Source organism: Cydia splendana, chromosome 10 (assembly GCF_910591565.1).
Source record: "Cydia splendana chromosome 10, ilCydSple1.2, whole genome shotgun sequence".
Taxonomy (NCBI): domain Eukaryota; kingdom Metazoa; phylum Arthropoda; class Insecta; order Lepidoptera; family Tortricidae; genus Cydia; species Cydia splendana.
In genome coordinates, this window is record NC_085969.1 from 6,784,476 (window position 1) to 6,905,084 (window position 120,609).

General features: G+C 38.4%; 2 protein-coding genes across 2 annotated transcripts; one reads left to right on the forward strand and one right to left on the reverse strand.

The window, feature by feature from the left end:
• Nucleotides 1-236: 236 nt before the first annotated feature.
• LOC134794205 (muscarinic acetylcholine receptor DM1) lies at nt 237-103,935 on the reverse strand. The gene is made up of 5 exons (XM_063765951.1): nt 103,549-103,935; nt 39,286-40,079; nt 10,758-10,866; nt 3,077-3,255; nt 237-2,695 (listed from the first exon to the last, which is right to left on the reverse strand). Exons 2-5 carry the CDS (start codon nt 40,008-40,010, stop codon nt 1,903-1,905), a joined length of 1,806 nt encoding a protein of 601 aa, XP_063622021.1. The 5' UTR covers nt 40,011-40,079; nt 103,549-103,935; the 3' UTR covers nt 237-1,902.
• Nucleotides 103,936-116,074: 12,139 nt separating this feature from the next.
• On the forward strand, nt 116,075-119,146 carry LOC134794147 (large ribosomal subunit protein uL24). Its single transcript, XM_063765854.1, has 4 exons — nt 116,075-116,168; nt 116,401-116,582; nt 117,880-118,020; nt 118,970-119,146. The coding sequence occupies exons 2-4, from the start codon at nt 116,415-116,417 to the stop codon at nt 119,105-119,107; spliced, it is 447 nt and encodes a 148-aa protein (XP_063621924.1). The 5' UTR covers nt 116,075-116,168; nt 116,401-116,414; the 3' UTR covers nt 119,108-119,146.
• Nucleotides 119,147-120,609: the final 1,463 nt, after the last annotated feature.

The window sequence follows — 120,609 nt, forward strand, 5'->3', positions numbered from 1 at the left end:
ACATATTTTTTTGTTGTTCTATTTATTAAAGTGTAAAATCTTGCTAATCAAATAATAGTTTTGCCGCTCGACTGTTGTTAAGCAGAATGACTTAAAGATTACCTTTGTTTGCTGAAATGAATAACAGCAGACTAAAAAAATATTTCCTTTTTAGTGTTCCGTGCAAAACTTTGTTTACGGAACACTTATGGGATCACTTCGGGCTTGTTTTATTTTTGCATAGTAATTTGGAAACGAATCAAAATGGTAAAATGCGTAATTCTTGCTATTTGTACAAAATTATGATAAGTTAAAACCCTATCTTAATTATGATATAATACTCTATTTCTACACATATATATATATTATATAATAATAAATAGGTTAATAAAACCCCATTCACAACAGAGGAACGTTGTACGACACTCATAGATTCGACTTTATATTACATAATTCATATAGGTAAATACTTACACTCGCTTGTATATATCATAGTCATTATATTCACTATGTCTATTAATATAATGCCGATACAAATACAGTATATACTATTTATAGAATTAAATGTCGCTTTTTACAATATTAATCTTTTTAAATATTTAAAGTACATATATTTAGAATTTTAATATCCCGCTTTTTTGTGACGTGTAAGATTTTACATTACATTTTACAATATATTTCAGTAGACTAGTCACAGACTTCGAATCTAAAAAGAGAGACATTAGTTTTAGTAGGTAATCGTCTAAATTGTTCATATCGTTGTATGCTTGTATTTTGATAGACTTTGCAAATATATATGTTTTCGAACTGACAGAGAATTTTGATTCTTATAAATTACGAAGTAACACAGGAACACAGAAATAAATTGAACTCGTACATTGAGAAAGATTCCTTGGAAACTGCAGGTCACTGCGTATCGATTTCTCATATCAGACACATAATGTTGTTATTCAGATATAACCTTAATTTAACCGGTTCCTTTAATTTCCTTTTCCATTGGACTTCTGGTAAGTAGGCGCATCACTTTGGGTTCAGACTATTTACAGTAGATTATTTTTTGTATACTCGTAGTTTTTATTGCATTTATATGTACTAGTCAATTTATTCCAAGGTAACTTTCTTAATATCTACCGCAATGAACAATCAGTACCACAGATTATCAAGTAAATATTGCTTAGAATCATTATAATTAACATTAAGATAAAACACATCAAGTTTGAAAAACAAGGCATAACTCTCTCTGTTCTATAAACTATTCGTTTATGCACTCAATTTAGAACTAAGTCACGACAAATACCATACCAAAGACTTGGTAATAGGCTTCGACACCAAAATTATATATTATTTAAAAAACACAAGTTATGGAACAAATGAAAATGTCACAGGCTTAAAATAGTCAATAAAATGTTTAATGAGATACTTATAAATCACATGGAATTTGGCAATGACAGTCCATCAATTATAAATTATTAAATTATTCTTGCCTAAATTCGTCCATTTAATCCTAAAAGCTCACACCTTGCATGTAGAACACCGTAGAGAAATGACTAGAGATTTTACAAACCACACTAACGTCAATTTCTTTTTTTTTTCCTCTTTAAAATACTCGACCCTTATTTACGAAATCATAATTCCTTATCTTTGGCTATTAGATCTTCTGCTTACAACAGGAGAAGATGCGAAAATTAAATCAGTAATTATCAACTAATTCAAGAAATTATCACAAAAATTTACGAAATCTACAAATCATACAACTATTCTTTGGACGGGACGGTAAACTCACTAATGAAAATGAAACTACTCACAATAAATGGCTTTTAAAACAACTTCTGCCACAAAGATCATTTATTCAGGTACCAAAATTGGGCAATCATTAAATTGGTACCATCCTAATCTTATAGTAAAATAAATTTGAATCCAATCTTAATTGTAAACACCTCTAGTCATCGCTTCCCTATTTCTGTTATGCCATTTGCAAGTCAATATCCTGACGTATGTTCTTCTAAAAGTAGCATTACACAATGCGTAACACACTGGGTTTATCGTAGAGTTGATATAACATAGGGCATAGAAGAACGACCATAATTCATCAGGAATGCAGCCGGTGCACGCGGTAAGAGGCTTTAGTAACACAAGGATATTATAAGGCGTCCAAGTGATAATAAATGATAGAAGAATAGCGGATAGTGTTTTAGCAGCTTTCGTCTCCTGTTTCTTCTCTTGTGTTTTCTTTTTCGACTTTGGTGCTTTTGTTATTCCTTTGCCAGCAAGTTGTTTCGGTATTATTTTGGCGTTAAGAGGAATCCTAACGTCTTGTATATGTGAGGTTCTTCTGGTCAACGCGGGGTGTCCAGCTGGATGTAGATTTAATTCCGAATCTCCTCTCGTTGGTCGGAAGTGTGGTCTGGTGTTGTTTGTAGGAGGTGATTCTTCTGAGATCATTTTTATTGTAGGTCTATTTTGTTCCGAATCTCCTTCTGGTAGCCTGATAAGGATAGTGTATACCGAGTCGGCTGAAACTGATTTTGGCGCAGGTGAGGTAGTAGTGTTGATTCTGGTGTTGGGGGGAAGGGACCGGCTATCGCGGGCCGCAGGGATAGGGGCGGAGGGGGCGTCATATGTGCGGCGGAGGGGTGAAGTGCCACCGTCACCGCCCGAGCCACCAGAGCCCCCGCGGCCGGCGTAAGGGTCCCTGATAACGTTTAGCGATGTGCATCTGTTGAAGAGAAAACGACCAGTCAATTATTGGTACAAACTCAATAATTATAGTGAAATAAAAAGAGATCATATTTATGCTAGGCACAACAAAAGGCCAGACAAGGAACTCAACAATAAAATCTGAAATAAATATAGTCTAAATCGAAATTAGGGTTTAGGAAATGGACTCAAAGTAAAGTTGCGTCATAAATAATAACATCCTTGATTCGATATTTTTTTAACAGATTTTGACACCGATGAACCTCAACCCCAGCTCTAAATTCCATTTAAATATACATACTGTTCTACAGCAAGATCTGGCTGCTCTCCAACCATGTATGTTGCTTCTTATTTTACCCAAACTCCAATTTGTTTTTTATTTGTCTAAAATTCAATATACCTCGACACGGTACTCTGCAGCGGGGTCTCTACGGACACGGGCGTGGCGTAGCCCGGGTCCGAGGGCTCCTCTTCGGGCTCCGTGTCCTCCAGATCCTCCCTGCCGGAGTGCCACCACGCCACGCACCACGCGCGGACCGCAGCGAAGCCCCGCTTCTGCGACCGCGCTAACCGGGCGTTCTGTTGAAAAACATTTTACATTAGTTGGTATTCTACGCCCCAGGCTCCCAAGAGGGTTCCCAATGTGTTCTGGATAAGTGCCAAATTTAAACCATTCGTACACCAATTATGGTTATTATTTTGGGATAGATGGTTATTGAACCAGGACCAAGCTAGGGTGTATAATACCTTTAAGTAATATCGAACCACCATATGTAAATATATTGACGCAAAGCCAGTCCCTATATTTCAAAACATCTGCAGAAAACTCATCAAAGAGATGAGCCGGGCTTCTGGCATCTACCGAATCCTATAAAAGAAAAACGAATCAGATATGAGATAATCCCCTGAAATTGCTCCAGTCCGATACGGGATATACCTTGCCATACCTTGCCAAAAAACAAACTCACAAACTTGCACGCCGATTATTCATTCAAAACATAGTATCCGCACACCGATTTTGCTATAACGTGCCAAATTGTCCCCAAGCGCATTCGATGCTGGCATCATTCCAAATTTACGACCTTCGGTACGGGTTAGTGCCAGTTTATTCTGAGCTTTGGCTGGTGGGATTAGGATTGGATTTAGGTTGGTGATGATTTGAGGAGATGCAGTGTTGCTGGAAGCACATAATGTATGCTTGCCCACGATGCTTGTGAGCCCTTCAGAAGTGTGGAAAATGTCTAATTGGCCGTTCGTGGCTGATCTCTGTTAGGTCCGTTTTTATATGTTCCATAAGTAAATATAAAAAAAAATACATTTTATTCCATTATTGTTATTGACATGATAAATTAGCTTCTTTTGTGTACATATTTTTCCTTGTTTTATTTTCTTACTTACATATATCTGTGCCAAAAGTAACATAATACTCATATAATCGCCTCAGTGTCCACTGTTCAAATGCAGATTTCACAATAGCTAACATTTGAGATGGGTTTGGAAGTTGAAATACCTAATTGGTCAAATTTCATAAATGAAACCAAAGCTGTTCACTGGAAACCAGCTCCATAGACAAAGAACCTAACACCGCTTAGAAACTTGCCTCTAGCAGATAAGCTGAAACCTTTGAAAGCGCCTTAATAGCGCGTAAATTAATAACACTTAGCGCCTAACTAAGTTGAGGCGCTAGCGTTTCAAGCATAGATTACTACACAGACTCCGCAGCATAAAACAACAGCATTGTGCGCGGGACATCGTTTATGCAGGAGTGAATGACTGATCTTGTCATCTAAGCGCTTTCTCTGTTGTATTCTAAAGTAGCTCGGAGTTCGCTTTAACTATCGTATCTCAAGTTTTTACGAAAGCGATTGACCATTTCACCTTCCAGCCCAGAACTACTAGAGACTACTTACCTACTACTAGAGAGAACTACTTAGACCTTATTGGTGAGCACTATAGAAACAACCGACCATAATACCATACTACAATTATTGTCAACAAGTTCAATACTTTATTAAGTATCAAGGAACGTTATTTTTAGTATTTTCTGAGTTTTCTTCCATTTATAAAAAAATGCATCAATTTTGAATCACTTAGATTCAAATAATAGTAACACCTAAACCAAAATATTGAAGTTAGTTTCGAGCCATAAATGGGAGATTTTGGACTATAGTTGTGTTGTTTTACGGTCCTACAGTCGCCATCAGATATACCGGAGCGGCCAAGGTGTTCACGATTTCTGAACACGCACTCTAACGGCCTGACAATATTTGTGAGCGTCTAAGCCGCTCCGATATATCTGATGGCGACTGTACCTACTCGTAGTTTCGAACGTATTGAAAAATGACAGTGACAGTAAACGAAGGGGAATAAAACAAAATAAGCAAAGCAACAACTATGAAAATGCAAAATGAAGGAAGGGTTGTATATTTTACGGCATTACCTACCTACATTAGACGCTATCTTACCGCATATAACCCTCATGTAATAAATTACAACTTGATCCATTCTTTTCTCAGAAAAAAGGTTCTCCAGGAAAAGGGTCACGACATTTCCGTTTTGTCATTCCTAGAAATGGGACCCTTTATCATTAAAAACCACTCGTAATATTTTCGGAAGTAAAAACGTGAAAAAAATTGAAGCAACGCCGTCTTAAATCATGTCAGGTATAGTTGAATTATGGAGAAGATGGAATTGCATTTGTAGTGGTTGTATGCTGATAGTACAAGAAAATAGAAAATTCAAATATAGAATGCCTGTAAACAAACAATACTACTACATATGCAATTCCACGCTCTCGATGATTCAACTATATAAGTAAATACAACATTAACTATGTAGTTAGTCGGCGCACGAGTGAGGGATTCGTGTCAAATGTGAATGGGAAAATTGGTTTCGTCTACTGATGTGCAGTGCAAGTTGAGGAAAGTTTCAAAAAGTAATCGGAAATTTTGGGAAATTTTTTATAGGAAATTAAGTAAACTTTCATTTCGAAAACGGAAAATTTCGATCACCATACAAAAACGTTAGAAACTTTCGTCCTAACATAATATACAAATATTTCTTATAAATATTTGGGGACATAATACCTACTTGATCGTGTATTATAACTTATAATACACGTAAACAACCGTTGTAATTAACTAAGCGCGATGCATCACTTGTAATCCTGCACAAACATTTACCCGCAGCAGCACTATTGTCGTACGAGTGTCGTTCGAGGGTCGTCCGCGTTCGATTGTATGTACCTATACATGGAGTGCTCTGGCAATTAGTACAAATCCATTACCCGAGCTTTGTGTGTTGCAACGAGAACACCTGCAGTAGCATTTGAGGTAATTAAGTACCTAGCAAACTGAAATGTCTGTAGATATTTAGTAGGTATACGACTATATACGCGCTAGACAAAGGATGACGATGATGAGACAAATAATTTTAAAAGGCTTAATGACGTACAAGAGCTGCACAATGTCAAGAGCATACCTACTGTCAGACCATGCCGTACTCTGCTCAGTGTAGGGTTACAGTAAAAGCTATTACTCGTACCTATAGTCTGGCCGCTTTTCTAAGATCAAGTGCGCCTTAGTAAATCTATGGCGAACATGATCTTAGAAATCGGACAGGCTATACATACGTTTGAATGCTGCTTTAGATTTACGTCACATCGTTTTAACCTTTATTCATCAGAAAACCCGACGTCTGATCAAGCGGCCTTTTACGCTTTATATGTACGCTCAAAAGTAATGTTTCAATGCATTACTGTTATTAATAATGTAAGTATACTCGTAGAACCGGCACAGAGAACCAGTATTTTTCACCATGAGTTGATGTTTTGACAACAAACCATAGAAGCAGAGCGTGAATCTCGCGGCCTAAACGCGTAAGCGCCATGAATTTTACGGCGCTTACGACGTTTTGGTCACGTGGTACAGGTTGTGATTGCGACAATTTCACTGTTTGGTATGGTTTCTCCGTAGTAGTAATAACTCAATGTTTCAATACAAAAAGTTCCGTTTTCATTGCTCTTGAGTGTGTAAAATAGCCAATACAACTGACAAAGTGCGATGCATCAAGATTACTTCAGAATCAATTACAAGCGAGTAATTGGCATGGCTGTGTCGCCTGTGTGCACTAGTCGCGTACGAGTGTCGTTCGAGGGTCATTCGTGTTTGATTGTACCTACATCGAGTGCCCTGGCAATTAGTAAATCCATTACCCGGGCTTTGCGTGTTGCAACGACAACGAAAAGTACTGAAGAAACGTTTATAATATTTATCATAACAATCAACCGCACTGTAAATAGACCCACTGCAATGCCACAATCAGATATGTTGTAAACAGCAGAGCGAAAGCATTAAAAGTATGAAGGCCGGATAAATAGAATATATCAGAGCCCCAACTTCGCGTAACTTGAACGTCGGCACTGGAATTGCATTATGAATGGGCCTCTTTTACACGAAACGTCTTAAAACGCAAAGAAACGCTAGTAAGATACGATGTTTCGATACTAAAGCGCGTTGGGACGCCTCGAGTTCTGGCTGTGTGTTCACATTGCTCATCAAGCGTTGAGTCGAGCGACCAAAGTAGTGGAGCGGACCAGTGAAAGCAGGGTTTCCAACTTTCCACTACAGAAGGGTAATGGGCGAGCAATGGCTGAGCGGAAATGATAGATGTAAACTTTTCTACAGTTTATTGTTGCGTGTTAAGCGGAGTTATTCAAGATTTCTTTTCACTTACAGGAAAAACCTTTCTTAAATCTGAGATAAAGTGGATACAACTCTATACCACTCAGGACCAAATACTCTTTTAAGCTCAGTCTTGGAAAAACTAAATTTATGTTCCAAATTCCCAGATCAGAAAATCCAGATCCATAATAACAGGGAGAGCACACCTTTAGACTAGTTTTTTTAATCAACTGCTAAGTGACGTTGCACATTTCATATTGCGTAATTTTTTTGATGCAGTTTAAGTTAGTATTTATGTGCGATTTAATCAATCTTTCTATGCAGCTAGCTTTTAGCCATATCTAAAGGCGGGCTCTGTAACCTTATTATTATCCTTACCACGAGTTTGACACTGATATATTTCCTAGCGACTGCGTAAACTAACTCACAATGCATTGTATTGAATATTGGTGCAAGTGAGATGCACTGCGTTTGAGTTGAGCTTTATCTACCTAATACCTTTAAACGAGCAATTCTTGTTTATATATATTTCTCGGAAACGGCTCTCACGATTTCGATGAAATTTGCTATATGGGGGTTTTCGGGGGCGATAAATCGATCTAGCTAAGTCTTATCTCTGGGAAAATGCGCGGGATTTCTAAGTTATTATATGTTTTCCGAGCAAAGCTCGGTCTCCCAGATATTAGTGTTGAAGGCCGCGTAAAACTCAATGTGAGGGCACTGCATGGTTCGTCTAACTAAACTGTTTCGTAGTCAATAGGAATAACGCCGCTGCATCGGGTCGGGAGTATTCTGGTATTCGCGGCTACGAATGTAATGGAGAATACCGTTTTACGAGATTTTATTCAAAATGCCTTTTAGTTACACGCCTGGGTTACAGTTATTCGAACTGTGAAATGGCCCTGCTTGCCAATGCTTTTACAGTTTTCTTGGTATTTGCCTACACTCCGCCACATAATAAATAATATACTAGGTACAGAATACTCACTCTCTAACAAAACGCGTCTGTTACGATCAGGACAGATATGGCCGCTAGGTGGCGACAGCGCCACGCGCGGCTTATGGCTAGCCATCAAAATTGGTGTGGAATGGATGTACTTTTAGCTACTATTGCAAAGCGACGAAATCACGGAGTGAGCCACGCTTAACTCCGCTGAGAAATTTAAAGGTGTAAGGTGGTGGTTCTGGTGCTCGACGCGATCCCAATACATGTCATCTTGAAACTTAAGTCATTGTCAATAGAGGTGACAGCAAGGTGTCATCTATAAGGCATTAGCATGTCGAGCACTAGTACCACCACCTTACTTATGCGAGGTCCCGCTTTCGTTCAGATCCCAATCAATTTAGTGCTTGAGAGGAGGCATACTTACACCCAACAATCGGACGAATATAGACTACTGATGACGGTTCGGTTTAGACAATTTCCTTGCTGACGTATTGCACTGTAGAACTAACGCGCTTTATCATCAACCGAAGAGAAACTAGGTGTACATCAAAATGTAATCAATGAAAAGACATTTTGATAAGCCGAACTCTGGAAGAACTCTTAAGCTGTTTTCATTCTAATTACTTACAGAGCCCAGGCGATTTGAAACCAAATTTGAAAAGAACCAGTATAATCCGCGCGAAGATTTTTTACGAATCTCGAGGTCACGTAACGCTAGTTCCCCTGAGATCCGAACTCCTCAGACTCGCGAAATGAATAAGCATAGGTACTTTGCCGGAAAGCCTATTTTCCAGGTGAATTATTATTACATTAAACTGAAGGGCCGGGTAATGGCCATAGTTTTGGGTTCAAATTTGATTCCTGAAACGGCCCTTGGATTATGGTATCATAAAATTTAATTACCGGAATTAGAGCACGTTTATGATGATCGCGTTTTATCATCTACCCATTATGAATATTTTTTTTAAGTGATTTAGTCACCGAAAAAAGCGCTAGTGGCCTAGCGGTTATAGCGTGCGACTTTCAATCCGGAGGTCGCGGGTTCAAACCCCGGCTCGTACCAATGAGTTTTTCGGAACTTATGTACGAAATATCATTTGATATTTACCAGTTGCTTTTCGGTGAGGGAAAACATCGTCAGGAAACGTCAGGGTTGGAAGGTCAGATGGCAGTCGCTTTCGTAAAAACTAATGCCTACCTACGTCAATTCTTGGGATTAGTTGTCAAGCGGACCCCAGGCTCCCATGAGCCGTGGCAAAATGTCGGGATAACGCGAGGAAGAAGAGATAATTAAGTCACCGAAGGCGCGTAGTTTATAAAGGTTTAGTACATTTGGATGGCGAATCCAGTAGTGTTGCTGTTGCTATCAATTTATTTGATAAACAGGGGATAATATTGCAATGTTCTACCGCCAGAGTGCAGCACTACCGCCTCTAGTAAACCATAGAGTAACTTATACATACTGTGCCTTAAACTGTTTTTTGACAAGTTTTCACAGACAATAAAATATGACATTGATGCATCAAGGCGGTTTGTTAACAAGGGCCTACCGGAAAACGCGAAATCCGAAATTTAGTTATCTGCCTCTTTATCGCTCAAATATGCATGAGGTTAGATAACGAAATTTCGATTTTCTTGTTTCGCAGTAGACCCCCAGATTGTGATGGATTGTGGTAGTGGCGCCCCCTACGCAGAGTTTCGCGTACCTAATATTCCCTATTGCGTTCCTGTCATTTCCGATTTGTGTCGCGATTTGAACGTTCAATTAACATTGACATTGCCTGCGTCAAAGCTCCTCATCGTGAAGACGACCGAGGGGCTGATGATGATAATACCTGCTGTTCCTTCCACCTGGAGTCGTGCAGCGCGCCCCGCACGTGGTACACGGAGTCCGCGTCCCCGGACTCGGACCGCGCCCGCCCGTCCACCTCCTTCGTCTCGTCGCTGTCAACAAGATGACCTTCAGCCGAGAGGCTAATGATGATAATACCTGCTGCTCCTTCCACCTGGAGTCGTGCAGCGCGCCCCGCACGTGGTACACGGAGTCCGCGTCCCCGGACTCGGACCGCGCCCGCCCGTCCACCTCCTTCGTCTCGTCGCTGTGAACAAGATGACCTTCAGCCGGGGGGCTGATGATGATAATACCTGCTGCTCCTTCCACCTGGAGTCGTGCAGCGCGCCCTGCACGTGGTACACGGAGTCCGCGTCCCCGGACTCGGACCACGCCCGCCCGTCCACCTCCTTCGTCTCGTCGCTGTGAACAAGATGACCTTCAGCCGAGGGGCTGATGATGATAATACCTGCTGCTCCTTTCACCTGGAGTCGTGCAGCGCGCCCCGCACGTGGTACACGGAGTCCGCGTCCCCGGACGGACCGCGCTCGCCCGTCCACCTCCTACGTCTCGTCGCTGTGAACAAGATGACCTTCAGCCGAGGGGCAGATGATGATAATACCTGCTGCTCCTTCCACCTGGAGTCGTGCAGCGCGCCCCGCACGTGGTACACGGAGTCCGCGTCCCCGGACTCGGACCGCGCCCGCCCGTCCACCTCCTTCGTCTCGTCGCTGTGAACAAAATGGACGTTAGACAGTGAAATTCATTTTAACAACAAATAAACTATTTATATTCTAACCCCCGTATTCATAAACGTTTACTAAAGTTGACAAGCCGATAATAATCGTTTGTCCCTTTCCGACGTATTGGTATGATGGAAAGGGACAAACGATTATTATCGGCTTGTCAACTTTAGAAAACGTTTATGAACGTTTATGAAGGGGGTAACAGTTTTGAATGATTCACGGTTAGTTTCACTAGACTTATATCGACCGGGACATGAACCGTGATTACCTTTTGTATTGTTTTCGAGCTCGCGATATTTCGACGCAGTTACACGCATCTTGTTCACCGGTAACTGATGATAGCGGGTAGGTGTCAAAGTTGTGTAAACCGCGCTCGGTCTACCCTCATTCGTGTACGTCGGCTGCGTTCGCTTTCAACGTTACCACCGGACGCATTCACACAATACAAAAGGTAATCACGGTTCATATCCCGGTCGATATAAGTCTATTTCTATTCTATTCTAAATTGGTGTAAAGAAAACTTAATAAAGAAAAGAGGGTTTGTGTAGGTAGTGCCATAGTCTAATAAAACATGGTCTTCTCTTCCGAGAGTGACACAAGCCTACGTCATGGTATAATAATATACTCCGCCTGGTACTCTATTCCGAGATTCGCGTATGACCTAACTGAGGGGCTACCGCGAAAACCGAAATTCGCAAATTGCGGGGATCTTACTCTTTTACTCCAATGAAGGCGTAATTAGAGTGACAGAGAAAAATGCCCGCAATTGACGATTTTCGGTATTGGCGGTAGCCCTACTGACACGGGCCTACGTCATCATGCTGTTTACAGGTTCTCAAACTTTAAAATTTGGGAGAATTTTAACCAACGGTCAAAGTTATTTTAACGGCATTAATTTTAAGTTATTCATGTAGAAACATAGTAAAATAAAACAAATCTAAGGTATTCAATTAAACTGTATTTATCTACAAGACAAACGTTTGAAAAACTAATTCACATTTACACATTAATTACCAAGCTTACGACGTGAAAAGTTTGGAAAACACTGCGACTGCTGACACTGAGCGAGAAGGAAATAACAATTAACACGCGTTCGACAAGGATGACGGTCAGGGCATGAAGTTATCTAGATCCGAATTGTCAAATGTGACAGCGCTATCCTGTGTTGCCAGTAATGTAAACAGAATTACCCGAACGTCTGAAATTTCTTTCGTGAATCGGAAGATATTGCTAACAAATAATTAAAAATGACGTGTTATTGTAAAATTTAAGATAAAATACATATAAATGAAAATTATAAAATTATAAAGAAATATTTTAACTTATTAACCATAGGTATAATGTACCCATGTAACATGTTATGTTGAAATAAAGTGGCAATGTTATTGTGACGTAGGCCCGTGTCACTCTGGGAATAGAAGACCATGTTTTATTAGACCATGGCCTACGTCACAATAACATTGCCACTTTATATAGCGCTGTTGCATATTATTATATAGCGCTGTCGCATGATGACGTAGGCTTGTGTCAGTCACGTGGTCGGAAGAGAGTACCAGGCGGAGTATATTTTATACCATGGGTAGTGCTAGAGTTACAAGCGTCCATAAGCTGCGGTGGATGCTTAACAGAACCTTGAGATAAAGTCAGATTTAACAATTTGTTCAGGTTTTGACTTTTATACGACCTTAACAATTCCTCACGCTGATTGGTCCCCGCGCGCACGCGTCATACCACCCGATTCGAACTTTAAGATACGTCAATTAATAGATCTAGAAAAGATATGGATTAGGTGTCAGTGTCAATAGTGACGTTTTTGTTTGAAGAAACGTCACATTTGACACTGACATATCTAATCCATAATTATCGTTTCTAGATCTATTAACTGACGTATCTTAAAGTTCGAATCGGGCAGGTAGAGTCGTGTCATTATCATTAGGCAATTCGCTCGCACTTATTGGTCTACGTAATATGAACTGCGAGTCTTGGCAAGGTCGTATCATAACAAGATCAAAACTATATCAAATCATTAGATTAGAATCGACCTCCAGCCAGGGACCGTTACCGGTATAACTAAAAATCAAAATATCTCATAGCTTTCACATTATTTCTTTGATATTGTAGAATATTAGTATTTAGGTAAAGATAATTATTGTTCAGATTAGCTAAATTAAGTGCAAAAATATACATAAACAACCAAGATACCGATATTGAATACCGGTTAATTTCTATGAAAAATATACCGGTATTTGCTCCCTGCCTCCAGCAGCATTGAACAATAACCAACAAAGGCATGTTAAGTTTTAAGGGGTATGCAAATTGGTTTGAATTCAATACACGAACTAATCCAATCGTCCTACTAGCCGCTGCGCTGGGACAAAAGCGGTGGAATTCACCAAATAATTGAATACGGAATCAAATTGGACGCTCGCAAAGCTCCAGATTAGACTACACGTTTAAGCTGGTTAGGGCTTCGAAAATAGGCATATAGGTACAAACAGCTGTATTTGTGTGGGTTAGTTGTCAAGCGGCGAAGAAATTGTGGAATAGGTACCTATAAATAAATATTTCATCACACTTGATCGAAAAATACCTTATTTCATCAGGTGTACTGAAGGACTAAGTTCTATATTGTTCCCGCGGGAGATATGGATTGTGAAAAAAAAGCTATATCTCCCTTGGAAGTTATCATTTTGTTTAAATTATGTTAATAATTCATACGAGCCATATATGATGTAGGTTATAAGTAAAATACTTTGTTTAAAGTCAGGGTGTATAAAGGAGTTTTACTTTTAATACCGACGTTTACTATTTAATATTTTTGTTTATGCTTAAAAATATTTGATTTCATTGAGTCTTTAATTGACTCCAGCCTAGGGCTGTCGTGAATATAATAGACTCTCGTACAATATTCCACTTACCCCCCACGTTGCACAATGTATTATTTCATGTGTTCGCTGCCAGAAACTCCCCCTTATGCCTTAACTCTCCCGCGTTTTTCAAGCGTTCGTATTAACAAACAGCTTAGCATTAGTCCAGAAGGTAAGCTTGTTAAATGTTGTACGATTAGTAATGACGTGGCATGGAGGTACGAGTACGCTACCTATTAAGAATGGTTTATCTTGACGTCCGATTAGGAGGATGGCTTATAAAAGGTACGATCATTTATTTGACGATTTATATTATACGAGAGGCGTAGGGCGGGTTGTGGCTTAATTTAACATTCAAAATCAGCATGCAGGCGTATTATGGATGGCTATATCTACGTGATAAAATAACTGTCACTTTTTAACACCGCGTGGTAGAAAGTGACGGACACCGTTTTATCACACGTAGACAAAAACGACTATCATATCCGTACTGCAACACTGTTAAAAATTATGTAATTTTACATGCAAAAAATTACATAATCCATACTTTTTCCGTAAATTTCCCAGATTTTTCGGGAATTTTACAGGATTATGTAATTTTTTTGCATGTAAAATTACATAATTTTTAACAGTGAAGGCTAATATATGGCCGCCTTTTTATCATCTGTCACCAGGCCTGTCGCGTTCTAACAAGTATGAAAGTGCGAAAGTGACGCATGTCATGAAAAGTGATAAAAATGCGACCATGATATCCGTGCTGATGTACATGTACAACACGGGTAATTAAATTAAATTTGTCAGTAAAAATATACGCAGAATTCGTACATTCTGTGCGAGATCAACCCTTTACGCCCACATTTTTCATAACGCGTTTGAAAACATTTATCATGTCGCATTCATTAACAAAATTGGGAGTAGGTATTACTGCAATGTTCTGCCGCCAGAGTGCAGCACTAGTGCACCTAGTAAACCATAGAGTAACTTATACATATTAGGCCTTAAACAGTTTTTGACAAGTTCACTATAACATTGATCCATCAAGGCGGTTTGTTTACAGGTGGCCTACCGCGAAACGCGAAAATCGAAATTTCATTATCTGCCTCTCTATCGATCGTGCTAGCGACGCTATGACCTATGATTGTGCTAGTGACGTCCTCTACGCAGAGTTTTGCGTAGTATTCCCTATTTGTTCCTCCATGAATATTGCGTTTAAAAAAAACCGGGCAGTCGGACTCGCGCACGAAGGGTTCCGTACCATAATGCAAAAAAAAAAAAAAAACAAAAAAAAAAGCAAAAAAAAACGGTCACCCATCCAAGTACTGACCACTCCCGACGTTGCTTAACTTTGGTCAAAAATCACGTTTGTTGTATGGGAGCCCCATTTAAATCTTTATTTTATTCTGTTTTTAGTATTTGTTGTTATAGCGGCAACAGAAATACATCATCTGTGAAAATTTCAACTGTCTAGCTATCACGGTTCGTGAGATACAGCCTGGTGACAGACGGACGGACGGACGGACGGACGGACGGACAGCGAAGTCTTAGTAATAGGGTCCCGTTTTACCCTTTGGGTACGGAACCCTAAAAACAGTTTTCAAATATCACGTTTTGTGTTAACAAATTTTGATGGTAATTTTCCAGCGATTTTTTTTTGTATCAATATCCGTGTATTTTTCATAACGGATAGAATGACGTACCTACCAAGCGGGCCCATGTATAATAAGCCGATCTACACGTAGCACAACTGACAGTAACTTTATTTCTCGCGCGATATTTAGGTATAGTATCCTAAATAATAATACGCCCATCATTTGTAACAATAAAATCCATGGCCCCGACGGAAGACCAGCGTTGGCCCATCAAGGCTAACACCATGCTGAGTCGGGACCATTTCGTGGCTATTTACTTGTTCTGTTATGTAATGATATGTGTTGTAATGTTAAGTGTAAATTTTAATTTTCGTTCTTCTTTTTTTCTCTTTTGTCTGTTACCAATTTTTTATGCCACGAATAAACTATTTCTATTTTTATTCTAAAACGATTTCAATCAGTGCCACTCTACAAATAGATCTAATTCAAGAGTTCATTATTTAACTTTTGTGAACAATGCTCAGTTCTTATCCTAATTGGAGGAGCTCTTTTGATTTCTTGACAACCCCATACATTAAGAGGAAAGCTGAGCGACCGCTGCTCCATACAAACGTAGTAATCATTTTCCACTCTAAATATTTACATTACATGTTAGAAAATATTTTGACAATATGTGATGTACTATTTTAACGTTTGATTTTTAAGATTTTAAATGATTATAAGAATTAGAAACTTCCGAATTTATTTATGGGATTTGACTCATAGGGCTCGGAGCACATAGGGCACTGACCGCCGCCTTGAGTGGTTAAGGTTATATTGTGACGTCCCACGGTCAAAGGTACCTTATGGCGGGTATGGAGTTATGCATACCCCAGTAATCTACAATAAATAAGCTATCGATAACACAAAAGATCAACCTTCTAGGTTGCGTAGTTACAGAGATATGATTTTTTGAAAATAATGTTGTGAAATGAGCAACTTTACGATAGAGAAGTTTTAAGTTTAGCCGCCTAAAAAACTATGTTCCTGAAGTAAGTTACATAGTTGACTACAAATAATAATACCTTATATATCTGAGATTAAAAAAATATTGCGACTTGTTCTGTAATGCAAATAGAAACTTTTGATATCAACTGATTTATGTGTATACTAACCAATCTCTTGAAAATAAAGTTTTATTTCATTTTCACGATTGATTGCAATGAGCTCTCAAGATTTAAATTTTATCAATTAGAAAACGACACTGACAGACAGTTTAAGCAAAAAACAATACCGATTTAGAGGTGAAAATGTATTTTCTGACTTTTTCATATAAAATCACAAAATTGAATATTTTTACTTTTAATGTGACACACAATCAATTTTTCTGAGCACATATGAAAGAAATTCTGTCATTCAAATGAAATAAATCCTAAAACCCCAACTAAATACTATATTTAACCCCTTATGCCACTTTAAACTTACATAACAATAACAGTATTTGCTCCATACATTTACGAAAAGGTACCTTATGGAAATAAATCTAATAATACATCACTACAAAATATCAATCATATTACAGTTTATCTTTTATGAATAGAAAATATTAATTTACATTAAACTGCCCCAAATTTAATTAGTTCTTCGTCATAATAATCTTAAAAAAGACCAATAATTTGTATGTAATGAAAGGTACCTTGTGATTAAGTTACATGATGAGGCATGATGATGATGGAACAGTTAGGATAAACTAATAATATTTTGGTAACGGTATAAATCGTCTATTTCTTATCAATAATATATTTCGGTTGCTATTGAAGATAAGCGGCATTGAGGTTCAATGACCTCAGATATTCCATAAGGTAATGCGTCGGGTATTGGCATTTTTCAGCAAACCAATGACTGATTTACTGCATGCGACCAAACCAAATGAAGATTACTCTAGTTAAGAAAGACTTGACGAGAGTAACTTTGGTATAATAGCAGGCTACTTGGATTTGTAATGTCGGTCGATGTACGGTTATAATATTTGCGAGGCGCCCCAACCAGAACTGAAATTATCAAATTAGTTTTGCAGAATGCTGATACAGTTCTCTACCAAACTTCTTTTCCCGTATTGACTAGTTTTTTTGGGAATTTTCAATCTTTTTTCCATAAGGTACCTTTTCTACTAAACTCTGAGACGACATTACTAGGCTTATAACTAACTTATAACAAAAATAAAAACAGGTAAACAAACGTTACGCATTAAGGTTTCAGATCACACAATAAAAAAAAATTGAGCATTTTTTCACCTCTTTACAAAACATTTCATATCTCCGAAACTAGAAACCCTCATAAGGTACCTTTTCTCGTGGAACGTCACATATATATACCTGAGCGCTTCCGTGCTTTGGATGTCACGTCAAACTTTTGATCCCTATTAATGTTTGTAAAAGTAGAGCATACATACTATATAATTTAAAGTGCCGCCATGCTGAATTAAGCGCTGCATTGTGCCCAAGTACAAGCATGGGCTGAAAACGGTTCGATTACAAAGGCTGCTTAATGCACCAGAAAACGCTCTTTTCTCGCCATTCACACCGATACAATATTCATACTGAATAAACCCATTAACTGCGCACCGTTTAACTGCAGATTTTAAATTTCATTCAGAAGAAAGCTCATTTCACCGTCGTTTTATATAGTTCAGTTTTTCTTGTACCATTTATACTTCTTCATACAACAAGGAGTTAAGAAGGATTTTAAAGTAAGTAAGGTACAGTCGGTAACAATGGTGGTGGATGAAACAATGCTCCAAAAGTATCTACCACCCAGAAATACTTCTCCTAATATAAATATCAGTTCCCGTTCAAATAGAGATTCTTCTTCGTATAGAGATATTTATTTTTGTTTAATTAAGTATCAGTGATTGGTAGATACTTATGACGTGTAGTCTGATACGCTACTTTTGATTCTGACTGTAGGTATAGGTACTAGACTTAAAATAAAATGTAAACAGTTCTGTAAATATGATTAGTTGAGTCTGAAGACTAAAGTCTGCGAAAGTTTCTGCCTTTTATAGATAGTTTCGAAACATAAACACAAAAGCTAAAGTCAAGCACATCGTTCCCAATATGCACGGTAACTCAAGCGAATATTAAGACAAAACACCAGTTCGGGACTTCAAACGCGATGGAGGTCACAAAGGCAGAACATAAATACCAATCCGATGAATCGCTGAACGATCCATCCCCGACTTACCTTGAATCTATTAATCGTAACCACCAAATAAACGCTACATGCTAAAACAAACTCTAGAACTATGACCATACGACTTTAAACTACTTATCACATCAATCTGCGTATGCTCTTTAGAAACGAACCAGTAATAAGTACCCTCGCAGATTCCAAAACATAGGAACGCGAAACGCTAAAACTGAGCGCCGTACGACATGCTATTATGAATCTACACTCGTCAGTCTTGAGTTGACTTTTGGTTGTTGTGAATCTTGGAGATAGAACGTGCTTATTTATAAATGACATAAGTGTGCGCACGTGCTCTTAGATTTTTTACTTTGTTGTTTGTAGAATAGGTTTGGTAATGGATTGCTTGAGTGGTTAATGTTAAAGTATTGAGGAAGACGACGTCATAAATAGTGCACGGTGGAAAAACGTATACATTTCCCGGACGTGGGGGTTCTCCCTTTAGGAGGGTAGCATGTGGGCCCAAACCTTGATAATGTAGAGTAAGCCCTACACGGAATTGAGTGAAAATGTTTTCTATATTAAGTTACGTGGGTTTTCAGCTTTTTAGATAGTTTTCAGCACGCAAGGGGATTTCTGGAATAATCTTATTTAAATAAGAGCACCAAATATGGTAAAAAAATTGATATGTTAGTGATAAAACGAGGTTGGATTCAATTGGAGAGCTATTGATTTGTAAGGGCGTACTAGCGTCCGGCAAATCGGTTATTCACCAACTCGCATTTAAAACTTTATTTGTGTCTAAAATAAAACGAAACTTCTATAAAACGTGACTTTAACGAGATCAACACAGCAAGCTCCAGGTGTGTTAAAAACTCATATCAGAAACAAATCCCTATCTAAATGGGAGCAAGAAATAGAATCCAGTCATAAAACAACGTACCGTCTGACATAAAAGGAGTTTCCTCTTTGCATACAAAGTTGTAACAATCGAGGCGCAACACAATGACGGCTGTCCGTCCTTTTCACGCAGTAGACACGATTATAGTGGCGTCTCGCTCAATGACACGTCCTTCCTGCCGTACAACGGACATAGAGTAACGAAGGACAGATCAGATAGTCTTGTCATAGTTTGTACCTACGTGCTTTGAATGGGCCGCCAATATCAATAGGCATCGCCGGGTATTGTGTGGCTGTGGAAAAATTGCTAACATATTTTGCGAAATTTGCATTGGTATTGAGGACGCATGTGTGAGCGGTCACACGTGCAATCGGTTGCTTGAGGTCGAATTTATAGTAAAAAAAAATAGTGTCGACTATAAAGATTAAAGAAATACTTATGTTTTGGAACGTCTAGACAAAATAAATAAGGAAATATTTAGTATTTGAGTCGTAAAAATGCTAATAATGACTTATGAAATAACATTTTACGTAAGAGCATTTAGTAACTGGAGATGTCATCGCTGTCATTTTCTTTACGAAACAGTCTGCCGATTTTTGCGGGGGAGGGGACGTCAAATGTATTGCTATTTCTACATGATTTGTACGTAACGTACAAATAGCCATGTCAGTCCACACAAAAGTTTGCACAATTGTGCAAGTTTTTCGGCAGAGGGGTAAGCTCTTAAAGGCGACTCCAGTTATTAAATGCTCTAAGCATTTTACAATCGACTGTCTTTCTCGTCTGAATTGGTCAACCTTCGAAGACAAACTCAAGCAATTTTCTTGTAATTTTTTTGTAAGACGGTTTGATAATGGTATTATTTTTTTGGGTCTGAATCTTTGTTGTCGTTATATACCTATGCTAAAATCTGTCACATTTACCTTAGAAAAAAATACAATATGACGCTATATTTTTAGTAACATCAGAGTAATCTCCTGAGCGTTTCGCGAATCCGCCGGATATTGGGAAAGAGATAAGACGATAAGAGATAAGAGTCTCTACTGTTCCAATACATTTACGGTATAAGAATATCAAATAACTCAAATAAATCAAATAAGTATAAGATATTCGACATTCACAATTTAACGTACATAGTAAAGCGCTAACGCTTTCAAAATCTGTGTTTGTACTTTGTACGCTCTGCTTCCATTGCGCATATGGAAACAGAGCTAGAGTCAGGCCAAGAAAACTCTGCAGCGGATTTGATAGCCCACGCAGTGCAACTATTATTTTAAAGATCAAACTTCTATGAAATTATGACGTATAAATAACACTTGCACTGCGTGGGCTATCAAATCTGCTGCAAACTTTGCTTGGTCCGACTCTATACATGTTTTACGTAAACCGGAGTGGATTGCGGAACCGCATCAGTGTGGTATAAAAAAATAATAATATTATAATCAGTAATCACAAAAACCGATTTTGGACATTACGAAGATCAGCTCAGTACGTGTACCACCAGTTTTGACATTGACATAACGCTCACGTCTACGTAATTTACTTTCTGTACATCTCGCTTGCACTAATATGCGAGTACGAGCGAGATGCATAGAAAGTAAGTTACGTAGACGTGAGCGTATATGTCAATGTCAAAACTGATGGTAGACGTACAGTTAGTATCGGTACCATTGACCGGGGTGACTTTCAAATGCAGGGGCGACTTTAAAATTCTAGTTTTTAAGCCATAATATATATTTATGCGAGATTTTTTACAGTAGGTGAATATGAATATATAGTAATCTAACTAGTTACAAAAACATTTTCAGTAAATAATGAATAATGGTAATTCTATGGCCGTTTTAAATCTATCAAAGTAACCCCAAATTTTCCAAAGTCACCCCCGGTCTACGACCACGGCATTGCCACGAGTGTCAAACTGACACATGCACCTATTCGCTCACGCCTGCGTAATTACTCTCTATACATCTCGCTCGCACTAATATTAGTCGCATATGCCAGTACGAGCGAGATGCATGGAAAGATTAGAAAGTAGCGAATATGGGAGTGTCAAACTGGTGGTCGCCGTACAGATGAGAATTTATACCTAAATAGTTTACGACCGATGTTTCGAATTCGGTAGGTTGGCATAAAAATCATGTTTCGGCCTAAGGTTCAGTTTCGGCCGAAACTAGGGCAAAACCGAACCTTTGGTTTCGCAAGGACCATTTTTTAATTGTCCACCACATTCATTTGTCACTGTCACTGCCAACTGGAAGGATGTAGTTATTCACTACAAAGAGAATTAGACCTTAGCGACCATTGCGCTAAATTAAAACGGTTTTGTGTTAGACAGACACTATGTCACTATTTGTTTTCGAAATTAACCTTTCTTCTTTGGTATGACGAAGTACTTGTTTATTCATTATTAAATTGTACAACGGGACTTAATCTCGTATTTAAGTTAGGTCCCGTTGTACAATTTAATAATGTGTAGAAATCGTGAAAGATATAATAAGTTATATTTATTTAGTTATCAAGCCAAAAGGCTTAAAGATTTTTATTGTGTTTTAATGTAAAAAAAGTTTAATACTGAATTTTTTTCTTGGGATTAGGTCGCTGAGTGGATCTCAGGCTCCCCAAAGGAGCCACGGTAAAATTCCGGCACAATGCTACGATTATGATGAAATAATGTAGGCATGGTAAAACTTATCAAGAAAAGGTTGTCTATGTTTCTCCACGAAGTTAAAAAACCCTAAAAAGGTAAACACGTGGCACGAGGTGAAAATATTTATCCGGGGTCGATGGCGTTCCAATATGCAAATCTAATAACAGGTCGCGTCAGCCGGCGAATGAAACGGGGTTTATGGCGGGATACACCGCGTTTATTGTGGCAACCCTATTTTAAAGTGCCGAATCATATTATGCCACCAAAAAAACGGGTTGCACTCCGGGAGTGCCGACAGAAGTGAAAACTCAATGACTAGTCCAAAATGTCTGCAGCACTATCTATGTATAATTGACCCTAGTGGGATCAGTTATGGAGTTGACCCAAAAAAATTTTATTAAGCTATGAGCTTCATCACATTATGATCTTTGAGTAATTCTAAGCATTTCAAGCCTGGGAGGCAATAAGGGGAGGGGGGGTACAAAGATGGCCGCCAGCCGTCATCATTCAAAAAAATCTGTTCTGTTCCTGGTGGCTACTAGGGCAAGTTTGGTATTATTTTCGTATAAACCGAAGACGTAGAATTCATTGCTGATATTTGTTTTTTTCAGTTTCATAGTAATTTTGCAAGAAAAACGTAAAAAGATGAAAATTTAGGATGGCGATTTTTACTTTGAGAGCTAATAACTTTTGTATAATGGCCAAAAATATCATACAAAAAATACTTATAATAAAGCGCAATTTATGCAGATTCTAAACATATATACGTTTAGTAATATCCTATTGCAAAAATATGGTGAAAAAAATATTAAATGACCGCAGCGCGGGTAGTTGGACTCTCGTTTATCTTGCGGACTGGCGTTTATCTTACAAAATGATCGAGTACGAGTATCTACGTAGGTATGCTTACTTTGCTAGATTTTATGATTACGAATAAAATACTTTCATCCAGACATAATTCATCATACAGACATAATTTTGTGCACTTTAATTTTAATGCAGTTGCAACGATTTGGCCCCACGGCCTAGTGTTATTTGACCGGGGTTTTCTGTAAGGTGGAGGTACGTAGGTACTTCCCCAGTTGGGCTCTGCTCGGATAGATCTGGAATGACATCAGCAGTGCTGTGCCCTACCACACAAAGCGAGATGACATTTACAGTGCCCATACCTCTCTTCTGAACGTAGCTTAAGGATATACCCGGGTCCAAAATTGGGTCCGAGAAATAACTATATACATATTATAACTGAAATTATTCTAATAAAATAGCGCTCTTCTTTTTGCTGATAATATTAAAACACTATTTCTGAGAGAAATTTTACTACTAAAGCCGACCACTGACTAACAGGCCGCCGGACGATATCGGCCTGTCAGTTAGAACAAAAATTTGACAGTTCCGAACAACTGACCGGCCGATATCGTCCGGCGGTCTGTTAGTCAGTGGTCGGCTTCAGGAAGAGGTAAAATATTATAATATAGTCAACGAGTGCAGAAAATATTTATTTACGAAGAGGGACAGACAGCTAGAAAATATCCCTCCAACGGAAGCCGCTCTTCGCCAGCACACACTTCGGGCAATATACCAAGGAGTCCATGTCTGGGGACAGGCCTTAGTGCCTCTCCAAAAGCTTCCGAGTCCTTCTTCTTGGGGCTGGAGAATGGAAGACAGTGAACTCCTGTTTGGTCAGATTTATCCGATGTTGCAAGTGTGTGCCTGGAACTCACTCGTTGCCGGTGCAAGGCAGGTTGCAACTGCATAAAAAGAAAATTAAAGTGCACAGAATTATGTCTGTGTACTGGAAACTGCGGACATTAAATATACAGAAAGCATTTTATTCGTCATCATAAAATCTAGCAAAGTAAGCATACCTACGTAGATACTCGTACTCGACCATTTTGTAAGATAAACGCCGCCTAGCGAGAGTCCAACTACCCGCGCTGCGGTCATTTAATAATTTTCCAGCATCTTTTTGCAGCAGGATATTACTAAACGTGTATATGTTTAGAATCTGCATAAATTGCGCTTTATTATAGTATTTTTTGTATGATAGTTTTGGCCACTATACAAAAATTATTAGTACTCAAAGCAAAAATCTCCATCCTAAATTTTCATCTTTTTACGTTTTTCTTGCAAAATTACTATGAAACTGAAAAAAACAAATATCAGCAATGAATTCTACGTCTTCAGTTTATACGAAAATGATACCAAACTTGCCCTAGTAGCCACCAGGACCAGAACAGATTTTTTTGAATGATGACGGGTGGCGGCCATCTTTGTACCCCGCCCTCCCCGACTAGACGCACGCTTCTTATTGCCTCCCAGGCTAGAAATGCTTAGAATTACTCAAAGATCATATGTGATGAAGCTCATAGCTTAATAAAAAAATTTGGGTCTTAAATGGCAGCGATTCATAACTGATACCACTACCCATCCTCCTTTCTATTGAAAAACTTTAGTTCCGAAATTGCTGGTCAGTGAGCTTAAATTTGTAGCGTTAATTGTTTAAAATTCGAATAGAAATTGTAAAGTTACCTTGCAGACCTCGCATCTAAATATTTGGTCATGATATTTTGAGTTTTATTCACCAGTACTAGAGTTCACTTTTATTAGCGATTTCATCAAGATGTAGCTTTATTGAATTATATTTGAGTGATATAAAGTTAGAATGTAACTGTGAGATCCTCGTATTTCAGCCCGTACAAGATTAGAACATTGAGCTTTATTGCTGAATATAAAAGTCCAGTTTTAAATAATTGACCTGATTATGATACGTTATGACTAAAGTTCTTTGGTGAATAACATTGTCCGTGACACATGACGTCAGCGTTACGTTACGCGTTACGCTAAACCGAGTTTATCATTTTTTGCCCACCGCAAAAAGTGCTCAGCGCCGCTAAAGAAGTTTTCACTTCAAAAAACTACAACATTTTGTAGAAAATGTTTTTAGGTAATTGTATCATTTATATTCGTAGAGAACACATTAACCCTTGTAATCATAAAACTTAACAAACCTTTGTTAAATTTTGTCCCTTTCTCACAAACACAAATGTCAAAATGACGGATAAAAAAATAACAAACGATTCCGAGAATCAAGAACTTGTTAGACTTAGCAGGCGTTTACGAATAAGTCATCCGGTAAGTTACACGTGAAGTATGGCGCGGTCATAACTAAGTTGATGGAAACCAAAGACATATGTAACTTCGTATAAGATGAATAAAGTCTAAGGAAAAAACGTGCCTCGGAAATCAAGAAAAAGTAATTCTCGGATAGATGGCGCACACACCTTTGGCCTATGCTCGGCTAGATGGCGTGACGACACCGTTTCATATTTAACAATTTTAACACATAGATATCAGTGAATGAACATGGGTCTAAATGATATAAAAATAATAAAATCATTTATCCATATATATACATTTTTTTGATAATTTTATACGTTTTCATTTTGAGTTTTCATCGTGTGTCGATATATGGCAGTAAATTTACTGTGACTACTAAATTTACTATGACAGGACCCCTCTATACTATCTATTCTCTTTGATGGAAACGTAGCGTGGTCCAGCTCTACCTAAAAAAAATTAAGAAAATAACTTTTAAACCATGATAAGTAAACTAGTAACCACTTTGAAATCAGTAGAGACCGTAAATATTGCCACGAGGTGAGAATGCACGGGGTCGATATCGTTCGAATATGCAAACCTAATAAGAGGCAACGTCTGCATGACGGCGACTGTAACCGGGTTTATGGCGGGAAATATCGCGCTTATAATATCGTGACACTGACAACCCTAGTTTAATGTCAAAAAAGAATTTCTTCTACTTTTTCCTAATCAGAACACGATACCTAATATGCCCTTAAACGGATCCCCACTATTTTTACCTTAAGAGAGGGTAGAGGAGGGACAATTTTCCGATTCTCTGAAATTACCCCATTAAATATACACACACACACACATACACACAGTTCACGATACGGTGCAAAGTTTTTAAAATCGTAGCCCTTTTTTAGATCATAATACGATATCTTGAGATTCTTGAGGCTATAGGCTCAAATAAATGAAATTGAACTTTATCGTTATCGTACATCGGTTGATAATGCTTTACGAACTAGCGTAATTTGTGGCTAGCTTGCGCTGACGAGTACATTTCAGCCAACTGTCAGACTATCACGAAATTCCGACAAGTTATTGGTGAATATCAAATTCAGTTCCGCCCGTGAGTTCCGCACATAACTTCCAGATTCTAGCATGACATTGACTGCTTGTAAGGTAATAATAGACCCTGTTATTGACTGACCCGGCATGACTTTTGTGATAACTAGAATTGCAAATAAGAACTGTAATCTAAAGTTCTAGAAGTTAGTTCCTAAATAGATGTGTATGGTTAAAAATACATTTTTTCTAAGTAGAAAGTCGTAGTAGTAGAAAGTAGAAGTAGGAACTGGGTCTGGGGAAAATACTCATGCATACAACTTAACTTTAAAATCGCTGTTGTTTTAGTACCTTCCCAATGTTCCTTTTACGGCTCATGTTATTGTTTTTGTCATAAATCTACTTAAAAATTCAAGCCGTGGCAAGTTAGTTTTATGTTTGACCTTTATGTTTGACTTTTATGTTTTCAAACGAGGGTATAAAGGTGACAGTCCTTTTCCAACGACAGGCAGCACTACCATTCATTTTACTATGGAAATTGACAATAACACCGACGCGTTCGTACTAGTAGTGCAGCTGCGGTCATAAATGGAATGTTACCCTAATATTAAATTAATGCCACGATTAAAGTTAATCCAAGAGTTTGACGGGTCCAGTTCAAAGTTTTCGCGATTTACTTTGAATTCAATCTGGAAAAGAGCTAACTTGGCGATTTGTTAAGATAAGATAAGATATACTCGTATTTATTAGAACAATAAAGTAACATAGTATACAAATTAATATTTTAATGAAACATATAAAATATTTATAGCTGGTTATATATTTTGTCATATGGGCCGATTTTTATTTATTTTATTTTTGATTCCCGTTTTTCATTCAATTTCGATAAAACTAGGTCGGTTTAAAGAGATCTTCATTCCGGGCGGAATAAATACGAAATAAAACTTTTCGCGAAAAACTCTTTGTAATTTTTCCGTCGAGTTACGAAAAAACCATAAATTTTCTTAACTGAGAGGAAGATTTTTTAGGTAATATTAATACTGCTAATTTATTAGGAGACTTGCAAAATGCAATTTTCATTTCCGACACTTTCATTAGTGCACTTTCGCTCCGGTACCCTGGGCAGAGGTGATAACGTTTTTTGTCATTTCGAAAAGCCAAGTAATTAGCTAATGGTTTTGTAAGTAGGTTCGTAGGTAGCTATTATCTTTAAAACAAATAGCTTTGAGAGAAATTTTTGAAAGTCTTCTAACCATAGTGATATTATTTTTATTAGATTTTTATATCTAGTTGAAAAGTATTATTATCTACTAAATACGCATAAATGAAAATTAGTCACTTGAATCATAGGTGCACATTATAATTATATTGCGTCTTTCCTTAATGTACCTAGAGACATCACAAGGTAAAGAGAATCAAACGCTACCTATTCTTTACGCCGAATATTTTCAGTATTTGAGACTCAAATAAGAAAAACGTAATAATATATATACGAACCCAAATAGTCTTTTCCCGTAATGTGTTTTGTTTGACCACTTTGACCCACTACTCTGGAGTGTTTATTTTTATATTTTAATTTTGGTAATAATTGAAACAACTTAACGTAAACCAGAAAAACTTAAGGAAATCATTAATTGGGAATATTTATAAGGAAAAACAATATTCTATACCAAAAAACTTTGCTGAAAACATACTTTGGAGCCTGCAGCGGATTCTATCAATCAATGTCTGGTGGCTTGCGAAATTAAAATGCCGTTACTGGAATAGCCGTTTCAGGGAATTTATACTTTATGCATGCACTATAAAGTCTATATTTGAGCGGCCGTAGAAAGTAGGCCACTTTACAACTAATGTGATACGAATTTGCGCTCCTAAAATAATGTTCAGAACAGTATATTAAACTATTTACAGTCATTCGTATACCTAAACACTGTCAAACTGTGTCACTAGCAATCTGTTGTTCTACTCAAAGTGCTCAAAGTGCGAGAAAAACGGCCACAAGCTGCTCCTAGTCTGGGACCGGTCTGAAAACCAGCGTCGGGCATCTCGGCCCGGCACACGCTGAGACTGGAATGGAAACCTTGTGCCCAAAATATTCTAAGTTGTTAGATCTGTACTTAGTTTATAAATTAATAATTATTTTTATTTTTTCTATTATGTAATTTTGTTTTATTTTCTTATGTACTTGTATTGAATATGTAGCAATAAACAATTCTTATTATTAACTGATTACTAAATAAAATATGTAAGTAACTAAGATAGTCACCAGCCTATCCGGGGTATACAATTATAAATCCCACTGCTGGCCATAAATACTTAAACCCTTTCAAGAGAGGTTTTAGGCTACAGTCAAGTAGAGCTAGTGTGGAAAAACTAGCTTAATACGGATTTGAACCTTCACACACACTTTTTAATATATTTGTATGATGTTTTCCTTCGCCGAGGGCTGTTACCGATGAAATTATGTTTTGTACTTAGGTAATTAAGGGATAGGTCGGCATAAATTCATCACGAGCCGGGCTTCAAACCACCAGCCGATTTGAGAGCCTTACCAAGCGGCTACCGGTGCTTAGCAGAATTCACTGCTTCACGTGACATTAAACATCATTTTTATCTAAGTACTTGCTTTATGTAACAGAGAACAAAAGTATCAAGGAAATAGAAACTAGAATGTAGGATGCATATCGCGCCGGACGCGGCCGTATAGGTAGATAATAACTCATTGTGAGTATGGGAAAGGGCCGTGCGACGTTTGCGGCAAGCTACTTACAATTATTAATACATTTATTATGGCCCTAATACAATTATTCCATGCTCCTAATGTTGACAACATACATACATCTAGCCCAAAGTCGTAGACAGGGTCAACCCTAACTCCTCTGACTCGATTACGAGCCACTGGGGCTCGCATCAATCACGGTAATGCACTTTAGGTACCGTATAGTGTACATCCACTCTGTAAGGAAGCGGACTGGACGCAAGCGGCGCGCGGCGCGGCGAGCGACAGATCAAGGCTTTTCATACATTGTCCGCGTGTCTCGAGTAGGGTCTACCGCGAACCATGTTCTATTACGTGTTGCCTTCCTGTCACACTTACGTACTAATTCACAAGTGTGACGAGAGGCAACACGTAGAACGTGGTTCGCGGTAGGCTCTCAGATGTAGGAATGGTCTTGATTTGCCGCTCGCCGCTTGCAGCCAGTCCGCGGCCTTACTGACAATTTATACACCTTATTGCCAAGATATAAGGTTCACCAATGGTCAGTTAAGAGTATTGCTGTTACACGAGTAGGTAATGCAGATCAGTTACCATACAGTATACACAGAGCGTTATATACTCGTATAATAGACTGCATTAGGTGCACAGCTGGCTGCATAGATTTATTAGGGTACCGATCGGATCCAAACTACATCAGTATTACTGCTGCAGTAATGCGGTGCAGCATTGTTCCCAACTGCATTGCTGCCGCAAATGTCCACCTTCACCAAGGAAGAGTTTTGGCCGAAGAGTGTCAAGTTCCGGCGGTTCCGCGGCCGGCTCCCTGACACTGCGGGGTTGCGAAATGCATCGCAGCCATAATTGTGTGTTTTTAGTTTTAAGATATATTTTATAATAATATGTATGCTAATAGTTTTAAGGTATCTATGGGCCAATAGTTGCCTGAAAATAAATATTTTCATTTCATTTCAAATGTCAAAAAACCGAGCAGCCTAAATTGCTTCAGAAAACGTCAAACAAATTTATTTAACACACACACATTTATGTTATTTAACACATGTGTATTTTATTTAACACATTTATGTTAAATTTGAAGATTTGCTTGTATCCCGAAAGCTAAGCGCAGACAAACCTCCGTAGGAAGAAATGGACGTGGTGAAACTAGACCGCGGCGTCCGACATGTCATTTTCTATGACGCCTGATCAGTGATCACGTGGTGCTTTCCATACAAAACGAAGCGCCGGAAGCTCCGACCCGGCCCCGGCCCGGTATAGCGTGAGTCATCCAGTGAGGGTTCCTTGTTCAACAGAATTCTACAAATAGTATAAGCCTCTTCCAGTAGTTTTTATATTCCTTGTTTAATTTTAGATATATTTAGGGTTCTTAGTTTTATTCATAGATGTATTTAGTTCTTAAGTTATTTATTTGTCATTTTATTGTCCTATGACACAATGCATACGAAAATTCTACAGATAACGTTTGAGTCGGTTTGGTCGATAACTCTCGCTCGGTTTCCAGCGATTCAGCCACTTGAATATGTAGATCTTCGAGAGATAAAGCTCTCGTGTCTGCGACGCTTTCCAAATAAACCGATTCAAAAGATGCAGACTTTACGTAGAATTCAAGAGACAGAATTTTATTTTATTTACTGGCAGATATGGGTTTGTATCAGAGACTAGTAAATTTAGAAGATTGACACTCCCATACAAATTCGCTTGCATCATCATTGTTGTACGTGGTCTACTCGTATAACTGTTAATAACTGACAAAAGGGTAATTTATATTGCCTTAATATTCTATCCCCCTTATTCATTAAACTTTACGGCCCTGATTTAGTTACATTATGTTTTATCCCTCTCTTACAAATATATAAGTCAAAATGACAGATAAGGACAAACGATTATTAGCTAATTGAGGTCTGTAGCGCGTTTATGAATAAGGGGAAGGGGGTATAAATTGTTCAGCATCTCGTGCCTTCCAACGCTAAGGATTTCACTTTTTAAATTGCTCGCTTCGCTCGTTTCTATCTTGCTGTGGTTATGATAAAACCGCTGTGTACTGTGTACCGTCAGCATCCCCAGTAGAGGATAAACCAACGCTCCAAATGATCAGCCATAGTCTAATAATTATACTAATCGTAGAATAATTAGAACAATTATTGTTTTACATATAGGTACAGTTATACACGGTGGCTAAAAAAAACTACATTCCCGTTGCCAGGGAGGTTTTGGGATTATACTGAGCAACTTTTACTATGGAAAACCAAACCCGAAATCGCGAAAAAAAAATTTATCTGTTTCATACATTTTGGCTAGTCCATTTTCTATGGGAGGGTAACATTTTTTTTCGCGATTTAGGGGTTGGTATCATAGTAAAAGTTGCTCAGTACAACCCCAAAATCTCCCTGGCAACGGGAACGTAGTTATTTTTTAGCCACACTTTATATTTTTTTGTAAAGTTAGGTATTAGAGAATGGTAGATATTTTTGACGCGTAGTCTGATCCGCTACTTTTACTGCTGACGGTACTACTGTACCACAAAGGGGTACTGTAGGTATAGGAATCATGGGGTTAAGTTAACCCTTCCCATCAATCTCAATCAGAATCTATTATCGAGGAGAGTCAAGGAAGGTTTTACTGGATGTTTACTTATGTACCTTATGTATAGTTTAGGTACCATGCCGGTCGGATTCAGAGCTGCATTACTGCTGCAGTAATGCAGCCGACTGCATTGCCACAGAATAAGTAATAGTACTACCGTACAGAAAGGAAAGTTCCTACAAAACCGAAATTTGACAGCGATTCAGGGAAAAATCATGCTGCCCCTTTCTTATGTATGGCGCTATCCCTTTCGGCTATTTACGGTTGTCAAAATTTAGGGTATTATCTTATCTGTGGTCGTACACGCAAAGGGAAGTCAAGTTGTGCCAACCCTAAAAATTGCTCGAAGCAATGCTGAGCCGAACGGAGCCGAAAATACCCGAACGCTCTATAAATTCTCTAGCATTGCTGCAGGAAACGTCGAAAATTGCCAGTTTATCGAGAAAGTACCTATATCAAATTTAACATTTGCGGCAGTAATGCAATCGGCAGCATTTTTGGCAGCAATACAGTCGGCAGAAATGTCACACTGCAGTACTGCAGCAGTAATGCTCGTATACTCTGAATCCGAACAGTACCTTTACTAATATAAAAAAAACCGGGCAAGTGCGAGTCAGACTCGCACACGAAGGGTTCCGTACCATAATGCAAAAAACGGCAAAAAAGAAACGGTCACCCATCCAAGTACTGACTCCGCCCGACGTTGCTTAACTTCGGTCAAAAATCACGTTTGTTGTATGGGAGCCCCACTTAAATCTTTATTTTATTCTGTTTTTAGTATTTGTTGTTATAGCGGCAACAGAAATACATCATCTGTGAAAATTTCAACGTCTAGCTATCACGGTTCGTGAGATACAGCCTGGTGACAGACGGACGGACGGACAGCGGAGTCTTAGTAATAGGGTCCCGTTTTACCCTTTGGGTACGGAACCCTAAAAAAAACACCACCTTTCTTATTTGAAAACATGAATTAATATTTTGCAGCCTTTTGTCACGATGCACGCACTCGCAGACTTTGAAAGAATGCTTGTCTGTATATTTATCCAGTATGCTCCAGAGGCAGGGGAAGCTCTTTGTGAACACTGCCTATGCATTTCCAACGACGCACAAGAGTAATGCTTTGACCTGTACGCCGTAAATAATGACCTCTGGATATTTAATGGGACGGGTTCGCTGTCTATGTTATTTATCTTTCCCACTTAGGCTTAAGTGTTAGTTGTGGTATGTACCTAAGTACTGTAATTATAAGCATACCTGTGCTAGCTCGGGGCACGAACTCTAAAGTGATGGTAAGTATTAGAGTTTTTTACCTTAAGAGGCTCGGTATTAGATATGATATTGAACCTGTTTACAGTAATACAGGATTTCCAATAAGCAAATGCATTATACGTTACGTCAATAAACATTAATAATAAACATCAATTAGTATTCGTGCCCCGAGTGCCCGAGTTGCATATTGTTCAAGAATGTTTTTTTTTTCCGCTCTTTGCTGCGCAACCGAGTTTTGAACCCACGACTTTTGACCACCTCACGTATCGAATGGTTAAAGATTACATATTTAATATATAATTATCAGGTACGATATATGCAATTTTACTTTTTTTGAAAAAGTTACCTGGCCTGTGGTAATTTGCTGTAATCCAAAAGTACTTACATAAATTGAATAATGCGTTGCAAATATGAGTACAAACTTACAGTAGTACAATACATATTTACTATGAAAGCACCTTTTCCGAACCGATAAATGATATTAGATCCGATAGAGTAGGTACTCGAACATATTATAAGTACGTACAGTCAACATCAAATAGGTTGTAACATAACAGTAACAGCCAAAGTGGCCAAATATATCGGAACACACAACAACAACAAACAAACAAACAAACAAACACAACAACAAACACACAACAACAAAGTTTGGTAACAAAGCTGTGTTTGGCCACTTTGGTAGTCACTATATTGTGATGCTGAGTGTACATAATTTCGATACAGACCCAGATTTAATGAAAATGTTTGAAATTCCATAACGTTCAAAAATATATTTTTAATCGGTTATAACCTGTTATAAGACCGTTACGTAGGCGTACAGAAATTCATTCATCAAAAACCTTTTGCAAAAATTACGATTCTGATCTATTCCCTTTTACTTGAACCTAAGGTTGGTAGCAACTATGCAAAGTCAAAGGTCAGTCTTATACTGGGTTTTACAGGAGACATTTGGAGTAGTATACTTTGATCGGGAGAATGGTAAGCAATTGTTGAGATGTACCTACTCCTTACAAGAGGGCAGATTAGATGCGTACTATAGGGATAAAAATAGAACGATTTAAGCCTCACTTCTTATAAAGGGCACTTTTGCGTACTATAGGGAAAAGAATATAATGATTTGAGTTAAATACATTTTAATGTAAGTCGCAGGTAAGTTAATATACATTAAGAGACAATTTCACACAAATCAACATAGTCCTACAGTAAACTTTGTCTTGTGGCTTGCTGCTATTATAATACACTCTACAGAGTTATCAATCATACATCACACAAATAAATGCCCTTAGGGGGCTGTCCATAAATTACGTCATCGATTTTTGACGATTTATGACCCCCTAAAATCATCCAAAAATCATGATTCGAATGACCTCGTTTCCTCCTACGTCATGGTACCATCATCCGATGTCAAGACCCCCCCCCCCCCCCTAATTTGAAATGACGTAATTTATGAATAGCCCCTACGTACATTTGAACCAAGAAGGGACCACCAGCTTAGGCTACCTTTCTATATACTGAGGCGGAGTGAAAGGCGACGTGTTAGCGGTTAGCTTTAGTTGTCCAGCGGAGCGGAGAAGAGATGTGGATTAGAACACAACCAATGCTATTGGCTGATTCCGCACGTCTCCAGGCCCGGATTGAGAGACCTAAGGCCCCTAGGCACTTGGTATGGCACTGAGAATTTAGGAGGGCCCCCTTCCCATCTCAAAACCATTGCTAGGTTGCCTGGGCCCCTAATAGGCCCGTGCCTTATGGGCCTAGCTAGGGGGAAATCTGGTCCTGCATGTCTCCTCTCATCTCCACTCGTCTCCGCCTCAGTAGAGAGCCTGCCTTAGCGTATTCGGAGTCTACCTAAATGAACTAAGCTAACAACGCTCTTAAACCTAATTAAGCGCACATCCTCCAAGATAAAACACATCCAACCTTCATCATCGCTGCTATCACGAGCACTAAAGATAGCCTGATCTCAATTTGTCACCTCCATGCATAATAAATGTGTGTATCACGTCGCCCGTAAATCTGAGGGGGAGTAATGTCTTACTGTGAGGGCATTTCCCCCTATCACCCCTTTTAGGAGGGGCCGGAATGAAAATTTTAAAAGCCTGACTGTAGCTGTTTTTATTGGTTCGTTGTAAAGGGTGAAGCAAGATAATTTGGGTTTCAGTTGCGTTCATCTTTATTAGGGTGCGTTGTCTGTCTTATTTAGTAGATAACACCATCGTTTTGGTCCGTAATTCTTTTATCAGGCGCATTTAGAAAATGGTCTGGGCTTGTCTGTTTAGCAATAGCTTTTAACTTGCATTATAAGCAGAAATCTCTTTCCATTACAACCGTCGAAGAATGGCCTCATGGATACAAAAAGAAAGTTACTTACCTATTTCTACTCCATGAAATCAGTTTTGAAATAGCCAGTCAAGTGTAAAACTATGGGTGCATACAACTAATTCAAAAATATGTCCCATAGTTTTTAATTCGCTGATATAAGAGCTAGGTATGGGACATATTTTTGAGTATGATGAGTGCACCCATATTTTTAACTCTTAACTGAAAATAGCAACTTTAAATATAAAATGATGAAAATAACAACTTTAAAGATAAAATGATTAATCTTTTGTGGTTCGTCTTAATTATCGAAGCACCACATATCGTTGTTCCTGTTATGGGATAACAGACAGGCCAATTCGAAAGTGCACCTTTATAGAGTGATATTGGAATCATATCAGTTAGCTGTCTTTCGCGCGGGCGCTCGCACTAATTCTTGCACGGACATTTCAAAACACGGCTACTTAACTGATAAAAATAAAATAACAAAAAATAAAAAAGCCCTTAATTCACTGTAAAACGTTTACATAAAAATTTGGAAATAAAACTTAAACTTACAATTTGTGTTTTAATAATGAATCCCTAGTGGGTATAGGCCTCCTCCAGTGCTGCCCATTTGTCCCTGTCCTGTGCTATTGACATCCAGTCTGTGCCGGCTGTTCTTTTTATGTCTTCCTCCCAACGCATTTGTGGTCTGCCCTGGCCTCGTTTGCCAAGTGGGCCTCTCCATTTTGTGACTTTCAAAGTCCATCTCTTGTCTGTTAGCCTTGCTGTCTTTAACTGATATGATTCCAATATCATTCTAATATCGGTTTGATCTCAGGTGCACGTGCGAATTGACCTGAATATTGCGATTAAAAATTACTTCCCACAACGCCACATTATCTAAAAGAATCCCAACATTTATTAACAGAACCCAAGCGAAAAAAAACGAACGCCTCCCGTAAACGGCGAGACCCGAGAGGTGAAGTTCTTGTATTATTTTCATAAAATTCCCGAAGGATAATATTTAATGTCGGGATGAGTTTTCTGGCTGTCGAGTCAGCAAATACGGGGTACGCCCTGCGGTTACCTTTTCCTCAAGTTAAGGATAAATGTATTCAATTTCGGATAATTTGCTATTTGCGAAGCAATATGTTCCGCGGTTGTTTATATTGTATATCATTACATTAGGCGCAATCTATATGCAATAGTCACGTAGAGTACATTAGGGTATTCCTTTTAAATGTACCTTACAAACACCGAGAAATACTAATTCTGCCCTCCTACGCTAAAAGCACGTATTTTCAATGAAAATTTAATGCAAATACCGCTTTTTAGCTTAGGAGGGCAGAATTGATTGATTGATTGATGACAGAGCTAAGGAGCACATTATGAATAGAATGGAATTCATTCATAATGTGGCCATGCACTTTTGCAGCGAAGTGTACTTGACATAGGTAAAGATATACTGTAGTGGTGGAATAATAATAGAGGAGAGGGCGTGATTTTTTTAAGTCCATTGCTGTTGTCACCTATTTGCAGCATCGCTAAGTTTGAAGATGACATGTACAGTAATCTGCAGAGTTATGTGACCCCCCTCTGTATAGAAATTTGTTTGCAGGGGGGTCACTTAACTATGCAGCTTACTGTACTAACTGGGACGGTGAGGAGCACTTGGACGTCTACCTTTTAGTATTGGTACCTACTTAGTGAGAAAAAAAATGCCTTGGTACTATTCTACGATGTACCTACTACATAATGTAACTTTAAAGAAAACGTTTGTTCCACATCCCTTTCTCAGCTTTATAAGACCTACAAAAGGGCTTATCCGACTTTGAACTGAGTTTTAATCTCGGCGCCGAGAATTTTCTTTTGACGGTAAAATCATTTTAGTTTTCTTACATTCTATGCAATATTAGACGTAGCGAAAATGTATTAGTCAAGTTATAAAAATAAAACTTTTGCTATTATGTCAGAATACAGAAACAAAGCTATTTTGAAGACCCAGTTCTGTAAAATATTTACGTCGGCATAATTTCAAAATGGCGGCGCGTCGGAGCACTCTCCGAGCTTCAGTGCCCCTGTCTGCACCGCTTGAAAAAGTGCATAATGTCAACACATTTGTCTTGTGCACGTCTGAGCAGGAGAAAGTACGAGCCATTCCTTTTACCGGTCTCAGGGAAGTGAAGATTTGGTCTGTAGAGGAAACTGCTTGTGCCATATATAATTGCATTTAAAAAGTTAAAATTGTGAATTAAAACATCAATTAAATCAGCTGACAGGAGACAGTTTTCTATAGAACTAATATGCTTTAAAAAAATAGGTTGATTGATACATTTTGTGGGGTGTTTTAAGACATTTTAGACAAACTAAAGTTTTGAGACAAATCGTTTTAAATAGGTAACAAAAGTTGTCAAATACCTACTACTTATATACTTACATAGATAATTAGGTATAACCGTTATAATTGTTATAAATTAATTTGCGTCTTTTTTGTTGTCCTTCGCCAGTAAAATATTCTATAGTTTTACGTGAAAAATCTGGCTGGTATAACAGCTAGCTTTTATTTTCGTTCTTCTAGTGACTAGATTCCCACTATACCTACTTACCTGATTAAGTATAGCCTCCTGAGTCCCTGAGGCCTTTATAAAGGATTTAATCCAAATCGTATTTTGAATTAAAATGGGATACAAGAAGGTTCCAATTTCAAAACTGCAATAATGACAAGGGGGACTCAGGAGGATAGAGGTATGTATTTTAAATGTAGCTACGCGTCTCTCAACGTTCAAGGCATTGAAGCATCGAGGCTTGCCTCTAAAGCTTTTATTTACGTCCAAGTTCCTACAGATCCACTATCAATCTCCATCCATCTGGACGATGGATGTTTAATCTATCGCAGAGATAAATCTACATGGACCAACCTGTCTTCAAGACAAACTGCCTCGGAAACCTTCAATCCCGTCGTGTGGTCGTGCCGTCTTTTTCACTATAACCTATTACTTCAATGAATGAGAGAGACAGCAAAATAAATTTCGATCCCGAATAGACCCTTGAAAGCCTTTTGTTGTATCGAGTAGCGAGAACCCTTGATCAGTTACTTAAATAAATTCGAAAACTTGGAAACTACCGTTGTCTTTTATGGGATCTCCTTTATCCTGAGTAATGTAAATGGAAAAGTTGATTCGTTTTCTATTTTCACTATAAATAAAGTAGCTTCTGAAGTTTGTTTTCTATGACGGAGTGAGTAATATTACATACCTACAGGGTGGAACATTTTTAGAGACTGAGCTGAAAGGATAGGGTTAGCTGAGTGATCTACAATCGAGTTATTATAATCGTAAAGCTGGATTTAAATGTAAAACAAAATCATTAAAATTAAATATTTTTATATCACTGACAACCCTGCAAAGCTATTTACATTTTGTTATTGCAACAAAGTTATTGACAAATGTCATGTCATTCAATACGATCTACTTGCTAGGGTTGAAACATACAGATTTTCGCACTAATGTTTAACGAACTGTATCTCAAAAACGGTTAGAAATATTAACGTGATTAATAAAGTAGGTAGCCTGAACAATTCCCAGTTTGCGTAAAAGTCCTTCGTTCTGTTCCACCCGATATATGTATTATTCTTATACTGTCTTTTATTATTTACTCGAGCAAATAGGTATCTTTATTTTACCCATTATTGACTTTGGAGTGATATAAGTAGTATATATAGCACGTGTTACTGAATAGCACTTAAAGAAAAGCTTCTTCGTTTAGGTACTTGTGTTTGCGAGCTTCGTTTAATCTAAACGAGTTGATCCGGCTCCTTAATGATTGTACTTATGCGTTTTATTTGGCGTAATGTGGTCACGTATTCTCATTATGTGTGTCATTTGCTTGCCGCCTTAGTGGGGGATGTATAGGATGATAAAATCGTTATTGTATGATCCAAAAAAGATGCAAAATCATATGCGAACCGTACAAACGATTGCGTACCGTAATGGTAGTGGAGTTGACTTAATTATCTTTTGTGCTTCGGTTTTTGCATAACGTCATTACGACATCTGCTCGATTCTTGAAAACCGTAATAATACCCTGAAAACTATAACACAAGGTTTGCTTTTTGCCGGGTCAAATAGCGGAATTAACTAAGCGCTACGACAATAAAAAATGCTGACTAGAAATTATAATTTATAACTTACCTAGAGTTAGACCTCTTAGACGAGTCGTGTTTCTTCCCACCCTGTAGATTCGGCAGATCCTTTTGCCGTTTCTTCGTCTCGCGCCATATCCGATAGTACAATATGCACATCACAGTCACTGGCACGTAGAAGGCGGCTATAGCCGTCCCGAACGTGATAAACTGGTTCGTCTCTATAAACTGAATGTAACACTCGTTTGGGGGCACCTTGCGTTCACCGTCTATATACGGCCACGCGTAAATCCAGGGAGGCCACAACACTAAACTAAAACCCCACGCACTGCCTATCATGACCGTAGCTCTCCGTGTAGTCCTCTTAGCTCTATAAGTTAGCGGTCGCGTCACACTAAAATATCTGTCGAAGCTTATGATGAGCAAGTTTAACACTGACGCGTTCGATGCTAGATAATCTAAAGCCAGCCACGTGTCGCATATATGCGGCCCGAGCGGCCAGTATCCGTAGATAGTGAACATCGCGAACAAAGGCATGGAGATCAGACCGACAGCGAAGTCGGCAACGGCAAGCGAGAACAAGAAATAGTTGCTAATCGTTTGTAATTGCTTGTCGATTTTGAAGCTGATCATAACCATGGAGTTGCCGGCGACGGTCAGGACAGAGAGGATGCTGGCGATGATGGCGATGATGATCTTCTGGACAAGAGAGTACGGGCTGGCGGGGACGTTGGCCAGGTCGGTGAGGTTGGCAGTGGTGTTGTCGATTAGCATGCTGTCAACTCAACGCGCCCGGGGGCCGCGCTGCGCCCCGACCAGAGCGCCGGCCGTGTGCGGGCACGCCTGCAACAAAACACATACAATTAATACCTACCATAATAATTTGCTTAACATTTTCCAAAAAAATTACAGGTGTTTTATCCCCTATGACGCCAAGAACTGTTACAATCATTATGAGTTTTTGTGCCCGTAGTGACCAAAACGCATTTATTATGGCGTTCGCAGTCAAAGTAATATTTTTTTCTTTCAAGCAGCTTAATATCTTATATTTTGGGCTCTGCGTAGTATTTTTGAATATTTACATAAAATGTTTGAAGGTGAAATGGTGGATCAGAAGATTAATTGCAGTATTGACTTACAGCTTCGACTGTTGTTTCACAAATACTCCTAAATGATCACTATTTAATATATAAACTACCTACTTTTGAAGCACTAGGGTAAAAAAAATATATCTTAACTGTATTACAGCTATGATACTACTAGTCTTGCTTCAGAAATTGCTGCTACGCTACAGAGTTTATTCAATAATGAGGATGTAATTATGTACTTAGTTGTTATGATATTGAAGCTAAATGGACCTCACACGAGTAGAGTAGGTGTCGGAAATTGTGGGATTGTACCTACGGCAATGGCGAATTATGAGTAGGTATTATTTTACAGACAGGTGGCACAATAGTGTACCTACCGCAGTATGCTCTTGAGTTCCAAAAGCAATTGTAATATTCATCATCATCATCATCATCATCATCATATCAGCCAGAGGACGTCCACTGCTGGACATAGGCCTCCCCCAAAGAATGCCACAATGACCGGTCTGGTGCCACCCGCATCCAGCATATTGTAATATTGGTTGGGTTTAATTTAAGACCGTTTTTCACCGTATTATTATTACTTAAATGTTACATTTCTAAAAATGGACATAACTAATAACTTTTGGCGTTGAAACTCTAGGTCCATAGAGTCCCAGCGCGCACAAGTTTTTCGCAGAAATCGCGAAGCGGCTGGTTCACGTAACTGGTGACCGAAGAGCTGGCGGCTACCTCGTAGTCCTCGCACAACGTATCAGCATTGCATTACAATGAAATGAGGAAATGCCGCCAGCATCCTTGCAATCTTACAATGCCACAAGGACCTATTTTAGTCATATTTTAACCACATCGTGCGTTGGCGTCGCTTGTATTTCGGCACCACCAATAACATAACATATCCAAAAGGTTGGTACTTACCTACCTAATAATTTTATAGTCGGTTCATAGAGTGATCGTAATCGTTTTTATAACCTTAAAGTCTAATTTCACATTTCACAACTACATAAAAAGAAATGGGTACCTATGTGAGTACTAATTTCACTTCGTAGAAATGACCGTAAACTTTCGTACATCCATGCAGTCAAAATATCTTCGTTCAAGTAAACCCATTTTTAGAAATTCCTCCTGAATATTCAATTTCTGAGGGCTTATAACTAAAACTTGGGCACAAAATTGAAGCCGAAACTTTGTTTTAGACAATTTAGACTAAAGACACTTTAAATCTTTATATCGCGTAACATAAAGGTCCTGGTACACTTGCGTGAATACTCCCCTATTCGCTCAGTGCATGTGGCGCCAACCTAGTGGGTATAGGAAGAAAAACTAAAAATCAACCCCTTTCAAACAAAAACATCGAATTCAGTCCGATAGTGTCCGAGTAATCGGTAATATTGTACTCGTATAACAAAAAAACAACGGGTTGCACTCCGGGAGTGCCGGCAGAAGTGAAAACTCAATGACATTGTAACAGTTTTTCGATCAGGTCACGTGTCCGTCTTACGAAGCGTCTTAAGTCTTACGTCAAAATATTAATAACAGCGCCATCTAGTGCAAAATGTCTGCAGCACTATGTATAATTGAGGTTAACGCCATCTAGCGTTATTTCGTCGCATTACTTGAAAGTCTTGAAACCCCTAAGCACATCACTGTTAGTACTCGAGTCATATTAGTACCAGTTAGAGGGAAACTCACTAGATGGCATTCAAATCAATAAAGAAAAACTCAATGACATTGTAAGTTTTTCGATCAGGTCACGTGTCCGTCTTACGGTTTTGTGACACCTGTTACGAGTTTAACATTTTTTCCCCATCACAAAAAGTGCACAGCGCCGCTAAAGAAGTTTTCACTTAAATTGTTTATACGACAACGGTTTCACTCGAATTTTTAGTCGCTATTGGCGACATGTTTCGGGCCCGTCGGGGGTCCTTCCTCAGGCTCGAGTGCTCGCGGCGGCTGCAACTCGTAGTCCTCAAAAAATATTCCGACGAATTGAGAACCTCCTAATTTTTGCGTCAGTATGAGACGACCTTTAGCAGAAAGGGTTTAAACAGTTTTTAAAGTTTTTAAACGAATTTCGCTCGCTTCTTTAGGAGTCGGTGCCTAGTTAAGGGTGACTTCAAAATGGCCGCTAAATATATTGACTTATTATTCAAAGGCTGAAGAATAAAACAATGAAAATCATGAAAGAATTTGTTTCTAAGTAGGCAGAATTAAAATGCTAAAATTCGCGCAAACGTACGTACATTTTTGCTGATACTGTAAATAGCTCCCACTGCTAGGTAAAGGCCCCCCTCTTATTTTTCTACTTCTGTCTGTTTTTTAAATATAAAGTATGCAATACAACGCTATAAATTTTCTAAGCGGGACACAAATGCGCGTTCCATACTATTTCTATGAGCATGTACTTCATAGTTCAAAAAAATATTGTCTTATTTAGTGACATAACATATTACCGGATGTAATTATTGCAATGTATTCTTGTAGTTGCAATTCTTGGGATCAGTTGCCAAGCGGGCCCCAGGCTCCCTTGAGCCGTGACAAAATGCCGGGACAAGGCGAGGAAAATGATGAACATATTACCGGATGTAATGTCAAAACTTATTTGCGAACAGCATAACTGCAATTAACTCTGTGGTAGAGCGACGCCTCGCCTTTTCCTATTTCTACATGCAAATAATTTTAACTACTTCTCTCGGCTTAACTATTCCCATGTTAAAGCTAAGGTTACGGTAGCATAGCGGAGCGTACAGCGAGCGGACTGCCCGTGGGCAGCATATGCAAGTTATGCCCGAACAAATATCGCAATTTTACATTTGGTTGTTAGAGAAATAAAGCTAGAAAAATATGTGTTCATAGAATAAAACAAAATAACACAGATTTAAAATGGACAAAACACGAAGCCAACGCTTATTTTAAATTTTATTAGATTGTAATCAATAGTTTTCTATATTCTCGCACAAGTAGACGTTTGTACAGTAACATAGAGTATAGTTACTACACCTGTTAAAATCATTACGATATTTTTTTGGTACCTAGAAAAAAATATGGTTGTCTGTAAAGTCGGTTTACGGACGATAATTTTGCGTGATAACGTCATAAGAAAACGTGGCCGTAACTTTACCATGGAGATCTGTCCACAACGTTACCATGGAGATTTGTCCACAACGTGACACTTTTTCGTGCATGCTACCGGTGTTCATCGATTTATAAGACGTTATCACGTCAAAAAAATTCAAAACGGTGGAGTCATTGGGATTCGCGAGATCTAAGTACAACCCACAAAGCCACTAGTGCTTAGCTACTTTACAACGTTGCACGCTTCGCTTATCACGACACCCGCGTTCCTAAGCCTTCATAGACTCAACATGTTTGTTTGTACGCTCGTATTTACAATGCAAGTCAAATTGACAGACGCACGAACCGCAAGCCTCATTTGCATAAGTTAGGTTGCTAACTGGGATTCACAGTTCAGTCTTGTTGTATTCTGCGGCTCAGATTGTTACATAATGTTCATACAAAAATGTATTACAAATATGAATAATAGGCTTCAACCTCAGGTCAACCGTCCAACGGAGGGTCAGATAGGGTTCAACCGAGCTGTCATACAGAGTAGGTAATACAATACAATCATGAGTAATAAAAGCTACTATGTTGGGATATTTCCGTACTTTCTTCTTGGTCGCATCCATCATGACTGATGATCGTGGTTGGTGGGTTTTGTTCGGGCACGAACACACTCTCGCCATCGATTCCGGTCCATCGCTTTCCTCACCACGTCATAGAATTTCTGAGATGGTTCCTCGCCTTTGAGTTGGTCAGTCCATCGTGCTGGTGAACGGCCCCGTGACCTTTTGCCATCAGTATTACCAACAACGATTAACCTTTCCAAACTTTCGTCTTCTCTTCTCATTATATGGCCAAAGTAACTTAGGAAGCGTTGTTCACAGATTGTGGACAATCGCACTTTCACGTCGAGTTCCAACAGTATGGAGTGATTCGTGCGCTTAGCTGTCCATGGTATTCTCAGCATACGCCTCCAACACCACATCTCAAAGGCATCGATCCGTTGTTTCTCTCTGCTTTTGATTGTCCACGTTTCGGCTCCATACATAAATATTGGAAATACAAGGGCTCGTACAAGTCTTATTTTAGTGTTTCTGGATATTCCCCGATTACGCCATATTTTCTGAAGCCGCGTCATGGCATCTTTAGCCATTCCTATGCGTCTTTTGATCTCCGGAACACAGCTGCCATCATTACATATCTTTGACCCCAGATATACGAACTCATCAACAGTGTCTATACCCTGGATTGTAGGAGCTGCAGACAGGCGGCCGGCGCGATCCACAATCATCAGCTTGGTTTTGCTTCGGTTGATTGCAAGACCTAACTTTCCGCTCTCGACCTCCAGTCTGTTGACAAGTTCTTGCATGTCAGATATTGAAGATGCCAAAAGTACAGTGTCATCAGCATATCTCAGGTTATTAATTCTCTTCCCACCAACAATCTTCCCACGGACAATATACTCGCCATAAATGTTAAACAACATTGGTGATAGTATGCATCCCTGTCGGACTCCTTTTTTGGTCTGGAACATTTTGGAACATTCTGATCCAATTCTAATGTAGCTTCTGTTGTCAGTATACAAGTTACGAATTAGTCCTATGAGATGCTCCGGTGCTCCCATCTCTGTCAGTACAGACCATAGTTCCCCCCACTGAACGCAGTCAAATGCCTTTGTGTAGTCAATGAAACAGAGAACAACTGGATTGTTGAACTCTCGACTTTTTTCAATAATCTGTCTTATGTTAAGCATTTGCTCGCGAGTGCCCTTCCCCTTCACGAATCCCGCTTGCTCTTCAGGAACCTGTTTATTAAGAAAGTGTTTCAGGCGCTGGTTAATTATGTGAAGGAGAATTTTGCTTGCATGTGGGATCAGTGCAATGGTCCGGTAGTTGCCACACTCCTTTGTAGATCCTTTCTTATGAAGCGGGATGAAAACCGACTCCCTCCACTCCTCTGGCCATCTACCTGACATCCATACGAGGTTACAGAGTTTGGTCATTATGGCTAAGCCCGCGTTACCCAGATTTTTCAGAAGTTCGCTTGGAACTCCATCCTTTCCAGGCGATTTCCCAGTCTTTAAACTCTTGAGGGCTTGCTCAACTTCCGAAGGGAGTATGTCAGGTTCATCCGCGGTCCACAAACTCGTCGAAACTGAGGCGTCAGTACAGTCGTAAAGTGACGCACAGTACTTCTTCCAGCGGTCCAGTACCTGATCCAGTTCCGTAAGAAGTTGACCATTTTTATCGTTGACTCCATATTGCTGTACCGGTCTGGATCTGGTCAGTACTTTTAGCTTCTGATACAGGTCTTTAGTTTCGTTTCTTGACGAGTGCTGTTCAAGGTCCACACAGATGTTATTGATGTAAGCGTTGTAGTCTTGCCTGCATTTCCGTTGGACTTTACAGCTTAGTTGAGCATACCGTTGGAACTGTTCTGGGCTAGATAGTCCTCCCTGCTTCAATTCCCGGCGTTCTTTTATGACTTTGGCTGTTTCATCTGAGATATGGCTTTTCAGAGTTGGTTCTGTCTGGGCAAACTTCCTCGCTGTTTGAACAATTGTGTCTCTCAGTGTGTTCCACAAGGCATTACTCTCCGGGATGTCGTCTGCTGGTATCCTCGCCATCTGGTACTGCATTTCATTCGCGTATGCCACTGTATCCACTTTTTGTAGCTTTGGAGCCGATTTTGACTTCATGATCCTTTTTAGTCGTAACCGAATCGTTGCAACTAGTAATTGATGGTCGCTGCCACAATCTGCACCTGGATACGTGACTACGTTCATTATAGACGATCTCCACCTTGAGCGCATTAAAATATAGTCAATCTGGTTCTTAAATCTGCCTCCAGGAGAAACCCAAGTATACTGTCGTCTTATATGATGCTTGAAACAGGTGTTCATCGCTGTAAAGTCTTCTTCCGTACAGAATTGAATGAGCCGATCCCATACTTTCCGATCTGTCGACGAAGATCTGATCCATGTTCACCTTTGCCTATCTTGGCGTTGAAGTCGCCGATCACCATAGTTATCTCGCGGTTCGGGATTTCGTCGATGGTTCGTGATAAGGAGTTATAGAAGTTGAAAACCTGGATCACGTTCAGTTTGCACGGTGTGGTATTGATCCTGATGCTAATTATCCGATCATTGACTGGCTTGTATCCTGTGACATGTTTATCAAGTTGAGGTGGCACTACGAAAGCTACACCCCTACTGCTGTCATTTTCCGGACCCGAGAAGTAAATTGTATTCCCGGAATCGGATAAGTAGTGGCCGGAGTTACGCCAATGTGTTTCGCTTAATCCTAGCATGTTGATGTTCACTCGTTTCATTTCATCCTCTATGATCTTGAGCTTGCTTGGGTTGGTAACAAGTCCTTGAACATTCCAAGTGCCAATGCGATGAGGGTGTCGGATGGATTCGGTTGTGTTGACGGCACCAGTAGCAGAGTTTCCATGCGCAGCCTGGCGAGCCACATGCACATGGCCGGTAGCACATTTCACACCACCTTGCCCGGTAAGATGGCGCCGGGCGTCAGCCGGATCGCACGACAGAGTCCTTACTTCATGCCGACTTTCCATCTCAACTTTCAAGGGAATATAGTGCAGTGGTTTCCCGTTGCCTTCTGCACCAGACATTTTAGGAAGTATTTAGCCTCCAAGGCTCGCTGAAGCCTCCTCTACCCGTAGGTAGGTGATGAATGGTTATTCCGCCATTAGCTCGGTCGTCAGAGCCCCGTTGGTTATCTAGCAGGAGGTACCACGGTTTCCACCGCCGTCATTACACGCGAGCAGGAGGGGTTGACATTTGGGGTGGATAGATGTTCCTTCTCCCCCTTACCTCCCCGTTTATTTCCGTACAAACTAAGCCAATTTGAAAGTTATCGAGTGTAATTTTGATATAAACAAAAGTTATGTTGGTAGTATAAAAAGTATAAGCCGTGTTTTTTTTTGCGTGCAATAGAACTAACCCTACATACAAGCTACATACATATATTTTTCGCCGTAAGACCCAATAATGTAGATTTCACCAAAATCGCAAGAGCTAATTACGAAATCTAATGACGAAAATAAGTCAATTGAATAGTAAGACCTATTTGATTCTCAAGTGTGTTCAAGCAATAAACAAATTAGGTATTTCCGATGTTTTCCAACTTTCCCATAAACAAATCGTGCGGTAAACAAGTTAACACGACATTAGTAAACAAGAAAACAAGGATTTGTTATGTTACTAATATATGGGTAATTTCTTTGAGATCAAATAACAAATAACGGATCAGAAACCGGCACACTTAGGTAATTCTCATTCTATTCTAGAGAATCTAGAGCTAAGAGCAGGCTATTTTCATTTACAAAATTAATGCAAATAATTTGAACCAAATGGAGTCTCAATATTAAAAATAACTGTTCCAAATTTTAGCTATCTACGTCAAACGGTCTCTGAGAAAAACACATTTAACTGATTTGCAAGACCGAAGTGATCCCATAAGTGTACCGCGAACAAAGGTTTGTGCGGTACACTAAAAATTAGGAACCTGTGTCTCAGGCAACAATCATAAGGGAGTAAATCCATTTGCTATTTTTATGCAAGAAAAGGTTCCCATCAGTACTCATCTATTTTGTATTTCGAATAAAAATAAAGGTTAAGTAATCCCAAAGCACGAAACGATCCTAATGGCATATTATCCTTTTGTAACAAGAGTATCGAAACAGAAAACATAAGATAAGGTATTAGAGCTCCAAAAATAAATAGGGATAGGAAAACATTAGCATAATGGCGACATTAGTATTGTATGTACGGTATAATGGACGATGAGATTGGTTACGGATTATTACTCATCGTAATAGGTTGCAATAGTAGTTGGCTTTTGTCAGAATTTGTATGTGTGTGTAACCGAAATATCGAGTCTGTGCGAAAAGAGAAGAGTCTTGAAATTGAATAATTTTACGGTTTAGACTCACTTGTTTTTTGTCACTCGCGCGACATGTTTCGGCGAGCCTAGGTCTCCTTTCTTTCTTTCTTTTAGTTTCACCTGTCCCGTTGTCTGTAATCAAATCTTACAAGTTAAATTTGATCCACTTCCCGGTTTCCGATTGAGCTGAAATTTTGCACACATGTATAAATCGGATGACCATGCAATATTATGGTACCATCGAGCTGATCTGATGATGGAAACAGGAGGTGACCATAGGAACTCCGTGATGAAACAACGCAACCTAATTGTGTTAGGGGTTTTAAGAATTGTCTCGATGAGTATTCGTTGTCTGTCGTAAGAAAAGTACAGTCAGCGATAAAAGCTTGTACCAAAAATTTAATTTTTGCCAAAAACTTATTTTTCTAGGTTTCTTTCTCCGAAACATGTCGCGCGAGTGACTCAAAACAAGTGAGTCTAAACCGTAAAATTATTCAATGTCAGTATGTGTCACAACAGTTTAGAGTCGTGAAATGTATGGGATCCAATACATTCTACGACTCTTCTCTTTCATCACAGACTCTCGAAATGTTTATTGTACTCGTATCCATAACTACTAAGTTTGTTGAGAATTCTTATTCGTTCGAAAGGAAACCATCATAAAGACATTGGATTTATTGAAGTAAATGTACTGATTTTAACTCGTTGATCGCTAAAAGGGACCTCATACTTATATAAGTATGCGCTCGGAATATCCCAACGCTAGTATAACTATAACCCGACACAGATTTAAAAAAATACGGGTTTGAACTAGTTTTGATGCGATCAAATCCAAATTAAGTCTATTAAATGTTTATCATTTAATAGTTATTTGTTTTACAAGGGGGCAAAGTTGTTGTTTAACCGCTCGTGCTAATATTGATACCCGAGCAAGCGAAAGATTCCAAAATTGAACCACGAGCGTAGCGAGTGGTTCGAAAATGGTATCTTGAGCGTTGCGAGGGTTTCAAAGCACGAGGGTTAAACAAAATTTGCCCCCGAGTGAAACACAAAATTTTTCACCACACCAACCCAAAGCAAATATTAAACGTAAAATATCAAACCAAATCAAATCCAAATGAATGTTATTAAATATTTATCATCCAAAATCATCATTTAAAAGTCAATTCTACCAGCAAACATAAGAAAACAACTCAAAATTTGCATTTGTTTACTTTGCCTCACATGTGGATAAAATGCAACTTTGCTATTAGTTTTTGAAGTGCAAAGTAAGCCTTTCCGAGCTGGTGTGGTGAAAAAGTAAATTCTACCAGATAACATGAGTAAACGACTAAAAATGTGCATCAACTTGGCCACTCTTGTGGATAAAATGCTAATTTCTTATCAGTTTTTGAAGAATAAAGAGGGCCGTTACGAGCTAGTGTGATGAAAATATGTTTATGCCAATTATAAAGGAAATGAATTACCTAAGTAACTTATTTTTGAAATAATGTATCTCGTAGGTTATAAGAAAAAATATTTATCAATCGAATTACTTCGCGAGACTAGTTTTCCAATAGCTTTTTTTCAATACTTTTGTCCCACTCTGAACCGATCTCATTAGGCGAACCGATTCAAAGATTGGATTATTCAGAGTGCATAGTTAATAGTGAATGCGTCAAGTTCTAGCCTTGGAACGTATTAATGAAAATATTCACAATAAAGTTACGGATACCGTATTTTAATTTCGTGTTCTGACCTAACTTTTTTAGGGTACCTACTGTACTGTAGTAGGGTAGGGTAATATAATAATTCTTGAGGTAGTTTTTAAGTAAGTTATTTAACCTTTCAGGCCTGTGCACACCGGCTCGCGTGTGCGTGAAGTGCACGTACGCGTGCCCTAAAATCGCACACGTCACACAAGCGGTGTGCCGTCTCTCATAAGGATCTGTATACTAAAACGCCGCACGCGCACATGGACGTCACGCACACGCAGCCGGTATGCACAGGCCTTTCATGTATGTGTGGTGGTCAAAAAACGTAGGTTTAAACCTCGATTGTGCAGAATACAACCGAAAAAACCGTTCACAAAATGCATAACGATGACTAAAAACACGGTCAGGATCCTTATCATACCTCCTACACATACAAGATTTTTAAATAGGATTTTATCTCAACGGGTGATACGCGGAAATGACTACCTTCACTACACCTTATAAAACAAAGTCCCCCGCCGCGTCTGTCTGTTTGTGTGTATGTATATGTTCGCGATAAACTCAAAAACTTCTGAACGGATTTTCATGCGGTTTTCACCTATCAATAGAATGATTCTTGAGGAAGGTTTAGGTGTATAATTTGTTAAGGTTTTGTGTAACCCGTGCGAAGCCGTGTCGAGTCGCTAGTTTTAAATAACAAATGAAGTATCTAAATAAGAAAGTTCTTACCCGCGCAGTAGAGACAGGTAAAACATTTCAGAAACTGACATATTTGCTCCAATACCGGTATTAAGGAACAAAAATACCCGACACGGACCGAACGACCCAATTCCGTCAAAGTCTTAACAAATTTAATTTTACTGGCTCGAGAGATATTTTGTGCATCATTCTCTCGGGGTAATGTTTTAACCAAGTTTTATGAATCTCCAGGCTGTAAAACTGCCATAAAAGCTGTATTCATATTTATGGCAGCTTTTGAAATTGTACTATATCGTAGACAATGTCTTTGAATAGAAAAAATATTGACCCTAAACCCTTTAAGTTACCTAGGTATCCCTTGCCAACGCGCGCAAAGCCGTAGAACCGCCAGTGCGAATCAAATTAGGTTTAATTTATAGACATAAATTAAGTAGGTACTAGGTAACCAACACGATAATAATATACCTATTCTGTATGTCCTCGCATAATTAATATTTTAAAGTGATGCATAGATATTAAGTAATATTGGTAGCTTATTGTTGAAACCTCAATGTACGCCCTTATTGTCATAAGGGTCCCCTACATCTGAGTTCAAATTAGGCTGACGTGGCGTTTTTGCACCGTTTCCCTCGGTGTGATGGATGCTTAATTTCGGTGTACCCTGTCGCGTTTTCAGATAAAATATAGGTACCAAATTGCCGGATATTTTTGATTGAATCTTAATAGCAGTAGCGCCCTTTTGACTACCTACCAGTAAAAAGTAGATAGATACAATTTTCATGAAATGCCACATTATTTTACCAGATGTAAGAACTTTCCATAAGGCGCATCACTTTTTACTTTTGTGGAGAAACAGTGTGCAACACGGTAACATTAGGTTACCTTAGTTACTTACTGTTTCAGAGTGTTGCTCCACAAAAGTTAACTTCGATGTGGATGCACCTTTATACAAGTAAAATTTGTGCTTACCCAGTAAAAAAAGTCTACATTATGTTACATAGGTAGTTTATTGTTTAGCACGATATCGAAAAATTAAAAACCGTAGACGCAGTGGTTGTACTGCTACGACATCTCGTAGCCTGCCTGTCTACGTAACAGGTAGTCCCGGGTTCCAACCCTGGCAAGGACATTTATTTGTGTGTGTTATCACAAATATTTGTTCCAAAACTATTAGAAGTATTAGAACAAATTAAATTATTTTCAGAAAATATTTTATTTTTTTTTTATTTCAAGTAGAAACACTACCGACTACTTATATAAATTATAAACTAAAATAAAATGTCATATACTAAGAAAAAGTAACCAAGGCCTCCAGTGCCCCAGGCTGGCAGGCTGGTTTCAGCCTGGGGCACTGGAGGCCTTGGTCACTATTTCTTGGTTTACCCTTGAATTGCCGACAGACATTTCATCGAATGTTATTTCGAAGACAACGTTTCAAGTATTTTCATTTCATCGACAAGTTATTGCGTCGAAGAATCGATACTAGTAAATTTAAATCGGGGACTTTTAATTGGTACTTGAGTTATTTTGCATATAGTTTATATCGTGGTATTTCTTTACGGGTTTTCTTATTTCATTTTGGATTGTATTTAATAAAATTTATCACGCGTAAAATTATTTCAATTTGTAATATTTCGTTATCGAAACTAAAAGCAGTCACGTCAGTCGGCTCACTCAGCGCGATTATAGGTACCTATGTGGGTAGTTTAAGATACAAAATTGTTTTTCTGGACATACATAATTTTGAGAAAGCGACAATTTTAAGTTTGCGCTCTAAATTTGAAGATATAATTTTACAAGGCTGCCATTTTCATTTTGGATTAATTACAAATAGGTTGGTAACAATAATTTAAGCCGTTCATTTATGTGTAGGGTCGCAGTTCTAACCTAACCTAAACCTACTTTGAAAGCCGTTCATTTATGTGTAGGGTCGCAGTTCTAACCTAACCTAAACCTACTTTGAAAGCCGATCGTTTCTGTGTGGGGTCGCAGTTCTAACCTAACCTAAACCTTGAAAGCCATTTGTTTCTGTGTGGGGTCGCAGTTCTAACCTAACCTAAACCTACTTTGATAGCCGTTCGTTTCTGTGTGGGGTCGCAGTTCTAACCTAACCTAAACCTACTTTGAAAGCCGTTTGTTTCTGTGTGGGTTGCAGTTCTAACCTAACCTATACCTACCTTAAAAGCCGTTCGTTTCTGTGTGAGGTCGCAGTTCTAACCTAACCTAAACCGACTTTGATAGACGTTCGTTTCTGTGTGGGGTCGCAGTTCTAACCTAACCTAAATCTAAAATTCTTACAATAGAAAAATGTATAAATGTGTAGTACGACATATAAAAAATTATTAAAGTAATACGTCGAACAAATGAATTGCAATGTTTAGTAGTTGTGCCAATTAAAATAATTTGAAACGAATTAGCGATCAAGTAATATTCGTAGAATAGTATTTCTACGTAGTAAGAAAAATTGAAATAAATAGTATATGAAACAAAATAACGCCAAACAATATTACTAGTACTAACGTTTCGATGAATCGTTGTCGATGAAATAATATTCGATGAAGAGTTTGTCGGCAAAACAAGGGTACACCCTATTTCTTAGTATATGACATTTTATTTTAGTTTATTTGTTCCAAAGTTATGGATGTTTTCTATGTGTTTAAGTTTTATCTTTATCCATCTATTATATACACGGTAGCTAAAAAAATAAGTGCATTCCCGTTGCCAGGGCGGTTTTGGGATTATACTGAGCAACTTTTACTATGGGGGCCAACTCGAAATCGCGACACAAGCCGTTTGAGCTTACCGTGGTATAGGCTTGGTCGTTTTGTATAAGATGCCCTATTATATTTATTTTCACCACACCAGCTCGGAAAGGCTTACTTTGCACTTCAAAAACTGATAGCAAAGTTGCATTTTATTCACATGTGAGGCAAAGTAATCAAATGCAAATTTTGAGTTGTTTTCTTATGTTTGCTGGTAGAATTGACTTTTAAATGATGATTTTGGATGATAAATATTTAAAAACATTCATTTGGATTTGATTTTGTTTGATATTTTACATTAAATATTTGCTTCGGGTTGGTGTGGTGAAAAATGTTGTGTTTCACTCGGAGGCAAATTTTGTTTAACCCTCGTGCTCTGAAACCCTCGCAACGCTCAAGATTCCATTTTCGATCTTTGGGATCTTTCGCTTGCTCGGGTATCAATATTAGCACGAGCGGTTAAACAACAACTTTGCCCCCTTGTAAAACAAATAACTATTACCTATCACTCAGAACCAGTCTCTTACGATTCCAACCTGCGGGCTCAGCACGGTTCCATTTTTATCGACTATCACTATGCGCGTCCCTTTCGCACTTACATACTTGTTAGAACGTGACAGGCATGGTGACAAGGGATAAAAACGCGACCGTGCTAAGCCGCCTGCACCTACACGCCACGATCCGTTGCGTCGGCTTGCGGGCATTTCGGCGTCATTCTCGTCGCGTATCAGTCTGATATGTGAATCGCATAATTATCACTTATTTAAAGAGGCGAAGGGAATGAATGAATACACACGTAAGGGACATCCACACCACGGTTAACTTTTGCAGAGCAACACTGCAACACGGTAACATTAGGTTAATGTACCTAGTTGTGTTGCAATGTACATAGATGTACATTCAACTGTAAAAATAAGGGTGTAGACAACTTAACTCAAAAATATGTCCCATATTTTATATTAAAGGAAAAAATGGAAAAATTACGCTTCCGGCAGGACTTGAACCCGCAACCTCCGCAATTTTATGTTATGTAGTTCTTAATTCACTGACATAAGGGAGTTATGGGACATATTTTTGAGATGATTTGTACACCCATATTTTTACAGTTGACTGTACCTATAGACAAATTTAATTTGTGCTTACCGAGTCTAAAAACAAGCTGACGCATTATATTAGAATATAGTTTTTGAGATTGAAATTTAAAGGTTTTTTGGATCGCAACTGGGACAGCGCTAATATACCCTCGTTTTGCCCAATGTTCTCAATAAAGAACACTTTATATTATGTGGTTCCTGCGTTAAAATCTCAAAATTGGAACAAAAGTGTTCTTAATTGAGAACATCGGGCTGAACCCTAAGGATCCTTTAAATGCTTGAGCAGGACGAGGTTATAGAAGAGAATAAACTGAGAAGTACTTAGTAGTAAATTTTAAAAAGATTGTCACGTTTTCGTTACATGACAAAGAATTTCAAGGTCATAATACATTTGTTCGCTCGAGATCTTACTTCTCTATCGCAATAGGAATACACGCTCCGGAATCTGATATTACCAGCATGCCGACCTCGGCTACCTACTCATAATTAAAGCCGGAACTGGCCTTCGGAATTATAGCAGGTAGGTTTCGGTTAGAATTCGTTAGCGATTTGTGGTGCAAAATGCTTAGCGTCACTAAACATTGATAAATAAATCAATGCGGTTTACAACACAATACAATACAAATACTCTTTATAAAACAATACAAAAGAAAACAGAAATAGGTACAAGCAAAGGCAAACAACAGGCGGTCCTATCGCTACAAAGCGATCTCTTCCAGACAACCTTAATTAATTATGTGCGGTTTAATTGATTATGTGGTCTTATCAACGGTGTTAAAATCAATTATATCTGTTGGCGTGAAAAAGTAATTCGAATTACTTATGGAAAAAATGGTTCAATTTTATTTTAAAATGTGTTTGTAATATTGTTTTACTTGGCAGCAAAGTTATGTGGCGTTTTATGCTTTAAAACTCCCGCAACGCTCTGGCATTACTGAATGAATGTTGGCATCCTTTGCCTGCTTTGATTTTCATATAAGCACTCCTACCAAAATAACAACTTAAAAGCCTCATCATATAACAGTAAACATAGTAAATATTTCCCAGTCTCTGCAAATACATGCATACTATTATAACCACAATTACCATTATCAACAACGAGATCGTCAATTATTACACTGTCAACAACATCACAACGCCGCGTTTTTGAGCTTGAAAAGAAATATAGAATTAGAATTAGAATAGAATAATTTTTATTTATAATAAAATACACATGCACAAAGGTAAGCCCCAAACTAGGCTGAGCCTGTATCTTGGGGCTTACAAAAGAGTAGGTAACAGTAACTAAACCTAGTTAAAATGATGTGTAAGAGAGGGTGATAAGGCTTATGCTTTTAGGGTGTGAATGTGTGTGTGTGTGTGTGTGTGTGTGTGTGTGTGTGTGTGTGTGTGTGTGTGTGTGTATGTGTGTGTGTGTGGGTGTGTGTGAGTTAAAGGTGTAGGAGAGCGAGTAAGTCAGGACTAGAAGATGACAGACCTAAACATAAGAACATATTATATTTTCCATATCATTGTAGGATAGAATGAATGAATGAATGAATATTTTTATTTATTACGTGTAACACATGGGCACAATTTTTATTAGTAATGCTTACAAACTAAGGGGTTAGTAGGTACAGGGTTATTTTTTAAAACAAAACAACACTGATGGGCGAATGCAATCCCTCACAGTGTAACAAGTAGGGACAGTCAACCCTATCCGCTATCATGCGAAGGAGGCTGTTGGGACTGCCACGCACACGGCGCACCAGGGATGCTGCGCGTGCACGCATGGTAGTATAGAAACAATCCACGCGCGCCGCCGCGAACATCCCTGATGCGCTACAGAAACGAGGCAGTCCCATCAACACCCGGAACGCATTATTGTACTGGACCCTAAGGGCCCCATATGCCCGTTGCGTATACTCCGCCCACAGATTGCAGGTGTAGAGGGAAGTGCAAAACGCCTTAAACAAAGTGACCTTCACCTCTTTAGAGCACCTTGCAAATCTGCGGGCGATCATATTCGCCCTGACCGACAGGGCCCTTCGTTCCCTTTCCATGTCCAGGTCGTCTTTGAGGTCGGTCGCGATCACATGGCCTAAGTACTTAAAATGGTCCACTCTATCTATAGGGGTACCATTGAGGCAAATGGCAGGAACTTCCATTGTCTTCTTGCGACCGCACTCAAACACCATGAACTGGCTCTTGGTTGCGTTATATTTAAGTCCATGATCTGAGACATACGTTTCGCAGATTTTTAACAACTTGCGCAGCCCACACACCGACGCGCTCAGCAGCACCATGTCGTCACAAACCATTTTTTGAGTAAGTATATTAGTGACTACTTTATTGTTCTTTGTGTAGATATATTTAATTCCCAAGGTTCTGTCCTTACTTAGCTTTGATTTACCCGGTTGTAAATAACCTAGACATAATGGATTTGATCAGTAACGGAATCCGTATTCCTCAAGACGCCGCCAAACCACGCCTAACTACACAGCCTTTGTAGTGGCATTTATTTTTGGCTTATTATTAACCGGGCAACTAAAATATTAAACAGGATCTTTCACTGGGCATATAATAATATAATTTGGCTGTGCATCAATATTTTAGCACCAATAAATTTATATTAGCCTCAAATTTAAGCATCATATTATTAAAAAACTGGCAGCAAAATCAAGCCACCCAAAAAAATTACATACCTACCTATAAAATACCTAGTATTTTAAATTGACAAATTTCCTAATCCACAAAACACCACAAATTTATTTACCAATAATACCCTACTATACTTGCTATACTTATAGTCGAAATTCCTAATCATGAAACACCTAATGGCCATTATACCATTAGGTCTTTAAATTTTTAATTACTAATTTCAATAGTTACCACTGTGTTCTGCCAGAGTCAAAAGATAGGTGCGACGACGAGCGAAGCGAGGAGGGGCGTGTTAAGTTGACCGTGTAGTGACCAAACAAAATATTTTAAAAGAACTTCATCTTTAAATTAATAGATAGCCGTTTTCTTTTTAAAATGTGCTTCATAAATAGTCGCCAATATAATAATTCAGTTGCCAAATAAATATTTGGTACCTGCCTAAAAATAAACAAAAGCTGTAACGGCATTAAAATACAACTCATATTGATATATTTTAAGGCTCCGTTTTTGTTGCCAAACTATTAATTTTAGTACCCATTTCTATTATTTTAAACTACCGAAATTCGTTTAATTAGTTGACCGGTTAAATACGTGCCTTTATTTTTTATTTCTCATACTCCGAAAGTGGCTGTTTAGTTTTGAACTGTGTGGAAAGTGCTAGGTTTCTGCTCTAGGGCGTTTCTCTTTCCAAGTACGTTTTTTTCTCACTTTTTTAAGATAAGCAATTCAAATTGGGTTTTAAATGGATTTGTTATACAATTTCCATTTAAATAGGGTTTATGGAATAGGGAGTTGTCTCCCCATTCCATAGATAAGGATACTATTACCTAAATTGTTTTTTTTTTTTTTTTTTTTTTTTTTTTTTTTTTTTTTTTTTTTTTTTTTTTTTTTTTTTAGGACATTTATACACAAATTGACTAAGTCCCACGGTAAGCTCAAGAAGGCTTGTGTTGTGGGTACTCAGACAACGATATATATAATATATAAATACTTAAATACATAGAAAACAACCATGACTCAGGAACAAATATCTGTATCATCATACAAATAAATGCCCTTACCAGGATTCGAACCCGGGACCATCGGCTTCATAGGCAGGGTCACTACCCACTAGGCCAGACCGGTCGTCAAATAATTGAAAGTATCCCCAAGAAATACTATAAAATTGAATACCTACCTACATTTTCATGTATGTACCAGTACAAGTTAATAAAGAATTGTCCGCGCCAAGGCTATTCATAGGGTGTGTTCGACCGCCATGGGAGTTGTCCCCAAACCGGGTCAAGTGTATGGGGCGGCCTTGATCTGATTTGCATGAGACGTGTTACGTAAACTACATACTGATTTTTATTTGTATACAGTATACAAATAAAGTATACAGTATACTTAATGATTAATCAGAAATATAAGAGGATCGCCTTCACAAGTTAAATTGTTAATTTTAAACCTCTTTTATTAAACTATATTTATGTCTATAACATCCTTGTTATATTTTATAACTACATATTCCGACTGCTCCCTGGTCAATTCCTACGTTCCTCGATACGCTGCTGTATCTACATATTTATTAAAACGTTACACGAATATTTTTCGTACATATTTTCGTGTTCCAGCTAACAGCATGTTTTTATTATGCAGGAACTGTGCCCTTTACCCTCCTAAACATATTCACTGCCAGGGACCCCCTAGGTAGGGTCTCTGTCCGTAGGCGCTTTTCGCTACAAATGGGTTTTCCCGTGTTACCGGCTACGAACGTAGCGCGTAGTGTATGCGTTTAGTAACCTTTATTTATCCCTAGCGCTATTTAAGGCCTATCCAGATTAGACAATTTTTCGCCAATCTGATTCAATTGCCCGATCGAATCAGGAGGTGCAGACGCAAATACCAATTTGGCTCGCCGAATTCAGCCGCCGATAATGACCGATATTACCGATAAATTGAGGTGCGGACGCAAGAATACCAATTTGTGAGGCCAGTATTTTCGTTCTGCGGCATTTTTTCAATTTAGAGGGCTCTAATATCACCATAAATCTAAAATTGGAGATTGACGCCAATTTCATTTCTGATCAAATCGGTTGATTTCCCGTTTGGATACCACTTTAAACCACTACACAAATTTCATTAACACATTTCATTAACGCTCGGCGGGCGCTTCGTTTGTTTCGTAGTCGCTTTCCTCTACAAAGCAGGAAAACGCTAGAATCGGCTACGCGTGTAGCGCTACGCAAACGTTGGCAGTGAATGTGTTAAAATTGGTCATTTTTCATTAAAGAAAGAGTCGTAAGTAGATACCAACAGAGTTACTTTTGGTTTTATAATTTGAGTATGGACAAAAGTCAATAGCTAAAAACGAGGGCTTTTACAGGGCCTTATCAAAAGATGTGGCATAGACCACAAGATTGTCCCACAATGAAATATAAAAATAAAACCCCTCAGCGATCAGCAGAGCGTGGCTGGCGCGCCCCGGCGATCAAAGCAATGCCGATTGGGCGTTTTTACGCCCGAAATAAATGAGCGAAAACCATTTAAAAAACGCTTTGCAAAATGAGAAGAATTTCAAAATGCTGGAGTCTTTTCAAATACAATGTTGCGTGTGTGGGCTGAAAGCTGAATGTAAAAATGTTGATGTATTTGTGTTACGTTTGCGTATTTGAATGACAGATAATTGAAAGTGAGAACAAAGAATGTATATCCCTTCAGATAAGTTACTAATGAATTGCTACTTGTTTTGTTATTGAGAGATAATATTTATTCTATCACTTTATTAATACACGAATATTATTGCAATTCAGCGCGGCAATGCCACCAACCTTCTGGGCACCCTACCATCCGGCGAGCTAGCTCCCATTTTTTATTTGTAAATATGTGTATATAGTTGTTAGAGTTTAGTTTTAGTTTTAATTTTAATGTATAGTTTACTTATTTTGTTAATACTTTTTTTGTTAATACTTTTTAATAATATAAATAAAATACACGAGAGTAAATGCTATATCGGTACACCAAATTGTCGCTACACATCGTTGTAGCACGTTCGTAGCCACGCAGTGATAGGGTTAATTTTAAGAGAAACGCATTTACTGCCAGCAACTCACCGGGCAGGCGCTCAGTCCGTAGTCGCTACATACGGGTTTTCTACTCGTAGCGTGTAGCACTTGCTGGCACTGAATATGTTAACTTCGAGCAGTAGGTATTCAGATTTAAGAATCCGTTATTGCTTGTATATATGATACGATGCAATCGTTCGCGCTCATCGCACGCGAAATTCACTGCGAACCGTATCCAGGTCGTATCATAACAACATCAAAAATTCACCTATTCAAACCTTACTCATTTCAACTTTCACGAATTTTACGTAGATATACCTATAATAACGGTATAATTTTCACTTTTTCAAGTGCCGAATTTCTCCCATATTTACACACCGTTCTCGAGTTAAAACAGCGATTACAGGGGTGCTACAAACAAGTGATCCATCACTTTAGACGACTGTCAGCCCGTGGCCGGTGAGGTCATCCATCCATCATCCATATCCATGAATAGAAAGTTGAGATATTTGCATCGGGCCACTTCATTTTTTGTCGGTTTGCACGCCAAAAAGAGCGTTTGACACCCTTTAATTTGTCTGTTTACTTATGAAATAGAATCATATACCGAGCTTTAGTTTACGAATTCGTTAATATTAATTTAATTATTTAGTGATGGTACTTTACATTCCAATTTTTATATGTATAATACGTATATGCGAATAAGACGCGCACTCATGGTTTTTATTTGTTTTTTTTTTAATATTCATGAAACCAAAATGTTAGAAAAATTAGTAGTTATGGAAATAGTTTGAGGCCCGGCAATGGACATACGATAGTTTTTCGGCCTGATTCGAACTTTAAGATACGTCAATTAATAGATCTAGAAATGATATGGATTAGATATGTCAGTGTCAAATGTGATGTTTCTTCAAACAATAACGTCACTTTTGACACTGACACATCTAATCCATATCTTTTCTAGATTTATTAATTGACGTATCTTAAAGTTCGAATCAGGCTGTTTGTCAATCATCATTGTCATTCCACGTAGACGAAGTCGCGAACAGAAGCTAGTTAATAATGATGATGATACTTTATCTCAAACTTTCTAGCTTCCTACGTCTCTATAAATCTACGAGTAGGTTAAAGGGATTCATAATAGATATCGTATTTTATTCCCTTGAGCTCGCTTACTGTACATTAAACTATGGTAGGTAAGGAGAAAATCCTATAAACAGTTCTAAAAGTTTATTTACTCTTCTTTATCGTCTTCATTTAGCATTTTTGCCACAAAAAGCACTACAAATCCAGCACTAACGGAAATGCAAAACGAACTCTTTCAGAATGCACTGGGAACGGAACGTTGCCGGGTCCAATTTGTCCGGTTACTATGCAAATACTGGAAACCACATTCGCACGATAACCTTTTTATTTACGAGCGGTTTACACGCTCAGAGCGTGTATTTGGTTGCGCGAGTGCGGGCAAAACAAGTTCTTAATTGAACCGTTATAACAGGTCCTTTAATTATTATTAGATCTATCCGTTTACAGGACTCTTTCTGCTCAGAGGGACAGAGAAAGGAACTAGGAATATGTTCTTCCCCGTTCCACTTAAATGCAATATAGCCGAAAGTGTCCGGCAAAAGGAAAGACCTGTGTATATTAATCCTTTGAGATATGTGACAATGCATTATTTGACCGGACGGACGGAGGAACGAATATATGCATTATCGGACCAAACACATAAACTGCAGTCTGGACACAAAAAGAACACAAAAAGAACACAAAAAGACCAGTAGAGCACGCGCTACTGGTGGCTGGTAGCGGGGCGGAAAATCTACCGTAAAATATTGGGACCCACACGGAGAGAGGATGGAACCTGGAGACTCCGTAGAAATTGAAAATCTGGTGTCCGAGCCGAACATCTTTAGAGAAACGAAAGCCGCCAGACTCCGATGAGCCCACTTAGCCCGTATGGGTGACGATCGGGAAGTCTGGATGGCGTACTATGGCGTATCAAATGGCCGCTAGAAAAACGAAGTGCAAAAAGACCATAGCGAGCTCGGCGCCGCCGATTGGACAGAAACGGCTTTGGACAGAGAAGCATGGCAGTCTTTGGTGTCGGAGGCCAAGATCCACTTTGGGTCCTCGCCCTAAGCAGTAAGTAAATAATTACCTAAGTAGGTAAGTATGCGCTATCGGAGAGCGAATTTATACTGGTTTTAACTGACTATTGGGTGGTCGTAATAACGACATTTTTTAAGCTGCTTGTACCACATCGCTCCAGACGTGATTGCAGTTAAAATTGCAACAAAAATGGTAACAAAATCTCGCATTCATTAAGGATGTTGCGCAACCACACAACTTCATACTCGTAATAACATAAAACAGGGTTCCGTTTCTCGACCGTTATAGACTAAGTAATACGAGTATTCAAGTGCCGTTCGGATAAAGACTGCACCACCATAACTGCTGCAGTATTGCAGCGCAATATTACTGCTAACTGTATTGCTGCCGCAAATGTCAAAGATCCGGGCAGCTACATCGAATTTTAGAAACGGTTCTCATACTCTTTTTTTACTTTTTGCCTGTACCGTTTGACTTTTGACTTTTAAGTACCTACCTACCTATAGTCTCTGTATCTTTAGGTATTTAAATAAAAGTAAACAAACAATTGGTACATTTCGGGTAGTTATAACATTTATTGGCTAACCTACCAATCACAAAACCGCCTGGATCTGTAACTGAACGACTTGACTTTAACCTACATTATTTGATCGTGTAATGTCTTCATCTACCCTCAACTAGCTTAATGAGCCATTTGAGGGTAGATTTTGTTTACTTTTATTTAAATACCTAAAGATACAGAGTATAGTATTTTCTTTTCTTTTGGTTCAGACTATATGCCTGTTTTATTCACGGTCATAAACAAAATGAACCTTCAGAAGATTCCTCCACGTCATGTCATTAACATTGGCAGTGAGGCCAACACATGTCGGTCAAGTTCGATGGTCGAGAGAAGGGTCCTTGGCCTGGTTATATCATTCTTTGTTGTAGGGTACTCTCCTAGGCTCCATGGAAATAGTGTAGGCTTGACAGTTAACATTAACATGGGCCGATTTTCAGGGTTCTGTACCGAAAGGGTAAAAACAAAACCCTATTACTAAGACTGCACTGTCGTTCTGTCCTCAGACAGACGTCTGTCCGCCTGTCTGTCACCAGGCTGTATCTCATGAACCGTCATAACTAGAAATATTCACAGATAATGCATTTCTGTTGCCGCTATTAGGTTTGTAAGACTTAAACTAAACTTTTTAAATTCACGCTAAACTATTAAATATATTAAAAACGGGTCACTCACGTATTTTAAATCGAAAAACGCTCGACATGTTTCACTCCGTACCGAGGAGTGTCATCACCATCAGTGCCATCAGGGGGGAGGAGGGCATCACGCTAAACTAATCACTACTGACGCTGGTCGTGATCATGAGCGATCGATGACAATACAAGTGAAAGGTCGAGCCATCATAATTTACTTACAACCACATCCTGAGCCCTTGAAATCACGTCCAACTGAGCCCCAGTTAGACTGAAGCTGGAACAGTGCAGGGTTAATTGCAGTCGCCTAATGAACGCACGGCCCTGGGGTTGAGACGTGATTTCCCGTCACGGATATATAAGTAGACTACACTACGCACTTATCTCGCGTGAGGTTAAGCTTATCAGAGATCAGACGAGGTAAATGAGAGTACATTGCATACATTTGTAATCTCGGAAAAAAAAATAAGCGATATAAATTGATTAGGTAAGCATGAGAATTTTATGCCACCATATACTGTCAACCACTAAAATGTTAACAATAGGTCCCCAAGTCAAAAATAAAAATAATAATTCATTACCCAGTAAAGGCTCACAGATGGTTTTTGCCTCCCTAAAATGAAAACGAATAATTATGCATAAATATAGGTACTTCCCACTACTGGGCACACTCATGCGCGAGAGGGATTGGGCTATAGTCCCCACACTGGCCCAATGCAGGTTGAGGACTCACATAGGTACACCTAGGGCAAGGTAGTGGTAAATATCAAATGATATTCCGTAGGTACCTAAGCCCCGAAAAACTCATTGGTACCAAGATTTGAACCCGACCTCCGGAGCCGGATTGAAAGTCCCCTCCATACTCAGTAGAAATACTGTTATCCACTAAAAGTTTGGTACATCTACACCGAGTGTATATCTGTGGTCTGTGATAACGTCCACATGCGTTAGAAATACGGTTAGACTAGTCTGTTACCGACTACAGCCTGATTGGTTCGCCGCTACAACCTAGATATTGCGAGTATCCAGTTTTAATCAGTATCAGTTTCATTTAACACATTGTGCACACAATGTGTGTATGGAAATAAAGACACATAATTATCCGTTTACGACATCTAGCGATAGTCATCATCATCATCTTCCTAGCGTTGTCCCGGCATATTGCCACAGCTTACCTGGAGGGCCTGAGGACCGGTCGGCAATTTACATTTTTTTAAGAAAACCAAGTGGATTGAAGACCGCCGGGTTCCAACCCAGCGGGTAAAAGCCTTATTAGGAATAGCCCGATTTCCTCACTATGTTCTCAAAGCGATACATTTTCTAAGATAATCCTAATATTCTCAAACACGCACACTCACAACTCATACTAATTAAGGGTACCCTTAATTAGAGGAAATTGTACAGATAACAAATACGGACCGTTTATTCATACACGCCGCACATTAACGCCGCCGCGCCGACGGAATTAACACTCGCGAACTGGGTTAGGGAAATTAAGATTCGGTGAAACTAATTGTGTCTACTACGTTTAGCTTAATCAATGGGGTCTCGCTCGACTACTCTCGACAGCAATGTATTATACCCCCGTGCCTTGTGCCTTGAAACCCTCGCAACAATCAAATACCTATCCACTTTTCGAACCCTTCTAATTTTAGGATCCTTCGCTTGCTCGGGTATGCCCCTTTGTAGGTAAGACAAATAACTATTAAAGTAGCCAGTAGCTTCTTTCTATGTGTCTGTTGTGTTGATTTAGGTACGTTTCTTACTTGCAAGAGGGGTTTTACCTATACAATTCTATGGTAAGTATAGTTAGCAAAGTCCATTAGGACACAGAATAAATAATAGTACTAGGTACAGAAGACTCGCTCTCTAACAAAACGCGTCTGTTACGATCAGCATAAATATGGCCGCTAGGTGGCGACAGCGCCACGCGCGGCTTATGGCTTTCCCCAAAATTGGTGTGGAACGGATGTACTTTTAGCTACCTGTAGCAAAGCGACGAAATCGCGGAGTGAGCCACGCCTGATTAGGATAACATACGTGACAACATTAGCATTAATCCAATCCACTAATCTACAAATGTTTCGTACACCGTAATCATCTGAGGGCCAACCGCGAAACACGTTCCACGTGTTACCTCTCTGTCGCACTTGTAAATTCTTACGTAAGTGTGACAGGGAGGCAACACGTCGAACGTGGTTCGCGGTCGGCCCTCTGGTTAAGGGTCTCCCCAGATATATCGACGCGCATTCGGCAAAAGCCGATAGGAAAAAGCTTTATGTCCGCGCAATAAGAGCGAAGAAGTCGTCGTTTTGCTCGGCTCGCATCGGCCGGCGCCTGCCGACGCGTCGACGGCTTTTTCGCTCTTATTGCGCGGACATAAAGCTTTTTCCTATCGGCTTTTGCCGAATGCGCGTCGATATATCTGGGGAGACCCTAACTCGCCGTAACGCGCCACGCATGGATTATGTAAACCATACTCATGTAACGATGCTGAATTATGGTATTCGACCCTCTCAGCAAATATCTACTCTATTACCTTCTCTTAATACTATAATCGCATAATCTGACAGATGGATTTACCCGAGTTTGAAGTTAAGCGACTCAAATGTACCTACTACTAAAAAAAATAGAACTAATATTATAAGCAGAAAGAGTTGAAAATAAACTTCCAGTTAATCCGGTTATAATAATAGCTGAAAATTGTTGAGCATTAAGTTTTCGTTCGCTGCGACATCTATTGTCGACTAGCAGTACCGAAAACTAGCCCTAAATGTATAAATTGTTGTTTATTATTTTTGTATGTAGGTAGTTTCGAAACGTTGGAATGTATTTTAAATATATTTAATGCGATATAATTCGGTGAAATAGTTTTATTTGATGAGTAACTATCGCGGTAATTTCAGAAAATATTATTGTTACCATTTAAAGCAGCGGTCGGCAACCTTTTTTTGCGTAGTTTTAGTAGCGTAGTTAACGATGAGTAAGTTGACGCGGGCCGCACTTTGTTAATATTTATGACTTTATCAAACATTGTCGTTTCTCAATATCACATAGCCAGAGAGGCTCGCAGGCCGCAAGTGACAGTTTCACGAGCCGCATGCGGCCCGTGGGCCGCAGGTTGCCGACCGCCGATTTAAAGCATAATTTTGCATAATACACAAACGTACCGTTATTATTATAACGCCGCTTTAAGTAATCAACTGATTAACTTAGCATATCGCAAACCGCACGAAATTAATGTAAACTGCACAGTGGTTCGTCCATGTTAATTAGTCGTAAAATTGATTATGTTGTCGAACAACAGCGGTGTAAGGGGCTATTCATAAATTACGTCATTTCAAATTAGGGGGGGGGGGTCTGGACATCGGATGACGGTAGCATGAAGTAGGAGGAAATGGGGTTATTTGAAGCATGATTTTAGGATGATTATAGGGGGGGGGGGGTCAAAAATTGTCAAATATCGATGACGTAATTTATGGACAGCCCCTAAGTACTGGAATAACATGGCGTTTTCCAATATTTGATCTTATAAAGGAATCGTTATTATATTTTAGTAAGGCAATAAACGATGACCGACGACATGTATTTTCTTGCATGTAGGTAGGTACTGTATTTTTTAATCGAATTCCTAAAAGATAATTCGTCAATTTCAATTTGTTTTACCTTTATTTTTTCTCCAGAGTTCTCCAAATTAAAAAAACGCACCGACATTGTCTTTGTGCTCTGGCATTAGAACAAGACTAATCGAAATTTGGCCTTAACTTATTTTTATTTCAAACTGCAATGTCTATCGTTTAAAATATATTGCATTAAAAGAAATATATAACAGTAGTAAGGGTTACTCCACGGATGAAAACAACGTAGTTATATCCCAGTCGGCTTTTTTATTGAAATACTATCTATCTATGTACAGTTACTAACAATTAGGGTAGCTACTGTAACATCAGCAGGCGTTTCGACAGAGACATCGCTCTGTGATCACAATAACTAATTCGTAAGATTAATGTTGGAAGGTGTTCAATAGCTTGAATGCAGCCAACCAAGCAGTAATCCGCTCCTAACATTTGACATCGATAGTAATTTGCACCTCGGAGATCACTATTCTACGTCGACATATCGTTAGCGTTTGGGTAGGTACTACAACAGTGTTTTTTAAATCGGCACTTTTAACACACATACATTTCGCTGAATCAAACGTTATTTTCCCGCCATTTTCAAAGGCCGTAAACAACTCAATTACAACGCGCCACAATTTTGCATACGAATAACTTCTACAATATCTCATCAAACCGAATCACGCATTTAAAATACGACTCTAATCTGTACGCTTAAAGTTCAAAATGCTATAAAATTCAGCAACATTTAACGAGCTTGCAGCTCGCCATGTCATTTTGTATGTCTGCCGTCGTGTCAACACGTTTTGCATTTTCGCAGAATGTGATTTTGTGGCCGTGTATTGTCGAATAAGGTAAAAAACGAGTCAGGCGTGTGGAAACATGTACTTAGGTAAGTAAGTACAGCGAATATTGTACAGGGAGCGGCGAAATTCTTTTCACATTCTATTCTGAAAAGGCGTTTTTATTCCCTGCTAAGAAGGATCAAAGTGGCACTTTTCTTCTCTGCTAGGAAGGATCAAAGTGGCAGAAAAGGGCTAGTTAGTGCTTTAGGACACTATTTTTACCTCTTTTTGCATAAGTACTATTTTTGTAGCTTAAATCATATTTTGAAACATAATAAATTACTCATAGGTGATGTGAAAAGCAGTAAGTATGTGTCACATGGTAGCTAAATTATTTCCACCTTGGTCGTTAAAGGGGCCCACTGAATCAACAGTCCGCCGGACGGTATCGGCCTGTCAGTTGTTCGGAACTGTCAAAATTTTCTTCTAACTGACAGGCCGATACCGTCCGGCGGACTGTTAATCAGTGGGCCCCTTAACGCTTGAATCCCTCACTAAGCTTAGGATTCTATTTTAGAATTCCTTCACTACTTTCAGGATTATATTATAGAATGTTCTTCTATCATCGCTTCGTTCAGAAATAAATTGCACGCCCTCGCCGTAAATATGTCATTTTGCTCCCATGTGGCATAATCTACTACTTTTTTACTTGGATTAAGTAAACATTAAAGTTTTACCGGTGTAATATGCTAATACAAGTGCTGCATTTTAGTTGTTTCATGTCAAGCATGCAAGCATGCGCTTTTGCCACATGTGACATAAAATTCAAGTAAATATTGACGAAACTCGAACGTGGTTACACACGTGCCATCTTTTTGCAACAATACAAGGCCCATCAATGGTCAGTTAAGCGCCACTTGCACCATCCCACTAACCCGAGGTTAAGCGGTTAATCCATTAACCCAGTGTCAAATTGTACTGGTAACCATAGTAACTCCAGGTTTAACCGGTTAACTCCGGGTTAGTAAGATGGTGCAAGTGGCGCTAAAGTGTGTTACCTACTGTAAGTTATTAGTTGCCCAAAAAAATTGTGTAGCAGGCAATTTAAATATCCCCGATTGCAAGTTGGATCATAAATTTACAGATGAAATTGTTCACTTGTAAATTCTGGACCGTTCCCCGATTAACATTCGAAGTTCGGAATATACCGATACTCTAACTACTCGCAACTTCGAGATAAATTAGCTTTGAGTAATTATAAATTATTTGATGCTAGTGTGCGGATATCTACATCTTGGTTGGGCCCCCAGTTAAGAGAAAATGGGTCACCTTACCAGTACGTCCTATTTTATACTACGTAAAATATAGTAAATTGTATCATTTTTACGTTGGGCAGCAGAAAACGACCTACATAAAAAATTAACTTCGCCTGAAAGTTCGAACATTGTGAAATGGGAAAAAAAAATTATAACGGAAGTGTAAAATTTATCAAATCCAGCACAGTGTATATTTTTACTGCGTTAGCAATTTTATTGTGAAAGCAGCCGGTCCAGAATTATATTAGTAGATGCACCAAACCGTCTGTCACAGTTAAAGCGTTCGCTAAATTTTATTGTATGGGAAGTCAGATCTCCGCCGCGTAACGTTGATCAGTCTGTTAAACCGTGGTTGGTGCAACTGGCCCTAAGAGACACACGATCCCGTCGCCAAAAAGCCGCTTACATACAATCGAAGTTAAGCTCTCATTTTAAAACGACATGCTTATATTTGGTATGGAAGCTACGTTAGTGTGACTCTTGAATCAACTACTTGAGTTTGACAGTAATTTTTAGGAGGTAGGTCCAATTGTCCCCAGTCTACCCTACCTACACACTTTTTATGTGTTTATTGGTTTTACTGCCGTCTTCTGTTAACTCAATCCTTACTAACGGCTCGGCCACGACATCATGCGACTAGCGACGGCGGCAGCGACAACCATAGGTGGGAACGAAAGGTTCGATCGCTGTGCCTCGCTCCAACCTATTATTATCGCTGCCGCCGTCGCAAGTCACTCAATGTCGTGGCTGAGCCGTTAGTACTATATATTCGATTGTAACTCTGTCTGTCTGTTACCTCTTAGCTTTCACTCGAAATTAGGTATTGAGATAGTCTGAGTTCCGGAGAATGCCATAGGATGGTTTTTATCCATCATGATCATTCCACGCAGACAAAGTAGCGGGCAGAAGTTATTGGTAAATATGTTCGAACAAAATAAATAAAAGCGAGCAATATTAGGTAGAAATAATATAAATATAAAAACGGCTGTTAAAATATATTCGGTATCGGAGCAACAGTGATCCGCCGATCGTAAAGCATCTCGTAAATTGAAAGGTGAGTTTACGAGGGAATCTCCGAATTGATTGGAATGGCCGCCATCTTGTTTCACGGGGAAAGTGGACGACACCGCGCGCGACCGCTTCTCCATACAAACGTATTAGTCCCTATTTTCGTCTCTGGATATAGGATATAACCTTTATATATATATGGGAAATATTATTAAACAATTTGATATATATCTAGGTACTAGTAGTTCGCTCCGAACTGAGAACTCGCGTTTCGCCAAAAAGTTTGATTTCATTGGTTTGATTTTGTCTTATTTTTTATGTATGTATATGTATTATTAGAGTTATTTTAAGCCTTTAAAAATTAGCATGGAATAAATTTTTCGCTCCTACGTTTTATAATCATCAAAAAAACTAAAAAATATCAAACGAAGGGCCATAGATGGTTAGGTATTAACACATTCACTGCCAAGAACACGTATGTGTCTTCATTTTGTACTGGAAACGGGGCGCCCGGCACCGAAAGTGTTAATATACATTAAATTGAGTAAAAATATTTTCCATGATATCCAGAGAGCAATCTGCCGGCCTATTATGGATGGCTTTACCCACGTGACAAAATATCCGTCACTTTTTAACAGAGCGCGATGGAAAGTGACGGACACCGTTTTATCACGCTGTCACGTAGACAAGAACGACCATCATATCCGTACTGGAGACTAAGTACGTTTGTACTGGGAAGCAGTTCACTATCCTCTTAAGGTAACAGTCCATTTCCAACGACTACCATTCATTTTAGTATGTAAATTGACAATAACACCGACGCATTCGTACTAGTATAGTAGTGTAGCTGCGGTCAAAAATAGAATGTTACCCTTAAGGTAGGTACCAATCGTAAATAAGGTTCATCTCTATTGTTTTATGGGGAATAAATTTTTTACTGTGAATATTGTGCCTCAAAGTAAATAAATCTCGCCTCTTCTAAATAGCTCAGTATTTATTTATCTATATTAAGTATCTCATCGACTAACCTACTACTTTGATATAAGGGGGCCAATACGAACGTACATTTGACGTCAAAACGATATCTAAATGATGTGAACATGGGCTACGGTGATGAGCGAGTTACTATACTACTTGAATGGTTATGTCACAGGATGACTCACGCTAGACCGGACTGGGCCCGGGCCGAGGCGTCCAAGATGTAATTTTCAGTGATCACGTGGTGCTTTCCAGAGAAAACAAAGCGCCGGAAGTTCCGGCCCGGCGCGGGCCCGGTCTAGCGATTCTTCAAACAAAAACGTCACTTTTGACATTGACACAACTAATCCATATCGTTTCTAGATCTATTAATTGACGTATCTTAAAGTTCGAATCGTTCATTTCGGTACCATGTCATAATGTGCATGTTTATCTTCGTGTTAACAAAATACCTACCTATGAGCATTTATACAATTGTGACCTTGTGCGTGGGCGGCTACAAACGCCCAGTTTTTAATTAAATTCCCTCCGCGACGGTGACTTAGCTGTTTCAGGTTATGAAGGGTGGAGAATTTTAATTAGGAGAGGCTCAATGACTTTATATATATCAACGGAACCCAATCGATTATATGACAGTGTCATGTCCAATTTCGAAGTTAGAATTCTGGAGTATATATAAGGATTTATTTATTGCCTTTCGATATTACGATTAAAATATAATAATATACATTAGCTATAAACATAACCCATAAATAAAGGATGACTCACGTTAGACCGGGCCGTGTCCGGGCCGGAACTTCCGGAGCTTCGTTTTCTATGGAATGCATTACGTGATCACCTGTCATCTGTCATAGAAAAGTAAGCGCCGGAAGCTCCGGCCCGGACACGGCCCGGTCGGCCCGGTCTAACGTGAGTCATCCTTTTTGTGTTCACTGCTACGCAACAATATCACTATTGGCTGAGTGTGTCTTTTGTGGGTTTTTTATTTGTTTTTTTTTTTAATATGTACCTATTCTATTCGCATTGATAAGATTTTTTTAATTGCTGACTGAGTGAGACAAAATGACTCAGTGAGCAAAATCGCATTTTGCTCACTGTTTTTAAGAAGCAAAGTACCCTTGTTCGAGCTGCTGAGGTGAAAAATTTTGTGTACTACACGAGATCAAAGTTATTTACATCTCGTGCGCTTTTGAATCCCTTACTACGCTCAAGATTCTAAATTAGAATTATTATAGAATCTTTCGCTTGCACGGGACTCAAAATAAGCACTCGAAGAAATATCAAACTTTGATCTCTTGTTGTACAAATAATTATTGTGGAAGTAAATAAAAAATCATATAACACGAACTAGAGTAACATTAACTCGCAAACTTTTCAACCGATAAACTCAAAGTAAATACTACGCAAATTCAATTAATTTTGCGCAGCCCTATGCTGAATACTCCATTCAATTTTAAAAAAGCATACGTGCGTTATATATGTTATAATGTATCAACACATGTCCTTTTAAAATTTAGCGCGTATGTCCATTACAATAGTGGGGGTTAGAACTTTATCCTAACCACAACGCATTGCTGTTGAAATTGGTTAAATGTCGACGACCTCAGCTTGTAGTTAGGTAGGTATACATAAATTAGATAGTGTTTGATTATCTCTAGTAGAGATGTTGTATTTGAAGATGGGGTTTGTTGTGTGGAGAAATTATTTAGCAACAAGTTGGTTTGTCTAAGCTGTATCTGTGACAGATAACGGAATTCCTAATAGCAGTAGTTTAAGCATTCCTATCTTCTATTCTTCCTATTCCTATATTTAGTGTAAGGTCGCCATTTTATACTCTTCACGGTTGGTGGTTATATATGTTACTGATTATAATAACCCATGGCCCATGTGTGTCGAAAACCAATTATTGTTGATTGCAATCGGTTTGTAAAGATAACATAAATATCTACGGTTGGAAGATTTTTTTTTCTAAATAATATTAATTTATCGTGAAGTTGCATGGAGCGGAATATATAAACGTAGATTATATTAATGTATATACCTATTACTTACCCCCACTAAAAATTACCTGTGTTATTTTTTATTCAGGCATCTGCCTCCTCCGACTCGTAGGCGCTAATTATCAATCCCCAGTAATAAAATAGTAATTTATTTATCGTAGGGCTCTAGAAAAACTCTCCTCGAATACAAATCTTAATCATTCCATCACATCGTTTGAAAGAATTTTAATCTGAAAACAACATTAAATACTACGTCTCCAGTGGGCGGACATAAAGAAAATTACTCTTATTTCGATTGTGGCTGTACACGTCGATTCCTTGGTCCAGGGATTTACGAGGCAGTCACGTCAATGAAATACCACAACTTTAATGCACACGGTTCGAGCGATTATGGACTTTAAGCCAATATCGTTAAATCCTTAACGTGGGTATTTACTTGAGTGGTTTGTGCCGCCATTTGTAATTTATTATCTGACTCGAAATGGCTGACTCCCTGTGACGTCAGAATTTACCGTGTTGGTTTTATTGGTTGAAAAGTGGTTGTTTATGATGTATCGCGGGCAGGTATTTTGTTAAGTAGATATATTTTAAAAGCTGATTGTAGCGATTATTTATTGTAAATTTTTATAGCCAGATCTTACAAATTAAGGCACATGCACCTCTCAATAAATTAGTCCATCCAATATGAATCAGATGATGTTAAAAGATTCTAACCTCAAAATGCACACCTTAGATCTTAGATAGTTTTTATGTTTTCCTTGCTTTTCACGATTGTTAGCGTAGAGGGTAAAAATGACAATGTGTTTAAAACTTGCAGCCCCAAGATTTCTCCCCTTCGCTCTGTAAGGACAACTCTGTCTGGTAAGTTTTTTTTTCTAACAAAAACGGAGCGGGTGCGCAAATATCAAATATGACGAGAAGTGGAAATCTGAACTGAGTGAAATAAGTCTAACCATCCGAGTCAAGCTCGTTTGAGTAAAGTGTCATTCTATGGAACCTACTATGTAAACAAACCGCCATATTGAAATTGTCTCTGAATGATGAATTTACTAGTGACTTTTGTTTACATAGTTAGCAAGTTCCATAGAATGACATTTTAGATAGGCGAGAATAAGATAAAATGTAAGAGTGAAACGGACAGAAAGATTGACAAGCTAATTTTACTTCAATACTTACGCTTGGTTTTTTTGTAGGTACCTACTACCTACTACAATCGGGTGTAAGTAGTAAAGGAAAATATACAATAATAACCTTTCGGCTCCTTTCACTTCTATTTTTTATTGTTTTAAACAAATTAGACAATTTTATTATAGAAACAATATTAATTAAATTGTAATAGACCAAATAAAAATCTTATAATTAATCTGATATCGGCTCTAAGCATACCTTCTTCAATAAATGTACTTATTTCATTGTACCTATTTATACAAGTATACGTTTAATGATTCATTACTTTATTAGGGATACTTGATTAACAGGGATAATAAAAACTTAGTTGATTGATAGCAATCTGTGGGGAACAAAACAGATATACGGAACGGAAGCCGCAGAAGAACCTCCGACGGTTTATAGAGTAACGATGGGGCACACTGAGAGATGGATATTATTAATTTATGTAGGTACCGTAAAACCGTCCAACTTACAAAAGTTCTCAACTATGGTCCAAAATTAACTCGAATAGGGCAATTCGCCAGTAACTGGCCACTGTTAGTAATTGGCCACCCTAAACTAAAAATAAATTCCATTCACCTATAAACAGAATTAATTTTAGTAGACAGTGGCCAGTTACTGGCGAATTATCCTACCTTCGTTGAGGTGTAAATATTATTTGAATGTCAATGTGAACAAAGAAAAAAAACTCAGGCGAAACCAAAAAGATTGGTAGGTATTGATACTTGATTATATACTTGATTATGTGTTGAACTTGTAACGGATAGGTAACTTGTGGACAATTTGTATTACTGGACTAAAGCTGGGTGGTTTTATTTACGAGACCTACCGTTGCGTGGTAGGTGGGTACAATGATAATTGATCATCAAGCTTTTTTGAAAATCAGGTATTGTAAGCTATTATAACATTAATTAATTTAGGGAAAAAACCTCAATATATTGAGAAGAATACGAATATTTTATTTACTTACTTCGAAAACATTTCCGACGACTTTTATACCCTTTGTCCAAAAACGTCATTGATGGTCATTTCAATGGAATATAGTACTCGTAGTTACCTGAAACAAAACAAGTTTCATTGTTAATTAATTAAGTTAATAACTTATGGCGTTATACCTCTACAAACGCGCTACAAAAAGCCTCAATTGAGGCTTGTAAAGTTTTATGAACAACGTCCAAGTGTCCAAATCCGCCCAGTGTGTTTCCGGCTTAGGCTTTCACTGATGTTCCGAAGTATAAAGTAAAGAGGTCAACTTGTGTTTACCTTAATCCGGTAGCAGGAAAACTGGACCGGGAAAGCTTTCCGGTAAAACTATATCGTTAATCAATAGAGTTCCGGGTCACTACATTCGGACCAGACATCACTATCACTATCTCTCGCGTCGAATGATGGTGCCTGACAGTTCATTTTTATTTGTAGTAGACAAAATGTTTGTAGACATTTTTTGGGAAGGTTAGAGTTAGACCAAGAAAAGTCTGCAGCGATTTTTTTTGGCATACCTAGTACTATAATTTATTATGTGCCATTGTATACAAACGCTAGTTTTCCGGGACGTTATTGACCCATATATGTAGATGCGCTCTTTGCCAAATGAGGCATGTCAAAGAAGTAGCCATTAATGTTTATATACACACAGGCACATATTATAAACTCAAATAAAAATAATCCTCCCCTTGATAATCGAGTACCTAAAGTAAGCCGTTGTGCTTTATCCGGAAAAATTGGTATTCTTGTTGCAGCCAATTAATTGACTCCTACCTGTACATGACCACACTATTTCATTTCATATTTATAGCCGTCTTTTCCCATTTCTCACAACTATAACGAGACCCAGGACCGTGTACTACTGACCGAACCTAAACCTTATTACAACGTGATAAGGTTTATAAACGGGCACTAGGGTTCCTTTGTTTGTACTAGTGTACTAGTTTTATTTCCACCGTGACCTATCCATGACGCAGGCTCGATTAGTCGCCTGATTGCCTTTGCCTGCAATTTATTTTTAAACGATATATTTTTATTTGTGCAACCAGTTGCACGTGAGGGTGCAATCGCTAAACTGTAAAGGATTATCGTAAATAATTCATAATTTTCTCAAGCTCGTTAGAAATTCAGTTTTTATACGCACACACCTTTGTTATTTTCTTCATTTTCTATTCAAAATACACTTTTTTTTAATTTTTGTTTAAGGAACAATAAAAATTTAATAATTTGGTTTTAGCGTCGTAGACAGTATTTTATAACCTTAAAAAGAAATTAAAAATTACAATTCTTATACAGTGCTCTTAAGTAATACCTAACTAGACCATTTTTGCTGTACATCTACAATATCTACATCATTAAAAGAGTAAAATTTCATATTAACCGCAAGTCATACTCGTAAGTGTGAGCCAGTTTCATAATAATTAATAACTGTCACCAATGAATTAATACTTACCCGTACATTAGGGTAACCCTTAAAACATTTCGAATAAGGACGAAAGCGCGTTCCGTTTCACGTAAACTAGCGGTGTCCGTTTCGCACCCTGTTGAGGCACTTCATTAATAATTAAAAGGATTCATTAAGCAAACGGCGTGCGCTGTACTTAGCGGGTTCGGCTTGACGGAGCTCTGCGAAATTGTTACGTAAAATGGAACGTTACCGTAAAATGGGGTGAGTAGGCGCAAAACTGACATTCAAACCTCGATAACATTTTATTTTTACATATGCAAACTGAATGGTGTATGTAATAAGTGTTCCGGACGTTTGTATTTTAGTTTGGGTAGTTCCATTTCATAACTTTGACGATAAACAGAAAATCCCACCTCACCCCGTAGTCCCTCGTAATTGGGGTGAGATGGGTTTTCATACAAAGGTGATTATGTAAGATTGTTGGATCGTTTTTTTTTATTATGAGTATTACTATAGCTCCATTTTAAATTGAAATACATTATTTTTGTAGCAGTAGCCTTAAAATCCCATCTCACCCCCTTTCATCCCTTCTCTCCCCATTCATAACCCAACTCTCCCCGCGAACCCTACTCACCCCATTATACAGTATGTCAGAAATAATTTAGAAGGCTGTTATTACATTCTTAAGCGGGTTGTTGAATGCAAAACTGACAGGTTCTTATTTCGTTAACGGGAGAGTTTACGGGCAACTTTACTTTGCTAACGGTATTTTAACGAGAATTATCTAAGTATAACGGTTACTTGGAAAAATATGTTAGTCATTCACAAAGAAAACTGTGGTAGATAAGTTTATTTAATATAAAGTCAAAAACCCAAATGTTTTACGAAAACATTCTGCCGTAATCGAACTTCAAGATAAGAGACGACACGTACTAGATCCATTCTAGATGCGTTATAGTTTAGATATCAACTAGTTCTCCTTTGCAGCGCAATTCGTGCAACCAATGTCACTTTTACGTTAGATAGAGTAAGATATCTATTAGATGTGAATTGGATCTCTAAGTCATAACCTGTGGAAATCGTTCAACAGTATCTCCAGAATCGCGCAAATATCAAATTTGACAGGTTAGATCTTAAACATATCGTTATCGTATCTTGGTGATGTCTAAAAGATGTCTAATAGATGTCTATTTCAAAATCCGAATCGGGCCCCTAGTGTGTTCTTCAAAAGTTACAAAAAAACTCACTTAGATTTCGCTTTCCCTCAATCCATATCAAAAATCTTAGTTGTTCTGGTCAACTAAGTCACTGTCACTATCGGTAAAACAATACTCTCTGTTAGTGATAGAGCTTAGCGAAAAGAAACTGCATTTTTGGCAGAAAGCAAGCCGCTTTGCCCACTGATACTAGGGACCAATCTGAATGATTTCATCCGAGGAAACACAAATTTCATTCACTAGAATTCAAGATGGCGGACCTTTTACAAAATGGCGGCTGCAATATAAAAAAAAATTATAGACACAAAACGGCTGCACCGATTTTAATGATTGATATATCGATCAATTCGTATTGACACTTGTAATCGGATAAAAAATATGGCATTTAAGAAATTAAAGATGGCGGCCGAATATTAAGATAATTGTGTTTTTTTTCTTTAATGTTTTTCCTTCTAATGAAAATAACAACTAAATATTCTATAATATGATCACATATTCTTTCATTTAAATGAAACCTGATAATATTATCTGCAAAATAAAAAAATTATCTTAACAATCCGTTGAGTAGTTTTTTTTTTTTTTTTTTTTTTTTTTTTTTTTTTTTTTTTTTTTTTTTTTTTTTTTTTTTAGAATAGAAATACATTTATTTATGACAAACAAACACAGATGACAAAAACATGTTGACAAATATACAATGTATAACATTTAGTGAAAAATGCCATAAAAGGGTCACAACTCAGCATGTTGCTGGCAAAGCCAGCGCTGTTCTTCCGTTGTAACCCAGGCTTACGCCGTTCGACGACGAGGCGGTTATGCTATAATTTACTAAACTAATTAAAAACTAGAACTATACCTAAAACATAAAATTGAAACTAAAACTATTTAATATACAACTTCAACATTGCGGCAATTGCCGTATCTGGAACAGGCCTGACAGCCAAATGACAGCTGGCCGCCACGCCATGGCCACGTCACACGGCACGACACCAGCACGGCCATATTTGTGCTATGACATAGCTATCCACGTGTACATTTTGTGCAGAAGACTTAAAAACTTCTAGTCGTAAAAGCTTTAAACAAACCAAAACTATATCACTAAATTAATTATTTGGAAAAGACGTACAAATTAAAATAAAGTGACAAAAAATAGTGCAGAAATGGTTGGCTCATGGGACATAACTACAGGTATGTGAAAAAAAAAGGCTTCTTAGATAAAACTAGTATCACATCTTAAACTTTCCTGTCTTTGCTGATGTTCATATATCTCTTTTTTTAGCGTAACTTTGAAACTATGCACACTTTTCAGGTTCCTCAAAGGCGGAGACAGATTGTTCCAGCATTTTGTTGCCAAATATCTAAAACTTCCACGGAATGCAGCCGAACAGTGACGGTGCGTTAACAACTGCAACCCACATTGTCGAGCTACACGAGTCTTACGGAAGGAAAGTTTCTCAAAGAGATACGCAGGAGACCGCTGGTGCACTACCTCAAAAAGAAGACTTGCCAGATGAAGCTTACGTCGGTGTAGCATTTTAAGCATGTTGCATTTGTTTAAAAATGGGGTTACATGTGCCCTTAACGGAATATTGAAGCAAAAACGGGCACAAGCGTTCTGAACTCGTTGCACCAGTCGCTTTGTTTTAGTGAGTAGTCGTGGACCATATACTATATCCATATAATTTAATTTTGACAGAACAAGTGAGTCAACTAATTGGATGCGTAGAGTTTCACACAAGAAAGGTCTTATCTTGTACAAAACTTTTAACTTATAGAAACAGCTCCTAACTAAATTTGAAATATGTTTCTCATACCTGAGCTCCGAATCCATTAATAGGCCTAAGTTTCGTGCTTCACTGACACGCTCGATGGCATTTCCCATTAATTTTACATCCATTGTAGGATTAAGCCTAGCCAGCTGATGTTTACTGCCAAATGCTAGGTACTTTGTTTTGGCAGGGTTCAATAATAAGCCATTACTGGTAGCCCAGTCCGCTATTCTACAAAGATCCTCATTTAGTTTGCCTATTGCATTGTCAATGTCCAACTGCTTGAATGAGATATACACCTGCACATCGTCTGCATATATGTGGTATTTACAATGTTTTATATGCCTTATTATGTCGGCAGAGTACAAAATAAACAAGATCGGGCCGAGGATCGAGCCTTGAGGCACTCCTCGTGCTAGTTTCATGCTCTCTGAGATGAGCGATGAGCCATCACTCAAGCTTAATTTTACATGCTGGCTACGATTTGCAAGGTAACTATCAAACCATTTAAGTGCACCAGAATCAAACCCGTAGTAGCTCAATTTTGATAACAATAATACCGTATCTATACAATCGAATGCCCGGGAAAAGTCTAGCAGCACTAATATAGTACACATTCCTTGATCCTGAGCACACAGTATATGAGAACTATATATTTATATTTTTGAACTATACGCATTTCAAAAAGCGCGTAACTGCCGTCCGAAACGGCCCGCTCGAGCGGCTCGCGTAAAAACTGAGAATTTTGATGATTTAAAGGTAAAAAAAGAACTGAAAACATATTTACTTTATTTATTGAGCTATAAATAAATAAATTAATTGTATTTCTGCTTATTATTTGTGACCATCACGGGAAAAGTTATGGCGGCTGGCGCTTACGTCGCTTAGCACCGCAATAGTATTGGAGCGGCGTTAATAATAGCGTAAGCGCCATCCGCCCTAAGGTACCTATACCCGTGGGTTCAAATTTATTCCTCTTTATCATCTTCGTCCGATGTGCATGAACTGAAAGAAAAGAAAATTCATATGAAATCAGAACAAAATATACCTAATATAATTAAATTAAATATATAGAGATGAACTACGCCAAACTAACTTCCATTACTATTTCAATGTGTGTAGTATTAAAATAGTAATGGAGGGCGCGACAGTTTGGCCTGGTTTATCTATAAGTACCTTTCGTTTTTGCAGTTGCCTTTGCAAGTGCTGCATTGCACTGTACAGGGTAGACCCACTCTCCGACACGTGCAGCGCATTGTTTCGCAGCCTTTTTTACAGCCGCAATGGTCCAGGTATGACTATTCACGCCATCTCCCTGGCATCAGACCATTGCGGTTCCCAACTGCCATTAGATGACTTCCAACCCCAAGAGGATGGCAATGGCACAGAGGCATCATCAAGAATAAGGGCATATCACCCCATAACTGGCCTGCTTGATATGTGTGACGGAGCGCGTGTTTATGTAATGCTGCCGATGTTGGTGGGATGCTGGTTACCAATTTCTTTTTAGTAGCAAATAGCTCCTTGCGTACCAAGTTGCCCGACGAATGTGCTATTTGTGGGTCATATATATAGGTAGCAGGTGAACTTTTCCGGCATAGCCATGATTTCTTCAGGAAGGCTTTGTAATGGCTGCGATATTTGTTTCAAAGCTGGTGTAACTTCAGGGTGTGACAACCACGTTTAGAAGCAAGACTTATTTCCTTTTGTATGGAAGTAAGAAGTAGTGTCACACCCTGTAGAGGCGTGAAAGTCACGAAGAGCGGTTGATCTGTCAGGAGCCAAAGTATTTGCTATTTTATGAACATCGCCATAACGGCGTTATTTGCAGTCCCAGTTAATAGCCATAACTCTTGCAGGTCACTCTCAATTTAAGTTTGATGATATGATATCAATAACACCAAAACATCTGTATCGGAAGATCTAATCAAAATACGCCTAATTCCCTGTTCTGCCTGATCTTATGAATAGGAACACATGCGGAAGAAGCTGATGGCCGCATCGTACTTCACGCAAAAGATCAGGCAGAACAGGGAATTGGCGTATTTTGATTAGGTCTTCCGATACAGATGTTTTGGTGTTATTGATATCATATCATCAATCTTCAATTGATAGTGGCCTGCAAGAGTTATGGCTACTAACTGGGACTGCAAATAAACGCCGTTATATCGATGTTCATAAATAGCAAATACTTTGGGTCCTGACAGATCAACCGCTCTTCGTGGCTTCAAAACGTGGTTGTTATGTTACACCCTGAAGTTACACCAACTTTGAAAGAAATATCGCAGCCATTACAAAGCCTTCCTGAAGAAATCATGGCTGTGCTGGAAAAGTTCACCTGCTACTTATATGACCCACAAATATCACATCCGTCGGACAACTTGGTACGCAAGGAACTATTTGCTACTAAAAATAAATTGGTAACCAGCATCCCACCAACATCGGCAGCATTACATAAACACGCGCTCCGTCTCACATATCAAGCAGGCCACTTATGGGGTGGTATGCCCTTATTCTTGATGATGCCTCTGTGCCATTGCCATCCTCTTGGGGTTGGAAGTCATCTAATGGCAGTTGGGAATCGCAATGGTCTGATGCTAGGGCGATGTGGCGTGAATTATCATACCTGGACCATTGCGGCTGTAAAAAAGGCTGCGAAACAATGCGCTGCACGTGTCGGAGGGTGGGTCTACCCTGTACGGTGCAATGCAGCACTTGCAAAAACAAAAGGTACTTATAGATAAACCACGCCAAACTGTCCCGCCCTCCATTACTATTTCAACACTGCACACATTGAAATAGTAATGGAGGGGCGGGACAGTTTGGCGTAGTTCATCTCTATATATTTAATTTAATTATATTAGGTATATTTTGATCTGATTTCATATGAATTTTCTTTTCTTTCAGTTCAACCACATCGGGCAAAGATGATAGAGAGGAATAAATTTGAACCCACTGGTATAGGTACCTTAGGGCGGATGGCGCTTACGCTATTATTAACGCCGCTCCAATACTATTGCGGTGCTAAGCGACGTAAGCGCCAGCCGCTATACCTTTTCCCGTGATGGTCACAAATAATAAGCAGAAATACAATTTATTTATTTATTTATAGCTCAATAAATAAAGTAAATATGTTTTCAGTTCTTTTTTTACCTTTAAATAATCAAAGTTCTCAGTTTTGACGCGAGCCGCGCGAGCGGGTCGTTTCGAACGGCAGTTACGCGCTTTTTGAAATGCGTATAGTTCAAAAACTACTCAACGGCTTGTTAAGATTATTTTTTTATTTTGCAGATAATATTATCAGGTTTCATTTAAATGAAAGAATATGTGATCATATTATAGAATATTTAGTTGTTATTTTCATTAGAATGAAAAAAATTTAAGAAAAAAAACACAATTTTCTTAATATTCGGCCGCCATCTTTAATTTCTTAAATGGCATATTTTTTATTCGATTACAAGTGTCAATACGAATTGATCGATATATCAATCACTAAAATCGGTGCAGCCGTATTGTGTCTATAATTTTTTTAAATATTGCGGCCGCCATTTTGAAAAAGGTCCGCCATCTTGAATTCTAGTGAATGAAATTTGTGTTTCCTCGGATGAAATCATTCAGATTAGTCCCTAGTATCACTGGGCAAAGCGGCTTGCTTTCTGCCAAAAATGCAGCTTTCGATGTAAATATCGCCGTAAGCCCTACTACTATGTAAAGTATGTCTCTCTACCACTCTACCTTGTTTATCATAATATTCATAAATACAGTATGGTCTCCACCATGAACCATGAACCTCCGTTCATGTATGCTCTAACGCCTTTCGGTTTTCTTTCCGTGCATGGATGGAAAGGGATGTTGCGGATGCAGATTCTTTGACATCCGCGGATGTGGATATTTAAAGGCTCACATCCGCGGATGCGGATGCGGATGCGGATGCGGATGCGGATGCGGATGCGGATGCGGATGCGGATGCGGATGCGGATGCGGATGCGGATGTCAAGATTAGGTACTTAAAAAACGTCAAATATTACATTTTTAGTATTTTTTTATTTAAAAAAACGAAACGTTTAGTATTTGAGTAAGAATATAGGTGCTTTATAATAAACATTAACTTGGCCGACTTTTCTGGATCTAGACGATTTCGTGATAGGTAATGACGAAATTACCTAGCACTTACGCCACCGCTAAAACGTTCCTGTACCGACTTGTTCGACATCCGCATCCGCATAAGCTCCACATCGATTTTATGCGGATGCGGATGTTGGATATAATGCGGAAGTTCCGCGGATGCGGATGCGGATGTTCGCAACATCCCTGGATGGAACACACAGGAAGCCGCGCGGATGTCACAAACTCTGAAAGAACTCGCATAATGCGCAAAATAAAACACGACTCTATTGTAAAGAAAATAAGACCTAGATCATTTTGAACATGTTCGCCCACTGTACAAGGCCGTGTTATGAGACGGTGTCAGTCATTTTAACCCGTCAAAGGTGCCTGGAATTAGCAATTGGGGCGCACGTCTCGAAGGGCCGGGAACTGGGTCAGTGAGTTACGTGAGCGTGTGGGGGGTTAACTAATAGTATTATGTGACAGACAGAAGTATTCATGCTGTTAACAGATGTATGTTAATGAACAGTCTGGAGCAAGAAGGCTCGAATTGTGGGAAATAGGGCAGGGGTATGTAATGTTAGTACAGTTATAATTTCATTTCAACTATTGAAATGTGGCAGAGTAAACTGTAAATACCTACCTATATTATTTAAATTCTCTTGACTGCAGATAGTTCTCTCTGGAATTGATTGTTTAACAAGTTAGTTTTTATCAAGGCACTTTGCGAAAACTAGTTTTGACTGGAAAATCGTAGTTAAAACTAGTCTTCACTGAGGCGATTCAGAAAACTAGTTATAGGAAATGAAAACGTGTTTACACTAAAAATTGTTTTTTACGATAACATACTTAGGTAAGGTGTATTCGGGTATTACCGAATGTCGGATAATTCCGAAATTCAGATGAAAATCACCCTTAATTCCATCATAATAAAAGTCTCTTTTGGAATTATCCGACAGTTTTCGACATTCGGAAATACCCGAGTAAACCTTATATGTATAATTAGATGAATCGAAAAAAAAATGCGAACATAATATGTTACTCTTATCAACAAAAAATATACTGTGATTTACTGTAGGTATCTGATTGTTTCCTATAAAGAAATGTCAATGACATACGTTACCGGTGTCATGATTTGAAAGAAAATCGTTATGAAGTGGACAAGGAAGGTATCTGATTGAATAAACTGAATTGCTCTAAAATACCTACTCTTCCCGTATGAAAATACAATATTTTGATTACGACATAAGGAGTTGAATACTCGGAGGAATTACTAAATCCTACTTTTTTATAAAAATCACTTATTTTTTGCAATCGTTTTCAGCGCGCTAATGAACATTGTCAAAATTACATTGTAAGTTTTTGGTCGTAGAAAACGGTCGTAGTATGGTCGTAGTAAATTGTACCTAAAAATACATAAAATTTCAAACAATTACCGTTTTATTTTACTGTGTCACCTCTAAGTAGGTAATTCGAGAAACATTCAGTATTGCCCATGTATTTTTTTTTATTAGCGTGACTAATGAATAAAATCGAATGATCGGAATCGGAATCGAATAAGTAGGTAATATATAGATGGTCAAGCAAATCTTGTCAGTAAAAAAAGGCGCGAAATTCAAATTTTCTATGAGACGATATCCCTTCGCGCCTACATTTTTCAAATTTGCCGCCTTTTTCTACTGACAAGATCTGCTTGACCAAGTATAGTATTTCCTCAGAGGTTAAATATGATTTAAACCACATTTATACCCAAAGACGAGAGACACCGTCTGTACGACATAATGAAACCTCGTTTGATGCTGACCTAGTTCCCTTGCCCGATGGACAATGTAAATTATATTAGACTTAATGTTAAACCAATACAATTTTCTTCGCCGTTACTCTCTTGATATGCTGATCGTGGCTGTTTTTCTTCGTTACTCGGGCACCGGGGGTGACCGCAAGCATTGATATTCAAAGGTCTTTTATGTCCATCGCTATTGCTTTTACGATATAGGGTTATAGGGACGACTGAGTCAGAGATAGAGGATGTTGTTTTTGACATTCACTGCCAGGAATCTGCTAGGCGGATTCTCTTTTCATATGTGGTTTTCGCTACATACGGGTTAAACCGTGTTATCGGCTACACTCGTAGCGCGTAGCTCGCGCTGACAGTTTTAAGGCTCGAAAATAACAAAAATGCTACTTACTAGATCCGCGTAGAAATAAAACTTTCAACCCTATTTTCACTTTTTGATCTTAAAAAATCCTCTATCGAGTGCCTTATATTTTATAGTGGAGATATTTCAACTGTGTAGTTTGTGCATTATACATGACAGTATCTAAGAATCGGAACTGTTTTTATATTTAGAAAATAAACACACATGTGTTTGGTTTGAGCGAGAGATAACCGGCTCGATTCGGAAAATGAATTAGATTTCTACTAGACTTCAACAAGTTACGATACGGATAATTTAAAGATATTTGTAAGATAGATATGTCAAATTTGACGTTTCCGCGATTCTGGAGGTCCTCCTGAACGATTTCGACAAGTTATGACATAGATATCCAAGTCACATCTACTCGATATCTAATGTAGATCTAGTTGATCTCTAAATCGTCTCAAGATCTTGTGATTATCTCGAAATCCGAATAGGCCTGTATGCCCAGTATTTTACAGTATACATTCCCGTTGCCAGAGAGGTTTCGGGACTGTAAAAAATTACAAAAAAAAATTACGCTCCCATAGAAAATGGACCAGCCAAAATGTATGAAACAGCCAAAATTTTTTTTCGCGATTTCGAGGTTGGTCCCATAGTAAAAGTTGATCAGTATACTCCCGAAACCTCCCTGGCAACGGGAATGCACACATTTTTTGGCCACCCTGTATAGCGACATCAAGCTCGCGCCTGGATCCGCATTAAATAATCATGAATAACGCCTATCGCGCGCTCTTCAATTACTTATAAAAGTTATAAAAGACACCTGTGTTCACTCAGGTGGACTGAACAGCTCAAAAGTGAATGGAAAATGTCGGAAAGAAAGTGCGTTCATTCTGACAGACTGAATCCTCAAGATGCCGTCGGAAATCCACTTAGGGTTGCCGATACCTCAATATCCGCCACTTGAGTTTAAACGATCCCCTGTTTGCAGTTGGAAGAAAATCGTGTTTACTTTGCTTAAGTGTATTTTACTTACGCCGACGATAAGAGCTTTCTCGATCGTTTAAATAAAAAAGTTAACGGTTTCCACTAAAAATTGAGTTTCGTTTAATACAAGATGTCAACGAGCTTGATGGAAAATAATCTTTAATAGCAGAAAAAAACGAACTTCATAGAACGGTTTGAAATGCCTTTAAAATTATTTACAACCAAGTTGCGTCTCATAATAGTTACAATAAGCCTAAAAACGTAAAACGCTTGTCGTTGAGGAGTTCGATCCTGGTCTGCTAATATGAGTTGCGTTCTCGCGCGTGACTCCATATATCTAGCGCGACTTCAAGTATGAAATCGCGCGCGAGAATGCAACTCATGCTAGCCGGTCTGATCTCCATCAGCAGTTTTACTGGTTCAATGCAAAAGTCATTAAAATCTTTTTCATATTACAACGAGAGAGACGCAAGCAGGCAGATAAAGAAAATCGATTTTCGATGTTCATGGTAGTCCGGCGATTAGTCATTAAGTAAGTACTCGCATTTGTGAGATACCGAAACCTGATTGGATAATGTAAAATTGGTTATACGTTCATTTAATGATCTTGATATCTAAATCTTCAATATTAAACTATATACCATGTCCATGTTAGATAGCAAACTGTAGCATACGTTACTCAGACTAAATTCATATACGCTGTCAAAAATTCAGCCGACCGAACCTTGTGGCCCGAAAATAGCTTCATAAGAGCGAATATTCCAATATTCGGAGGCAAAAACGATTAAATTTTTAATTAAACCGCTTGGCACAACCCTGGTGATTGCTCTTGGCTAGTGGATTTTTGCCCAGCTATATTGGAAGGAAAATGACATGAGTTGCTTTGAATATTCTTATTAAACTTTGGTCAATCTTTTTTGTAAAACAATACTTTTAGGCCCACAATTTGTATTATATGTTTTAATTTTCTATCACCAAAGATCGCTGTTTACCAGTGGCGGATAATTTATATAATCTTCGGGTTTTCCAACGGATATACATATATTTAATATGTTATATATACATAGATTCTTTGTAATACATGAATTACATGATAGTCTAAACATATATACCTACCTTCATAATAGCGACGGAACTAAGGACGACCGCCCTCGACATGGCAAAAACATTCGGGAGGCCAGGCAATTGACAAATAACTAATATGATACGTGAGTGACCCGTTTTTAATATGTTAAATATATTAAAAACGGGTCACTCACGTATTTTAAGTTGAAAAACGCTCGACATGTTTCGTTCTTAATATATTAACTATTTAATATGTCTGTGTCTCACGGAAGTTTTGTTATTAAAACTAATATGTTCCTTAATCAGAACCACAAAAAAAATCATATACCTACCTAGTACAGCTACATATAATATATATAGGTAATACGCTACGATACTATAACGAGGCATTCAAGAGAAGAATCACATTGTTGGACTGAATCTTTTTGGACTTCTATTAAAAATAAAGTTATTTATTTTTATTCGTTTCAAGAAGTTACGCATATAACAATAATAACGCAAACTAAGACTATTATATGCAAAACTCGAAGCGAAGCCTTTCTGAATAGAATTCCCGGGCGTTAGGAGGACCTATTGTTCCTCGAACATTTCGCAGATGCCAGCCGTGTCCTCGCCAGTGAATGGGTTAAATTATGCAGTATATGCTCCTACCACTCAGCTACGAATATATACTCTATTTATACATTAGGCTACCTTTCCACTGAGGCAGAGATGAGTGGGGATGAGACGTGTGGGAATCAACCAATAGCATCGGTTCTTGACTATAGTGTGTATCTTTAGGTATTTAAATAAAAGTAAACAAACAATTTGTACATTATCGGGTAGTTATAACATTTATTGGTTAACTAACCAAATGCAAAACCGCCTGGATCAGTCACTGAACTTGACTTTAACCTATAATGACCTATATACATTATTTGATCATGTAATGTTTTCATCTACCCTCAACTGGCTTAAGGAGCATTTTAAAAGTAGATATTGTTTACTTTTATTTACCCTAGTCTGCCCTAGTCGGTAGTGACTCTGCCTACGAAGCAGATGGTCCTGGGTTCGAAACCCGGCAAGGGCCATTTTCCATAACGCTGAGGCGCAAAAGACGCTATTGTGAACTGCTGGTAATGCGGGATCTGGTGGGCGGTAATCTGTGGCGAGCACCCACGCACCACGCACCCCCTAATAGCGCCCGCAAATTCTCGGAAACGTTTATCCAGAATGCTTTTTATTCCTCGAAATACTTTTTTTCTCAGAATCCTTTTTATCTTTTTTTTCAGTACGATGATTGAATTCTGTGGGATTGCGGAGTGATTAGGTAGGTACAGTCAACAACAGGGCTATGAATACAGGCAAAGTGTCAAAAATATGTATACAGTACTTTATTGCCTGTACATTAAGGTCGTGTATACATATTTTTGGCACTTTGCCTGTATTCATAGCTCTGTTGTTGACTGTACATAGAAAGAGGAATACAATTTTATGTACTTTCTATCAAATTCAGTCAAGCCATTTCCGAGAATATCCGTGGCATAAATAGCACTAGATATTTTGGTGTCAAAAACAATTGGCGCAGACTTTTTTTGGTAGCGACCGCCGTCTATATCATATAGTCTGTCAAGCCGTTTCCGTCAATAGAAAAAACCGGGCAAGTGCGAGTCGGACTCGCGCCCGAAGGGTTCCGTACCATAATGCAAAAAAAAAAAAACAAAAAAACAGCAAAAAAAAAAACGGTCACCCATCCAAATACTGACCACTCCCGACGTTGCTTAACTTTGGTCAAAAATCACGTTTGTTGTATGGGAGCCCCATTTAAATCTTTATTTTATTCTGTTTTTAGTATTTGTTGTTATAGCGGCAACAGAAATACATCATCTGTGAAAATTTCAACTGTCTAGCTATCACGGTTCGTGAGATACAGCCTGGTGACAGACGGACGGACGGACGGACGGACGGACGGACGGACAGCGAAGTCTTAGTAATAGGGTCCCGTTTTACCCTTTGGGTACGGAACCCTAAAAAGCGTCAAATTCAAATAAGCGTTTTTCTACTGTCAAAGTTGTTTGACCGTCTATAAATGGACTATTTTAGTCAGATTTTTCATATTGACTAAAAGTAAAATATTAAGTAACTAATATGTTTAACGGGCACTGCACTGGTTTAATACCTCTCACGTGAGGAAGGTCCCTATTAATTCCTTCAAATCTCTTTTGATTGGGCTTAATTTAAAAATAATTAATGAAATATGCTTCAACGTATTTTTATTAATTAAATGTTACATGTCTAAATACACTAAACATTAATGTGTTAATCTGCCAAAAATGTCTACAAACATTTTACTTGACGGCTACCTACTCTATATTTACATGAGGGATGAACTATGACAGGGACCATCATTTGACGCGAGAGGTACCTATAGGCCACCACAACATTTTGAGTTTCGATTAGTCACAGGGACCATCAGAGGTATAAGCGAGAGGTTTAATAGGCCACCACAATATTTTGAGTTTCGATTACCCGATCCCCTCACGGCTCAAGCGGTTATTAATAATCATCTCTGTATTTTATCGTCGAAACCGTTTGCGTTGAGTTTGACGGGCGTTTATGTATGGGCACTGACGCAAATAATAAATCCATCAGTTCTGACAAGCGTTCACAATGACGGACCTTTCATCCCACAGATCACTAGGTACTAGATGGAGCACAAGATTTGAGCTTGAGCATGACGCGCAGAGCACGCACGGCCATTTCTACTACTTTTAGAGCGGTTTCGCACTATGTCCGATCCGAATCCGATCCGAACCCGTGAAAATATGGTCCGTAGTAGCCATAGAACTATTTCTATGGTAAGTTACGCACCGCACACGTTGAATGACGGAAAGAAATCGGATGACGGAGATCGGATCTAGTGCGTAACTTACCATAGAAATAGTTCTACGGCTACTACGGACCATATTTTCACGGGTTCGGATTCGGATCGGACGTAGTGCGAAACCGCTCTTAGGCGAGTAATTAACCATTTAAATAGGTTAACTGTTAGTGCCACCATACACTAGCGAGACGCTTTGAGCATCGGCGTCTAGTCAGCGCTATGGAAAAGACGCTAGACGCGTGGGGTGGCCATCTCACACTAGCGGCTCCCGAGTGTCAGCGTCTAACTCTATGGCTGCTGCTCGACACAACGTTGGCGCAACTGCGCAGAGACGCCATGTTCCATAGCGCTAACTAAACGCCGACACTGAAAACACGCTAGTGTTTGGTGGCCCTAAGCCCTTAAGACGAAACAGGAGCTGAGTTTTAAATATTTTAGGTAAATATACCCGTCTCGCTAACGGAAGCGGCACCTAAAAGTAGTGCGATAAGGACAAGGCGAAAAATCCTGCGTAAAAATCTCAAAAATTGAGGTTTCGTACTCCTCTGTTAACCTCCAAAACTTAACCAATCGTAACCAAATTTGGAAATCTAAATGATTATGAAATTATCTGTGTCGGACCGTTTTGCTTTTTTGGCTAATTGATATCAGTTTTGAATGCCACGCCTCTCATTGCGGCATAGTCAATTAGGCCAATTTGGCCATTTTTGAAGGGCTCTAGCGCCTTAAAAAACAAAAATATCAAAAAAAGCAAAATGGTCCGACACAGATATTGACAATATTAATCTGTGTTGAAAAAGTCATTGCTCTAGCTTCAAAAACCACGGAGGAAAACGAGGAGTACGTTTGTATGGAGAAATGACCACTCCCGTTGGCTCTTAAAGGGATAAGTTCGCTTTTTTATTGCCTATCCTGTGTTTTGTATAATAAAGATTTTATAGATACATACATAAGTACATAAATAGATAGGTTAACTGTTCATCTTCTTAACATTTCAAATTCACACAGTCAAAATAAGTTATTTCACCCCTAAAACTGTCGTTTATTACACAAAGACAAAGCGAAGCAAAGCGGAAAGTTAAGTATTGCGTCTGCATGAACCACCAAAGTAATTAATTGGCCATACGTAGCATTCTATCTTACAATCGGCTCTTCTAAAACATTTTAAATTCACAAAGTCAACATAAAAGTTTTGTACCCCTGAAACTGTCATTAAATACAGTTTTTTTTGTGTTGGTAAGCACAGGCCGGCAAGTTATTGCATCTACAGACAGGGGTTGCCAACTTCTACATAAACTTGCAAATAATACCCCAATACTTTAAATGAAGATAATGTAAGTACTTATGCATTTTAGCTAGCAAAGAAACCAACATTAAGGTTTTTCACCCCTGAACCTGTCGTTAAATACAGTCTTTGAGGCGCATTCTGATGTAACAGGTTATGAATTCATCTGGATTTGTTTAAGCCGTAAAATGTGCCTTCTTTGCTGCAAAATTTGCTCCAAAATTCGAAATTCGTGGTAGACCATCATACTATCATGTTCATGTTGTATCACTTTTTTTGTTTCCATATATAAAAAACTGTTGTTGCACAATTAGCTATACCTAGTGGCAAAGAGAATTCAGTCTAGTGCGGAGCAAAGCAGGCATATTTTACAGAATATATCAGTGCTAAAATAAAATTGACGTTTTTGGTTGAAGAACTGTGACTTTTGATACTGACAGATCATAACAAATCTAGATCAAATTAATAACCTGTTACTAGAATCAGAATACGCGTCTTTGCGTTGGTGAGCAGCAAATTATCGCAACTGCAGGGGTGGCCAACTGCTGCATAAACTTGCAAATTATTGTCACAGCCCCGACGTTTATGTCGCTTTTGTACGGAATATGTTAAGTGTTGGAACTGTGCGTTTGGCTCATTACTCACGAAAAGTTCGATGCAGACATTGTTTAATTACGAGTATGTACTCTATTTGGAAGGAGTTAGCGTCGGAATACTCGGAATATGATTGGGTAACTTTGTTTTGTATCTTGATGGGGTTTAATAGTTTCAAGTATACTTAAACTGTTGAACAGTGTTAGTTCGTACATGCATCATATTATTTTGATTCTAATACCAAAATAATAATATCTGGGAGACATATTCGGAAAACATAAAACTCAAAAAATGCGCGTTTTCCCAGAGATATCTCTATATCGATTTTTCGCCCCCGAAGACCCCCTATATACCAAAAAAAAATGTATATTAAGGTTAATATTAACGTAATTAACGCTAATTAATCATTAGGGTTGAAATTGTTTATACCAATTCCGTTAACACCACTTATTCGCTGCACCGAATAGCTAGAAAATTTACGATGTCTGGTGATAAATATTAATAAAATTTCATTATTTTACAAATGCTTAAATGTAATTGGCGCATGCAAAATGCACAACAGTCCCTCATAGACAACATATCATCAACAAAGATATGTTAATATAAGTGCGTCAAGCAAATCTTGTCAGGAGCAATGTAAAGCAAACTAAAGTAGGGCAACACTCAAAGAGTAGTATTGCGCTAAGAAAAGCAGCAATGTACAATGTACATCGAACTAAAACTTTTTTTCCGCTGAGCGCGCCCGTCAATTCAAATTGTCACTCGCGGATTCTCTATTGAAAATGTTTGAAATTGTTATTAATAGGTATGGACGGACAATTTAAAAGCGGTGTGTGATGTTGATAAAAATGATTAACTAATTTGAAGATCTCAAAATAAAAATAGAATTGGACTATGCCGTTAAACAAGAATGTATGAATAAAATCATTGCTTCAGCAGGTAGATGTCCTACTGGATTTTAATATTTTATTCGATTTCTCAGTTGGTACTGTAGGCATTGTAGGCATCTTAGCTTTGATTAAGCACAATCTTATTTAATATATTGGTATTTAATGGTGACACAGCAGAAATATCTCTTGAAATAGAATCGATTCAGAATGTAAACAAAGATGATAGCTGTCATTCGCGATCCACATTCCACAGATAAAACACAGATGACACGCGATTTTTCGAACACAGTGTTGCTAACCCGTGATTTTTCAAATTTGCCGCCGTTTGCTACTGACAAGATTTGTTTGACCCAGTATAGTGTATCGTTAACACAACAAAGCAGATTTTATCGCAATATGCTCATTAACCGGCGTTGCATGCGCAAAGGCTAAGGCGTCTGTCACACTTAGAGCCCGTTGCACTATTGTATGGCAATAAATATAGGTGAGCGCTGGTAGCCTAGCGGTAAGAGCGTGCGGTTTTCAATCCGTAGGTGACGGGTTCAAATCACGGCGGGTACCTATTGATACTAGCCGTGAGTAACTTTTCGGAAATTGAGTACGATATACCGTTTGATATTAACCTGCCGCTTTTCGGTAAACAAAAACGTCGTGAGGAAACCCATAAAGCCTAGATTCTCCTCTGGGGTAGAAGGTCAAATGGCAGTCGCTTTCGTAAAACTAGTGCCTACGCCAATTCTTGGCCAACCCAGGCTCCCATTGAGCTGTGGCAAAAAGCCGAGACAACGCAGAATTTCTTTCGTCCCTCTGTGTCTCGAACCGAAAAACCAAAAAAAATTGTGAACAAGGCTTGCGGTTCGCGGTTTTGAGCTTGATTCGCGGACAACGTGCGTAGATGACCGCGGTTATCACACTGATGTGTGAGCGAGATAGCGCTTATTCACATATAGAATCTGTGCGGAAAGAGAAGAGTCGTGGAATGTATTGGGCCCCACGTGGAATGTAGCGGGATACTCTTCTCTTATATCCCGCTATATCTCCGCGATATCCCGCTAGCTCACTAAAGCAGCGAGCTAATCCACATCCAATGTGAAGATCGCTTAAAATACATCAAAGATGTGTATGCAAGAACCGTAACGGACCACTAACGTATTCATTGATCCGTGTACAGTAAATTTTTGGTATTCGCAGTTTAATGGCGAACATTTGGCACTCATGTCAGTGAAGGCATGCAGCGAAATTGTTCAAGAACATTGATTTATTCGAACTGAGCAATATGCACAGATTCAAAGTTTTTGTTGTACGTGGGAATTAGGTTACTATTACAGATGCACCGGATATTCGGTTACTATCCGGTATCCGGCCTATCCGGCCATTAATTATTATCCGGCCGGATACAGGATAGTGACCTACTATCCGGCCGGATACCGGATAGTAACATTGCTTGATTTTGGAGTAAACAAATTGGATTTAAGAAACAGACACGGTCATAGTCGTACTTGTTTATTATTTTTAAACAATTTAAACATTCCACTGACTTCGAACTCATTTCGAACCTAGAAATGTGTCCGCGCGAACGTTCACTAGGAAACAGGTCAAACCTGCAAAATGCGCACCTGAAAAACCGAAATGTAGGATAGTTCCGCTGGCCGAATATTCGGCGGCCGGATACCGGTATTTCGGCCGATGGTCGAGCCGAATATCCGGTATCCGGTATCCGGCCAAACAACTATCCGTTGCATCTCTAGTTATTATTTAAAAACACATTTACCCAAAAGGGTTGACAATCCTTACCCTAGTTGGCAGTCAATCTATCTGAGAAGCTAATAGTTAGTTGGTAAATACGAACAAGGATTTATCACCATTATATTTACATGTAAGTAACACTTTAGTTTAAGGAGTTTAGTTGCAAGTGTTGCAACACGTGTACATCTGGGAGTTCACTAAGCAGTTTAGTTCCGAAGAAACGTTAAGAGAGCAAAACCCTTTCACCGCAACAAAGAATAGTTCAATACCCTCAGCAGACGGGTTAACTCCCTTTCTGACTATTTACAATAATGGAGGTTTTATGTTTATTTATATTAGATTTTGTTGAGAATTTACATGACATTATATTATCTTAGTCCCTATTTTATACCCAGACACTTGCTTTATTACTTATCTTGATATTGAAGTACCTAATAAGCGTGTTTCAATCTATACATGCTCAGTAGAAAGAATTTAATTTTTTACTCAATATACATCGAATCCAAGGCCAGTCAAATTAAATTGAAAAAAAAGCGTTTTGAGAAATTCATTCCCAGCTAGCTGGAAATCATGTCAAATCAGTTTGGTCCTAAATGCATATAATCGGAGTTTGCTTCATCCCAGGAGGTGTGGATAAATTTTGAGAGCCTTGGGAGATACATTTTACCTTGGATTGACAAAACCACTCGATGTAGAAGGAACCCGCCATTGTTGTGAATCTGACTCTGGTGAAAAAAAAATTCAGATTTTAATAGGATTCTACCAAAAAAAAGAAATACAAAGTGGCGGCCATTTTTTACCATTTTTGAGTACGAATTCACATTAAGTTACTTTTCAGATCCTCAGATGTAAATTTTTATCATCGTTAGAGCAAATTTTCCGTCGGACGTGATTTTGAACTACAAGCAAAAAACTGAAATGACATTTCCTACAAAACCGAAGTTTGACAGCGATTCAGGGAAGAATCATGCTGTCCCTTTCGGCTATTTAAGGTTGTCAAAATTCAAATCATCATTATCTTATCTGTGGTCGTGCACGCAAAGGGACGACAAGTTGTGCCAACCCTAATAATTGCTCGGAGCAATGCTGAGCCGAACGGAGCCGAGAATGCCCGAAAGGAGGAGAGTCGCCCAACTACTCCTACCATACATGCCTGTACCTAATGCCTTAATTTGTGGAAGCTATTATGTTTGGCTTCAAATATAGCTTCCACAAATTAAGTGGGAATTAAGTACCGTTTGATGACCGCGGGTAATGAAGGAGCGTAACGAGTACCGCTTTGACAAGTCAATTTATATGTAAATTCGGATCGGTAAAAAAGGAGTCTTTACTTTTTTACGGATCGCTTGCTACTTACCTCAGACATTACTTCAAACACTTAAGTTTGACAGATCAATTTGAGTTCAAAAACAAGTACTGATCAAATTCATAATGAATGAACTTCATATCATAATGCAGAAGGCCTACCGCGAACTACGTTCGACGTGTTGCCTCTCTGTCGCACTTGTAAATTCGTACATAAGTGTGACAGGGACGCAACACGTCGAACGTTGGTTCGCGGTAGGCCCGCTGTATCTATGCTGTCAGTGTTCTAAGCACATCATTGTAGGTATGTAACTTTGTCGCTGTTTATTCAATCAACGCAATATATATCTCTACACTGGTGCACCTTATTTCGTTGTAATAAAAACGATTTATGTATACTTATTTTCGACGTTTACCGGACAGTATTCCCGGTGGGCCATTAACTCTGCGGACAGCGCATAAGTGCGTGTCGAACCTCATTAGTTCCGCGGTTTTATCCCCGTGGATAAAAAGCTTTATCGAAGTGATGTGTTACAATGCACGCTTCATATATACTTTACCGCATTACCTAGTGATGATGTCAATTTTGGTAACAATTGTGTTATTACTTCAATCTTCTTCCTCGCGTTATCCCGGCATTTTGCCAAAGCTCATGGGAGCCTGGGGTCCGCTTGACAACTAATCCCAAGAATTGACGTAGGCACTCGTTTTTATGAAAGCGACAGCCATCTGACCTTCCAACCCAGAGGGGAAACTAGGCCTTACTGGGGATTAGTCCAGTTTCCTCACGATGTTTTCCTTCACCGAAAAGCAACTAGTAAATATCAAATGATATAGGTACTTACCTTCAATAGGTACGTAATAATTAATCGTAGTAGCAGTTACGGGGCCCTAAGGGTAGGTATTCAAACTTTGCAACCCTTTTTACCGCATAGGGCGTCCATAACACGTACAAGCGCACGAATAACCGTGTTCATGTCTTCAACGCCATGACGGCTCTGCCGTTCTAAACATAAGTGTAATAACTAATTTTGAAATATGTTTCAATAGGGATGTTGACTGTATGTGTCGTCGTGGATGTCATTCGACACCCTCTTTTTAGGAGGGTGTGAGGGGCCTCTTCCACCGTTGGGCTGCGGAGGCTGCATCTGGTCGCGCCCCACCTTGTGGGGCGGTCGATCGCTCGTCGTTTTGAGGACGGGTGACTGTATGCCTGTGGCGACGCGAGTGGTAGTTCGCACGACTTGATCAAAATGTAGACTTCACGGCTCGGCCACGATATTGAGCGACTTGCGACGGCGGCAGCGTAACCATAGGTTGGACGGACTTTCGTTCCCACCTATGGTTGTCGCTGCCGCCGTCGCAAGTCGCTCAATGTCGTGGCCAAGCCTTGAATGAATTTGTGTTGGACGACACCGGCGGCGACGGCGGTCAGCCCCCCCCCCCCCCCCCCCCTTATTCGTCGCATCGCATCAATTACGATTCGATATCAGTATTTGCTTTACAAATTTGTGTGTCAATGCATAAATATAACTAATTATTTCATGCATAATGCAGGTAGGGTCAAACAGATCACTGTGTTATGTCTTTCCTGTAGACATACACAAGTGATCTGTTTGACCAAGGTATGCATTAACACGTAGACAGTAGACCACTTGTTTTGCGAGTGATCTGTATCTAATCACTGCAAATAGGACATGGGACCGATTCGAATTGTATTAATAACACCTTGCTACACGGTGAATGTATGGCAGAAATCGATAGAAACTTCATAGATATAAAAACGTCATAGAAGTATGAGTAAGTATTCGATACGATAGGTACCTACTAATCTTTCAGTATCAAAAGTGACGTTTTTGGTTGTAGAAATGTCAGTTCTGACAGATCAGTAGGATGGTATCGGAATCAGATCGCACAACTAAAACTCGAACTTCCGGTTCGAGCGCCATCTTGATAGTCACGCGTCGTGATTAATTCCTTTGTTTTTTGCTCATTAATATTGTTTAAAGTGTAATATCGATAGCTTATTATACAGTAAACTAATGTGGTAGTATGCAGTGAATGGAGAATTAATATTGAAATGCGTTTAACTACCATTTTGGAGTTAACGGCTGGTAGTCCACGAGCTACTTGTAAAGTCCAGCTATCGATAGAGCTATTAAATATATTAAAAACTGGTCACTCACGTATTTTAAGTCGAAAATTTTTCGACTCAACGACCCGTTTTTAATATATTTAATATGTCTGTGTCTCACGGAAGTTTTATTATTAAAATATCGATAGAGCTATTTACAAGAGCTAATAAAATCACCGTACACTGTCTTGTACTAACCGTATAATTTATTTATATTTGATATAACATTTTAATTGATATCAGGGCTGGGACGTGAGATACAACCACGAGCGTTCATTTAATTAATAGGATCATCATTATTAATTAAAATTTATCAAGTCAGTACGATTTCCCACCCAGTGGATAACTCGTGGAACTTTACTGTGCCGAGTACACTTCAATCCAATTAAAAAGGATGACTCCTGAAAAAGTCGGCATGAGGAAGTATATAAGAGCAATTTAATGAATGTACACGTGGAGTTTGCTTATTAAGATCTTCTTTAATTTTTTCATATGTAGTCGTGCGTACCTGTACCATGGCTGATATAGAAATTGGTAAAAGAGTAAACAAAATAATTTACAAAAACAGAGAACCAATTAAATAAAACTATACAATCATACTTAGGAATTAAAAGCAACTTTTAGTTGCTTATCTAGATCAAATAAACGATTAGGGCGACACAAATTCAATAAAATATGGCAAATAAAAAGCTACGACGAGGAACCGAATCTTATGTAAAAAAGTGAGCGTACCATATATTTGGATCAGGGATCACATTATTTTCAACAACCGCATCCGCATAAAATCGATGCGAGCTCATGCGGATGCGGATGTCGACCAAGTCGGTAACAGGAACGTCTTAGCGGCGCCGTAAGTGCTATAAGTTATATAACGAAATCGTCTAGATCCCGAAAAGTCGGTCTAGTTACTGTTTAAAACGCACCTATTCTTGCTCAAATACGAAACGATTCGTTTTTTTAATAAAAATTACTAAAAATTTAATATTTGACGTTTTTTAAGTACGTACCAAATCTTGACATCCGCATCCGCATCCGCGGATGTGAGGCTTTAAATATCCGCATCCGCATCCGCGGATGTCAAAAAATCTGCATCCGCAACATCCCTGATTTGGATATCACTGTTGCAATAATAACTAGGTACCCATATAAAGTGAGATATTATAAAAATCACCCACATAGCCAGTAGGCTATTACAGTAGTATAATTATGTCGATCGACTGATAAGAGCGGTTACAACTAATTACGGAATATTACTCGCCAGGACAAAATCAAAGAGGTACCTATCTATCTTTTAAAATAAAGGACTTATCCTTACTTGACACCTCCTTGACACCATTGAGCACCATGAATTTGTAATGCTAATGATCCCACATATAAATACGCGGTAATATCATTCAGAGTGAATGACGTCCCGTATCTCTTCATTCACTTGTCCGCCCACTCAACGTTTTTCAAACGATGAAGATAAACACGCATAATAAAAGCAGATAAACACAACACTCAGCGATCGGCCTTCCAATTTTCTACTTCGCATCACCCTTTGTTGATCCACGAATACTAGGCGTTATTAAATTCTGCTTAACCCCGCACATATCTCATTAAAACTTTGACATCTCGGAGCAGAATACCTACGCCAAATTGAAATTGGACTCGTTCGGTCGTGTCATTCGTTCATTCATGGCTTTATTTGAATCACGAGCTGTTTTGGATGAATGTCGAACGGTTCATTCATTAGTTCATTACGGAGGGCCTATAGGTACTCAAAGGCGGTAATGACGCATTGAGCTTATAGGAAAACGGTTTACATTCACGTTATATCCAAAAGAAACCAATGCGAATGATTGCCCACACCGCTACATGTATATTGTCTGCGAATAAGGTAGTGAATGATTGAATGTGATTTATGTGCACAATATTTACATGCATGCACCTACCAACACAATGATGCGTATAGCGCAACACACCACCAGTATTGGTTTCGAATTTTATTGATAACTTATCGCTGAATGGACCGATTCACTATTCGCAGATCTGCAAACTCGACTCCACACTCGCATTCGCGGCTTCGCGCCGCGATGCGCGCACGAGTGTGGAGGGGACTTAATACATTCTGTGAAGAATGCGAGGCCGTGCCACAGAATAAGTAATGGTAAGGACTAAGGACACTTCCTACAAAACCGAAGTTTGACAGCGATTAAGGGTCGAATCATGATATCCCTTTCTAACTTATGGCACTATCCCTTTCGGCTATTTAGGGTTGTCAAAATTCAAGTCATTAAGGTATGTTCGGGTAATACCGGATGCGGGGAAAAGACCGTAGGAAATTAATTTCTGCCAAAATAGGCTTTTCTTAATTTTGGGAACAATGATAAATTTCTCCGAATTTTCTCCATTTCTTAGTAGCAATCTCAAAATTAAATAAATATTGGCAGACATTTCAAGCGAAGTCATGATTGTGCCTTACTTTCCCAGAAAGCTATCTAGTAAGCCTAGCAGTAATTCCAATCTGAACCGTGGGACGCGTACGAAGCAAGATTGCTTGCCAAAAGCTGTATCCAGAGATCGGTAAATAATAGCGAGTAGCAACGCCCCACAGGTCACCTCAACTACTAGACGGAGCATAAAGATAATCGAGGTCACCACACATAAGGGATCCCGTAAAAATTGAGTATGGTAGCGCGACGGCTTTTTTTAGTTGAGCCCACAATCACGACCAGTACTCGTGTAAATAAAAAATATGTACAATAAAATAAATAAGCTTTACGGATATGCTGTATAATACAATTTAGTTGTGCTGCTTGAATCGTAACATTCACATGTAAAATTGCACCTTATTGTGGTGACCTCGACTCTTTGGAAACGCTACATAATGCGGTATCTGTGTGTGTAGTCTGTGGCCCAAGTCTTTTATTAACGGCCTTGTAAGCTGTTATACCTCGCGAAACCAAAAACTGAATCGACCATTTACATAATTCCAAATTTACGTATTATTTCCAAAAATAAGTATATATTATTATCGTGATCACAAAATTTCACCCGAATCGATTAAAGAAATGCAAGTTGCAGAAACATTATATTACGAAAGAATTTTTGCCCAAGCTGAACGGAGAGTACTAAGTACCGCTAGTAATGCTATTCAAAATCTAGTTCAATAATAGTTATTTACGATACAAGTGCTAAAAATAAGAAAATTCGCAACGAGTGGCGATTTTAAATCGACACGAGTTGCGAATTACCTATTCGCACGTGTATCGTACAACGTTTTACAGTACATATGGCCTTTTAAATTTTCAACGTAGTTGCGTAATGTAGGGATAAAAACCGGGAATTACATTTAGCTGATAATTTAATATAATAATGTTAATGTGACAGTGATATGTACGCAAATATTAAAATACGAATGTTTAAGTTTGTAATTGAATTGGTATCATTGGTAAAAACCGAAACTAATTATTTCTGTGCTTTATAAATACCAGCAATCGACCGACCAACCGAGAACCAACCGAGGATTAAGAATTAATTAAATTCTGCATTGCAATTACTTCATGAATCAAATTAATTATTTAACACCTGAATACTCATTTTGTCCACGTGTATTGTGTACCTACTTATGTGATTTTTCTTATACTTTCAACGGGGTAAAATAGTGAATAACGTTTTTACAAATATACTTATATTTATTGAAAGAAAAACAAGAATAACCACCAAGTCACCCAGCAAGGTACCTACTCAGTTAATTTTAATCTTAACTACACCATTATTTGCTCATTTTATAAATTAGGATAGGTACATTAGGTACTACATATTCACAATTCGTGGTATTTCAAGTCAGTAGGTATATGTATGTAAATATAGTACATAATACATTCGTAGTTACGAGGTAGTTACATACGAAGCCGACCTTGCAAAACCAATTAGTGTCGTAGGTAAATCATTTCTAACTGTCAGAGGAAAATTACGATACAATTAGTTATGTGTATACTGGCACAGTCACAGTACAAATAAGGTAATATACAGTCATAACAACTTATAAGACTAAAAACCTAATTATTTTGAAATAATTGAAAAGGAAACATAGGATTTCTCATAATATCCTTATCTGATAACTGCTTTGATATACCTTCTATACTATTTCGTCTGAATAATTTTATTCTTTTCTGCAAAACTAATTATCACTGTTGTCGAATGAATAAATCACAAACCCCAATAATACAGGAAAGGCGTAGCTCCTTTGGATTAAAATAACAATTTCATTAATGAAACGAACCATTTTTCATCTCCAAATCTCCACTAACCGAATCCGACTAACGTCAGTTATCAAGATAAATGCGATACCTCCGAGAATTAATCGTTCCCCGACAGAACGAAACCGTCCACCCTAATTAGGAGGGTCCTTCAAGCCTTCTACCCTTAAAGGCACAATAAATACGGACACCAGCGCTTAAATGAGACTAAAACGCGGTTTTATGCCCGTTCCCTCACCCTTGACGTGAAAAATCTGTCAAGTAGATGAAACCACATCGGCATTAAACACTTAAAAGCTCCGTAGGCCCGTTTCATATCACTTACAGACCCTGTAAAGCCACATTAAAGGCGCACCTTTACAGTAAGATAACCGTAACCCTTCAAAAGGTTGTATGGTGTGGACTTACCTATTTCGCCGCACATGGTCGCAAGTGGCCGGGCCCCACAGCGGCCGCGGCCACAGACATCCTGGAATCACGCGATGCTCATTTCACTGACACTGTTGTTCACCCCACGTTCTCACTGCTAGGCGGTCTTCCATTCACTGAGTGAAAGCCCGGGCGGCGGTCCATAGCGCATGCTCGGACGTGCGTCGCCATTCTGTAAACAAAGCGCATTAAAAACCTTCACTTATACTAGACTTAGGGCTTTTTGGATTGGGTTAGGGAGGCTGCGGTCTCACTGGCTCCCTCTGGTTAGAGCACGCATGGTAGAGGTCACAAGGTCGCGATAACCTGAACGGTAAACATGATGGTAGCTGATAACTTGGACAGCTGAAAAGTATTCTGTAACTATTGTACAGTACCTATATCAATCTGTTAGTCGGGCGAGCTGGTTGGTAAAAGTATAGTTTCAACGGTTGTCACTTTATAGGTGTAGGTATATTTGATGCCGCCAACGGGCAATCTAATCTTTTAAGTGAGCGTGCGCCGATTCAGAAATTGAATGGATTCAATAGCGGCCTAACTGTTTCAATTGTTAGACCGTTTAAGTAGGATTTATGACTGAAATATGAAATATTGTGTGGAGTTATAAAATATTAATATAGTATATCGGTTCCAGTCAGTATTTGTAGGTATTTCTTTACAGTACTGCATACTGTACGATAGGAAAATTGCTAAATTTAAATGATATATGTATTAGGTCCTTACCTATGAAATTGGCGTTTTTGTTCATAGATATAAGTCTGATCCTAGTTTTTTTTTTTTACAAAAGTACATACACAATTACAATAAAACTACAGTGCACTCAATAAACAACGATTTTACATACAATTAATTGTTATTTTTTATTGTTAAGTGTTCAGAATTAAGCCTTGAAAATAGGTCTTTTCATGTGCTGTCGGTTCGAGTATTAAAATTACTTATATTTTTCTAATGGTACCAATTTTCAAGAAATGGAGATATTGAAAACATACCTTAAAGGTGTCAAAAATTACTGGAAAAATTTTGTTTGGTTTGAATTAGCCATCAAAAAAATATCCGCAAAATTAATTGTATGGAAATTCGTGTTTCGTTGAAATTCTCCGAACAAAACGCCAATTTCATAGGTAATGACCTAATATCATATAGTAGCAAAGTCAGCAACATCCACTTCAACTAAATTTATTAATTTATTCTTATAAGTTATACATTAAGATTGTTATTATTTCTTCAGTTTAAGTGGATGTTGCTGACTTCGCTTCTATATGACACATATATAAGTGATAAAGTTTCAGATTTTTTAATATTGTCTTCTGAAGAATTGAAGTGTAAAAAACCAGAGTTCTACAATGTACATTGCCGGATTCGAACTTTAGATTAGATACGTCAATTAGTAGATGCAGAAACGATATGGATTGGATGTGTCAGTGTCAAAAGTGACGTTTTTGTTTGAAGAAACGTCACATTCACGTAGGTCACACAAACGTCACGTAGGTGCCGTGCAGTACCGTCTTTAACATAAGGGCACACAGGGCCCGTGCCCAGGGACCCCATCGCCAGGGGGCCCCGAAGGACAGACAGTAACAGTATATATGATTACCCTATAATAAATAGAAGATCATAGTAGAAAAAAAAGTTCGTTTCATTCGCTTTCTTTACTTTCCAAAAGGGCTTTCCAGCATAGTTTAAGACGGCCCTGGGTAGGTACATTCCGCTCCTTTTCAGCGCAAGATACACAATGTGCGTTTTAAGAGCCAACGGGAGTGGTCATTTCTCCATACAAACGTACTCCTCGTTTTCCTCCGTGGTTTTTGAAGCTAGAGCAATGATTTTTTCAACACAGATTAATATTGTCAATATCTGTGTCGGACCGTTTTGCTTTTTTTTATATTTTTGTTTTTTAAGGCGCTAGAGCCCTTCAAAAATGGCCAAAATGGCCTAATTGACTATGCCGCAATGAGAGGCGTGGCATTCAAAACTGATATCAATTAGCCAAAAAAGCAAAACGATCCGACACAGATAATTTTATAATCATTTAGATTTCCAAATTTGGTTACGATTGGTTAAGTTTTGGAGGAGGAAACAGAGGAGTACGAAACTTCGATTTTTGAGATTTTTACGCAGGATTTTTCGCCTTGTCCTTATCGCACTACTTTTAGGTGCCGCTTCCGTTAGCGAGACGGGTATATTTACCTAAAATATTTAAAACTCAGCTCCTGTTTCGTCTTAAGTCTCCCGAGGATTATCTTTGCTACGGGCTACGACGACGCCGCACGTAGGCGTAGCACATACTAGTGAAAAAAATATCGAAGTTCTACACGAGGCCAAAAATTACGAAAACTAGGTACTATTCCACGACAATATTATGGACACACAATAAATAGTACCTACTTTTAACAGTGACACTACAGATAGAGTATAGATTATCGGATCAGTGAAATAGGACTAATTGTAACAACTAGACCCTACTTCATAGTGTTGTGTTCCTGCCGGTGAGTAATAATACAGTAATTTTATACATTTCGCGTTTGCGTTAAATCCGGTAGTTCTGATTTTTTGCAGACGTGTTTGTGATGTTGGCCCAATGAATAATACAAGTTTGTGACTTCGAGCGCCGAACGCAACTTCGTCAAATATCGAAAAATCCGCGAAAATTTCGGTTTTCTTTTAGATTTGGGCGATTATAACCCTAAAGGACTAGTTTTTGATAGTGCCTTCTAAGGACATTTTTAAAGTGGACTAGCTACAATACGAGACTAGAATTGTCTCTGTACATTTAGTAGTTTCCGAAATAAAACCTTTCAAAATGTATAATTTTTTGAAAATGTATTCGTAGGGTGTGAGTACGCACTTTTGTCTCAGGCGATGCAACTTGGCACGATTGTTCATAAGGTCAAACAAACCTGATTAGGCCAGGTAGCTTGAGATCGTACCGTGCCTAACCCCCAAAAAAGGGAGGCGCAAGGGTCGGATCACCAGGTCCAATCTATGCTATATTTCTTCCTGCTCTTAGCAACTAGCGCAAGTAATATATCATTTTCATATAATTTAGGGATTCCTTATTCTATATAGTATCACTTCAAAGCAGGCATTCATACATTTTTTTGGAAAAATATGTAGCGGATTGAGTGACGATTTCCATAGAAATGTAATTATGGCCAAAGTCAAAGGTTAAAAATGTAAAAAAACACTTAACTTGGCGTTTTAAAAGTATGAATATAATGTGCTCGTGCTTAAATTATATGAAAATGATATATAACTTGCCCTAGTTGCTAAGAGCAGGAAGAAATATAGCATAGATTGCACCTGGGGAGCCGACCATTTACCCCCCTTTTTTGGGAGGTAGGCACGGTACGATCTCGTGTCTACCGGCTCAAATCAGCTTTGTTTCACCTTAGAAACAATTGTGCCAAGCGAAATCGCCTGAGACAAAAGTGTATACTCACTGCACTTACTTAGCCTACGAATACAAGTTCGAAAAAAATTATATACTTTGATAGGCTTTATCTCGGAAACTATTAAATGTACAGAGATATATATCTAGTCTCGTACTGTAGCCAATCTAGTCCACTTTAAAAACGCTCTGAGAAGGCACTATCAAAAACTAGTCCTTTAGGGTTATAATCGCCCAAATCTAAAAGAAAACCGAAATTTTCGCGGGTTTTTCGATATTTGACAAAGTTGCGTTCGGCGCTCGAAGTCACAAACTTGTATTATTCATTGGGCCAACATCATAAATAAGTCTGCAAAAAATCAGAACTACCGGATTTGACGCAAAAGAGCCAGGTTACAAAATTCGACAAAGTTACTGGATTATAAGGTTGCCAGAGCTCAACGAGGTTGAGGGGTGTCAGGGACGGCAACGCCCATGTAACACTTCTTGAGCTACAAGCATCCATAGGCTACGGTGACCGCTTACCATCAGGCGGGGCGTATGCTTGTTTACCACCGACGTAGTATAAGAAAAAAACCTTTACTGACGACCGGTCCTGCCCAGCCTAAGAAGCCGATATGGTCCTGGGCACACCTAGATCTATAGTAGAGTTTGATATTGTCGCGAGCGTAAAGCACGCTCCCGACTGAGTTACACCGCACACGTGAGCCGATTTCCAAATTTTTCGTTCAAATAGTTTTCATCATAAAAGATCCGACTTTACAAAACAGTTTCAAATGCATTATTATTATAGTCTTCTGCAGTTCAATTTAACAAATCAAATAGTGTTTATGAGTATGTAAATTCACTATAAATTATCATTTTATATGTGCATTTAAATATTTTTAAAATAAAGATAAAAACACTATACCTACACGAAAAAACATGATACCTAAGTAATTACACAGACAAAAAAATAATTGATTTTACATTAGGTGATACAATAGTTCAACGTAAAATTCTATGGAGCATTTGCTACGCTGTGACAATAGGCTCGGGACTCTTTCGCATTTACTCGGTTGGCTGCACAGCGCTATTTTTGAGACTGCACCTGACTCTCAGTTTATACCAGCGGTCGGCAACCAGCGGCCCGCGGGCAGCATGCGGCCCGCCAACCTCTCGCTTGCGGCCCGCGAGGCTCCCTGGCTATTTTGTATGTAATACTGACGAACGACAATGTCTGCTAAAGTCACAAATATTACCAAAGTGCGGCCCGCATCATCTTCGTTAACTACTACGTGGCCCTTGGCTGCTAAAAGGTTGCCGACCGCTGGTTTATACAATGCAATACCTAAAAAGCTGGGTGGTTGCAATGTTTGCGTTTGCTTACAATTTTAATTCAAACTAGTAGTTCACCCCGAACTGAGAACTCGGGGTGCGCCAAAAACTCTATAGACAACTAGGTAGGGTCAGACCAAGAAAAGTCCGCAGCGATTTTGATAGCCCACGCGGTGCAAGTGTTATTTATACGTCATAATTCATAATTTCATAGAAGTTTGACGTTTAAAATAACACTTGTACTGAGTGGGCTATTAAAATCGCTGCAGACTTTTCTTGGTCTAACTCTATTTAACTTTCGACGCGATTGAATAAAAAAGTGGAAATTCAAGATGGCTAATGGGTTTACTAATATGTGGCCGAAAATTGTATGGCAAATTATCACTTCCCAAACTATTTTTCCCATAGTACCATTTGGCAAAACTACCAGATGGCAAACCAATGTTTCGCATATATAACATGTCGCAAATGATTATTTACAATATTATTCTATGGCAAAATATTTAGTTGGTCATGTTTCAAAATGTCTTTTATTGTTATGTCGAATGTATTGATAGGCATAAATTATTTTTCGCCTAATTATTGTGAATAACCTACCTATCTCTGGGAACAGTTTCGTTTATTAGGGTCATAAAAAAATAACCCTAACCTACCTATCTCTGGGAGCAGTTTCGTTTTACGGGTCATAAAAAAAATAACCATAACCTACCTTTCTCTGCGAGCAGTTTCGTTTTACGGGTCATAAGAAAAATAACCATAACCTACCTATCTCTGGGAGCAGTTTTGTTTTTAGGGTCATAAAAAAATTACCATAACCTACCTATCTCTGGGAGCAGTTTTGTTTAACGGGTCATAAAAAAAATGCTAAATATAATTGTGATCAAATAAAAAGTATGCGAAGTTTCAATTTGGGCAAACGTTATTTAACAATAAATAGTTAGGTATAATAAAACATTTGCTTAGTGACTATTTTTCTAAATAAATCGTGGTAAAATGAACATCAGCTAAATAAAATTGTGATCAAATAAAAATTATGCTAAATAATAATATGCTAAGCATTGGTTTGCCAATTAAAAGTACTGCAATAAGTTGGTTGGGAAGTGAAATTAGGCGAAAAATATTTCGGCGAGATGGCAGTACACCTGGCTAATGTTTTATAGGGTTCGGTACCCGATGGGTACAAACGGGGCCCTATTAGGTACTAAGACTCCGCTGTCCGTCCGTCTGTCTGTCTAAATGTCGCGGGCGAAGCCGCGAACGCGAGTGTGGCGTCGATTTCGCGGATTGTTCACGCCTTCGCGCCTTGTTCTCCGTTTTTTGTCGGTATTTCGGCCCGCGTCAAAGGAGTCGCGAAGCGCGAACTTGCAAGACTCCACATTACACACTATTTTGGCTCTTCTGTGGCAAGATAAATATTAATTATATTATGATTATATTATATTAAGCAGCTATATTTTACGGATTCACAAGAAAACAAAATGGAAAAACAGCTAAATCACGTATGATGCCATAGATAACTAACAGTTAAACTCGATCAGCTGATGCTTTTCCGCCATCTTGCCGCAAACCAAACTGCGAAATCGCCGTGAATTGTACGAGTGAGGAGTCATACGTCAACTTCGCGATATGTTCGCTTCGCGACGTCGCGCCGCGATTCACGCACATAGTCTGGAGGGGGCTTATCACCAGGCTGTAACTCATGAATAGTTATAGTTAGACAGTTAATATTTTCACAGATGATGTATTTCTGTTGCCGCTATAACAACAAATACTAAAAACAGAATAAAATAAATATTTAAGTGGGGCTCCCATACAACAAACGTGTTTTATTTCCTTATTTTGCCTAATTGGTACGGAACCCTTCGTGCTCGAGTCCGACTCGCACTTGGCCGCTTTTTTATAATTTTGACTACTTACGGATGTATGTTAAGCCCTCGAGATCGTCATACATAAATTTTCATTAGTTATATTCTGTATCTTTAGGTATTTAAATAAAAGTAAACAAAATCTACCCTCAAATGGCTCCTTAAGCCAGTTGAGGGTATAAGCACAGTACACTAAGAACAGTAGTGAATCTAAGGCCGCTCGGCAAGTTATTTGCCTACTCTTGCGTTGGCGCTTAGGGTTGTCACTTTTATTTTTAGTTAAATATTATTTGCATATTATGAGTAGCACTACGTTTCTATTTATTATAATATAATGAAATGTTCTATCAATTCATAAATGAAGTATAAATAAAACGCTTTTTAAATATTAACATTAGGAAATGGCAGTTATTAAAAAAATTATAAATTCGATACAGAAAAAAATCCTCCGGTTTCTGCATGTTCGGAACGCTTTATTGTTAGCGGTTAAAGTAAAGTAAATTCTCATCCTTACGTATAAATTTAGTAAAAAGGTTTTAGGGAAGCATGGGCAAGTAGGTATTATGAAGAATGACAAGTCCGGGTTTGAGGAGTAGTTATTGAGACACTATATTTTTTTTCTACTGTACGACTGTAATTTTTGAATTAAGATTTCTTATACCAAACTGCAAATGGGTATTTTTAATGTACGGGCTCCCAACTCAACTATAATATTCATTTCGATACAGTTTAGTCAACTATAATGAAAATGACCAATTACAGCTCGCCGCGGTCAAGAGGGCGAAACAAAACCATAGCTCAAATTAATTATTAATTTTAGGTTGTATAGTAGAAACAATTGGGTAATAAATCAGAAACGCGCATGTGACACCCTTAATATAGCAACATCCATAGACTACGAAAACCACTTAGTGTTGCTTGTTAGTCTCCATAGGCTACGGTGGCCAAAATCGGGAAAACAACTGTCTAAAAATTGAATTTAGCGCGGAGCAAGTACCAGGTAGGGTTGCCAGATGGTCGGGATTTGGCGGGATTCTCCCGATTTTTAGCAGGTGTTCCCGATTCCCGACAAAGTGTAAACTGTCCCGAAAAACAGCTTCACGTTATAAAACAATAATTTCAAGTTCCGAACTGTCGTCGAGCGAGCGAGCTGACGTAGTGCCAATAATGTAAAATATCGTTGTTTTTAATACAATTACTTTAATTTGAATGTATTTTTTTTAGAGATGCCCCGAATAGTGAATTTGGCCGAATACCGAATATTCGGCCCCTCTCTCGGCCGAATACAGAATATTCGGCGACCGAATATTCGGCATGACATGCGAACATTTTGAGTCACAATTATTATGCAAACTGTTCGCCATCAAATAAAGCACTACGTTTGCTAAGATATATTTTTATGTTGAACAGAATTAATGAATGTATATTAGAGTCAATCAAATCAGACCCATGATAAAAATAAAATATTTTGTAATCGATAAATGCTCAAAAACGTGCCTTCGTATTTAACTACTTTCCAAGAATACATTTTAAATATTAAATATACCTAGTTAACGGTAATTTTTTAGTAGGTAGTTGCAACAGATATTCGGTATTCGGCCGAATAGTAGGCAACATTCGGCCGAATACCGAATATTGGGCAAAGTGTCCGAATAGGCCGAATACCGAATAGTTGCCGAATCATGGCATCGTGGCAATCGTGGCATCTCTAATTTTTTTTCCCGACTTAAGTCCCGAAATCCCGAAAAATTGATATTGTTTCCCGATAATAGCGCCTTTCGATCTGGCAACCCTAGTACCAGGGCCTCATGAGTTACGAGAAGGTGTCATTGACCAACCAACGCGGCGGCCGGGGCGCGTACCAGTATTATGAAGGTATCGCGGCTGCTCCCGTATCTTAGCTGTATACAGTGTATACTTTTGGTTTGGTTTGTTTGTATGATTCTACTAGTTTAAAGTATTATTTTTGTTGATTCGTAGAAAAAGTATTGTATACAATAGTGATATAATCAAGCTTTTCAATCTAGTACCTTACTTATACTATTGCCTCTGTTCATAGTCATGATCAAAAAAATTAAGGCGTACCGTCAGAGCAGACAAATGCGAGCGGGCGGGTAGCGTACTCGAATGCGCGCGATCACAGTCGCGGTACGGCCCACACTGCCGCCACCGTATTCCCCCGTATATTATGCTAATGTGTGCGTGGCAGCGCGTGCGTACACGGCGCCCGGCGCGCACGCACACATTCAAGCCGGCAGCGGCACATTTCTATGAAGATTCACTACTGTTCTTATACTGTGGTATAAGTAAGGTCCCAACGCTGTCTGTTCTCTTTGACGGCGCAGCAACTAGTATCATTTCTCTCTCCTTGCTCTCTGAAGCTTCAATATCTTCGTTAAACATAAATATAATTGAAATGCTAATGGATAATGAATATATTATAATATAATAAATTAATTCAATTATTGCGGAACACCTATTTTAGTAGGTATTTATGTATTTTAATTAAATATCTGAACTTTCCCTTGGTTCCCTGCTGGGGCGTGACTATAAAATTGTGATCTGATAACCACAATAAAGAATAAAAGCGTTTTTGTTCATTTTAGGTATCGTTAAACCTTTGAAGTAAAATTAAAATTGCAAGAAATGTCGATAGTTTATCGATATGACTTTATCGACATGGCTACAGCAAGGTGTTTCCAAATTGTTAATCGTACACTAAACAAAAGTGGTCCCACTGACAGCTCCCTTGGAAGGTATCTCTGTATATTATTATATCTATGAATAATGTACATAATGTAGACTAAAGTCAGGTCGTTCAGTGACAGATCCAGGCGCTTTTGTATTTGGTTGGTTAACCAAAAAATGTTATAACTACCCGAAAATATACAAATTGTTTTGTTTACTTTTATTTAAGTAGGTACCTAAAGATACAGTATAGGTATGATTAGGGCAAAAATTAAGAAACTCAAGCTCGTGTCCGTTTTTAACAATTTTGATTTCGGTTTCCTATTAAGTAGCCTTTCGAATCCTCAGCTATCAATTTTCATCTTGATTAGAGCAAAAATTAAGAAATAAAAGAAGTCAAAATTGTAAAAAATGGCAGGCATCTTGAATTTATTTATTTTTAGTATGGTCATGTTAAAAATTGATATCTGAGAATTCGAAAGGCTCCTTAATAGGAATCCGAAGTCAGTAGGTATTGTTAACAAGGCCAACTTGAATTTATTATGTTATTCCCGAATGTAATGATGTATGAGAATCTGAAAGGCTCTTATTATTAAAAAAAACCGGGCAAGTGCGAGTCGGACTCGCGCACGAAGGGTTCCGTACCATAATGCAAAAAAAAAACGGAAAAAAATGCAAAAAGAAAACGGTCACCCATCCAAGTACTGACCACGCCCGACGTTGCTTAACTTTGGTCAAAAATCACGTTTGCTGTATGGGAGCCCCACTTAAATCTTTATTTTATTCTGTTTTTAGTATTTGTTGTTATAGCGGCAACAGAAATACATCATCTGTGAAAATTTCAACTGTCTAGCTATCACGGTTCGTGAGATACAGCCTGGTGACAGACGGACGGACGGACGGACGGACGGACGGACAGCGAAGTCTTAGTAATAGGGTCCCGTTTTACCCTTTGGGTATGGAACCCTAAAAACGAAATGTTGAAATCTTATGAAAATTCAAAGCGAACCAAGCATATTGACATTAGGGCTCATTTCCTTAAAGATCTTGTGGAAAAGAACATCATCAACATAGAGTATGTACACACAAATGAAAATTTAGCTGATTTAATGACAAAAAGTTTATGTAAAGAAAAATTTAATTATTTTGTCAACCAATTCTTATGCTAATATAGTCCAGTCAATGGATACTTAGTCCAGTTGATGGATATTTTCTTTGATAACTAGATTAAATAATATCTTATGTTAATGTTATCTTAATTAATGGTAATGTTATCTGACCATCATTTAAGTGTCAATTAACATTGTCATAATATTTTAAAATGCTTTAGTAAGCAGTATACTAAATAATTAATTTTATTTTAATTATTTTTAAAGTGAAAATGTCTCATTAATTTTAAGCTGTTTTAGCAAAAGCTTACTAAAACGGAAATTTATTTTATTAATATAAACCTAAATTATAATTTTAATTTAAGTGGTTTTCAGTATGAAGTGTACTATGTAGCAAATTTAATTTTAATTCAAAGTTAAATTTGAGGAGGAGTGTTGAGATTGTCTTTGGTTAGTCTATGAACAAACAAATGAGCTGAGCATTGACACACGTCTCTCGCCCCGCTTTCTGAAAAATATGTAAAACATTAAACATGTAATTCTTGAGTTTTAATATAAAATAAAATAATCTATGTGCGGAGTCATACGTTCTTTAAATTAAAAAGCCCATAAACCTCAACAAGCAACACCGGCTTCCGACACATCGGAAGGGAGGGGCCCAAGCGATATCTCACCGTACAAATCTTTCTGCCATTTTTCGCGGGGGGAAAGGTGCACACAGTCGCACTTCTCACACACTTCCATACAAAATCCAATCTGTAATGACGACACAAATACATAGAAAATGACACACGTCAAAGACAAATCTTGCAAACCTCGATCTCTTTTTGTGTACGGACGAGTGACAAGTGTCACAACACGCACACTAACACATTTTTGTTGAAGTATGTTATTGTATTCTGAGAGATGAGAAGTCGGATTTGTCGCTCGACCGATCCGCAATTTGTACTGAGCGAGCAAAATCGATAAATCCAACAATTACATGAGACTAAAATATAATAATTGTGTTTGAATGTAATTAAACGTATGATATGTAAAAAAAAATTACATGTGAAATGTAACACTTTCTTTTTGTAAATTTGATGTCCCCGACCTCTTTTTATAACAAAAAACCGAGCAAACAGGCATTTTTGTGCAGCAGTGTTCACGCGCGCGTCTGGACTCGGTCTAGTGAAAAATCCAAGTGCAACTAGTTTTATTACACGCGCTAGATTAGATTGACGCGCTAATCTTGTACCTCGGCAGAGGGGAAATACTGCGAATGCCGCCTCCCTTCCGTGTTGCTCGAAGGTTGAAATTATACTTACAATGTGTCTGGGTTAGCCTTGTTCTTAGCTATTCCAAATTTCAAATCGATAGTTCTCCCGGATGTTCTCGTGATATTTAGGGATGTGAGAGACAGACGGACGGAGTCGAACCATAAGGTTTCCTTTTGGTGTAATTACAATTAACAAATTAAACTAAATTTGCTTGATACCTGGCTCATTATCCCAAGAAAAATCTTAATAGCGCGATTCAGGATTTATACTACACGAAACAGCGCCATCTAACGTGTGATTAGTAAATTAGACTATTTTGTTTTTCATCCCTTTGGATCTGGACAGGCTAAAGCACTATGCCGTACTGCTATGTTATAAACAAACTATTATACTGAAACACACCCAACTTATCAGTAGAAAAAAGCCATAATTAAAATTTTGCGTTTTTCTGGCCTATTTCTACTGACAAGGTCGCTGTGCCAGAGAATAAAACTATAATTTTCACATTTGTTAGCGACTGGCATCGATTACAAAGGCGAAATTTCATTATCTTCCTCTCTATCGCTCTTGCATATTTTAGAACGAGACAACGAAACGAATCATAATCTAAATTTGAGGCCTTTTATTTAAATTAAAATAACATCCAGTACGTCCAGTACTAGATAGCGCGAGTAAACAAGATAAACGTTAGCTTCGTACTATGGAACGCAAATATATCTAGTATTGCCATTTTTATAGAACACGGCTTATTCCTTTTTATACGACAAAAATTTTTAACAAAATATTGTTTGGAAGTAATACATTTATTATTAAATAGGACTTTTTATGTATTTCTAACAAAATAAAAGGTGTATTTATTGTAACAATAAACTCGTAGTATATAAAATGACATTTAGTCATTTTAGCTCTTCGAATAATGGCAACACCTAATAACAAATTCTTTTTATTTCGGTTCTTTGCCGTGTTGTTTAGGGTACGTTGTTAAATCCATAAAAATCTTACATATTCCTACGAAAATCGTTGTGAAATTACTGCTGGATAATACTTTAATATATTTTAGTTGCTCTACAATGCGTATTTTCGCCATTACGTTTGTTCGCAATAGAAATATTAGTCGCGGCAGTTTGACGTTTCGCACGCAGAGTGGAACATTAACCTAAACATTAAGCCAAAGTAAAGGTTAAACGTGATATTTCGGTTTTCAGCGAAGAGGACCAAGATGAAGTACAACAAGCTCGTGACTTCCTCGAGGAGGAAGAACAGGAAGAGGCATTTCAGTGCACCTTCTCACATCAGACGAGTTCTCATGTCCTCACCCCTATCCAAGGAATTGAGGCAAAAGTTCAACGTGAAATCGATGCCCATCCGCAAAGACGATGAAGTACAGGTAATATAAATAAATTCCTTATTTTAATTTTCTATAAGCATTTGTTTTATAAAAAAACAAATAGTTGTTATAGGTTATGTTTGAAAAATTCGATACCTGGTAATTAAGAGGATATCTGAATAATCATTGAAACTAACAACAGTTTTATCTTTAAGTTAAATAAATCGTGCTTAACACACCTCTTTTATCACCAATTAACCTCAAAAAATTTATGTTGTATGAAGCATTATAGCTCTTGTGGAACTGCAAAACCTATCAAAGCAGCAATATTATGTAGGTAATGTAGGGTTCACTCCATAAACCCAAATGTGTGCGCATCAAATGCGAATAAACACAATTTCTAGTTGTTTCTGTGTTTTTAAGAACTTCAGTGACATACATATTGGCTTCAAAAAGAGGTCTTTTTTTTTCTTATATATTACAATACATTTAATCAATTTGTTATTGACAACGTCAAAGACATAACTCACCTTTATTTAGTTAAAAAATCTTAAGGCAAAATAAAATGATGATCACAAACCATTCACAGACTGCAATCACTGCTTCCTCGGGAAAGTGGAGCCAAAGGTTTTCTTCGGTGACACTGGAACTTGGTCGCCAGGTTGCACCATGGTTCAAAATATGGCTCTGATTGTTTTGCCTTATGTTTCATATTTATGCTAGGTTTCTTGAAAATTAGTTTTGAACTAACTTGCTAAGGGTGGTATTCCACATGTCCAATGTACAAATATACATTGGATCAACATATTGGACAGATGGAAATGGAATACCATCCTAACAGGCAAGTCAATATGATTCTAAATTGCTTGTGTAGAAAGGTTAAAATTTGGACCCTTCTGTTTCAAACTCTAAATCAGTATACAGCATGGCTAAAAAATAACTGCTGCCAGGGAGGTTTTGGGATTATACTGATCAACTTTTACTATGGGAACTTTTACTAACCCCGAAATCGCAAAAAAAATTTGGCTATTTCATACATTTTGGCTCTTCCATTTTCTATGGGAGGGTGTTTTTTTTTTGCGATTTCGGGGTTGGTCCCATAGTAAAAGTTGCTCAGTATAATCCCAAAACCTCCCTGGCAACGGGAATGCAGTTATTTTTTAGCCACCATGTAGGTATATGTGCATTGTATATTATTATTAATGAGGTTCGGGTTCGGGCACTTTAGGCCCTTTGGTGGATAAATTAAACAATCTTTTTCATTTATATACAAAGCCATAGCATATGTAAATTCCAAATCTGAACTCGCCTAAGAGTCAAGAACCTGTTATAATGATATTTAATTACATCTTTTCAGGTTGTACGCGGTCACTACAAAGGCCAGCAGGTTGGCAAAGTAGTCCAGGTGTACCGTAAGAAGTTCGTTGTCTACATCGAGAGGATCCAGCGTGAGAAGGCCAATGGCGCCAGCGCATATGTTGGCATCCACCCCTCAAAGGTAATTACAAAATTTTGTTTGGTATTTTATTATAGAGAGAATAATTCTTGAAATTAGCAGCTGAGTTTGAGAAAAAGCTGGGTAATGGACAAAAGCTAAAGGAATATGAGACATTGAAACAGCTGCCACTAGGATTAGTGTGCAACATTCCATAAGATTATGTGTGCTTGTGACAATCAGTGCCACTTCTCAACCACCAACTTTGCACAACAATAGCATTTTTAATGGCAATCTGGGCTAAACAACTTTCTATGAGTGTTTGGGTGTTCTTGACTTTACAATTTATTAATAATTTCTTCCATTATGGTGTGAGCTGACACAAATATTCGATTTTCTATAGAGAAAACTTCTAGTTCTGTTAACTACATTGCTATGTCACTAGTAACAATTCCTAACTACAGTTCCGGGACTAACACAGTTACATACAATTATAATTTGGTAACTATTACTTATGATTGATTTAAATGATTTATAATTGTTACATATTTGCTTTGCCGTGACGTTTCTCAAAAGACATGTCAAGATCGCTAACCTTCTTTCTAAGGGCTGATTTAAACGGCGCGTGAACTCGCATGCGGTTTTTGTTACATTGCGGACTGTTGGTTACGTCCAATTCAACCGACAGATCAAAACCCGCAATGTAATGAAACTCGAGTTCTCGCCTCATCTAAATGAGCCCTAATGCTAAAAAAACGAAGTATAGATAAATCTCTGCCCTCTTCATCTTAGTTCACTTTTTTTCAACAGTTATGTTTAATAATTTTAAATGATGATACATTTTCCACTTATACCGTGCCAAGTCGTATTAACGCCTGAAGTTTCGACTGACGGCCAATACGCCTAACACGGCTACTGCTGATACACTTCCATGGCTCTGATAACAACCCCACCTTTTAAAAAAGCAAACCTTAAAAGCACCACCATCTAACCATATGTTTGTCTCTTTCAGTGTGTTATCGTAAAGCTTAAGATGAACAAGGACCGCAAGGCGATCCTCGACCGCAGGGCGAAGGGCCGTCTCGCGGCGCTCGGCAAAGACAAGGGCAAGTACACTGAGGAGACCGCCACCGCCATGGAGACCTCGTGAACACCTAGATTTTAAGCTAATAAAAAAGATAAAACACGCTATTGGATTTCATTTATTCTAGTTTTATGCTCATTTTCACGATGATCAGAAAACACGATGGGAAAGGATTATTCACTGTAGTGCATAATAGGCCTGTTGCAAGTAACAAAGAATCACGGAAATAATGGTTTCAAAGAAACATATATGTTAATATGATTCTAAAAAATGGCCCAATCTCAGTATAAACTGAAGGATTATTAATATATTCAATAAAATAAAACTGCTAAATTCTCCAATCGGCCATTTTTACTGAAACGCCAATCAGAAGCGTTCTAAACAGTGACTTCATCAATCCATAACATATTTCTTAGAGGAACATAGACAACCTCATCGACCGAAATCCATACGTTCTCGCAAAAGAGTTCGAAGGTGCAAAAAAAAAATGTTGATTCGCCACTAAACATTTATTACGTCCAAAAAATATTATTACACGATATAAAGGAGATATCTATTTGTTATTATCTAAATAATACGATATTTCACCAACAAACTTTTTTAATTATTTGGCTGAATGGAACTATCATTGCCATGTTGGCTGTCGTAACTAGAAAAAATGAGAAATTAAAAAGTAAAACCGGCGCTCGGTGATTTTCACTCAAAATTTACATGTATCTAAATAATTCATCTTAAATTGCAACCATGTGAGAGTTTTTGTGTAAAATGAGTTATTGTGATAAATTTTTATCATCCCTAAGGGGTCATCCATTAATTACATCACACGTTTAGGGGGTGGGAGGGGGTCAAGAAAATGTGACATTGTGACTTGGGGGAGGGGGGAGACTGTGAGAACTTCTCTTCTCACATTAAACTAATCACTGAAAACACTGTGTATAACGAAATACTTTAATATCAAATACAACACAATAAAATAATACAATTACAATAAAAACAGCCTCCGCTGACAATATTATTTTCTCGAACAGAGAACCGTCATAACATTCTATTCAAACATCCTTCAAGATTCAAACCAGCCAGTCTGTCAACAATTGCCTAGGCCTCTTTGCTCTAACACTCCTCCTCAATTGTTTTCCCTCAGACATCCTATCCTCATCCAAACTCTCCTGGTTCCTTTCACTCTGACTAACGAACAACCTTTAACACACACCCATCTCTCTACGACAAAAATCATGCTTCTCTCTAACAACGGCTTTTGTCAACACATCAGCAACCATTCGCTTTGTTTCTAAGTACGCCAGCGAAATTGCACCATTTTCGATTGCTTCTCTAATAAAATGGTAGCGAACATCAACATGCTTAGTCTGCTGATGTTGCACTGGGTTTTGTGCAATTGCCATAGCGGATTGGCTGTCCGTATGTATTGTTATGGGCGACTCCTCTTTTCCCATAATTTCTGTAAGGAACCTTTGAAGGAATATGGCTTCTTTGGCAGCTTCGGATAGGCTCATATATTCAGCCTCAGCTGTTGATAAAGCTATACTCCTTTGTTTGGTACTTTGCCATGA

Coding starts and splice junctions, on each gene's coding strand:
- LOC134794147 (XM_063765854.1), top strand. CDS start 116,415: ATGAAGTACAACAAGCTCGTGACTTCCTCGAGGAGGAAGAACAGGAAG. Junction 116,583..117,879: donor GCAAAGACGATGAAGTACAG/GTAATATAAATA, acceptor ACATCTTTTCAG/GTTGTACGCGGTCACTACAA. Junction 118,021..118,969: donor TTGGCATCCACCCCTCAAAG/GTAATTACAAAA, acceptor TGTCTCTTTCAG/TGTGTTATCGTAAAGCTTAA.
- LOC134794205 (XM_063765951.1), bottom strand. CDS start 40,010: ATGCTAATCGACAACACCACTGCCAACCTCACCGACCTGGCCAACGTC. Junction 3,256..10,757: donor CCAGGTGGAAGGAGCAGCAG/GTATTATCATCA, acceptor GTTTTTCAACAG/AACGCCCGGTTAGCGCGGTC. Junction 2,696..3,076: donor CTGCAGAGTACCGTGTCGAG/GTATATTGAATT, acceptor TCTCTTCAACAG/ATGCACATCGCTAAACGTTA.